At 38.0% G+C, this 144,179-nt stretch overlaps 1 long non-coding RNA gene across 1 annotated transcript; it reads left to right on the top strand.

Moving 5' to 3' along the window:
• The first annotated feature begins 64,180 nt into the window (after positions 1 to 64,180).
• Positions 64,181 to 125,715, top strand: LOC127492012 (uncharacterized). The gene is made up of 4 exons (XR_011378741.1): positions 64,181 to 64,358; positions 105,746 to 105,806; positions 109,286 to 109,361; positions 124,608 to 125,715. It is a non-coding gene; the product is annotated as an uncharacterized lncRNA (long non-coding RNA).
• Positions 125,716 to 144,179: the final 18,464 nt, after the last annotated feature.

Genomic DNA, 144,179 nt, shown 5'->3' with positions numbered 1-144,179 from the left:
GCTGTGCAAGTCCTTCACATGAAATGATGCAGATACTCAAAGAGAGAAACTTCAAAGTGTGAGCTCTTTTGCATGTTCATAAAGCCAGTAAACTAATAAACTGGAATTCAAACCTGGATTCCCATCCACCAAAGCCTTTGTCCTTATACAAAATCATAATACTGTCTCAGGCCTTCTTGTTCTTTGCTTTTTTAATGTCATTGACACTGTCAGAAAAATAATGTTCCTCACATCTTTCTCTAGCCATATTTGCCAGGCTAAGCTTAGGTTTGATTAAACGTTCCTCAAAGCGCTCAGGCTATGATTTTTACAACTTTCATTGTTTTAAAATTTTCCAGTTTTCTTAGACTCTACTATTCCATTGCTCTCTCAAAAATGATGGTAGCTTATTTTACTTAACTTACTGTTTCCAGTACCTTTAAGGTAGGGACCCAACATATTTGCAAGTCAAATTGTAGGTACATTGAAAAAATATAATTGTAGAAGTGAAATAATTTTTGGATGGAATTTGTAATGAGCAATGTACACGTAAGTTTCCTAGGGAAATGAGACCACCACCTTTTTTAAAAAATTAGAAGAATTTCCAAGGTTTAGCACAGGGAGAAGTGTTATCTTCAGAGTTGACTGTGATGGCTGACCCACAGTGTACTCTGCTCACTTGAAGTTCACTTTCTCCTCTTTCTTTTTACTCCCTTGATCATTGCCTTGTACTTTTCCCCTGAGGGTCGTCACACCATCACTTCTGTCTGTCACACTGCTTGATATGATCTGAAATTGTTTTAAAAAAAACTAGGATGTCTTATGAATATAAAAACCCATGAAATCAGAAACTTAAAAATCTGTTGAATAGCCTGTCTATCCTCTTACTTGTGACAGTGCTGATACCATATAAAGTTTTCATAAATATTTGTGGAATGAATGTTGAATTAAATACTCTGTTCTTTGTTTCCCTTTCCTAAAGACAGGTTGGGGTGGTATTTTCAGAATTTTTCATTTATTCTTAAAGAATAAGAAAAATGAAAAAGAGATGAATGGTCAAGTTAATGAGACGCACATTGCTGCTTTAATCTCCTTTAACTTATTCCTCCCTCTATAGGTAGCTTCAACCTAGAACTCTTTCCTTCATCTCCCTTCTAATAGGCAACAAGTTGGTCTAAACTTATAGAAACTATGTCCTGCTCCTGGGAAAGACAGTATCTCTTGTACATCCACTTGCATCTTATTCACAGGTTTTCTATCAACTCCTTGGGTGAATAAGAGCACCATATTTCCACAGTGCAACTTGTATCATCACTTTTACTCTCAATTAAAATTCTAGATAATAAGATCAAATTTTCAGGAAGGTTCTCATACCTAAACTATTTCTAGGAAGTTCTAGTTCTGGTTCCAGGTAAGATGGCATAAACCCACTCCATCCTGTCACTTCCACCTAATACAGGTAGAAAACCTAGACACAATGTATGGTTAGGTATGGCAGGATTTTTAAATTAAGCAATAGTAGGAAGCTTGGGAAAAATAGAACCAAAGTATCACTGAATTAACATGAGTTAGTCATTCTTTTATTCTTTGTATTTCTCAACCAATGTGGAAGTGGGCACTAGGGTGCAGGCCAAAGGACAATCCACAAAAAGCATTCAGTTTCACTCAAAGAGCAAGAAAGGAAACTCATAACTCAGAGTGAAATTATAAGAATCTTCTATGGTTTTTCTGTTTCTTTTCTTCTTTCTCTTCCTCCCAGCCCCAGGAATCTTGTGTGAGTGGCAGAGACTGGGCACAGAGGCCAACAGGGGACAAAGCTCTGAGGAAGGGGAGTCTTTATCCTCATCAGTGGCCTATGAGGATGAGAGAAATATGCCAAGCTTCTTTTTCCTTTGCCATCCTATACTGTGGCACCAGATGAAGGCACAGTTGCAGAAGTGCTCAGCAGAGCAAAGGAGATTTTCTAAACTAGCAAGAATAATGCATTCCAGGAGATGGAAGTACTGAGGAGACCCTGGAGAGAGAAGAATTTGGAAAAATAATTCCATAAATGGTGTTTCTGAATGTTAATGTATGCACTCAACTCTGAGCTCACATGTATGGAACTGATTCTATTCACCATATTGAAGGTTTTGAGATATAAATTAATCCATAAACCAATACCTCTATCCCGGGCCAGAATCAAGTAGTCTGCAAAGATCTGTATAATTGAGCCAGCAGGCTACAGAAGTTGGAACTTCCAGCCAGAACCTAAACAGATCTGTCTAAATTAATGTGTCTATTTGTGTATCATTTTCCTTTTTTCACCATACCTGCCAGCTAAAATAAAACTATCAATGCTCTCCATAATATAAACAGGACCAAGGGTCTCATAATATAGTATTCCAGTCATACAGTATACAATCCCAAATTATCCCAAATTATGTATCACATGAAGAACCAGAAAAACCTCAGATCACAAGAAAAGACATCATACCACAATGCTGAGATGACACAGATGTTAGAATCATCTAACAAGAAGTTTAACACAGCTGTTAAGAAGATGACGTTGTAAGCAATCCTGCAAACTCTTGAAACCAAAGAAAAGATAGGAAGTTTTAGCAAAAGACTAGAAGATTTTTATAAAAGATTTATTTGTTTATTTGAAAGGCAGAGTTACAGATAGTCAGAGGCCAAAAGTAGAGACAGAGAGAGAGAGAGAAATTTTCCATCCACTGGTTCACTCCTTAAGGGCCAAAGCTGGGCCCATCCAAAGCCAGCAGCCAGGAGCTACTTCTGGGTTTCCCACGTGGATACAGGGGCCCAAGCACTTGGGTCATCTTCTGCTGTTTTCCAGGCACGTTAGCAGGGAGCTGGATCAGAAGTAGGGCAGCTGGGACATGAACTAGCACCCATATGGGCTGCCAGCACTGCAAATGGAAGCTTTTACCCACTATGCCACAGCACCGGCCCTAGAAGATGTTTACAATCGAGAAATGCAATAATAGAATTAGATGGTACTGGGTCCAATATACACAGATATAAATTCAACCCAAGAGGCCCACCCTATAAACAATCATAAAATAGTGTCATAAGCATTGCATGTATACACATGAGCATACACACACATACATACACACAGATAAAATAAATGAGAACATTTTAAATATAACTATGTTAAAGAAATCCATATGTTGAAGTTGTTCCCATGATTCATCTGTAGTTAACTATTTATGGTGCATTTTGCTTTTAAAATAGTAGAACTAAACCTGAGCATTTATAGTTTGTGGAAATCAACTGTTTTGCATTTATAAAAGTAGAAATCTCTTGTTAAAAAGTACCATATGCACATAAGCAGCAATTCTATTTACAAAGAAATGCTCTCATGTGTTATTTGCATATAATTTGCATTTTTGTCACCATACCTGTCAATCAGCTCCAACAGTGAGCAAATCAGGTAGCCCACATGGGAACTTAGGGCAAAGGAAAAGAAAATGCCAGGTGATCTAAGGTGGAGGAACCTTCATATATTTTAAAGGCAATCTATGTAAAATAAAATACTGTTTTGTCTGATAATTTGGATGCCTTAATATAGTTTTTCGTCTTATAATAAGTTATTTTTTATATTTTAATAATATTTATTTAATTTTCATCCTTTTTGTGCTTTCTTTAAATTATCTGACTAGAGTAAAGTACTTCCAATTACCAAATAACATTCTTTGGTTAAATATATTCTAAGAAACTCCTAGCATGTATTATTTCTGGAAATATTCTTACATATATAAAAACCACAAAAATAAAGTCACTTAGAAAAAATGTTAAATTCAGGATAGATAAATGTTCTAATTATGAATGTTAACATCAGATTCACGGATTTGGTCGTAGGTAAGAGAAAAGCTGGTATTTCTAGAATAAAGCCTCCATAATGTTAAGTGACACTTTGTCTTTCTGGTAGGATATCTGCAGTTTTCTCCTGGTGCTTATATTTCACTTCAGAAGATAAACCCTCTGTGAATGATGACACAAGGAAAATCCTGCTTGCCTAATAATGAAGCTTCCAGAACTGATGTTTCTTTAGGGGGTAATATCCAGTTATTGTGTCTGCAGGATCCTGGGGAGGGAAAGGTGCTTAGTAATCGTTATCATGATCGTCGCTATGTATCGTTGCTCAAAGACAGGGCCCTAAGTTAGGCTCCCTAAACAGCACAACAGTTCTGGCTGGCAAAAAAGTGTTTTCCAATGGGGAAAATATTGCATTTAGTTGATTCATGGTGTTATGAAACTTGCTTTTTGCACATGCGTACACTGTTAAATTAATACATCATTAATTAATATAGTATTAATATGTCATGGCCCTAGTCTTGACAAAAGTAGGAAGCTGCTATCACATCAACTTTTTAAGTTACCCGTGAAGCTGAAACCCTGGAATCCCTCTTGAAAACCCCGATCCCTGCCAGGTACTTTTCTTTTGCATTAAATCTATGCCTGTTCCAACCTTCATTAAAAGGGAGGGAAATATCCAATCAAGAAGTTTGCTTAAACAAACTACCTTTCTTTGTTAAAACTTGTACACAAAAGAGATGTTGTATAGAAGTAAAGACTAAGCAAAAAAACATTGTAGCAATTTGCTGAACATGGAGACTTATTGAGGATGCAGTCCTGAATAATACACACTAGCTTTGCTCTTCCCTCTTTAGTCTGTGTAGAGAAGCCATGAATCATTCATGGTCTCCCAGCTGAGAAGGGCTTCAAAGGGGATGGTTCTGATTGGATGTCCTGTGTGAATTGCCATGCTGCAGAATCCGCTACACCCCTAGCACTGGAGGGTGGAGGAAGCACTTTCATCTGGGCCTCCAAAGTGTTTAGGGTCACAGTTCACCAGGAGATAACGATGTAGATGTACATTCAGAATTAGCTGCAGAGATACCTGTGTAGTGTGGTGTGGAAAAGTGAGCCAGTTAGATCCCCAGTGGATGCTGTGAATCAATTACTGTATTCTGAATACAAGGTTGGCTGCAGGGGATAAACAGATGTCAGAGAATTTTTCCCTAATAAGACCCTGGTAATAGAAGAGCACTGTCAGCTTCATTTTGCATTAAAAATCTCATTTCCTCTTTATATGACCAATTTTATTAGGTCCCTAAACAAAGATATTTTGTGTAACTGTTAACATCATATGAATGATATCACTAAATTTCATATTTCCAGGTTTTGTCATAAAAATCAAGATCCAAAATATAAGTCTATCTGAAGCTGCAACTTGAGGAGATCTAATCAAAAAGGCTCTATGTAGATCTGTTCACATGCTGGTTGATAATGGTTGATTTTCACTTTAAATCAGAAATGTCAAAGTTCTGAATGGATATAATCCTTAGAGTGTAAATTAAAGCTCAATTTCAACTTCCTATGAGCTCTTTTATTTTTCCTGTCATGGGTGACACTAATATAAAATTGCCTTAACTAGAGCTCAAACACCATTTAACTCTCTTGGATAATTTCATTTGCAAAGACTTATACATTGGGAGATATCTCTGACATGCTGTATTTCCTAACCCAACAGCAATCTTTCAGAAGAGGAAATTGACACTCCAGTCTTCCCTTTACACCCGTTGGAAGCCCAAATTGAAGTAGAAACATCATTTTGAGGTATCTGCTAATATCCAATTAACCTCTCCCTTCATCTGCAACTCTTTGGAAAGAGAGAATCTCCTTCAGGCTGGGAAGCAGAGCATTTTCTGCATATGGCTCCAAGTGGAGAGAGCAGACAGAGGTGGAGTGAGTCCCCTTTACAATGTCTTCTATTGATTTGTGGATAAATTCACTGGAAGATTCACTAGACTCTGGTCCTCCCTATGTGAAAACCCTTGTTCCAAACATCTAAAAATGAAGACAGCTCCAGGAAGGGCTGTTTCTTCATCACGGGAAAGAGACAAAAGTAACAAAAATCTCCTTCTGCATTTATTCAAATGCACAAAGAAATAAATTTATGAGAGTTGAAAATTTAGAATAACAAAGCTAGGGATCCAGGAATGAAAGCATATTATATATATATATTTTATATATATATACACACACATATATATGTATATATATGTATACACACACAGATGTATATATACTATACCATGCATATAATACATATGTATGTATACATAACTGTATATTATTATATTGTGAAGCTTAAGTATATGATGGATTTGATGTTATTAATTTTCCTATTGGCTATTTGTGACTATTATGATTCTCTGGAACAATGCTAATTGTGTTGTGTTGGCAGGACCCAACAGATGATGGGGCTAAAATAAAAATGAAACACTTCTGCAATACACAGTTCATCAGTCCTAGTGTAAAAATGACTTTGACGAAGCTGCAGCAGGTGGCGCTCTTCTCCTGGCATGGGTGCCTAATGACCAGTTCTCTCAGGGTGGGTTCTCCTTTTGGAGGTGCTAAGTTAGGGTGCAATGTTCAAATGACTGACATTGACATTGTTAAAGATATCTTGACATGCTTAAAAAGAGTAGTGGTGTCCTGTCATTATCCATATCTGATCATTGCCTTCTTTCTTTTCAATATCCTTTTTCCAACTTCAGTTTAATTTGGCATTCTTGATTTATTGGTCTAAATTTTGGATAATATGTTACTGGTGCTTTTAATATTTCCTAATTTCCTATCCAGAAATGGATATGTTTCGATTATTACCTCTATCACTTTTGCACAGATAATGTTCCAGAGGATTTCTTTCAAATGAAACAAGTGGCACTATTTATTGACCAAAGGCTCATATTAATAATAGATTAAGAAAGGTGAAAAGTAAATCTGTAAGACTATTGACAGATTATTGAGTAAGGGATTCATAGAAGATGAGAATTGAAGTGACATTAGCCCACAGGTAATAAAATCTCTATAGGGTTTCAGAGATTTTTGTTCATGTTTACTTGTGACTTACAGAGTGAAACCAAAATTAACTCATGTCCTTTTACCACAAAATCTGCTATCTTCATCTATTGTTAGGAAATAAGTACATGTATTTGTGATTTTGAGGGTTAAGATTTTATGTATGGTGAGTATAGTACTTATAAAAATAATTATAAGGAATTTAATAGTAAATTAACTAGCTACTTTGATTTATTCTTAGTTTATAAGCTATTTTTTGTGTATAAGGCATAATTTGCATTGCCATTCTAAAGAATACAGAAATATATAGAGAATAAATTGCTGTATTTGATTCCCAAGAAGAACATAGGAAAACCAGGCATTGAGGGCATCGAAGGAACGTTAACACAAATATTGGAGTAGGAGTTTGCAAGGCAGGCTAGCAATTCGTCAATACTGAGATTGAGTATTTATGGGAGGCTGTGCCCATTATCCAGGGCTCCGATGTGGTCCCCTAGGCTTGCCCAGTGTCTGAGAAATGACTGTAATAGAAATGAAATTTACTGATTGTCCATGTATGGCACAAACATAGTTAATGTTTTGTTAAATTTTATATGAATTGTTAGAGCCCAAATTTCACACCACTTAAAAAAGTCAAACTTTATCTATTTGTCCCTACATAAGGACCTATTAACTTCACTTACCATTTATTTCTCCAAACCAGACATTTTTTATGGTAACATTTTTCTGAGTAGGAAATTTGAATGTATTTGCACATATAGTTAAATCCAATATGTTGAAAGTGTGGTTGGAAAAAGAGCATGGTAGGTTCACTTAAGAGCTGTGAAAATAAAAAGTGAAATAACATGAACGTACATGATATTGAAATATACAGCCTAACCAAAATTTTTTTAAAGATCCTTCCACTCATTTATCTTGATCTGTTCACAGGAGAGATGGATCATTATCTTTGTGTATTACTTAGAAAGGACCATGAAGTTTACTCTAGGTGTCCCGGGATGTGGATCATACCTTATTAATTCAATGTAACAGCATGCCTTGCAAACAGTAGGGGCTTAATAAATGAATATTGGATAAATTAATAAATGAATGAATAGGGAATATATTCAAAACCACTTACATGAGGAATGGAGTTGATTCTGTAATTCTAATTAGATGGTACCACATGGCGAGCAATAGACTAGTTTTCATTGAACTGTTTTAAAGATTCATTTACTTATACCCTCCTCATCCATTCATCTACTCAACAAATGTGTTTTGAAAGCCACTTACTATTAGGCAAGATAAGAGAGTTCGCTTTTTTTTAAATGCAAAAATGAGTGAGTGTAAGTAGGAAGGAAGATAATTAAACAAATAATTAAGGGTAGTGTGGTAAATTCAATGATAGGAGTCAGCTCAGGGTGCTTAGGGTTGCATAATCTGGTGCTTGAAATCAAAGATGGCCTCTCAGGGGTGGTGACATTAAACTGAGCCTAGAGATGAGGAACATGCAGCAGTCAATGAACAAAATGAGGGTTCATGGTGTACAACAGTGAAGGGCAAGCAGGCAGAAGCAAGAATACATACAAAGGAACATGTGATTCAGTGACCTGATAGTTGTTAAATAAGAACATCACACAAATAGAAAGGAACACTAGATATATTCTATAAAACATCACTTGATATTTTCTATAAGTCTGAAGATATTATGAAGTCACAAATGTAGAAAGAACTCATGAAATAAAATTAATTAGCTAAATAGAAATTGTACAGAAATAGTTCTTAATTTTACAGGGATTTTAAGTTTTATATCTACTTTGTATTGTCCAAATATGGTAACAACCACGACAACTGAAAAAATTTGCCTGAATCAAAATGGAATTTCTAAAAAGATATAAAAAATGACAACAATTTTACAGCATTGTAATTTACAGAAAATAATCCTGTTCTAAAACATGTATTATAAAAATATGGAGCCACAACACATAAAATCATTGAAGATCAAATCATAAGTTAATAGTATTATTGTGAGATCAAGTTTTTTCTTTATGGTCTTAACTTTGTCATGAATACCCAACAAAATTTAAGGTATCTACTATGAAAGGGAGTAAACAATTTTTCCCATATTTTTCTTGTGATCAAAGGGCAGTAAAAAGTCAACTCCATATAATACATACAATCCTTCTTTTATTCTCATTGCCTATCGGCAAATAAAAATTAGCATAGCGATGATCCATGCATTTCAAGGTTATTGGCTGTCAATGGGGTCTGTCTTAATCCCTCGGAAGGCCTTGATATAGCACACATCTGTCATCGCAACTCTGCTCCTTGGTTACCTACTAAAGTTGGCCTTAGCTGCTCCTTGGAGTAGTTTCCTTCTGAAGAAGCTACTACTTCTCAAATAAGAGGTCTACTGAAAGAATTTAGTAAAATCATTAAAAAAGTTATATGACACACTTGATAATGTTTGATGCTATTCCATTTTGTTTGATTTTTAACAAAATGGATGTCAACTTAATGTTTGTTGGCAGGGCTAATTCTGGGACTAAGTGCAAAATAGAAATGCAAGGCTGTTTACTCAAACATTATTAAGACTCTAGATTGTAACAGAAGAACATTAAGCCAAGAGCAGAGTTTCCTGTGACTGTATAGGCCACATGTCCACAGAGACTGTCCTATTCCTAACATGATTCAGGGGTAAAACCCAAACTTTGTTGTTGGTGATATCATAATGTTGTCATAAATAGTCACTGTGGGAAAGGAATTTCTGAGAAATTTACCCTTGAAAGAATAGTATGTTTCTGCTGGACTTTCTCCATTAGACATGGAGATAATGTTTGTTGTTGTTTTTCTGTGCCTAAAATTGAGAAGATGGAGACAAAGGAAAGTAAAGGGTGCTAGATGAAGCCACAGATATTAAAGACATGCTTTGTACTTTACATTAAAAGGTAATTAGTATTCTACATAAATCTCAAATAAAGAAAAATTTTACCTTCCATAAAATACGTTGATTTAAAATAGGGTAATAGGGGCGGGTGTTTGACACAGTGTTTGAGACACCACTTGGTACAGCTATATTCCATCCTGGAGGGTCTGGATTCAAGTCCCAGCTCTGCCTCTGATTCCAGCTTCTTTCTTAATGTGCACCTGGGGAGGCAGCAGGTGATGGCTCAGTAGCTGGGCCTTTACCACCAAGCTGGGAGAACTGGATAGAGTTCCCTGCTCCTGGCTTCCACCTGGCTCAGCCCTCGCTATTGTGAGCATCTGGGGAGTGAACCAGCAGATGCAAGAATTACTCTGTCTATCTTGATTTCTCTCTCTGTCTCTCCAGATTTCAAATAAATACAATTAGTTAATGTAAAAATCAATATGTCTCTTTAAAAATAAAAATTAAAATGGGTGTTAGTATATATAATTTTCAATTTTCTAAGCATCTGCATGCATATGATTCCATGTGTCAGAAAGAAAATGATCAGCTATGAACATAAATTATATTAACAACAATTCCTGTTTGTATGTTTGCAAGCAAAATATTTATTTGAAAAGAAGAATTATCATTTAATCTTCCTAAGCAATTTGGTTTCTACATGTGCTTATTGATGGGTGTTATTTTCACAATTCAGCACTAATTATTAATTTGTATTTTCAGGAGGTAATGCATATAATTCTCATCATTCCCAGGAGGTTTTTCTAAATAACACTTTGGAGCAGAGGCTTACAAAGCGTCTAGCTCTCCTTTCTGATTGCACATTACCTCGCATTATAACCCTGTTGAGAAGTCATATGTGTTAGCTGGTATTAGACCCTCACACTCAAGGTACTCATATTTCAGGAAGAAGAGGGGGGTTTTCTGTTAGAAGAGCATGAAATAAGAAGTTGGTCCCTGGGCACTTTTTCATTTTAGTGGCATACCATTAGCATCTTGCATATTTCAATTTGTGTGCAGGAAAGTTCATAGGGGATAAAATAACAATAATAATGTCAGATTTATATAGCATCTTACCCTGAAACTCTCAAACTGCTTCCAAAGCAAGATCACACCAGATACTTATCTGAGCTCCTTTTCTCTTTCTTTTTTTAATTTTGAAAAAATAGAGACACAAACCACTGATCTTTAAATTACATTATTGCTTTCACAGGAAAGATTCATTTTCTCACTTAAATATATTCATGACAAGGATGTATTCTGAGAAATGCAGTGTTAGATTTTGGCTCTGTGCAAATGTCATAACATATACTTACTCAAATTAAGACAGCCATGATATCACTAGGTGATATAACCATATAGGACCACCATCCATGTATGTGAATGACAATAGAATAATTTTTCTAAAGAGGGGTGAAAATGTGGATTTTTTTTCCTTTCCATTGGATTGTCAGAATCTAGGACAGAATTTGTAGGGATTTTTGTTAATTAAATCAATACTATTATATTAAGTGCTCAATGTAAAATTTTACACGAGCCTGATAATATTTTGAAAACAATAAAATGAATATTTTTCTATTTGATTAACTTCAATACGGAATTATTGGTTCTCACTCTGACTAAGCTGTACACCAGATAAGTGAGGAATACTAAATTAAGAAAGGCATGGTGGAGCCTTTCCTTCAAAATAGTCTGTATACACCAAAGCACAAAGGTTCTCTACAGACAACACATCCTCATGGTAAGTGCTCTAGGAGAAATGCATGCATAGTGTTATGTGAGGACAAAGCAGGAGAGGATGCTTCCTGGGAAGGATGAGTAAGAATTCATAGGCTACACTCCGCAAATAAAGGGATGAAGCTAGAGTTGGGAGAAAGACAGTACAGATGAACTGGAACATGATGAACAAGTATGTTGGCTTTGAGGATAAGTTAGGAGAGTAAAGGGATGAATATATCAACTTCCAGAATAAGCTTTCTTAATATTTTTCTGTAAATTGTGTTGAGTATGAATTGGGTTGTGATATCATATTGAGGGAGATAACACTGTCAGAATTATGCAAGATGGACCAGAAGGAAGAAACCACACTTGGATTGTGAAAAATCCTCTCCAGGTTTTATAATTTCTAAAACTTAGCATTCTGAAATCTTTCGGCCTTTACAGAGGTTAGATAGTGGTGGTGGTCATGGCTGTAGTTGTGACAAACTTAAAATTGAAACCATGTTCAAGAAGTGTAGGCAGATTTGTCAAATGGAGCTAATTTCGAGACAAGATAAGAATTATGTGTTCAATGGCTTGCTAATTTAAAAGTGCTTTTAAAAAACCACTTCCTTTAGTAAGATAAAAAATTCTCTTTTTGCATTATTACTTTTAGGAATTATATAAATTTCAGGCTAAAATGCATAACTTGCAATTATTCTGAATTCAGATATTCTAAGTTGGTGAATTTTTTTAATTTTGCAGAATATTTTGATACATTTATAAGTAATTGAAGGAATTCAATGAATGCCGTCTTTACTAGTATTGAGCATGTTATCCAAGTAATGAAATGATTTTTTTCAAGTATGAGAACAAAGAACAACCCTCCTATATCACAAATCAGTTTATCTGTACAAATATTCTATCTAAGTAACCCAAACAAGTAAGTGTTAGAAACCGTTGTCCATGGACTCTGAAATCCTTCAGCACCGCTGAGCTGTGCAAGCTCCATGATTACTAATATCAGGCTTGGATTTCTGCCTCTGACCTGTTGTTTTATTTTGCCCTTCAAATCTTGTTCCTGGAGGCTTGCCCCACCCTCAGCAGTTTTATATCTTTTCTCTTGAGTATATACATAACCTATTTGTTTGGTTACTCAGACTGAGGCTTCAGACCAAGGAATTGGAAGTTGCTGGCTCTTGACAGCTTGTGCTTTATTCTTCTCTCATAAAAAGGATCCTAAGTAAAGAACACCAGCAGTGACTTGTGTAGCTTCTGGGCATTTTTTTGTTCTTGTGATCTAAAGTCCACTTATTGTGTTTTCTGTTATTTGGAGGTCATCAAACTTTGATCACTAGAGGGGAGAGTGGGGTTTTGCCTTGATCATAAAGATCACGCTACAGATGGATTTTTAAAAACACATATGAAAGGTTTAATGTAAAATAAAAAGTCATAATTCATTAACATCAGTGTAAATGTTTAAGAATGGCTAAGTTCAAAACAGCATTAATTAGAATTAATTTATAAGGGTAGATAGCAACATGGCCAGTGATGCCTGAACTCAAATAGTATCCGTTATGGAATCTGATGTTATGTTACTTCTCCAGATCCATTTGACCACATATGCACAAACCTGTTATCACATATCAATATGGCACAAGCTGGTAAGAAAGGAAATCCACCATACCATGTGCCCGTTTTATCTAATGATCACAAACTATAGTCATATTGGAAATATTACAATTGCTTTTGCATTTTAGTAATAGTATAATAATTTTTGAAAACATAAATGAGCTTATATCCCCCATTAAATGGTAGCCACACATTCATTGCTCATTAAGTCATAAAGTATGTCACCAGAAAAGATTTTAGAGATCGTGAAGAAATATAGACCTCCATGCCCTTCATGCTTACCCAAAGTCAATGGAAGAAAAAAATATATGTCTAAGGTGAAGGTATTGACACAAATTCAATTCTTCCTTCCTCATGAATCTGTATATGGTTTTTCAAACTCACTGTCCAAGTAATTTTTATCAGAAACAGATCTTGTTCTTATTTAAAACACCATTTTTGACTGAGTTCATGAATTTATTTTTTAGAAAACTTTTATTTATTTATTTATTTTAAGCCACAGTTCATTTACTCATTTTCCTAATGAATGTTACTTCTTTCTTTCTTCTTCTTCTTTTTTTTTTTTTTTTTTTGATAGGCAGAGTTAGACAGTGAGAGAGAGAGACGGAGAGAAAAGTCTTCCTTCCATTGGTTCACCCCCAATGGCCACTACAGCCAGTGCGCTGGCCAATTTAAAGCCAGGAGCCAGGTGCTTCCTCCTGGTCTCCCATGTGAGTGCAAGGTCCAAGGACTTGGGCCATCCTCCACTGCCTTCCTGGGCCACAGCAGAGAGATGGACTGGAAGAGGAGCAACTGGGACAGAATCCGGCACCCCAACCAGGATTAGAACCAGGGGTACCAGCGCTGCAGGCAGAGGATTAGCCTAGTAAGCCACGGCACCAGCTGAAAACTTTTATTTAATAAATATAAATTTCATTGGTACAGCTCTTGGAATATAGCAGTTCTTTCCCTCATACCTGACCTCCCAACCCTAAGCTGTCCCACCTCCTACACCCTCTCTCATCCCATTCTTCATTAAGATTCATTTTTAATTATCTTTATATACAGAAAATCAACTCTATACTAAGTAAAGATTTCAAGAGTTTGTACCAACAAAGACACACAAAGTATAAAGTACTGTTTGAGGAACAGTTTTACCGTTAATTCTCATAGTACAACTCATCAAGGAGAGAGGTCCTACATGTGGAGCAAGTGCACAGTGACTTCTATTGTTGATTTAACAATTTACATTCTTATTTATGATGTCAGTGACTACCCAAGGCTTTTGTCATTAGCTACCAAGGCTTTGGAAGACTTTTGAGTCCACAAATTCTGTCAGTATTTAGACAGGGCCATAAGCAAAGTGGAAGTTCTCTCCTCCTTTCAGAGAAAAGTACATTATTTTTTGATGGCCCCTTCTTTCCACTGGGATCTCATTCAAAGAGATTCTTCATGTAGATCATATTTGCCACAGTGTCTTGGCTTTCCATGCCTGAAATTCTCTCATGGGCTTTTCAGCCAGATCTGAATGATACAAGGGCTGATTCTGAGGTCAGAGAGCTATTTAGGGCATTCATCATTCTGTAAGTCTACTGCGTGGACTGCTTCCCATGTTGGATCATTCTCTCCTTTTTAATTCTATCTATTGTTATTGCCAGACACTTACTTTTATTTATGTGATCCCTTTGAGACTTAATCTTATCTACACATTCAGTTACACACTTAATATGCTCACTTTAACATGTAAGATGGCAATAGTGCCTGCCAACTGGAATTTGGAGTCCCATGGCAAATTTTTGCTTTACCCTTAGGTGTAAGTTCCTAAGAATGTCTGCCAAACTATACATCTCCTCCCTCTCTTAATGACACTCTTATTTTTTATAGAGATCAACTTTCAGTTGGCTTTAAAACATCTAAGAATAGTTCTGTGTTAAGAGTTCAATCAACAATATTATGTAGAAAAAGAAAATACTAAAAAGAATAAAATAGTAAGTTGTTCCTCTACAGTCAAGACAAGGGATGGTCAAGTCATTGCTTCTCATAGTGTCAATTTCACTTCTACAGGTTATCTTTTAAGTGCTCAGTTAGTTGTTACCAATCAGGGAGAACATATGATATTTGTCCCTTTGGGACTGGCTTATTTCACTAAGCATGATGTGTTCCAGATTCCTCCATTTTGTTGCAAATGACTGGATTTCATTTTTTCCCTGCTGTGTAAAGTTCCATAGAGTACATAACCCATAATTTCTTTATCCAGTCTTCCACTGATAGGCATTTATGTTGATTCCATGTCATACCTACTGTGAATTGAGCTGCAATAAGCATGGAGGTAGAGACATCTCTTTTTATGTGCTGATTTCATTTCCCTAGGTAATTTCTAGGGCGTGGGATGGCTGGGTCTTGTGGTAGGACTATATTCAGGTTTCTGAGGTATCTCCAAAGAGTATGCCATAGTAGCTTTACAAGTTTGCGTTCCCACCAGCAGTGGATTAATGTGCCTTTTCCCTGTATCCTTGACAGCATTTGTTGTCATTGATTTCTGTATGAAGGGCATTCTAACCGGGATGAGGTGAAACTTCATTGTGGTTTTGATTTGCATTTCTCTGATGGCTAGTTATCTTGAACATTTTTTAACGTATCTGTTGGCCATTTGTATTTCCTCTTTTGTGAATTTCTGTTTATGTCCTTGGCTCATCTCTTAAGTGTGTTGTTTGTTTTGTTGTTGTGGAGTTTCTTGCTCTTTTTGTAGATTCTGGTTGTTAACCCTTTATCAGTTGCATAGTGTGTAAATAATTTCTCCCATTCTGTCAGTTGCCTCATCACTTTCCTCACTGTTTCTTTTGCAGTACAGAAAGTTCTCAATTTGATGCAATCCAAGTTGTTAATTTTGATTTTTGCCGCCTATGCCTCTGTGGTCTTTAACAATAAGTCTTTGCCTTTGCCAATATCTTGTAGGGCTTCTCAGATGTTCTCTAATAACTTGATGTTGTTGGGTCACATATTCAGAAGTTTAACCCATGTTGAGTGGATTTTTGTATAAAGTTCCAGGTAGGGGTCTTGCTTCATAATTCTGCATGTCAAAATCCAGTTTTCCAAGCACCATTTGTTGAATAGACTGTCCTTGCTCCAGGAACTGGTTTTAGATCCTTGATCAAATATAAGTTGGTTTTGGATGTTTCCATTGATTTCTGGTGTTTCTATTTTGGTTTTTGATCTATCTATCTGTTTTTGTACCAGTACCATGCTGTTTTGATTATAACTGCCCTGTAGTATGTCCTGAAATTTGGTATTGTAAAAGATCATTTTTAATTATATCATTAGAAATTGCAGCATCTATATCAATTCCATTGTGTTTGTAGATTTTCTACGTTGAGGGGACATTCCACGAAAGTAAAGAAGAATTATGACTATTAATTAGAGACAAATGGGAGAAGCTCCAAGATGGCGGAATAGGGAGGGAGCGCAGTGATAGTCCAGGAAGATAGTTTCATAAAAGTGGAGATACCATTGCTCAATAGGCTAATCCTCAGCCTTGCGGTGCCGGCACACTGGGTTCTAGTCCTAGTCAGGGTGCTGGATTCTGTCCCGGTTGCCCCTCTTCCAGTCCGGCTCTCTGCTTTGCCTAGGAGTGCAGTGGAGGATGGCCCAAGTCCTTGGGCCCTGCACCCGCATGGGAGACCAGGAAAAGCACCAGGCTCCTGGCTTTGGATCATCGCGCTGAGCCGGCCACAGCGCGCCAGCCGTGGTGGCCATTGGAGGGTGAACCAACGGCAAAAGGAAGAGCTTTCTCTCTGTCTCTCCCACTGTCCACTCTGCCTGTCAAAAAAAAAAGAAAGTGGAGGTACTTTAGTCTCACGGAAGAGTTAGGGAAAAACTGAAAAGGAAACACTTCCAGAACTAGTGGGACATGGTGGACCTAAGTGGAGGGCACAGTCAGCCATGGCTCAGGACCCCAACTGCCGAGTCTATGGACCAGTGCTGGAAAGGGAGGTGAGGCAAAACCATAGTAGCCAGAGACACTGGCAGAAAAATGGCAGGAAGAGCTTAGAGGGAACGAGGCTTGAAACCCCATGGGGGAAAGTTGACCAGCCTAACAAGGGCAGGGAAAACAATATACAGCAGGAGCCATTTTGGACATACATAACAGCTATGCCAGCTCAGGGCTGTGCCTGCCCTCAGCCAAGCAGAAAAAGCTGACTCTGGTGGGGAGAAATGATAGGAGGTTAAGACATAGTGAATGTATGGAGCTTATGAACTGGGACTGTGAATAAAAAAAGGAGGGTGTGTGGGAGAACTCATGGTGAGGCAGAGACGTGAGTAGTCTTGGTGGGAGATACCAAAAACTCAGTAACCTTCACAACCCAGTGGGAGACATTACAGGGGAGTCTGAGCTTACACTGAGCACTGCACAGATCATTTGTGTGGCCCTTGGGATAGAGCAGATAAATATTATGCCCATTGGGGCTAGCGCTCAGGCACTGATTGCCATCAAGGAGAAGAGCTCAGTTGAGCTGAATTACTTCCGTTCTGAATTGAAAGAGAGAGAGAGAGAGAGAGAGAGAGAGAGAAGATTTAACATATCAAACCTGGGAGTGTCACCTTTGGCACAACCTTAACCCTGAAGAACTGAACAGAGCTCTCTGGCGACACCCACCACAATCCTCCATAGATTTACCAAAAGCAGACAATCCACTTAATCTAGAGTCATAGTATGACTGGAAAAGCCACCACAGCAAGAAAAAAAAGAAAACAAAGAATATCTCCACAATGCCAAACAACAAACACAAAAACCGAGGAAACAAGAACAAGGGAGACATTATGATGCCCCCAAATGAACATGACACTCCAATACAAGATTATGAAGATGACGAGATAGAAGAAATGCAAGATACAGATTTCAAAAAATTTATGATAAGAACATTTAGAGGTTATCAAAACCAAATTCATTAATACAGAAATCCATAATGTACAGGACAGAAAATCTCTCTCATGAAAATGAAATCTTAAGGAGGAATCAAAATGAAATGAGGAATTTAGTAGAAATTGTGGTATTGAAGAGAAATCAAAATGAAATGAAGAATTCAATAGATCAAATGAAAAATGCATTTCAGAGCCTTAAAAACAAAATGAGTGAAGCAGAAGAGAGAATATCAGACTTAGAAGACAGAACACAGCAAAGTATACAGTCAAACCAAAGAAAAGATGAAGATTGTTGGGAATCTACAGGATACTATTAAAAAACTGAACATTGGGTTCTAGGAGTTCCTGATTGCATGGAGAGAGAGAAAGGATTAGAAGGCCTATTTAGTGAGATACTAGCAGAAAACTTCCCGGATTTGGAGAAAGACAGAGACATACAAGTACAGGAAGCACATAGAACCCCCAATAAACATGACCAAAAGAGATCCTAACCACAACACGTTGTAATCAAACTCACCACAGTGAAACATAACGAAAAGATTCTAAAATGTGCAGGAGAGAAACGTCAGATTACTCTCAGGGGATCTCAAATTAAACTCAGAGCAGACTTTGATCAGAAACCCTACAGGATAGGAGGGAATGGTGAGATGTAGCCCAAGTACTAAGAGAAAAAAACCTGCCAGCCCAGAGTATTATATCCTGAAAAGCTCTTATTTGTGAATGAAGGTGAAATAAAGATCTTTCATAGCAAACAGAAATTGAAAGAATTGTCACCACTTGTCCAGCCCTGCAAAAGATGCTTAAAGATGTGTTATACACAGAAACACAGACATCAATACAAAAGAAGGTAAAGGAAGAAAAACCTCACAGTAAAAGATCACAGGAAATTCAAAGCATATATGAGAAATATCTTTGGGAAAATGGCAGGGCAAAGTCACTACTTATCAATAGTTACACTGCGAGTGAGATCCCAGTGGAAAGAACAGGTCTTCAAAGAAGGAGGTACCTTTCTCTGAAGGGAGGAGAGAACTTCCATTCTGACTACGACCTTGGCTAAATGTCATCAAAGTCGGTGAACTCAAACAGCTTCCATAGCCTTGGCAGCTCATGACAACAGCTTAGGGTGATTACTGAGGCCATAAAGAAGAGTGTCAATTTGTTAAGTCAACAACAGGAGTCACTGTGCACTTACTCCTCATGTAGGATCTTTGTCCTTAGTGTGCTGTACATTGCGATTTAATGCTATAAATAGTACTCAAACAGTATTTTTCACTTTGTGTTTCTGTGTGGGTGAAAACTGTTGAAATCTTTACTTAATGTATGCTAAACTGATCTTCTGTATATAAAGAGAATCGAAAATGAATCCTCATGTTAATGGAAGAGGAAAGGCAGTGGAAAAGGGGAGGGTTGCGGGTGGAAGTGATGTTATGGGGGGGAAGCCATTGTAATCCATAAGCCGTACTTTGGAAATTTATATTCATTAAATAAAAGTTAAAAAAATAAGATAAGAGTTGGAGAACTCAAAAGGCTTCCATAGCCTTGGAAATTCATGACTGGAGCATAGGGAGATTACTGATGTCATAAACAAGGGTGTCAATTTGTTAAGTCAACAACAGGAGTCACAGTGCACTTACTCCTCATGTAGGATCTCTGTCCTTAATGTGCTGTACAGTGTGATTTAATGCTATAAATAGTACTCAAACAGTATTTTTCACTTTGTGTTTCTGTGTGGGTGCAAACTGTTGAAATCTTTACTTAATGTATGCTAAACTGATCTTCTGTATATAAAGAGAATTGAAAATGAATGTTAATGTCAATGGAACGGGACAGGGAATGGGAAAGGGAAGGGTTGCTGGTGGGAGGGAAGTTATGGGGGGGGAGCCATTGTACTCCATAAGCTGTACTTGGAAATTTATGTTCATGAAATAAAAGTTTAAAAAAAAGTAGTCACATTGAATGTTAATGGCCTCAACTCTCCAGTTAAAGGACACAGACTGGTTAAATGGATTAAGGAACAAAAACCATCTATTTGCAGCTTGCAAGAAACACATCTGTCCAATGAAGATGCATGCAGACTGAAAGTGAAAGGTTGGAAAACGATATGCCATGCCAACAGAAACCAAAAAAGAGCTGCTGTAGCCTTCTTAATATCAGACAAAATAAACTTTAAACAAAAATTGTTAAGAGAGACAAAGAGCGGCACTATATAATGATTAAGGGATTAATTCAACAGGAAGATGTAACTATTATAAATGTATATTCACCTAATTACAAGGCACTGGTTTATTTAAAAACTATGTTAAGGGACTTAAAGGGAGACTTAGACTCTAATACAATCGTATTGGAGGACTTCAATACTCTACTTTCAGCAATAGAGAGATCAACTGGACAGAAGATCAATAAAGAAACAGAAGATTTAATCGACACTATAGCCCAAATGGATCTAACAGATATCTACAGAACTTTTCATCCTACACTTAAAGAATTTACATTCTTCTCAGCTGTACATAGAACCTACTCTAGGATTGACCAATACTAGGCATTAAAGCAAGTCTCAGCAAATTCAAAAGAATTAGAATCATAGTATGCAGCTTCTCAGACCACAGAGAAATGAAGCTGGATATTAGCAACTCAGGAATCCCCAGAGCATATGCAAACACTTGGAGACTGAATAACATGCTCCTGAATGAACAGTAGTCATAGAAGAAATCAAAAGAGAAATCAAAAACTTTCTGGAAGTAAATAAGGATAACAACACACCATATCAAAACTTATGGGATATAGCCAAAGCAGTGTTAAGAGGATAGTTTATAGCAATAGATGCCTACATCAAGAAATTGGAAAGGCATCTCAAGGATCCAGAAAAACTGAAGCAAACCTGATCTAAAACTAATAGGAGAAGTGAAATAATTAAAATCAGAGAAGAAATCTGTCGCTCCCCCTCTTCGTGGAGGAACGACACAGGACCCTGCGCTGTTCTTTTGTCTGCTGGGCCCTTCCCGGGTTTGCTGCTGGTTCTTCCCAGGTTGGCTACCATCCCTTCCACCTCCGTGGAAGGGCGGTTCCCCCTGCCACTTTCCCCACTTCCACGGGGGAGCGGCACACCGCCGGCTGGCTCTCTCAGGGGCTGCACAGGTGTTCCTTCAGATAGATGTTCCTGGTGCATTTTGTCTCTCTCCTCCTTTATAGTCCTCTTCCACCAATCCTAACTCTGCTACCCACACGCCGAGCACGCTGCTCTCCTCCAATCAGGAGCAGGATCAGCTCCTGCAGCTCAGTCAATCAAATTGGCGAGAGGCAGCTGTGTAGAAGTTTACTCCTCTCCCAGCGCCATATTGTGGGAGAGCAGATGCATAGAATAAGTCTTAATTCGAGTAACAGTCTAGTCCGAGTTGCTCCCCACAATTCCCCCTTTCTTTTTATTTTTTTTTTGGTGTTGATACGCGCCTGTCTTCGGTGCCCCGTGGCACACACTCTGCTCTGCTTGCTGGAGTTGCCCACAGGTGCTTACAAGACCTACCAATCAGGCAAACAGAATCCAAGCCTTCTCATTGCCGTCTTGTGGGGAGACTTATTGGTGTTGATAACGTGCCTGTCTTCGGTGACCTGCAGCTGCCCACAGGTGCTTATCGTCTTACTAATCAGGCAGACCGAATCCAAGCTCTCTCATTGCCATGTTGTGGGGAGGCCTTATTTTTCTTTTTCTCTATCTCCGGGCATTCCTATTTCTCTTATTTTACTTCTATCTGCCAGCATTCCTATTTCTCTCATTTTAATTCTAAACTTCTGTCTCTCTTATCCCCACGGCTTCCTGGCGCCCGCCCCGAGGCTGCTTCTCGGTGCCTCACCCACGGCGGCTTCCCGGCTCTGCGCAGCTTCCTGGCTTCGCACGCTCCGCGGTCTCCGCGCCCTTTGCGCCTGCACCACGGACTTCGTGCTAGCCCCGCGTTTCCTACTCGCGCCCCGTGCACTCTCCCCGTTTGTGCCCCGCGCTCTCTCTCTTGCGCGCAGCAGCTTCCGCGAGTCACACAGCCTAGCTCACGTTTCCGCCACCGGTATTCAGTCTAAGTTCCCCGGGCTAACCTGGAGAATTCAACCTAGCTCACGTCTCCGCTTCGGTTTGGCTTCCCGTCTTTTGCTCCCCGGGCTAATCTGACGGATTTCAACCTGGCTTATGAGTCTCCGCCTCTGGTTTTAGCTTTTCGCCTTTTGGTTCCCCTGGCTGACTTGACGAATCCCAAGCTAGCTTACGTCTCCGCCTCAGCCTGCCCCTGCGGCTTCATCCTCCCTAACATATTTCTCTACCCGGTATGTTTCCTAACTTTTCTTCCAACAATATTCCCTTCTCATTTCTCCTGGCTTCTCCCCACAGTCCGTATCCAAGTCTGTTTCTTCCAGCTTTCACTTTCAATCTTAGAGATTTCTCCCAGCTTCCCCCCGTAGTCCGTATTCGAGTTTAAGTTTCTTCTAGGTTTCACTTTCGCTTTTAAACTAACTTCTTTCCCACAGTCCGTATCCAAGTCTATGCCTAGCCTTTCGATAGCTTCTTCCGGCACGTTTTCCGTCCGGCTTTTCCCTAGGCTCTTTGCTAGTCTCTCTCTCCAGTATTTTCCAATTTCTTCCCGTTGCTTCCCACTTCTTCCCTTCTAGGTTTCTTATCCGAGTCATGGCACGATTATGTCGCTCCCCCTCTTCGCAGAGGAATGACACAGGACCCTGCGCTGTACTTTTGTCTGCTGGGCCCTTCCCGGGTTTGCTGCTGGTTCTTCCTGGGTTGGCTACCAACCCTTCCACCTCCGTGGAAGGGCGGTTCCCCCTGCCACTTTCCCCACTTCCACGGGGGAGCGGCACACTGCCGGCTGGCTCTCTCAGGGGCTGCACAGGTGTTCCTTCAGATAGATGTTCCTGGTGCATTTTGTCTCTCTCCTCCTTTATAGTCCTCTTCCACCAATCCTAACTCTGCTACCCACACGCCGAGCACGCTGCTCTCCTCCAATCAGGAGCAGGATCAGCTCCTGCAGCTCAGTCAATCAAATTGGCGAGAGGCAGCTGTGTAGAAGTTTACTCCTCTCCCAGCGCCATATTGTGGGAGAGCAGATGCATAGAATAAGTCTTAATTCGAGTAACAGTCTAGTCTGAGTTGCTCCCCACAGAAATCAACATGATTGAATCCAAAAAAAAAAATTACAAAAAATCAGCCAAATGAATAGCTTGTATTTTGAAAAAATAAACAAAATTAACACCCCATTGGCCCAAATAACTTAAAAAATAATAGACCCAAATCAATAAAATCAGAGATGAAAAAAGAAATGTAACAACAGACACCACAGAAATAAAAATAATCATCAGAAATTACTATAAAGAATTGTATGCCAGCAAACAGGGAAATCTATCAGAAACGGATAGATTCCTGGACACATGCAACATATCTAAATTGAGCTATGAACATAGAAAAGCTAAAAAGACCCATAAATGATACAGAAATTGAAATAGTAATAAAGGCCCTCCCAACAAAGAAAAGCCCAGGACCAGATGGATACACTGCTGAATTCCACCAGACATTTAAAGAAGAATTATCTCCAATTCTTCTCAAACTATTCAGAACAATGAAAAAATAAGGAATCCTCCCAAATTCTTTCTATGAAGCCAGCATCATCTTAATCCATAAGTCTGAAAAAGATGCAGCATTGAAAGAGAATAGCAGACCTATATCCCTGATGAACACAGATGCAAAAATCCTCAATAAAATTCTCACCAATAGAATGAAACAACACATCAGAAAGATCATCCACCCAGACCAAGTGAGATTTATCCCTGGTATGCAGGGATGGTTCAATGTTCGCAAATCAATAAATGTGATTCACCACATTAACAGACTGTAGAAGAAAAACCATATGATTATCTCAATAGATGCAGGGAAAGCATTCGATGAAATAAAAAACCCTTTCATGATGAAAACTGTAAGCAAACTGGGTATAGAAGGAACATTCCTCAATACAATCAAAGCAATCTATGAAAAACCATGGCCAGCATCCTATTGAATGGGGAAAAGGTGGAAACATTTCCACTGAGATTTGGTACCAGACAGGGATGCCCACTCTCACCACTGCTATTCAATATAGTTCTGGAAGTTTTAGCCAGAGCTAGTAGGCAAGAAAAGAAATTAAAGGGATACAAATTGGGAAGGAAGAAGTCAAACTATTCCTCTTTGCAGATGATATGATTCTTTATTTAGGGGATCCAAAGAACTCTACTAAGAGACTATTGGAACTCATAGAAGAGTTTGACAAAGTAGCAGGATATAAAATCAGTGCACAAAAATCAACAGGCTTTCTATACACAGGCAATGCCATGGCTGAGAAAGAAATTTTAAGATCAATCCCATTCACAATAGCTACAAAAACAATCAAATACCTTGGAATAAACTTAACCAAGGACGTTAAAGATCTCTACGATTAGAATTACAAAATATTAAAGAAAGAAATCAAAACCACGATTAGGTTTCACCTCACCCTGGTTAGAATGGCTCACATACAGAAATCCACCAACAACTGATGCAGGTGAGGATGTGGGGAAAAAGGGACACTAACCCACTGTTGGTGGGAAAGCAAACTGGTAAATGCACTATGGAAGTCTGGAGATTCCTCAGAAACCTGAATATAATCCTATCATACAAGCCAGCCATCCCACTCTTTGGAATTTACCCAAAGAAATTTGAATTGGCAAATAAAAGATTTGTCTGCACCTTAATGTTTATTGCAGCTCAATTCACAATAGCTAAGACCTGGAAACAACCTAAATGGCCATGAACTGTAGACTGGATAAAGAAATTATGGAATATGTATTGTATAGAATACTATACAGCAGTAAAAAATGAAATCACTTTGACTCAATAGTAGTGTCTGCTAATACTAACTGATAGAATTAAAAAGGAGAGAAGAATACAACATGAGAAGCAGGATACACAGCAGACTCATAAATGGCAGATGTCCTAAACAGCACTCTGGCCTCGGAATTAGCCTATAAGGCATACAGATCCAGCTAAAAAGCCCATGAGAATATTTCAGGCATGGAAAGCCAAGACACTCTGGCAAAAAAATGACCTAAATGAAAGATCTCTGTGAGTGAAATCCCAGCAAAAACAAAAACAAAAACAAAACAAAACAAAACAAAAAAACAAAACAAAACAAAAAAACAAAAAAAACCAAAAACCAAAAAACAAACAAACAAAAAAAAACAGGCCATCAAGGAAGGAGGTACCTTTCTCTGAAGGGAGGAGAGAACTTCCACTTTGACTATGGCCTTGTCTAAATAAGATCAGAGTTGGTGAATTCAAGAGGCTTCCCTAGCCTTGGCAACTCATGACAATAGCCTTGGGTGATTACTGATGCCATAAACAAGAGTGTCAACTGTTAAATCAACAACAGGCGTCACTGTGCAGTTACTCTCCATATAGGATCTCTGTCCTTTATGTGTTGTACTATGTGAATTAATGGTATAACTAGTACTCAAACAGTACTTTACACTTTGTGTTTCTGTGTGGGTGCAAACTGTTGAAATCTTACTTTGTATATACTAAATTGATCTTCTGTATCTAAAGATAATTGAAACTGAATGTTGATGTGAATGGGATGGGAGAGGGAGTGGGAGATGGGAGGGTTGCGGGTGGAAGGGAGGTTATGGGTCGAAAAGCTACTGTAATCCAAAAGCTGTACTTTGGAAATTTATATTTATTAAATAAAAGTTAAAAAATAGAGACAAATGAAAATAGACTTTTTTTAAATTTCATATTAAAATATGTGGTTTTAGCTGGTGCCGTGGCTCAATAGGCTAACCCTCCGCCTGCGGCGCCGTCACCCTGGGTTCTAGTCCCAGTTGGGGTGCCGGATTCTGTGCTGGTTGCTCCTCTTCCAGTCCAGACCTCTGTTGTAGCCCGGGAGTGCAGTGGAGGATGGGCCAGGTCCTTGGGCCCTGTACCTGCATGGGAGACCAGGAGGAAGCACCTGGCTCCTGGCTTTGGATCAGCACATTGCACCAGCCACAATGCGCCAGCTTAGCGGCCACCTCGGGGGTGAACCAATGGAAAAAGGAAGACCTTTCCCTCTGTCTCTCTCTCTCACTGTCTAACTCTGCCTGTCAAAACAAAAAAATAAATAAATAAAAACGTGTGGTTTTATGCTTACCTCCTTCTCAATATTCTGCAAATTCTTATTCTATTTTTAAATATTTATTATTTTTATTTTTATTAAACTTTTATTTAAGAAATATAAATTTTGAAAGTACAACTTTTGGATTATAGCATTTTTCCTCCCATAATCATCCTCCCACCCGCAAAGCATCCCATCTCCCACTCCCTCTGCCATCCATTCTTCAGTAAGATTCATTTTAATTACCTTTATATACAGAAGATCTACTTAGTATTTACTAAGTAAAGATTTCAACTGATTGCACCCACACAGACACACAAATTATAAAGTACTGCTTGAAGAACAGTTTTACCGTTAATTCTCATAGTGCATCTCATCAGGACGGAGGTCCTACATGTGGAGCTAGTGCACAGTGACTCCTGTTGTTGATTTAGCAATTGACACTCTTGTTTATGACTTCAGTAATCACTTGATACTCTTGTCATGAGATGCCAAGGCTATGGAAGTCTCTTGAATTCACCAACTCTTATCTTATTTAGACAAGACCATAGTCAAAGTGGAAGTTCTCTCCTCCCTTCAGAGAAAGGTACCTCCTTCTTTGATGGCCTGTTCTTTCCGCTGGGATCTCACTCACCTAGATCTTTCATTAAATATTTATTTATTTATTTGAGAAACAGAGGAACAGACAGAGTGATCTTCCATGTGCTAGTTCACTCCCCAGATGCCTGCAATGCTTGAGCTGGGCCAATCTGAAGTTAGGCGCCAGGAGCTTTTTCTGGGTCTCCCATGTAGATGCAGGTGTCCAAGGATGTAGTCAGTCCTCTACTGCCTTCTCAGGCCATTAGGAGGGAGCTGGCTCAGAAGTGGAGCAGCCAGGATTCAAATCAGCACCCATATGGGATACCAGTGTAGCAGGTGGAGGCTTAACCTACTATTCCACAGTGCCAGCCGCAAATTCCTATTTTCTTATTCCTCTATTGTTTTATTTTCTAGAAAATACAGTCTAATGAAAGTATTGAACAATCTCATGTCTTCTGAATGGAAAGCACAGCTAAGTACGTCCAACTGAGAAGCATCTCTGGCACTCTCAGGTTTGCCTGCTACCTCTAGAGCATGAATTTCCTTCTTCCTGGTTGTGGGGGTTGTGTGGTGCTAATTCACTGAAATATGCCTTTAATCACTCAGAGATGGGTTAAGTAATGATTGTATTAATAAAGTAGTCTTTGACCTCAGAGTCATCCATCTTACTAGGAAAACAGGCACATAGTTAATAATAACAATAAAAATAATAAACATAGTAGTACAAATAAGATATTTAAAATTAGATATAGCATAAATGCCATAGTATCTAGATGAAGTCATAAAGTGGGCTGGTCTTGGTGATTAGAACGTCTTAAGTGGAAGAAAAAATAAGGCTTTTAGGCAAAGTACAGATCATGGGAAGGCTAGAAGTCACCAATACATGAGCCAGGTTTGAGGAAACATCAGTTGGCCAGTCTGACTCCAGTGGAGATCCTGCAAGGAATCAGCTGAAGTTAACTTTGGGGCAAAAGTAAAAGACTTTGAAAGACACAACAAGCATTGTGGATTTGATCCCTTCAGATGAACATCTCTCAAAATGTTCTTCAGCACACTGATCTCTGTTAGGAACAAAGATCTGTGATTAAGTAGCATACAATAAATAATAAATCTGCCAACTCTAGTCCCTTCCTGAAGATTCAGATGCACATCAAAGCATGTTAAAGACTCTGATTTGCTATGAGAAAAATCTCTTCTAAATGAGTTTAATTTATCTGGCTCATCATTTTTAGTTTCAGGATCTTTAGCTGTGCCTGATATTTGTGGCACAATGTTTCCAACTTGGACTATATCTCAGAATAAAATTTGGATATTTCTGTAAAAGATAGAAATAAAGTATTTTAAATAGGAAAATGGTATGTGAAATTTCTCTATTATAGGTGTAAATATGAAAATTGTATAAATTTAAATAACTTCTGTCCAATTAAGCGGTAATACTGATGTACAGTCTGTCCAATTTGTGCTTAATGGGTTGTTTTCCATGGTGTTTACCATTTCAACAATTGGATTAGTAGATTTTATTGTATTCAGGCACTATCAAATGTGATAAATCATTTTAATGTTCAACAAGTATGACATGATTTTCCCACTAGAATTTGTAATGTGATGAGTCGCTTCAAATATTAGCATGCTTAATAAATATTGAATGACCTCCTATAGCAAAACAAAACTATTTACAAAGCAAAGCAAAGGAAAATAAGCAAAACACAAATGTAGTAATCATGGCTTCTGATTGAAGAAAATGAAAATGGATCAAGTAAGAATGTTTGGGCTCTATGTGAAGATAATTACAACCAGTTAAGCTGTTTTTGTGTGTCTATTATTGTTGTTTTGAATAATATATTTACTCATACCTGATAATTACACATAAATTGAATTTTTAAAAAAGAATCTAAAATTTCCAAGCTTGTGCTCTAGAAGAAGTAAGTCTTTTTCCTAGGGAAGGAATTTTCCTTGTCTGGTGTTTAGTTTCACTTGCGATCTTTCAGTCAAGTTGAGAGGAATTATGAATTCCTCTACTGAAGTTCTAAAACCACAAACATCACTTAAATAGCCATTTAACAATGCAACATAAATACTACAGTAATAACCCTGCCATAAGAAGCAAATTTTCTGAAATATACCAGAGAAATAACGTTTATGAGTATATGCTAAAAAATAAAGGCTTCTTCATGGCGTCAATTCAAAGGGTAAGTATTCAGAGAATGACCAAATAGGAATTTATTTCTAAACCACAATGTATGCTGTCGCTCCCCGTCTTCGTGGAGGAACGACACAGGACCCTGCACTGTTCTTTTGTCTGCTCGGCCCTCCCCAGGTTTGCTGCTGGTTCTTCCCGGGTTGGCTACCGTCCCTTCCACCTCCGTGGAAGGGCGGTTCCCCCTGCCACTTTCCCCACTTCCACGGGGGAGCGGCACACTGCTGGCCGGCTCTCTCGGGGGCTGCTCAGATGTTCCTCATAGATGTTCCTGGTGCATGTTGTCTCTCTCCTCCTTTATAGTCCTCTTCCACCAATCCCAACTCTGCTACCCACACGCCGAGTACGCTGCTCTCCTCCAATCAGGAGCAGGTCCTACAGTTTATTGGTTGAACTGGAGGCAGCTGTGTAGAAGCTGTTTCCTCCTCTCCCAGCGCCATATTGTGGGAGAGCAGATGCATAGAATAAGTCTTAATTCCAGTAACTTAGTCTAGTCCGAGTTGCTCCCAGTTGCTCCCCACAGTATGCCTTCTGAAAATACTTAAGTTTCTTCATTTCAATAAAAATTATTTCAATTGGAAATAAATGGTATATATTTAAAGTAAACATGATGTTCTCTCTTTTCTTCCTTCCTTCTTTCCTCCTTCTAACCTCCTTCTTCTTCTCTCTTGCTATCTTGCTTTCTTTCTTGGCAGAGCACCACAGAGAATGAAACAGAGGTAAAGAGAGATCTTCCATTTACTAGTTCACTCCCTAAATTGCCACAACAGCCTGGGCTGAGTGAGACCCAAGCCAGGAACCAATACCTCCATTTGAGTCTGCAAAGTGGTGGGTAGGGACCCAAGCACTTGGATCATCTCCCACTGTCTTCCCAAATACAGCTGGATTAGAAGCAGAACAGCTAGGATATGCACCAGCACTCTGATATGGGATGCCAGCATCAAAAATGTTGGCCTAATTCGCTGTGCCACATCAACAACCCACAAGATGTTTTGATATATGTACACCTTGTGAGATAGTTAAATTAAGCTAAAATTTTACACGAAGAAACTATTAATGTTGTCATTGCAATCTTCTGTTCAACATGGAAGATAAGCATAATTACACATACATAGACTCACAATAACCAACAAAAGATTTTTGTTAACCACAAGATTGATTAGGGAAATTTCTCCATGAGAATGGGGAAAGAGAAAGAAAGGTAAGGCTTCCATTTGAGTAAGAAAACCCTGAGTTTCATCCATTTTGTTACAAATAACAGGATTTCACTTTTTTTAACTTTTATTTAGTAAATATAATTTCCAAAGTAGTTTATGGATTACAATGGCTTTACCCCCCCCCATAACTTCCCTCCCACCAAAACCCCACTCATCTCCAACTACCTCTCCCATTCCATTCACATCAAGATTCATTTTCAATTATCTTTATATAGAGAAGATCAATTTAGTATATATTAAGTAAAGATTTCATCAGTTTGCACACAGACAGAACATAAAGTGTAAAATACTGTTTGAGTACTAGTTATAGCATTAATTCACATTGGACAACACATTAAGGACAGAGATCCCACATGAGGAGTAAGTACACAGTGACTCCTGTTGTTGACTTAACAATTTGACACTCTGGTTTATGGCGTCAGAAATCACCCCAGGCTCTAGTCATGAGTTTCCAAGGCTATGGAAGCCTCTTGAGTTCGGTGACTTCAATCTTATTTAGACAAGGTCATAGTCAAAGTAGAAGTTCTCCCTTCAGAGAAAGGTACCTCCTTCTTTGATGGCCCATCTTTCCACTGGGATCTCACTCGCATAGATCTTTCATTTAGGTCCCCCCCCTTTTTTTTTTTTGCCAGAGTGTCTTGGCTTTCCAAGCCTAAAATACTCTCATGGGCTCTTCAGCCAGATCCAAATGCCTTCAGGGCTGATTCTGAGGCCAGAGTGCTGTTTAGGACATCTGCCATTCTATGAGTGTGCTGTGTATCCCACTTCCCATGTTGGATCGGTCTCTCCCTTTTTAATTCTATCAGTTAGTATTCACAGACATTAGTCTTGTTTGTGTGATTCCTTTGACTCTTAGACCTATCAGTGTGATCAACTGTGAACTGAAATTGATCACTTGGACTAGTGAGATGGCATTGGTATGTGCCACCTTGATGGGATTGTATTGGAATCCCCTGGCATGATTCTAACTCCACCATTTGGGGCAAGTCCGATTGAGCATGTCCCAAACTGTACATCTCCTCCCTCTCTTATTCCCACTCTTATATTTAACCGGGATCACTTTTCAGTTAAAGTTAAACACCTAAGAATAAATGTGTGTTAATTACTGAGTTCAACCAATAGTATTACGTAGTACAAAAAAATACTAAAATGGAAAAAGTATTAAATTGTACATCAACAGTCAGGACAAGGGCTGATCAAGTCACTGTTTCTCATAGTGTCCCTTTCACTTCAACAGGTTTCCTTTCTGTGGTTGGATAGGATTTCACTTTTTTTTTTACTGCTATGTAGTATTCCAGTGTATATATACACCATGATTTCTTTAGCCATTCTTTAGTTGATGGACATCTGGGTTGATTCCATATCGTAGCTATTGTGAATTGAGCTATAATAAACATGGAGGTACAGAATGGATGCACAGATCATTCTTTCATATGCTGATTTCTTATTTTGGGAGGAAATTCCCAGGAGTGGCATGGCTGGGTCGTATGGTAGCTCTATATTCAGATTTCTGAGGAATCTCCATACTGTCTTCTACAGTAGTTACACCGATTTACATTTCCATCAGTGTTGGATTAGGGTACCTTTTTCTGCATATCCTTGCCCGCATTTGTTGTTTGTTATTTCTGTATGAAAGCCAACCAGAAATGGTTATACTTAGTGAAATAAGCCAATCTCCAAAACACAAACACTATATGTTCTTCCTGACCTGTGGTAACAAATTGAGTACATAAATGTAATCTTTAGAAGTGGAATTGACACTTTGAGATGTGATGATTTTTTAACAACCCTTGTCTAGACTATTGAGCAACAGTGTTTTTATTTTTTTTCTCTTCATACTATTTGTTGAACTCTTTACTTAGTGTAGGGTTAATCTCATGAGCATAAAGTTAACCGGAAATAGAATAGAACTTTGCAAAAACTAAGAATTGTAATAGGACAGGGAGGAAGAAGTGTAGGTGTGGGCAGCAGGGAGAGTAGAGTGGGAAGTATCACTGTGTTCCTAAATTTGCACATATGAAATGCATGAAGTCTATATGCTTTAAATAAAATGTTTATAGGTGAAAAAAGTAAAAATATTTCTGAATATTAAAAAAGAAATCCCCTGAGGAGTTAGTGCATTGATACCAAGGTGAATGAAATTCTAATATAACAAAATTTTGAAAAATTGATAGTATATCTCTATCCATAAGAACAAAAAAGAACCATTTGAATGTATATGCAGATATTTGTTGTAAGGATTTTTTTTTTATTTGGCATGTAGAGTTATAGACAGTGAGAGAGAGAGACAGAGAGAAAAGTCTTTTTTCCATTGGGTCACCCCCAAATGGCCGCTATGGCTGGAGCTATGCTGATCTGAAGCCAGGAGCCAGGTGCTTCCTCCTGGTCTCCCATGCAGATACCAGGGCCCAAGCACTTGGGTCATCCTCCACTGCCCTCCCAGGCTACAACAGAGAGCTGGACTGGAAGAGGAGCAACTGGGACTAGAACTCGGCACACACATGGGATGCCGATGCTGCAGGCAGAGGATTAACCAAGTGAGCCACAGCACTGGCCCTGTTGTAAGGATTTTTAAAAAAATATTTTTCATTTGTTTTTTGAAAGTCACAGTTACAGAGAGAAGTGTAGAGACAGAGAGAAAGAGAGATCTTCCATTCACTGGTTAACTCCTCAGACAGCTGCAATAGCCAGCACTGGGCCAGAACAAAGCTCTTGCCAGCTCAAAGCCAGGAGTCAGGAGCTTCATCCAGGTCTCCCACGTGGATTGCATGGATCTAAACATTTTGACCATTTTTTCCATTGCTTTTCCCAGACCATTTACAGGGAGCTGGATTGGAGGTGGAACAACTGGGACACAAAGCCGTGCCCATATCTGATTCCAGCATTGCAGGCAGAAGCCTTACCTGCTATGCCACCATGCCAGCTCTATGGATTTGATTCATATTATTGCAGAGTATTCATTGGGACATCTGAAATCGATGGGTCAGGCCATTTAGAAGGCAAACTGGAAACTCTGGCAGAAGCTGCCACTTCAAATCCCTCCTTAATGCCTTTCAACTAATTGAATCAGGCCCATTCAGATATTCCAGAATAATATTTAAAAAGACAACTTTTAGATATTAGTTTCATCTACAAAATACCTTCAAGGAAACTTCAGGATTAAGGCTTTCTTATTTGTTTATTCATTTAATTGAAAGACAGAAATTTCCCATGCTCAGGGTGTCTGCAAATGTCCTGCCTTCTAGAAATGTAGTCAGCCTTTGGACAAATCAAGGCCAATCTTGGTTTGTGGAATTCCTAGGATAAGAAAATCACATACTCCATCCTGAAGGAGGATGATAATCAAGAACGCTCTGTTAAAATTATCTGTGCTACTGGAGACCTTGATAAGTTGCTTATGTACATTGTTATCTTTTGTGCTTCTTTGTTCTGCAGCTGGTTATGTATGAATACCGCTGAGACTAGAATAAATGAGCCTTGATCAGCCTTGTTGTCTTGGCTCCATTCTCTGCGCCTCTTGTCCCTCTTTCCCTCTCCCTTCTTCAGGTTCTGTTTGACTGGTGCAGCAGGCCCACACGTAGAAACTCAGTTTATGAGGAAGGTTTATGTAAAGGAATATGCTCAGAAGGTAGTGAGCTCAATTGTAAAAGAGGTCATGTAAGGAAACAGAGAGGTGAGGATATTTACTCTGGAAAGGTAGAGGAGCTTAACAGGTAGGATGATGGTGAGTCTTCAATGATGAGCAAGAGGTTTTAAATATATTCATGTGGCACTTCATAATAAAAAATTAAAATGTAATAATAAATGAAGTGGTACAATTACTTAAAGATTAAATCTCTCTTCATTTTCTTCCGTTACTAGTCCTACCTTCCAGATGTAACTGTTTCTTTATTTCTGCATTCTCCATTATTTTGCACATTTATTACTATTCATTGATCTTGCCCTGCCAAGGATGTGACATTAGCACCATTACCAACACCTACCTGCATACTTTTTCTTATCTACCTCCCCATCTTCACAGTTTGTCTGATACATGTTTATTTGTAATGTCAAGATTTATGGCATCTAAATTCTGTTCTGTAACCATAATTAAGTCTCTTGTGCCTGGTTTGTAGCTCAATCTAAAGGTTTAAATCCAATTAAACATTTACTTTATCGGAATTATAGTGAATAGTGCTTACCTCAAAGCCAAGTGGTGGATTAGGGTTTCTCTACAAATATGCTCTCGTCATCTTTGGCTTGTCTAGGGCAAAGGTTAAGTGGGCTTCCTTTCATATCATAAATCATTCAGTATCATAACACATTTCAGTTTACTTCTGGTATATACTATGCCATTTTCTATGTAGTTTTCTCTTCTTGTAGTTTCTAATTGCCTTTCAGGGATTTTGGGGTGGAGGAGGAAAAAAAAATCGTAATTTCTTCAGCCTAGTATTAAATCTTTCAGCTATTATTTATTCTCTTTCTTAGGAAATGCATTCAATTGGCCTTAATATATTTTGGAAATCATTGTCAATATTTTCACATAAGCTCATGGCTTTACAACTTTAAAAAAAGCTACATCCTGAGATTTTACTGCTTCTGAATTAGTTTCACAGTGTATTAAATCCTATTATTTCTTTCTTTGTTGTCCTTTTTTATTTCTGAAATATCCAGTGGATATTTCAGGAAGGTGAATACCTTGAGTCTGTACATGTCTAAGAATGTTTTAGTTGTTTGTCATATTAACTAGCACTTCGGGTATGAGAGGTGAATTATTTTGTAACTGCAACAAATCACCAAACTTAAGTTGACATAAAACAACACAAATTTATTATATTATAGTTCTGTAGATCAAAAGTTCAACACGGGTCTCATTAGACTAAATCAATGTATCAGCAGGGCTCTGTTCTTTTCTGTTAGCCCTAGGTAATAATCTGTTTTTTGCACATTAATTGTTGTTGGCAGAATTCAGTTACTTGTGCTCATGCCAGTTGTAAAGTGAGGGCCATTCTAGATTTCTGGAGACCCCTACAATCTGAGGCTTATGGCCCTCTGCCTTTACCTTCAAAGAAAGCCATAAGAAACTGATTGCTCACAAGCAATCTCTCTGATCCTTCTTGTACCATCAGACCTCTCTCTGACTCAGCCAGGAAAGATTCTACCTATAATGTAGAGCCCATGTGGATGTCCAGGAACATCTCCATATTTCAAGGACCATAACTTTAGCATATATGTATAGTCTTTTTTGCTATGTAAGGAAACATGTTCATATATTTTGGAGATTAGGTCATGGATATCTTATAGTTACCATTTTTCTGCTTAGGTTTAAATATATTTTTCCTGAGAGATTTAGAGACATTTTTACTTTTTTCTTCCACCTGAAAACATTATTGATAAGGTGCTTTAAATGTCAAATCTATTTTTATTTCTCTGTTGGCTACTTATGTCTTTGCAATGTTTAAGACATTGTATTCTTGTTTGTAATATGTTATTTTATGTATCTAGTTGTGTTTTGTGTACTCCTGTTTGTAAGGTATCACATCCTAATTGTGTGTATTCTCAGTCTTTAGGTGAAGAAATTTTTCTTCTAGTGTTTTTTTGAATGTGTGATCTTGATTCTGCTTTTTTTTTTTTTTTTTTTTTTTTTGACAGGCAGAGTGGACAGTGAGAAAGAGAGAGACAGAGAGAAAGGTCTTCCTTTACCGTTGGTTCACCCTCCAATGGCTGCCGCGGCCGCTGGCTGGCACACCACGCTGATCCGAAGCCAGGAGCCAGGTGCTTATCCTTGTCTCCTATGGGGTACAGGGCCCAAGTACTTGGACCATCCTCCACTGCACTCCCTGGCCACAGCGGAGAGATGGCCTGGAAGAGGGGCAACCAGGACAGAATCTGGCGCCCCGCCCAGGACTAGAACCCGGTGTGCTGGCGCCACAGCATGGAGGATTAGCCTATTGAGCTGCAGCAATGGCCTTGATTCTGCTTTTTGTCTCCCCTGACAGGACTATGCCTAAGGCACTTAGGACATTTATGTGTGAGCATGAGATGTTTAGTCTGGGCATATAGGTTTGACTGCTAAGAGCAAAAGGAAACTGAGAATGTGTAGACATTAAGTAGATGCAAAGCCAGAGGAAGAAACTGAGAATATTTCTATTGAAGGGTTAGCAATAGGAAAGGAGGGGTGGGTTATCTTGTGGCATGGCAACTTTATGTAGAAAATTGCATTGGGTGGAAGTCTATCACCTACTATTCCTAAATAGCCCCCCTGAATGATAGAACTGCACTTACTTTTTGAAAGGTTTATTTATTTATCTGAAAGGCAGAGTTACAGAGAGGCAGAGGCAGAGAGAGAGAGAGAGAGAGAGAGAGAGAGAGAGAACTTTCATCCACTAGTTGATTCCCCAAATGGCCATAAGGACCATAGCTGTGCTGATCCAAAGTCAGGAGACAGGAGCTTCTTCTGGGTTTCTCATGCCCGTGCAGAAGCCCAAGGACTTGGGCCATCTTCCACTGCTTTCCCAGGTCATAGCAGTTAGCTGGATTGGAAGAGGAGCAGCTGGGATTAGAACTGGAGCTCATATGGGATGTTGGCACTATAGGAAGTTGTTTTACCTGCTATGCCACAGCACTGGTCCCAACTTACTTTTCAAGAGTTGTGAGCATTCTTCCACTAAAAAGAGATTTTTCTAATTTGTCATATTTAGAAACCGCATTGTAAACTATAAAGTGTTGGGCAAATTTACATTCTTATTATGATTACTATTCTCTCAGAATGCTTTAATTATTTCCCCAAAAATCCACTAACATTGCTTATGAGATGGAAATCAAGCCTCAATTATTCAAGATCGTTTTTTCTCTATAATTTTTTACCTGACTATATCTGTTAGATTATATATTAAATCTTTATAATCACTTGTATCAACAAGGTTTGTGACTGAGGTCACAGAAAGGGGATGTTTTATCTCAGCTCCAAAACCAGAAGAAGACATTTGGGACAGTTTCTGCTTATTTGGAAATACTGAAGGAGAAAATCTTATAATTAAAAATATCCTTCTTTTAAATGCCATGTGAGCATGGATAATCATTGAAGATCTCTGTGGTGGAGACATAATGAGCCTTCATTTCTGTCCCTACAGGACAGTGCTAAGCAGCTCCTATCATTTCAACATATGAATATTTTTGCTTCACTGGTCCCAAATACTTTAATCCATAGTCAGTCTTACCCTTCTGGTGATTACAATAGCAAGGTGGAGCAAAATAAATAGAGCTTGCTGTACAAACTAACATTGTAATGAAGATCTAAATTTGCTCGTTATCCCTTGAAACAGCAGTTAGAAGGTACAGAGGGGATGGCATATTGCTGTTCTTTTACGTACTCTGCAAGGAGAAGGAAGCAATTTGAATAAAATATCTGACAAATAAACTGTTGGGAATTTGTCAGAAGTGTGGTGCTGGTCTCTGCAGGAAGTCTGGAAGGAGCCTAGGACTATAATGATGAGAAAGTCAAAGCCCCAGTTGTCCACACATTGAGCAGATAGGGGAGCTCTTCTGCAACTGAGTCTTCCTGCAACTGTGCATGCCCCATGCGGGCCCCTGCTGCCCTCTCCAGGCTGGTTGACCGACTGAAACACAATCTGAAGAGATTGTTTAAATGTGATGATTTTGTTGTCTGATTACTATTTGCTTTGCAACAAGATATGGCAACCTGTGTAATTTATATCTCAACCAATTATTTATTTTCAAATATATGAATGGTGTCTGCCCACTACCAAGGGCTGAAAAATAGAAGCCCTCTTTTATAAGGTGCCTTTATAGAAAACAATAAAAAAGGCTTACTATTTGGGGCAGCTCCAAGATGGCAGAATAGGGGGGGAGTGCTCTGATAGTCCGGGAAAAGATAGTTTCATGAAAGTGGAGAAACTGTAGTTTCAGTGAAAAAGTAGGGAAAAACTGCAGTGGAAACTCTTCCAGAACTAGTGGGACATGGTGGACCTACGTGGAAAGCACAGGAGCCCACGGCTCAGGACCCCAGCCACCGAGTCTACGCACCAGTATTGGAAAAGGGGGTGAGGTGAAACCGCAGTAGCCAGAGACACTGGTGGAAAAGTGGCAGGAAGAGCATAGAGGGAACGAGGCTTGAAGCTCCATGGGGGAAAATTCACCAGGCTAACTAGAGGAGAGAAAAAAATAAAAGGGACTGGCACAGACACAATTCTCTCTCTCCACTCACCTTACAAAGGCGAGCAAGACAAAGAGCAGGCACCATTTTGGATACGTAACAGCTATGCCAGCTCAGGGCTGTACACACCCTCAGCCAATCAGAAAAACCTGACTCTGGTGGGGAGAAATACCAGGAAGTTAAGACTTAGTGAATGTGTGGAGGTTCTGACTGGGACTATGAAAAACATGGAGGGTATATGGGAGAACTCATGGAATGCCTAAGATGTACTCTCGGAGGGAGACGCCACAGTCTCGGTAACCTTAGCAACCCAGTGGGAGATTGCACAGGAATCTGAGCTTAACTGAGCACTGCACAGATCGTTTGTGTGGTCCTTGGGATAGAGCAGATAAATATTATACCCACTGGGGCTAGTGCTCAGGCACTGATTGCCTCCAAAGAGAATAGCTCAGCTGTGTGGAAATACTTCCCTTCTGAATAAAAAGAGAGAGAGAGAGAGAGAGAGAGAGAAAGAGAGAGAGAGAGATTTAACATGTCAAACCTGGGAGTGTCACCTTTGGCACAACCTTAACCCTGAAAAATTGAACAGAGCACTCTGGCCACACCCACCACAATCCTCCATAGATTCACCAAAGACACACAGTCCACCTAATCTAGAGTCATAGTATAACGAGAAAAGCCACCACAGCGAGGAAAACAAAAGAAACCAAAGAATATCTCCACAATGCCAAACAACAAACACAAAAACTGAGGAAACAAGAACAAGGGAGACAATATGATGCCCCCAAATGAACACGACACTCCAATACAAGATTATGAAGATGATGAGATAGAAGAAATGCAAGATACAGATTTCAAAAAATTTATGATAAGAACATTTAGAGGTTATCAAAACCAAATTCATTAATACAGAAATCCATAATGTACAGGACAGAAAATCTCTCTCATGAAAATGAAATCTTCAGGAGGAATCAAAATGAAATGAGGAATTTAGTAGAACATGAAATTGTGGTATTGAAGAGAAATCAAAATGAAATGAAGAATTCAATAGATCAAATGACAAACACATTTTAGAGCCTTAAAAACAGATTCAGTAAGATAAAAAGAAGAGAGAATATCAGACTTAGAAGACAGAACACAGCAAAGTATACAGTCAAACAAAAGAAAAGAAGAGGAAATTTAAATGTAAAAAAACATTGTTGGGAATCTACAGGATACTATTTAAAAAAAACCAACATCCAGGTCATAGGAATTCCTGATTGCATGGAGAGAGAGAAAGGATTAGAAGACCTTTTTAGTGAGATACCAGCAGAAAACTTCCCGGGTTTGGAGAAGGACAGAGACATCCAATGATAGGAAGCACATAGAACCCCCAATAAGCGTGACCAAAAGAGATCCTAACCACAACACATTGTAATCAAACTCACCACAGTGAAACATAAAGAAAAGATTCTAAAATATGCAGGAGAGAAACGTCAGATTATTCTCAGAGGATCTCCAATTGAACTCACAGCAGACTTCTCATCAGAAACCCTACAGGCTAGGAGGGAATGGTGAGCTATAGCCCAAGTACTAAGGGAAAAAAAAACTGCCAGCCCAGAATATTATATCCTGAAAAGCTCTCATTTGTGAATGAAGGGGAAATAAAGATCTTTCATAGCAAACAGAAATTGAAAGAATTGTCACCACTTGTCCAGCCCTGCAAAAGATGCTTAAATATGTGCTACACACAGAAACACAGAAACATGTCCATCAATATGAAAGAAGGTAAAGGGATCGGCGCCGTGGCTCAGTAGGCTAATTCTCTGCCTGTGGTGCCAGCACACCAAGTTCTAGTCCCGGTCAGGGCGCCAGATTCTGTCCCAGTTGCACCTCTTCCAGGCCAGCTCTCTGCTGTGGCCTGGGAGTGCAATAGAGGATGGCCTAAGTCCTTGCACCCTGCATCCTCATGGGAAACCAGAAGAAGCACCTGGCTCCTGCCTTCGGATCAGCGTGGTGCGCCGGCTGCAGCGCACCAGGCACGGTGGTCATTGGAGGGTGAACCAATGGCAAAAGGAAGCCCTTTCTCCCTGTCTCTCTGTCTCTCTGTCTCTCTCTCTCATTGTCCACTCTGCCTGTCAAAAATAAAAAATAAAAAAAGAATGTAAAGGAAGAAAAAACTCCCAGTAAAAGATCACAGGAAGTTCAAAGCATATATTAGAAATATATTTGGGAAAATGGCAGGGAAAATAACTACATATCAATAGTCACATTGAATGTTAATGGCCTTAACTCTCCAGTTAAAAGACACAGACTGGCTAAATAGATTAAGGAACAAAAACCATGTATTTGTGGCTTGCAAGAAACACGTCTTTCCAACAAAGATGCATGCAGACTGAAAAAGATTTGTCATGCCAACAGAAACCAAAAAATAGCTGCTGTAGCCTTCTTAATATCAGACAAAAGAAACTTTAAACAAAAATTGTTAAGAGAACAAAGAGGGGCACTATATAATGATTAAGAGATCGATTTAACAGGAAGCTGTAATGAATATAAATATATATTCACGTAATTAAAGGGCACAGGTTTATTTAAAAGATATGCTAAGGGATTTAAATGGAGACTTAGACTCCAATACAATAGTATTGGAGGACTTCAATACTCCACTTTCAGCAATAGAGAGATCAACCGGACAAAAGATGAACAAGAAAAGAGCAGATTTAATCAACACTATAGCCCAAATGGATCTAACAGATATCTACAGAACTTTCAATCCTACACTTAAAGAATTTACATTCTTCTCAGCAGTACATAGAACCTACTCTAGGATTGACCACATACTAGGCCATAAAGCAAGTCTCAGCAAATTCAAAAGAATTAGAATCATACCATGCAGCTTCTCAGACCGTAAAGGAATGAAGTTGGAAATTAGCAACTCAGGAATCCCTAGAGCATATGCAAACACATGGAGATTGAACAACATGCTCCTGAATGAACAATGGGTCATAGAAGAAATTAAAAGAGAAATCAAAAATTTTCTGGAAGTAAATGAGGATAACAGCACAACATACCAAAACTTATGGGACGCAGCAAAAGCAGAGTTAAGAGGAAAGTTTATAGCAATAGGTGCCTACATCAAGAAATTGGAAAGGCACCAAATAGATGAGCTTTCAATTCACCTCAAGGATTTAGAAAACCTACAGCAAACCAGACCCAAATCTAGTAGGAGAAGAGAAATAATTAAAATCAGAGAAGAAATCAACAGGATTGAATCCAAAAAACATAAAAAAAATCAGCCAAACGAAGAGCTGGTTTTTTGAAAAAATAAACAAAATTGACACCCCATTGGCCCAATTAACTAAAAATAGAAGAGAAAAGACCCAAATCAATACAATCAGAAACGAGAAAGGAAACGTAACAACAGACACCACAGAAATAAAAAGAATCATCAGAAATTAGTACAAGGACTTGTATGCCAGCAAACAGGGAAACTTATCAGAAATGGATAGATTCCTGGACACAAGCAACCTATCTAAATTGAACCAGGAAGACATCAAAAACCTAAACAGACCCATAACTGAGACAGAAATTGAAACAGTAATAAAGGCCCTCCCAACAAAGAAAAGCCCAGGACCAGATGGATTCACTGCTGAATTCTACCAGACATTTAAAGAAGAACTAACTCCAATTCTTCTCAAACTATTCAGAACAATCGAAGAAGAGGGAATCCTCCCAAATTCTTTCTATGAAGCCAGCATCACCTTACTTCCTAAGCCGGAAAAAGATGCAGCATTGAAAGAGAATTACAGACCAATATCTCTGATGAACATAGACGCAAAAATCCTCAATAAAATTCTCGCCAATAGAATGCAACAACACATCAGAAAGATCATCCACCCAGACCAAGTGGGATTTATCCCTGGTATGCAGGGATGGTTTAATGTGCGCAAATCAATCAATGTGATACACCACATTAACAGACTGCAAAGAAAAACCATATGATGATCTCAATAGACGCTGAGAAAGCATTTGATAAAATACAACACCCTTTCATGATGAAAACTCTAAGCAAACTGGGTATGGAAGGAACATTCCTCAATACAATCAAAGCAATCTATGAAAAAACCACGGCCAATATCCTATTAAATGGAGAAAAGTTGGAAGCATTTCCACTGAGATCTGGTACCAGACAGGGATGCCCACTCTCACCACTGCTATTCAATATAGTTCTGGAAGTTCTAGCCAGAGCTATTAGGCAAGAAAAAGAAATTAAAGGGATACAAATTGGGAAGGAAGAAGTCAAACTATCCCTCTTTGCAGATGATATGATTATTTAGGGCACCCAAAGAACTCTACTAAGAGATTATTGGAACTCATAGAAGATTTTGGCAAAGTAGCAGGGTATAAAATCAATGCACAAAAATCAACAACCTTTGTATACACAGGCAATGCCATGGCTGAGGAAGAACTTCTAAGATCAATCCCATTCACAATAGCTACAAAAACAATCAAATACCTTGGAATAAATTTAATCAAGGACGTTAAGGATCTCTACGATGAAAATTACAAAACCTTAAAGAAAGAAATAGAAGAGGATACCAAGAAATGGAAAAATCTTCCATGCTCATGGATTGGAACAATCAATATCATCAAAATGTCCGTTCTCCGAAAAGCAATTTATAGATTCAATGCAATACCAATCAAGATACCGAAGACCTACTTCTCAGTCTGCTGTATTTTTATATAATCCCACATGATCTAAGACATATCTGTAAACTTAAATGTATATATGAGAAAATACTGAGGGGATATCAATGAACTTGGCATAAAACCTAAAAGGTTAAGTATAAAACTAACACATAAACAAAGATAAAAGGAAATGAAAGTAATAGCAAAAATTATTGAGGTATAAAAAAAGACAGGCTAAGCCAGGCAAAATATAGTTCATATATATTGATAAACCATTGGCAAGATTGGAAAGAGCAAAAGAGAAAAAAACAAATAACAGAAAATATAAAAAAGGGAAACTGAAAGTGATACAGATTCTTTTAAAATAGAAACATAGTTAAAATTTTTTTTTCTAAAACACTTTAAAACTAGTATATTTCTGGAGAAAAATTACTAGTGTTTCTTAGAGAAACAACATTTTATTAAAATAATCTGTAAACTACTAAAGTAATTGAATTGGTAGTTAACAATATTCCACATTAGCAGCAGTAAAGATAACAATATATATTTATCTGACTTTCAGAAAGCAAAGAATTCCAGCTTTATAATGGTTGTTCTAGATAATAGGTAAAAATTATAATCCATAATTTATATTAGAGGCTACTAGTATAATCATCTGCTAAAACCAAATGAGATCAGTATGAGGGGAAAACAAAACTCATAAAATAACTACATTCAATAACACACAGGTACAAATACTAAAATTAAAAGTCAACCACTGGGCCGGCGCCGCGGCTCACTAGGCTAATCCTCTGCCTAGCGGTGCCGGCACACCGGGTTCTAGTCCCGGTCGGGGCGCCGGATTCTGTCCCGGTTGTCCCTCTTCCAGGCCAGCCCTCTGCTGTGGCCCGGGAGTGCAGTGGAGGATGGCCCAGGTGCTTGGGCCCTGCACCCCATGGGAGACCAGGAAAAGCACCTGGCTCCTGGCTCCTGCCATCGGATCGGTGCGGTGTGCCGGCCGCAGCGCGCCAGCCGCGGCGGCCATTGGAGGGTGAACCAACGGCAAAGGAAGACCTTTCTCTCTGTCTCTCTCTCTCACTGTCCACTCTGCCTGTCAAAAAAAAAAAAAAAAAGTCAACCACTTAAATCTAGAAATAAAGTGAAATCTTATTAATCAGGAAAAAGATTTGTGAGAGGTGAAGATGAACTTCTCCAAAACTTATCTCCACTGGTAATACTCCTACAGAGGAAGAAAATGTCTTCCTGTATGGCTCCATAGAGATCCCAGTGGCTACAGTGTTTTGGATAGAATGTCTGGTTTGCTTCAAGACCTGTACTCTAGGGGTGTATATTTGATATAGTGCTTAAATTGGCACTTGGTATGATCCTATCCCATTCTGGAGTGCCTGGTTTGAGTTCTGGCTATCCTGCTTCTGATCCAGCTTCCAGCTAATACACATCCTGGGAATCAGTAGATAATGGTGCAGGTAGTTGAATCTCTGCCACTCACATGAGAGAGCTAGATGAATTTTTGAGCTCCCGGCTTCATCCTGGCTCATCCCTGGATGTTATGAGCATTTGGCAAGTGACCCAACAAATGGAAGATCGATCTCTCTCTCTCTCCCTCTCTACCCCCCCCAACAAATAGAATGAAAATAAATAAATAAATAAATACATTTACATTTTTAAGACCTGCACCAAGCCACCCCATTCTTATCATGCCATACTTAGGTTACTTCTCTCATCATGAAACTGATGTTACAACTATTGTGTTTCTCATCACATGTGATATATCTACAATGCAGAGCATAGACCTGTAACAGACGACAAACATGGGACTAGTTGACCTTCCCTTCTCCAAACCACAGACTCTGAGCAGATGACGTAGGGCTGCTGCAAAGCCTCTGTTATGACATATCACAGTCACATGCACACCATGTTTAACTCTAGTCACACCAAGCAGAGGACAGGAATTCTCAAGGAATGCAGTTGAGAAACTGAAAGCCCACTGTTTAGTGACTTTCCCAAAATCTTTTTGATACTCTTGGGTTGTTTTTCATAGCTATGTATTGTGTGTGGCAGGAAACACCTTCTTCTCTTCTTGGTTTCAGGAGGCCATCAGTGAGCACTATGGTCTACTAAATGTCCTCAGAGTTGACTCTTTCAAAGGTATGGTAATAAGAATCAATGTTACGTACTAAAAGTTTGTATCCTCTCAGAATTCCCATGTTGAATCTTTTTAAAATTATTTATTTATTTACTTGAGAAACAAACATACAAATAGAGGGAGGAAGAGGAGATACAAGAGAGAGAATGCTCCCATCCACTGGTCCATTCCCCAAGTGTCTTCAATGACTGGGCTGAGACAGAGCCAGAATCCATGAAGTCAATCCATGTGCTCCACATCGGTAACAAGAACCCAAGGACATTAGCCATCACCAGTACATCCCAGAGTGTGAAGTAATAAGAAACTAAAATCAGGAGTGGAGCTGGAACTCAAATAAAGGCACATCAAGATATGATGCAGATGTCCTAACTGGTGTTTTAGGCAGTAAGCCAAATGCCACTTCCATGTTGAAGAACTGATTGCCAATGTGAAGCTATTTCAAGATGTGGGTCTTTGGGAGATAATTTGGTTCAGCTGAGGCCATGAGTGTGGGACCCCTGTGATAGAATTAGTGTTTCTCTAAAATGAGAAAGGAATCAGAGCTCACTTTGTCTTTGCTGTGTGAGGCTGCAGCTCCAAGGTGCACATCCGAGATCCAGGATGAGAGCACTCGCAAGAACATGACTGTACTGACACTCTGATTCCCAACTTCCAGCTTCCAGAATTGTAGGAAACACTGTTGTTTGAGTCTTTCAGACTGTCACAGTTTGTTTGGTAGCCCACACTAGCTAAGATAATAAAGAAACAAAGAAAGCAGGAGTTTAACTTATTTTCCAATTATTGGAATATGCTTCTTACACTTTTTAAAAAAGATTTATTTATTTATTTGAGAGGTAAAGTTACAGAGAGTGAGAAGGAGAGATTGAAAGAGAAAGGTCTTTCATTTGCTGGTTCACTCCCCAAATGGCTGCAACGGTAGGAGCTGGGCTAATCCAAAGTCAGGAGCCCGGAGCTTCTTCTGGGTCTCCCACGCAGGTGCAGATCCAAGGACTCGGGCCATCTTTCACTGCTTTCCCAGGCCATAGCAGAGAGCTTGGATCAGAAGAGCAGCGGGACCAAAACGGCTCCCATAAGGGATGCTGGTGCCACAGTTTGAGGCCTTCTCTCTCTCTGCAAATCCACCTTTCAAATAAATAGGTAAATTCTTAAAAATTATTTAAAACTTTCTTTTTAAAGTATATTTATTTATTTGAAAGGCAGAATTCAGAGAGAGAGAGAGGGAGAGAGAGAGGGAGAATCTTCCATCTGCTGGTTCATGGCCTAAGTAGTCTCAAAGGTCTGGGCTAAGCCAAAGCCAGGTGCCAGGAGGTTCTTCCAGGTCTCCAATGTGGGTGCCTGGGGTCCAAGTACTTGACCATCTTCTGCTGATTTCTCAGGCACATTAGCGGGGAGCTGGATTGGAAGTGGAGCAGCCGGGACTCGAACCGGCGTCCATATGGGATGCCAGCTCTGCAGACAGTGGCTTTACCCACTAAGCCACCAGGCCGGCCCCAACTTCTTACTCTTCTAATTAGTTCTCTGCAGAAGTTCCTTCAGCAAATCTTGCTGAAACATCTGTTTGAACCTCTGTTGAATCCACCTTGGTCCACATTTGATGGTATGCATCACCATTGGATCTAGAAGTTGAATCAAGAGGAATAGAGAATAATTTCTTGTGCTGTTTACTCCATTGAACATTTTAATGATGTTGGAGTATGAGGGATGGATATCTTTGACAGTTTACTTCCAATTCAAAATAATGTAGGTGCATTTGCTGTAAGTTTTCACAGTGTCTTTCTCTTTTCTGAGGAGTGTCTCATTCATTGCTATGTTAATCCTTCACTTGGTAGAGATCAGAGAGATACAGATCGTCCCCAGATTTTACGTTTAAGTTGTATCACTAGGTAGTCTGTGGGACTCCTTCTCTTCACAGCAGACTTGTATCAGGATTTTAAGCCTCAACACTCCATGTGTAACCAGCTTGGCGAAATACTGCAACATGACAGCTATCTATGTTCAGCAGCAAATGACATATATTTTTTTCAATATGCATTATTTAAAATAATATAATTATAGTATGTATACCAATCTAAACAACACCAAGTATAGCATCCCCTTTGGATTGTCCTAGCTCTTGTTCCCTGTTATTTTAGAATCAAGTCCAAGAGTCTAAATATTTTGGAACTCTGTGTGTCCAATGTCTTTGATCCACTTTTTATATTCGCCACTTGGTCTTAAGCTGAAATACAGTCTACAACTAAGTCAAGCAGTGGATGTATTAATCTAATTGTCCAGTAAAACCTGAAAACAATTTATACAATAATAAATGTCATTAATTTGCCTGCAGAAGTAAATAAAACCTGCAAAAGATGCTTTATCTTATTGGTAGGCTAAAGATATATTGATGATACTGTTCTGAAAAAAGAAAGGCACACACATAAACATACATAGACTAGAGTAAAATAGCAAATAATTTGAGCTTATCTTCTGGTTGTTTGAAATATGTCATTAAGTCTAATTTTTTATGTGTTCAATTAAGACATTTCTGGGGTCTCTGTCTAAAGGCTGCAGGACACATACTGACCATGGTCCTGAACAAATATTTTTGGAGCAGTACAAAGCAAATCCTCTCCTCTTCATTTAAGGCAAGGGCTTATGATGCCACTGTGTCCCATATGTTTCCAATTAGTCTCCTGCTAGGCTATCTGATTGAATTACACAATTCCTGAAATGTTTCAAAGGTTTAACTAATTTGAAGCATAGCCATAGGTTAAACATGTTTGAACCATCACACTTGAAATATATGTTTAACATAAACAAATCATTTCACAGATACAAGCATGGCTAATGGGGTGCCATAAGAGGTGGAGGCAAATGTCTTTGTCTTATTTGTCCTCATATCAAAAACATTATAATGCCTCTTTTTTAATAGTAAAAATAATGTACAAGGAGAAGTTTCCATTTATTACAGTATAGACAAACAATCTGAATAATTCAGGCTGTGTTTACAGAGCACAAAGTGAGGTTCAGACTTCATAAATATTCATGATTAGTGTAAGCAGTCTAGATAATTCAGAAATACCCCATCCCTGCATGGTTCAATTTGCTAGTATAGAGAGAACCAATTTATCAAATAATTATGACATCTCCACTTCACCACTAAGTACAGAACCAAAGTTGAGAAAATACCTCCTTATTTCTTACCTTCATTCTTATTGTTCAGTTTGGTTATGTGAGAAGGGGCAGATCCCATTGTAGAAGGAGATTGTTCACAGTATCCCCAGATTTCTAGACTACAGTTCAGACTTGGTATTTCTTTTTTTTTTTTCCTTTCCATTTTCTTATTCTTACTCTCTGCACTTGGTGAGGACAATGCTCATGTGGGACAGCGCTTAGCTCTTGGTTCTGTGGTTTCATCTAAATTGGTGTCTCCAGCACCTTGTGAAACATAGAAGGGAGTGGACCCCCTACTTTTGGAAATGAGTAGCTTCCTTTACAAGGACTTCCCAGAAAAAGGGTTGTCTTGTAATTAATTAAAGTCCTAAGAAGGAAATAATGGATGGATGTTTGACACAGCAGATAAACTGCTGCTTAGGATGTCCACATTCCTTGTCTGAATGCCTGGGTTGGAATTCCTTGTCTGAATGCCTGGTTATGTTGCAATTCTAGCTTTCTGCTCATGCACACCCTGGGAGGTGGCAGGTGATGGCTTGAGTATTTGAGTCCCTGCTGTCCAAGCTGGAGACCCAGATTGAATTTCCAGGTCCTGTCTGGCCTGATCCAGCATGGGATTTTGTGGGCAATTGGGGGTGAAGCAGCAGAAGGATGATTCTCTCTCTCTCTCTCTCTCTCTCTCTCTCTCTCTCCCTTTAAAATAAAAAGAAAATAAATAAATAACTTTTAAAAAAGAAGGAAATGATAGAGTGACATCTAAGATTGGGCAAAAACTTTAAATCTGTTTTTTTTAGTTTCCTCCACCAATTCTTCTAACAGATCTCTTTAGTAATTAGAAAATAATTACACAGGGAAAGGGCATATGTCAGTATTTCTTTCATTTTTATGGCTGAGTAATAATGGACCACATTTTCTTTATCTAGTCATCAGTTAATGGACATCCTCGTTGATTCATTAACTTACCTATTCTGAATTGATCTGCTATAGACATGGGAGTGCAGGTGACTCTTTCATATGCTGATTTCATTTTTGGATATATTCCCAGGAGTGGGATAGCTCGATCATATGGTAGATGTGTTTTTGGTTTTCTGAGGAATTTCCATGCTGTCTTCCATAATAGTTGTATAGTTTACATTCTCACCAACAGTTGTTAGGGTACCTTTTTCTCCACTTCCTTTTCTGCATCTGTGGTGTTTTAAGTTTTGGATGACAGCCATTTTAATTAGAGTAAGGTGATACCTCATTGTGGTTTTTATTTGAATTTCCCTGATGGCTACTGATCCTGAACACATATTTTATGTGTTTGTTGATCACTTGTATTTTAATGTTGAAAAATGACCATTCATACACTTTCCTCATTTCTTTATTTTTTTAAAAAAATGTTTACTTATTTGAAAGTCAGAATTATAGAAAGAGGGAGAGGAAGAGGCAGAGGGATAGATCTCCCATCTCTTGGTTCATTCCCAAAGATGGCCAGAATGGCCAGTATGGCCAGGGCAGGGCCAGGCTGAAACCAGAAGCCAGAAGCTTCTTCCAGGTCTTCCCCGTGTGAGGCAGGGGTCCAAACACTTGGGACACCTGCTGCATTTTCAGGCCCTTAGCAGAGAACTGGATTTGTGATGAGCAGCAGCGACATGAACTGGAACCTATAATGGCACTGCAGGTGTTAGCTTTATCCACTACAAGGCAACATCAGCTGCACTTCCCCATTTCTTAACTGGATTGTCTGTTTTGTTGTCTAGTTTCCTGAGCCACTTATAAATTTCAGATATTAATCCTTTATTGGATGCACAGCTTGCAAATATTATCTCCAATTTTGTTGGTTGCCTCTTCACATCATGGTTTCCTTTGCTGTGCAGAAGCTTGAAGTAACTCCATTTGACTATTTGTTGCTTCAACCACCTGTGCTACTAGGGTGGTAGTCAAGAAGATTGCCTAGACCAGGGTCTTTCAGCATTTCCCCTTTCACTCTAGTATCTTGATGCTTTCAGGTCTTTGGTTTATATCCTTGATCTTTTGCATGTTAGTTTCTCTGTAGAGTTTAAGGTAGGGGTCTTGTTTCAAACTTCTGCATATGAAAATCCAAGTTTCCCAAGACTGTTTATTGAAGAGACTGTCCTTTCTCCAGGGAATTATTTTAGCTCATTTGCAAGGGATTAATTGATTGTAGATAACTGGATTAATTTCTGACATTTCTATTCTGTTCCACAAGTCTGCATGTCTACTTTTGTGCCAGTACCAGGCTGTTATCAAAATAATAGCCCTATAGTATATCTTGAAATTCGGTATTGATATACCTCTGGTTTTATTTTTATTATTTAGGATTTTTTATATAAAAGTATATATTATATTGAGGCTGGAGCCATGGCTCACTTGGTTAATCCTCTGCCTGTGATGCTGGCATCCCATATGGGCTCCAGGTTCTAGTCCCAGCTGCTCCTCTTCCAGTCCAGCTCTCTGCTGTGGCCCGGGAGTACACTGGGAGGATGGCCCAAGTGCTTGGGCCCCTATACCTGCATGGGAGACCAGGAGGAAGCACCTGGCTCCTGGCTTTGGATCGGCATAGCTCTGGCCGTAGCAGCCACTTGGGGGGGTGAACCAACAGAAGGACGTCCTTTCTCTGTGTGTCTCTCTCTCTCACTGTCTAACTCTATCTGTCAAATAATAAATAAATAAATATAAAAATAAAAAGGTGTATATGTGTGTGTGTGTGTGTGTGTATTTGCCAACAGGGATAATTTGACTTCCTGCTTTCCAATTTATAACCCCTTTGATCTCTTTTTCTTGCTAATGGTTCTGACTAAATCTTCCAGAATTTTGTTGAATAATTGTGGTGAAAATAGACATCCTTGAGCAGTTTGCGATACTAGTGGAAATACTTCCAACTTTTCCACATTCAATATAATGCTGGCTGTGGGTTTGTCATGTATTGCCTTGATTGTGTTGAGGTATGTTCCTTCAATATACAATCTTTTCAAGCTTTTTTTTAATCATGAAAGGATAATATTTTATCAAATGATGTCAGTGCCTTTGTTGAGATAATAATATGTTTTTATCCTTCATTTTGCCAATGAGATGTATCACATTTGTTGATTTGCATATGTTGAAACATGCTTCTATCCTGGCATAAATTCCAATTGATCTGGATGGATAATCTCTTTTGATATGTTGTTGGATTCAATTTACTGATATTTTGTGGATGATTTTTGTATCTATTCTCATTAGGTAAATTGGTCTATAGTTTCCTTCTTTATTGTATATTTCTCTGTTTTTGAAATTAAGGTAATACTGGCCTCATAGAATGAGTTTGGAATGGTTCCCTGCCTTTTAATTGCTTTGAATAGTTTAAGAGGAATTGAGATTTGCTCTTCCTTAAATGCTTGGTAGAAACCATCCCTTAAGCCATCTGGTCTTGGGCATTGTCTTATTGGGAGGACCTTTATTATTGAGTCAATGATTCAATCTCAATCTTGATTATTGGTCTATTCAGGCTTTCTATGTCTTCCTGACTTAATTTTGGTAAATTATATTTGTCTAGAAATCTATCCATTTCTTCTAGTTTTTACAGTTTGGGAGCATATAGTTTTTTGTGATAATTGCTAATGACTCTTTGTATTTCTGTGTATCAGTTGTAATATTTCCTTTTTGTTTTCTGATTTTATTAACTTGAGTCTTACTTTTTTTGGTTTGGTTAGTTGGGTCAATGGTTCATCAATTTTCTTTATTTTTTCAAAAACCCAGCTCTTCATTTCTCTGACCTTTTAAATAGTTTTATTGTTTTGTATTTTATTTATTCCTTATTTTTTGTTATTTCTTTACTAATTTAGGGTTTGTTTTGTTCTTGCTTTTCTGGGTCTTTGCACTCATTGTTAGATTTTTTTGATGTAGACAATTATTGCTCTAAACTTTCCTCTTAACACTGCTCTTGCCGTATCTCACAAGTTTTGACATGTTATATTTTCATTTGTATCAATGATTTCTTGATTTCCCTTTTGATTTATTTTGTGAACCATTGTTCTTTCAGGAGCATGTTGTTCAGTCTCCATGTGTTTGAATACTTTTTACAGTTCTGTTTGTTGTTAATTTCTAGCTTAATTATGTTGTGGTCAGTCAAGATACATGATATTATTTAATTTTTTAAAAAATTTGTTGAGACTTGTGTTTTCAGCCTAGTATATGGTGTATCCTAAAGAATGTCCCCTGCACTCATGAAAGAATGTGTATTCTGCAGTTGTGGGATGAAATGTTCTTCACATGTCTGTTGGGTCTATTTTGGTCTATAGTATAGATTAGTTGTTTTGTTTCTTCACTTAGTTTTTTTCCTGGTAGGTCTGTCCATTGATTAAAATGGGGTTTTGAATTCCTTATTGTTATTGTATTAGAATTTATATTTCCCTATAGATCCATTAACATTTGTTTTTTTGAAAACCAAATGCCCTCATGTTGTGTGCATATACATTTAGGCAGTCACATCTTTCTGCTGACTTGATCCCTTAATCATTACAGAATATCCTTCTTGTCTCTTTTACATTTTGTGTATTAATGTCTACTTTGTCTGATAGTAGGATAGCAACTCCTGCTTGTTTTTGCTTTTCATTCAAATGGAATATCTTTTTCCATCTTTCACTGTCAGTCTGTGGGTACTTTATTGGTGAGGTGTGTATTGTAGGCTGCAAATAGATAGGTCTTATTTTTATACAACTAATTTACAGCTTATTTTCTTAAAGCTAATTTATGGCTTATTTTTGTACAGCTAATCTGTATCTTTTAGTCAGAAAATTTAATCCATTTACATTGAAGGTTATTACTGATAACTATTGACAAGGTCCTGACATTTTTCCATAAATATTCCTGTTGTTTGTTTTAGATCACCTTTGTTTTTATACTGGGAATTTCCTGCCTTCACATTCTTTAATGATGCAGATTGCCTTCCTCTGTTTCTATATGTAGTGCATTCGTAGGTATCATTTGTAAGACTGTTCAGGTAGTGAAAAAAAATCTTTCAATTTTTGCTGATCTTATAATGTCTTTTATTTCACCTCCATTTATGAATGGGTAAAGTATAATAACTTGGCACTCTTTTTCTCTTATGTTTTAGAATATATCTTTCCATTATCTCTTAACCAATAGGGCTTGTGTTCACAAATCTGCTGTCAATCTGACAGTTGTTCCTATACAAATAATCTGTCGTTTCTATCTTGACAAAATAAGAATACTTTCTTTATGTTTTTCTTTCAAAAATTTGACTATAATGTGTCCTGGTGAGAATATTTTCTGATAATGACTTTGGTGTTCTATGTATTTCCTTTATCTGGATGCTCAAATTTTTCTCCAAATTGAGGAACTTTTCTGCTATTATTTAGCTCAATATGTTTTCTAAGACATTCTTTTTTTCCATATCTTCAGGAACAGCTAAAACTCATTTATTTCATCTTATATTGCATCATTTGATGGTGTCCCAGAGATCTTGAGCACTGTTTTCAATCTAATCTCCTTCTCCTCCTCTTCCTCCTCTCCCTCTCCCTCCTTCTCTTTTCTTCTAGATTGTATATTCTTTTTTTTTTTATTTTTTGACAGGCAGAGTGGGCAGTGAGAGAGAGAGAGACAGAGAGAAAGGTCTTCCTTTGCTGTTGGTTCACCCTCCAATGGCTGCCGCGGCCGGCCCGCTGCGGCCGGCGCACCGTGCTGATCCGATGGCAGGAGCCAGGTGCTTCTCCTGGTCTCCCATGGGGTGCAGGGCCCAAGCACTTGGGCCATCCTCCACTGCACTCCCGGGCCACAGCGGAGAGCTGGCCTGGGAGAGGGGCAACCGGGACAGAATCCAGCACCCCGACCGGGACTAGAACCCAGTGTACCAGCGCCGCAAGGCGGAGGATTAGCCTAGTGAGCCGCGGCACCGGCCTAGATTGTATATTCTTTTTTTCTGCCTAGCCATGTTGTTAAGGCTCTCCATCATATTTTTTATTTGACTTATTGAATGACTTATTGATGTATTTGACTTACTGAATGCTTCATTTCTAGTTTTTTGTTTGGTTTTTCTTTCATATCTCTATATCTTTGCTAAATTTTCATTCACATCATGTAGTGACTTCCTAGTTTCTTTTAACTGTTTCTCCATGTTTTTGAAAAACCTTAAAATCATTCCTTTGAATTATTTTTCAGAAATTTTATGAATTTTTTTTACACAGTCCAATATTAATGAATTATTGTATTCAGTTTGGGGAGGCATATTGTCTTTCTTTTACATGATTTTTGTGTTTCTACACTGATTTTGCACATCTGGGGAAATTTCTTGTTGCCATCTCCTTTGTGGGATTTTTCTTTGTTTGAAGTCTTTTTGCACTGGAAATGTGCCTCTTAGTTTGGTGAAGTTCCTAAGTCTTATACTTTGGTTCCAGTGATGTGTGTTGGGTAGGGTTAAGGAGCTTTGGGCTCCTTTTGTGGATTGGGCAAGAGTCTATAGTGACACCCAAGTTGAGCACAGTGGAATATCTCTGGCTACATTCAGTGACGGAAGGAATGCTGGAGGTGGCTTGTGTGTTTACAGTTCCTGTCTGTGTGGCACAAGATGCGCAAACCAACTCACAGTCTAGAGTGAATTCATGCTACTACTCTCACCTTGGAATGTGCATCATGTAGACCACTCAACCACTCCACAGTATGTACCCTGAGCCCTCTGCAAGATCTTTCCCCAGTGTGCAGGGAGCTCCGTATCTTCTCAGATAGACCAGAATGGTACATTGGAACCCAGCAGCAACCCACAATTTTCAGCTCAATAGCCTATGCCCAGAACTGCCATAGTCACAGGTTGTAGGGAGTCTGTTCTCCACCCTGCAGGCTGCCCCATTTTAGCCTCAGCAATCCCTAGCAGTGGTTGATGTCTAGTGTCCCCTGGCTCAGGCACAGTCTTTCTGAAGCTTCACCTCAGCGGTTTGAGTCGGACATGTTGGTGGGGGGAGGAAAGGGAGACAATGTGGCCTTCCTTCATGGAGCAAAGTAGTGACACTGATGCCCACCAGCTTCCCATGCCAGACTCAAGTCCAGCAATGGCAACAACAGGGCTGTATAGCAGATTTAAACAAGATTGTCCATTTTATTTCTATACGATTCAGGATTTTTGTTTGAAGTTGATAATGACAGAGGAGTGAGTATGGGGAGGGGAACTAACTGATAAAGGAAAGAACAGGTGAAGGCAACTGAAAAAAATAAACTAAAACATGACCTGGTGTTGAATGACTTTGGCAACCACTGGTTTATATATCTGTTTCTACTACTGAAAAGTCCCTTGAGGAGAGAGACTATTTCTTATTTGTATCTGCAATCATTGCATCCATTATAGCCCAATGAAATACTCCCACCTTTCTGCTCACCTCTCCTCTAATCATTTTTCTCTCCACTATCCCACCAAGGGCAGACGACTTGCTTAAATATTTAGTTAAAGTTTACAACATTGACTGGATCATATTGATCAGCAGATACGGTCACTGATCATGCTTATCTGTGGGATAGGAAGCTAAATGAACCATGCATGGTGCGCTCTAAAAAATCTCGGAGGGACTAGGAGTCAGTGGCTGGAAATCTGGTAGATAAATATTCAGATGAGAGCAAGCAGCATAAGTATTTATGTTTGCTGAATATGAATCTCAGATCTGGTGCATGGGAGTTGCCTACTGAAATATGTTCATCATTTAGATTTTCTACTTTCCTATGGACAACTTAACTATGAAAAGAAGTACTTCTACTTTTGGGTTTGCTGCTAGTACATAAACAAATGTCAAATGCAAACATTTAACTAAATTTTCAATTCATTGATTGAAAAGTTTGCCAAGAGCCTATTTCATGCCTTCATTTACTCCTTCACCTGTGTTATGAGGACTGAATAATTGGCATAATCCAAAATACTCTGTAGAGACATCAAGCTAGAATCTGTTACTATTCTCTGAGAGAGATGGTTTCACGAGTGTGCATCTTTTATGTTATAGAGTGCCCTTTACCTCAAAAAGACCCATACTGGATTTGATGTTCTGCTGCCACTGTTATGAAATTCTTGTAATTTTTTTAAATAAAGTGATTCATCTTTCAATTTTCCTCTGTGACTGGTCCTGCTCACAATGTCAGTCTGGGGAGATTTCAAATAATATTATATGAATGTCAAATAATCATAATATAAGCATTCTTTTAAAAACCAATTGATAGTAAGAATACAGATAAAGAGCCCTTGGAGTATCTCAAATCTCAGTATTCAGAAGCTGGATATAGCCAGAGCGAGACAAGCAAGCCATGAGCCATGAGAACTAGAAAGCCAGAAGAGAGACAAATCCATTCCAAACTCATAAACATGCCATATTGGGGATTTTAAAACTCAAAATGACAATGAACATGTATCCATGCTAAAAAGGCATGCTCTCTGCATTTTCCTGTCCCCAACTTTTATTTATTTTATTAAATTTTAAGACATCATAAATATGTAGAAAATAGTGTAGTAAACTTTATTATACTTGTTATCCAATCTCAACAGTTATCAAAGTTTTGTCAGCCTTACATCATTCATTCCTTTATCTTTATTGAAATACTTTAATACAAATCCCCACTTTTCACCAATGAATATAAGTATTAAAGATAGATTGTTTTGTAATAACCACCTCAGTATCATTGACATATCTAACATAAACAACAATGTTTTTTGAAAGATTTATTTATTTATTTGAAAGGCAGGGTGACAGAAAGAAGGAGAGACAGTGAGAGAGATAAAGAGTAATCTTCCTTCCCCTGATTTGTTCTCCAAATGGTCACAACAGTCAAGTCTGGCCAGACTGAAGCAAGGAGCCAGAAACTTTATCTAGGTCTTCTGATTGGGTGGCAGGAGCAAAGTACCTACATCAGCTTTCACTGGCTTCTCACAGGCATTAGCAGGAAGCTGGATCCAAAGTAGAGCAGCCAGGACTCAAACTCGCGCTCTGAAATGGGATGCTGGTGTCACAAGCAGCAACTTAATCAGTGCCACAGTTTTAGCCCCAACAACATTTTAAACAATGATCAAGTACTCAGCTTCATTTTTTACAGTTACTTAATTAAATTAGGATCCAAACAATGGTTTTTTACATTATTTTTAGTTGTCATTTAAATCTCTTTATTGTTATGCTTCCTCTTTTATCCATTTTTACACACTTTTCATTTGTGGATGTATGTGGTCATATGTATCCACAGTCAAAATTTGAATGATTACATCCCTTTGGAGCTATCATATTTCTGTAGCCACCCAGAATTCTTGTGTTAACTGCTTTTAGATTTGAGGATAGATTATGTTTTTTTTTTAATTTGGGGGCAATGAAACTGCATAAATGTTGCTGTATATTTTGTTTTTTTCCCTGAACCAGCTTTATTGAAGAATATTTGACCAACAAAAACTTTCTCTCTCACTCTTTGTGTGTGTGTGTGTGTGTGTGTGTGTGTATACACAAGGGATATATATCCTTTTATATATATATAAAATGCACAAAGAGATGTTTTGATACACACAAACATTGTGAAAGGACTACCACAATTAAGCTAATTAACATATCCATTACTGCACCTAGTTACCCATTATGTCTATGTGTGATGAGATAATTTAAGATTTATTTCCCTGGCAAATGTCAGTACAGAATATAATATTATTAATGAGAGCCAGTATGCTGCATATTAGATCTCCAGAACTCAAACTTTGTATCCTTTAAGGAGTATCTCCCAATTTCTACCAACACCCAAACACTGGCAACCATCATTCTACTTTCTACTTATATAAGCTCAAATACTTTAGATTTCACATCAATGTGAAATAATGTAGTATATGTGTCTCTGTGTCTGGATTATTTCACTTAGCTTAATGTCCTCTAGATTCATCCAGGTTTTCATAAATGATATAACTTCCATCTGTTTTAGGCTGGATAATCCTCCTGTGTGCGTGTGTGTGTGTGTGTGTAATGACTTTTAATCATTCTTCTCTCAATGGGTACTTACATTGTTTCTATATTTTGACTATTGTGAATAATGCTGAAATCAGCACTGGAGTGAAAGTATCTCTTCCAGATATTGATTCTGCTTCCTTTGGATATTTGATTCCTTGCTTTTTAATCTGTAGAGTATCTAATACAGATTTTTCATTTGTGGTTACTATGAGGCTTACAAAAAATCTTACGGTTATGATAGACCATTTTAAAGTGGTAACAACTTAAATGTGATTAAATAAAAAATTGTACTTGTAGTTATTTTAACTATGTTTTAATTTTTTTAATTAAAAAATACAGGTTTGGGAAGAAATTAATTTTTAATCTTTTAATTTTTATAGTAAAATTTAAAATAATTTATGCATCACTGAAATGGTATTAGAATATTCTGATTTTGACTATAGTCTTTTTATCTTCACAGTGATTTTTTAAACTTTTATTTAATAAATATAAATTTCGAAAGTACAACTTTTGGATTATAGCAGTTTTTCCCACTATAATCCCCCTCCCACCCGCAACCATACCATCTCCTACTCCCTCTCCCATCCCATTCTTCATTAAGATTCATTTTTAATTATCTTTATATACAGAAGATCAACTTAGTATATACTAAGTAAAGATTTCAACAATTGGCACCCACACAGATACACAAAGTATAAAGTACTGTTTGAATACTCCTTTTACAGTTAATTCTTATAGAACAACACATTAAGGACAATTTAAACATTTTCATGTTAGTGTTCTTTCATTTAAACTTGAGGTAGCATCAAAAGGATTTTTTTAAAGACTCGTTTATTTATTTGAAAGAATCACAGAGAAAGAGGGAGAGACAGAAAGAGAAAGACAGATCTTCCATCCAGTGGTTCACTCTCCAAATGGCTGCAGTGGCTGGAGCTGGGCCTGTGTGTGGGCAGGAGCCAGAAGCTTCCTTAGGTCTCTGACATGCATGCAGGGGCTCAAGCACTTGAACCACTCTCTGCTGCCTTCCCAGGCATGATAGCGGGGAGCTGGATCAGAAGCAGAGCAGCTGGGAATCAAAACTGAGCTCACATGGGATGTTGTCATTGCAGGTGGCAGCTTTACCCACTATACCACAGTGTTGGCCCCTATTATTAGCATTTCTTGTAAATCAAGTCTGATGGTGATGAACTCTCAAATTTCTTTTATCAGTGAAAGTATCTCTTCATTTATGAAGGACAGCTTTTCCAGGTATAGTATTCTTTGTTGGATGTTCTGTTCCTCTTCCAGCATCTTAAATATTTGATCCCAATTTCTCCTGGCCTGCAACATTTCTGCTGACAAATCTACTGATAATCCTATAGGAATTCTCTTATATGGAACCTGAAGTGGGCCCTTAAGTCTGTAGTCACAGGGACTTGCTCAAAGCCTCAGGGGCCAGCCTGAAGTTGAAGATGCCACAGGGACTGTCCTGACATGGGCACACCTGGAATCTGAGTCTCTTGTGGCCCATCTTGAGCTTCAGTCATCAGGGGTCAGTCTGCAAACTGAGATTGCAGGGCCTGATGGGGGCCAAGTTTCACTGATGTTAGGGTGTAGGCAAAGTTTGGGTGTTAATTTCACTCTCCCCCCAGACATAGAGTGTTTCTCTCTGTGCTGTGCTATACAGGTTTTGGGAAGGAATTATGCAAATAATATAAAACTCCTTCCTACTCTCTTCAGTGATCTTTTCTTATTTCTGTGCTACACTAAGGTGCTGTCATCTCTCACCTGGATTCCATCACACATTTTTTTGCGTGTATTATTGCTCTATTTGATATTTCTGCGAAGGGATAAGTGCTGGGAACGGCTATTACACCATCCTGTTGACAGCAAGTAGACATTGTCTTTATATTATATCAGAGAACATAAAATGTCTAATTGTATTTGCAGTACTGTTAAAATTGAGTTATGTTTTGTCAGCCTGTTCTATGCATTTCAGTGTTCTACATTTGTCACATAAGAGTTTTAGAAATCACTGGTTACTATAAACTTGACACTGAAATATTAGGAGTTGTTATTTATCATTCCTTATGCATTGGCTCAGATTCTTCAATAGAGAAAAATTTTCTTTCATTGCTCTAAACCATAAAACATAGCTCTTAAAAGAAAGTTGGTAGAAATGTTCAGTTCTTCCTCCTACTGAAAATTTTTTCAAAACCACTTTTTAGAATAATAAATTGGTACCTTAGCAACCTCTAGTGGTGATCAAAGAGGGTATTTAAAGTCATGAACATTTAAAATATTTGACATTTTTATCTGTTGCAAACAGTATTCTCTTCTGTGATCCAGGTGACTCATCTATGGCTAGTGGGAACCCTCCATGCAGACATTTTCTCCCTTTGAAATGTCCCTATAATCTCATGTATTCCCCCCTTTCAGGCATAACTGATGTCTCATATTCACCTAATATCTTTCCTACTATATATTTCTCATAGAAGTTTTCATTATTTTTATGGGATATGGTCATTATAGATCTTGGCCTATGGTCCCTTTTGGGATTTTTCTACATTTTTGACAGGTTTCTGGGATGACCAAACTTTTCTGAGATCCTTCTTAAATGAATATGCCATTGACAACATCAGCTGAACATTAGGTAAGGAGCAGAAGGCCAGCCTCAACTGTCATTCAGCAATTTCTGCCAGGGCATGTTAATTAGCTATGGTGTGCTATACTGCAGTAAGTTATTCACCTTGATATCCTAGTGGCTTAATACACCAACATTTTCTTTTTCCAGCTTGCTCCGCTTATTTTCCCAGGACCCAGAATGATAAGTGAACTGTCGTATTTAACTTTACTCTTTGAAACACACAGCTTCTCATTTACTTAAATGGGAGAAAGAGCATCAGAGGGTCTCACACTGACATTGGATAGTTTAGCATTATTATGGCCTACCAATGTGCTTTTATATGCTTTTTCATACCCACCTAACTTCAAGGGGATCAGGAAAGGAAATTAGATGTGGATGAAGCATTTTTGACAACAGGAGAATCATCAGGAAGAGCTGAGACTCTATATGCAAGCTAGGCAGAGTAATCTGCAAAAACCTGATGGTTGAACTGGGTTGACAAAAGCAAGAGGATTTATTCCTAACTAGGTAGGTCGTTTTGGCAAATCACTTAATCTTTTCTCTTTAAAAGTGAATTAATTAGAAAAATGTTATTTAAATATTTCTTTAGCAGTAAATTGCCTTTTTAAAAAATTGAAATCTTTTCTATCACCCAATTAAAGCACATACAAACACAGACACTCTTGAGGGATATATTGAGGACTGAGAGCTGAGACTTGAAATACTTCTCCTTTTTCCCTGTAGTGGCTCTTCAGGCAGTGTCACCAGAAAAATTAATTTCTTATACATTATTATTTATGTTCCTTGATTTCTTGACTTCTAGTGCTTAATGGTAACTGCTAAGATGCCCAAGGGACATATTTCAAGATTTCGTATCAAAAACTCAAAACAACCCTAGATAGAAATGGAAAGTAGCATGTAAAAAAATTCATCCTATAACTCTAAGCATAATTTGAATACTTCCTTCTAAGAACCTTTGGTTTCATGGTTATTTGCACTGCAATAATCCTATATCCTGTAAGTCTAAATGTATTTGTATGTGCACATATCTGTAAGTAGTTAATATGATGATGCTATTGCTTTTTTGCTAAAGTTTTGGAAGCTTGTCCTAAAGATAAGATGAATTCTAATAAAGTGAAATTTTTAAACTGCAGAGGAAAATGTTCTCAGATACTCAGGAAGGTACTTGAGTCAATATGGAAGTAAATCAAAGCAATTTAATTTATTCATTGTACTTTTTTCACTCCAACAAATAAGAGGTAATGGTAAAATTCTGATTTCTCAAGGCTTTGTCTATGTGGAAAAAAAACCAATATAAAAACCTAAAATAATTTGATAAGAAGTGTAATTTAGTAGCTCTTGCGATTCCATTGCTCATGTATAAAGGTTTCCTGTAAGCCAAGGAATATCTTAAAGCTTTGGATCAGTTCTTCTGGTTGTCGTGAAATCAAATTTAAAAGTATGAGACCTTATCTGTGCTAATAAGATACTACTTCCCATTTTCAGGTAGTATTCCTCATATAAAGAATGAATAAGAGAATCGGGGCCCGTGCCATGGCTCATTTGGTTAATCCTACGCCTGCAGCATCAGCATCTCACATGGGCGCCGGGTTCTAGTCCCAGTTGCTCCTCTTCCAGTCCAGCTCTCTGCTGCGGCCCAGGAAGTCAGTAGAGGATGGCCCAAGTGCTTGGGTCCCTGCACCCAGATGGAAGACCGGGAGGAAGCACCTGGCTCCTGGCTTCGGATCAGCGCAGCACTGGCTGTGGCAGCCATTTGGGGAGTGAACCAACAGAAAGAAGACCTTTCTCTCTGTCTCTCTCTCTCACTGTCTATAACTCTACCTGTCAAATAAAAAAAAAAAGAATGAATGAGAGAGATGTAACTAGGAGAGCTACTGATTAATAGATATCTTGTTTTAGCATCCTATTTTCTGTAGTTTCTTAGTGAAAAAGAAAGCATAATGTAAAGTGATTTTGCCCTCTATCAGTGAGTTTCCCAATAAATATTAAATATGATTCATGTTTTATTGTTTTATGATGTCATGACCACACTAAATGCAATGACCATACGAATTCAGATTTTTGGGGGTGAGAACCGATGAAAATAAAAAATAATTTATGGAACATATTTGGTTATAAGCTACTTATTTTATCAAAACTATCATAAATATTATTTTAAACTCATCTTTGTGACTTAAGAAAGCAGCTACAGCTGGAGCCATGGCTCAATAGGCTAATTCTCCACCTGTGGCTCCAGCACACCAGGTTCTAGTCTCAGTCTAGGTGCCGGATTCTGTCCCGGTTGCCCCTCTTCCAGTCCAGCTCTCTGCTGTGGCCTGGGAAGGCAGTGGAGGATGGTCCAAGTGCTTGGGCCCTGCACCCCATGGGAGACCAGGAGAAGCACCTGGCTCCTGGCTTCAGATCAGTGCGGTGCACTGGCCGCAGCAGCCATTGAGGGGTGAACCAATGGAAAAGGAAGACCTTTCTTTCTGTCTGTCTCTCTCACTGTCCACTCTGCCTGTCCAAAAAAAAAAAAAAAAAAAAAAAGCACCTACAATGTAATTTAGTATCTTTGATGAGCCAGAACAATCTCTTGGAACTTCCTAAATCATATCAGTTCAAGTTATTTGAAAAATACTTTAATAGGTATTTATCCATCATGTCAAATTCCTACCTGTTGCCTTATTCTTTTTTCTGAATACTACAACATTTTTTCTGTTTAAGACACAATTAAGGCTGGCGCCTGGTGAACTTTCCCCCATGGGGCTTCAAGCCTCGTTCCCTCTAGGCTCCTCCTTCTGCTTTCCTGCAGGTGTCTTGGGCTATTGAGGTTCGGCTCACCTTGCGTTCCAGCGCTGGTGCGTAGATTCCGCCACTGGTGTCCTGAGCCGCGGGCTCCCACGCCTTCCATGCAGGTCCACTGTGAATCACTAGTTCCAGAAGAGTTTCCTCTGCTGTTTCTTCCCCAACTCTTCCTTGAACCTGCAGTATCTCCACTTTTATTAAACTGTCTCTTCCCAGACTATTAGTGTGCTTCCTTCCTATTCTGCCATCTTGCCGGAAATCTCTCTATTTATCAGATATTTTTAATTGAAGCTGTTTCTAAGAAAATAAATTCCTTATGAAGAAAACATTAAATTCTACTTTTATCTGTACATTAAACAGCCAATGCATTTTTCATTCCTTTAATTTTGGATGCCAATATTTTACCTCTTGGATACTCTCTGTGTAGGAGATTCATAACAAGAACAATGCTTACTCTGCAGTTCTTTCTATGAAGGTGAGTATTCAAAAAAGATTACAAGTGAATGATCAAAGTCTAAGATAAGATATTGTCCTACAAAATGGATAATGGAATATTTTGGGGTGCCAGGCATGGCTAAGTCTCTGTATCTATGATGTGATAAGAAAACAACAAGTATGTAACTGTGACATAGCAAGAACTGGCTTCTATAAAAGAACTAGAATATTGAACACTGCCCATTTTCTAGCCATATTGGAAAACTCAGCTTCTGGATCTTCATAGCTCACCATCTACCTTCTGCAATGGATCAAGAGGTACGTATTCTCATTGATTTCTCTCATTCTCTCAGATAGTTCTTATGTTGCTGATTTGGTAGAAATCAAAATTGAAAGTACTTTAAGTCATATTAGAGTATCATTTTTACCAATCCTTGAACCTATAGTGGAGGTCAGTTCATATATATAGTGAAGTATTAAAGCAAGTAGCACTGAATCATCTTTTGTCCTCAAAAATATATGAATTGGGACAAGATTATCACATTGTACATTGTGTGAATTGGTTTTGCTGGTGTGCATTCGCATGAGTATGGCTGGGAATAGAATCTATACCAATTGTTTTTTTCAGTATTGCCTTAAAGTCTACTGCATGTTTGTTGGCAGATAGTAATTTGAAATTTTTTTTTTGCAGCTGAAGATATGATTTTGCATATTAAAACCCTTAAATGGTATTACTTTTCCTTTAATGCCTATATTCTTCCAAAAATTAATACTGGAGATTTGTATTTCGTAATTGCTAGATGACAGGAAGAAATGAAAATATATAAGTACTTATGAACAGTAAAGAACAGGAAAGATATGTTTGGCCACCTATTTTAATTAAGATATGATTTATAAGGAGAAGGATTGAAGCATCTTTAGCCGTATGGTTATAAATGTACTACTTAGTAATATCTCAATAGATGATACATTGATAGATTGATAGATGATAGGTAGGTATGGGTATATTATATATTTCATATATAATATGTTAATTTTGATTCTCACAGTTCCCCTAAGTAGGTGAACAAACTGAGATTTAGGCAATCATAATATCAGCTAACAAATTTGTTAAGTACAACCTAAGCAGTGGGCTTTGTGCTAAGTGTTTTACATTTACATCAATGCAAAGTGGACATTGAATTCTTACATTTCTGTGAGGGAAATGTTACCTTTACTTAAATAGGTTAAATAACTTTTCCAAGTTAAGATGTAGTATGAGTGATGTATTGCTGCAATAGCTTCATTCTAGAGTAAATATTCCAAGGAGCCCACTGACTTCTAAGCTATGTGTGAATTTAGAGGGAAATATATTTTCTAGTTCAAACTTTTCTATTATTCACAAAGTAATGGGATCTAGCGAGATTCAGAGCCTTTTCCTGCTGCCATTGAAGAGATTGGGGCAGTTAAGGTATAGGTAGTCCTTCTTTCACCTGGCTTTTGTTCCTTTATTCATTCTTCCCCAAATAGACTGATAGTTTGATCCTATTTTACAGGAGAGGAAGATAGCTATTAGAAGGGTTAAAAAAGTACCTGAAGTTTCACCATCAACAAGTGATAGCCTGATATTGAGACAGAGTACCTGTGCATTGTGATGTGATGACAGGAATTGGGATAGGCAACAATTATGAGAGTTGAAGGAATTCCCTAGACTTCAGAGCCTCCTGGCCTCAAGCTTTGTACCATGCCCTTTGATGTTGTCTGAATTCCTTATGCAGCTGCACAATTCTGTCATTGAAACTCTAGCTGGGACTCATCTAAGTGAGGCGGCACTGTTGATAAGAAAGTCCAATATCCAATCAAGATAACAACACACATGAACCAGTTCCATTAGACCCTCTCAGAATCACAGAATTTGCTGCTGCTTACTTGTCTCATATTTCATTTTGGAAACAGGCAAGCCAGGTTCAACTCCTGTTAAATGTCCACCTGTTGGAAGGTAACACTGTGACACAACAGGTTAAATCATTGCTTGTGATTCCAACATCCCATATTGTGGTTCCAGTTCAAGTCCTAGCTGCTCTGCTTACAATCCAGCTTTCTGATAATGTGCCTGTGAAGGTAACAGAAGATGGGCCAAGTGCTTGGGCCTCTGCCATCCTTGTCAGGGACCAAGATTAAGTTCCTTACTTCTGGGTCTATCCTGGTTCAGCCCTGGCTGTTGCAGCCATTTGGGAAATGAATCAGTAGATGGAAGATTCTCTCTCTCTCTCTCTTCCTTTCAAATAAATAAATAAGCAAATCTTAATTTAAAAAAAATTAACCTGTTCTGGATCATGCCACACTGATACTACTGAGATCTGGACTGGACAAGGATGTTGTACTCCCATTGAGCTCCCTCTGACTCTCAGAAAATCTGTATATGATAAAATCACCTTTCAGTCTTCATTCATTGCTGAGAGACTGAGATTATAATGCTGTATCACTGTGTAGAAAGGTCTTTGAAAAATGTTCTAGTGTTAAATATCCCTTATTCATTATCATTAATAACCAATATCCCATGGCCACATTGCTAGAAACAAAAGTAGTAAGCAAAAGTGGAATGCATCAGTCTGGGATAGGGAAAGGGAAGTATTTATTGACTGATTTCAGTATTGGGAGTGGAGTTTTTCATGCTCTAGAAGTGTAGAGATAGTCCCAATTCTATAAAAGGTAAGTTAATATATAATTGCAGTTCATAAAATAAGCTCCAACATATGCAGGCAATGGGATCAGCAATAGTTGAACTGACCCACTTTCACCATCCATAAGATACCATAGCCTAGTTTCCTATAGCCATGTTAATAAAATACAGCAAACCTATCCTATCCCATTAAGTAGTCCAAATATTGGGATTTAGTCTAAGTTGAGCTAATTAGAATTCCTTGCTTGTAACGTGGTTTAGTTTTTCTTGTAGGTCATCTCATTGCAAGATTATATTCATAATACCTATTGTTTGTTACTGCTCTCACCACAGGACCTCAACACTTCCGTAAGATTCTTTTCCCCTGTTTGTGGCAGTGACAAGAGAAGTCTTCCTTGTATTCTTGGAAAGGCATATTCCTGTAACTCTGCACAATATTTCCTGTTGTAATTGCTGCCTTGAAGGTCACTCCAGGAAAACCTTTTTTTTTTTTTTTTTAATTTGACAGGTAGAGTTATAGATAGTGAGAGAGAGAGATAGAGAGAAAGGTCTTCCTTCCATTTGTTCACTCTCCAAATGGCTGCCACGGCTGATGCTATGCCGATCTGAAGCCAGGAGCCAGGTTCTTCCTGGTCTCCCATGCGGTTGCAGGGGCCCAAGCACTTGGGCCATTCTCCATTGCCCTCCTGGGCTGCAGCAGAGAGCTGGACTGGAAGAGGAGCAACCGGGACTAGAACCCAGTGCCCATCCATATGGGATGCAGGCGCTGCAGCCGGAGCATTAACCAAGTGAGCCACGGCGCCGACCCCGGAAAACCCTTTTCTACTGCCACTACATCACCGGTCTGTGGAGTAGCCTACTTCCTATCAGGCTGATTCGCCTATGATTCCCTAGGCTGTAAATCCACACATTGTAAAACATACTATATTTTCTCACTGCAAGGCCTTATTGAACTACAGTAATTATGAGTTCTTCTTACATAGGGAATACATCCTCTTCTCATAGAGATTTGATATAATTCCTGGATGTGGATAATTGTTTTGGATACCAATTGGTATGTAATAAGACACGAACAAATTTATTGGCTTAAACCAGTAACTGTAATTTCTTATGGATCAGGAATTAAGGCAGGGCAAGTGAAATAATGGGTGATTATTTTGCTCCCTATTATGTAGACTGGGACCAGTTATGTAAATTTGTGCCAGGTACTCAGCTAGGACTGGAATACATTTACTAATTTACTCTTTTAGACTGAACTTCCTCACAGCATGGCAGCTAGTCCTCAAGATGGAGTTTTCTAAGAGGGACACTGTAGAAGCTGACACATCTCTTACACAATTGGGAACATAAGTCCTATAATGTCACTATTTTTTTAAAGATTTATTTTATTTATTTGAAAAACATAATTACAGAGAGAGAGGTAAAGACAGAGAGAGAGGTCTTCCATCTGCTGGTTCACTCCCCATATGGCCACAACGGCCGGAGCTGCGCTGATCCAAAGCCAGGAGCTAGGAACATCCTCTGGGTCTCCCATGCGAGTGCAGGGGCCCAAGGACTTGGGCCATCTTCTACTGCTATCCCAGGCCATAGCAGAGAGCTAGATTTGAAGAGGAGCAGCCGGGACTAGAACCGGTGCCCATATGGGATGCCAGTGCCTCAGGCCAGGGATTTAACCCACTGCGTCACAGCCCTGGCCCCCATAATGCCACTTTCATAATGTTCTGTTTGTTAAAGTAGATCACAAGGCCAGTCTAGTTTTAGAGGATTGTCATGTGCATTCAGGAGGGGTACAACGATTGGTAGCTATGTTTAGATACAAGATGCTGCCTTCTGCATCCCCTTCTTTTCCTTTACATGAAAACATTACACAGATCTTTCTCTCTAGTTCCCTTTTCCTTGCATATCAATAATGCAAGAAATATCAGTGTGTGTGTGTGTGTGTGTGTGTGTGATGTTGACATAATCACTGTGGTGGTTTTACAAACTCTCATTTTAAGCACACATAGATAGGTAGAAATTCAACTGAAGTTTGGACTCAGGAGAAACTTGAGATACCCCAGAGTAGGTAATTTACAATCCTCATTTCATTAAAGTTTCTTCAAAACAATGAGAGACATATTATTATTCCTATTTTATACATAGGGACACAGACTCAGCAAGGTGAGTCAAATTCCCAAAGTCACACAGTTGATAAATAATTGATCTACAACTTGATCCCTGGTCCATCTAAGCTCAAAGCCCATGCTAATGACACAGTTCAATCCTTCTCTACACTCTCCTAGGAGTAATTAAGATAATAGTTTGTACTTAACTTGGAAATATTTGTTGATTTTTTTAAAACAGATAAAAGTTATATTTCAGGTATTTTATGGCATTTCTTTTTGAATGAATATAGATGGTTGTGAATCTATGACTTCAACTCTATAATTAGAAAATATTAAAAATAAAACAAAACTTTCATTTTAATCAAATAGATCACCTCTAGTCATTTCTATACCATTCTAGAATATAAGGATATTGATTTTTGAGATGATATTACTATATATACATATTTTAGTTAAGCATTATAAACACAATCCATTCTTTAACACCACAATTTATGTATTGTTGGACCCATAATATCCTTAACTTGATGACAGGTATTGAAGGAATATGAAATATATACAGGTTTTGTCCTCTAGGAACTTTTAACCTAATGTAGGAATCAAAAATTTCCCATGAAGCAGGTAAATAGCAAGTTAAAAATCATGCAAAATTAATAAAGATGGAGATTTTAGAAATACTTCAAGTTTACAGAAAGGCAAGATTTGTGAGTGATGGGGTGATCTAGACAGAAAAGGAATTATGAGCTGCATGGGTATATATCTGCAAACTAAAAGAAGAGAAAACCCAAAATGTAGCCAACAGCCCACAGAATACTTTCATTTACTAAACTAATATAACAGGAAACAGTGGGAGGATGTTGCATAAAATGAGCTAGTGTGGTTGAGTAATTCTCAGAACTTGAGAGCCAATTTAACACAGAAGAGTCTTAGCAGATGCAAATACATCTGGAGCAGCCCTTACACAAAAGTTCAAAATCAAAAACATTTTTTCACCAAAAACTTCTTTTTTTGGCCATTACTATTTACAGATATTTAAAATAATAATGAAAAGTCTAAAGATGAGTTCAATGACTGCACATAGCTTTAACAATTTTTAACATTTTGTATTTTCATTTCATTTGTAAATATGAACACACAAACTTTTTCTTGAAAGCTGGTATATTAATATCACATAATGTGGATTTCACAACAAGGATCATGAAGTGAGGGAAGAAAGATATATTACTATGTAAGGAGTATAACTTACTAAAGAAAACATTTAAAAATATCTACATATGAAATAATATAGCATCACAATTTTACATTATATATGCATATTTTTTAAAAAAAACAAAGTTTGATAATTCAACCACTTTAAGATTTTTATTTTTTTTATTTTTTTAAACATTTATTTAATGAATGTAAATTTCCAAAGTACAGCTTATGGATTACAATGGCTTCCCCCCCATAAGGTCCCTCCCACTGCAACCCTCCCCTTTCCCACTCCCACTCCCCTTCCATTCACATCAAGATTCATTTTCGATTCTCTTTATATGCAGAAGATCAGTTTAGCATACATTAAGTAAAGATTTCAACAGCTTGCTCCCACACAGAAACATAAAGTGAAAAATACTGTTTGAGTACTAGTGATAGCATTAAGTCTCAATGTGCAGCACACTAAGGACAGAGATCCTACATGAGGAGTAAGTGCACAGTGACTCCTGTTGTTGACTTAACAAATTGACACTCTTGTTTATGGCCTCAGTAATCACCCTAGGCTCTTGTCATGAGCTGCCAAGGCTATGGAAGCTGTTTGAGCTGATCGTATTTAGACAAGGCCATGGTCAAAGTGGAAGTTCTCTCCTCCCTTCAGAGAAAGGTACCTCCTTCTTTGATGACCCATTCTTTCCACTGGGATCTCACTCGCATAGGTCTTTCATTTAGGTTTTTTTTTTTTTCCCCAGAGTGTCTTGGCTTTCCATGGCTGAAATAGTCTCATGGGCTTTTCAGCCAGATCAGAATGCCTTTAGGGCTGATTCTGAGGCCAGAGTGCTGTTTAGGACATCTGCCATTCTATGGGTCTGCTGTGTATCTCACTTCCCATGTTGGATCATTCTCTCCCTTTTTGATTCTATCAGCTAGTATTTGCAGACACTGTTCTTGTTTATGTGATCCCTTTGGTTCTTAGTCCTATCATTAAGATCAATTGTGAACTGAAATTGATCACTGGGCTAGTGAGATGGCATTGGTACATGCCACCTTGATGGGATTGAATTGGAATCCCCTGGTATGTTTCTAACTCTACCGTTTGAGGTAAGCCAGCTTGAGTATGTCCCGAATTGCACATCTCTTCCCTCTCTTATTTCCACTCTTATATTTAACAGTGATCACTCTTCAGTTAAGTTTCAGCACTTAAGAAGAATTGTGTATTGATTACAGTATTCAACCAAAAGTATTAAGTAGAACAAACAAAAAAAAATACTAAGAGGGATAACATATCAAGTTGCTCATCAACCTTCAGGGTGAGGGCTGATCAAGTCACCGTTTCTCATAGTGTTCATTTCACTTTAACAGGTTTCCTTTTTGGTGCTCAGTTAGTTGTCACCTATCAAGGAGAACAAGTGGTATTTGTCCCTTTGGGATTGGCTTATTTCACTCAGCATAATGTTTTCCAAATTCCTAACAGGGACCACTTTTTCAGTTAAAATTTAAACACCTAAGAAAAATTTTGTGTTAATTACAGAGTTCAATCAATGGTACTAGAAAAAAAATACTAAAATGGATAAAGTATTGCATTGTACATCAACCGTCAGGACAAGAGCTGATCAAGTCACTGTTTCTCCTAGTGTCCATTTCATTTCAACAAGTTTCCCCTTTGGTGCTCAGTTAGTTGTCACCGATCAGGGAGAACATATGGTATTTGTCCCTTTGGGACTGGCTTAATTCACTCAGCATGATGTTTTCCAAATTCCTCCATCTTGTTGCAAATGACCGGGTTTCGTTGTTTTTGACTGCTGTATAGTATTCTATAGAGTACATGTCCCATAATTTCTTTATCCAGTCTACTGTTGATGGGCATTTGGGTGGGTTCCAGGTCTTAGCTATTGTGAACTGAGCTTTAATAAACATTAATGTGCAGACAGCTTGTTTGTTTGCAAATTTCATTTCCTCTGGGTAAATTCCAAGGAGTGGGATGGCTGGGTTGAATGGTAGGGTTATATTCAGGTTTCTGAGGAATCTCCAGACTGACTTCCACAGTGGCTTAACCAATTTGCATTCCCACCAACAGTGGGTTAGTGTCCCTTTTTCCCCACATCCTCTCCAGCATCTATTGTTGGTAGATTTCTGAATGTGAGCCATTCTAACCGGTGTGAGGTGCAACCTCATTGTGGTTTTGATTTGCATTTCCCTGATTGCTAGTGATCTTGAACATTTTTTCATGTGTCTGTTGGCCATTTGGATTTCCCCTTTTGTAAAATGTCTATTGATGTCCTTGGCCCATCTCTTAAGGGGGTTGTTTGTTTTGATCTTGTGCAGCTTCTTGATTTCTTTGTAGATTCTGGTTATTAACCCTTTATCTGTTGCATAGTTTGCAAATATATTTTCCCATTCTGTGGTTGTCTCTTCACTTTCCTGACTGTTTCTTTTGCAGTACAGAAACTTCTCAATTTGATGCAATCCCAATAGTTGATTTTGGCTTTGACTGCCTGTGCTTCTGGGGTGTTTTCCAAGAAGTCATTGCTGGTACCTATATCTTGCAGGGTTTTTCCAATGCTCTCTAATAATTTGATGGTGTCAGGTCGTCGATTTAAGTCTTTAATCCATGTTGAGTGGATTTTTTGTAAGGTGAAAGGTAAGGGTCTTGCTTCATGATTCTGCATGTGAAAATCCAATTTTCCCAGCACCATTTATTGAATAGACTGTCATTACTCCGGAGATTGGTTTTGGATCCTTGATCAAATATGAGTTGGCTGTAGAGGTTGGATTGATTTCTGGTGTTTCAATTCTATTCCATTGGTCTATCCATCTGTTTCTGTACCAGTACCATGCTGTTTTGATAACAACTGCCCTGTAGTATGTCCTGAAAGCTGGTATTGTGATGCCTCCGGCTTTGTTTTTGTTGTACAAGATTGCTTTAGCTATTCGAGGTCTCTTGTGTCTCCATATGAATTTCAGCACCATTTTTTCCAGATCTGAGAAGAATATCTTTGGTATCTTGATTGGGATTGCATTGAATCTGTAAATTGCTTTTGGGAGAATGGACATTTTGATGAGGTTGATTCTTCCAATCCATGAGCATGGAAGATTTTTCCATTTCTTGGTATCCTCTTCTATTTCTTTCTTTAAGGTTTTGTAATTTTCATCGTAGAGACCTTTAACATCCTTGGTTAAGTTTATTCCAAGGTATTTGATTGTTTTTGTAGCTATTGTGAATGGGATTGATCTTAGAAGTTCTTCCTCAGCGATGGCATTGTCTGGGTATACAAAGGCTGTTGATTTTTGTGCATTGATTTTATACCCTGCTACTTTGCCAAACTCTTCTATGAGTTCCAATAGTCTCTTAGTAGAGTTCTTTGGGTCCCCTAAATAAAGAATCATATCATCTGCAAAGAGGAATAGTTTGACTTCTTGCTTCCCAATTTGTATCCCTTTAATTTCTTTTTCTTGCCCAATAGCTCTGGCTAGAACCTCCAGAACTATATTGAATAGCAGTGGTGAGAGTGGGCATCCCTGTCTGGTACCAGATCTCAGTGGAAATGCTTCCAAATTTTCCCCATTCAATAGGATGTTGGCCGTGGGTTTTTCATAGATTGCTTTGATTGTATTGAGGAATGTTCCTTCCAAACCCAGTTTGCTTAGAGTTTTCATCATGAACGGGTGTTGTATTTTATCAAATGCTTTCTCGGCATCTATTGAAATAATCATATGGTTTTTCTTCTGCAGTCTGTTAATGCGGTGTATCACATTGATTGTCTTGCGCACATTAAACCATCCCTGCATACCAGGGATAAATCCCACTTGGTCTGGGTGGATGATCTTTCTGATGTGTTGTTGCATTCTATTGGCGAGAATTTTATTGAGGATTTTTGCATCTATGTTCATCAGGGATATTGGTCTGTAATTCTCTTTCAATGTTGCATCTTTTTCCGGCTTAGGGATTAAGGTGATGCTGGCTTCATAGAAAGAATTTGGGAGGACTCCCTCTTTTTCGATTGTTCTGAATAGTTTGAGAAGAATTGGAGTCAGTTCTTCTTTAAATATCTGGTAGAATTCAGCAGTGAATCCATCTGGTCCTGGGCTTTTCTTTGTTGGGAGGGCCTTTATTACTGTTTCAATTTCTGTCTCAGTTATGGGTCTGTTTAGGTTTTTGATGTCTTCCTGGTTCAATTTAGGTAGGTTGCATGTGTCCAGGAATCTATCCATTTCTGATAGGTTTCCTTGTTTGCTGGCATACAATTCCTTGTAGTAATTTCTGATGATTCTTTTTATTTCTGTGGTGTCTGTTGTTACGTTTCCTTTTTCATCTCTGATTTTATTGATTTGGGTCTTTTCTCTTCTTTTTTTAGTTAGTTGGGCCAATGGGGTGTCAATTTTGTTTATTTTTTCAAAAAAACAGCTCCTCGTTTGGCTGATTTTTTGTAATGTTTTTCTTGATTCAATCCTGTTGATTTCTTCTCTGATTTTAATGATTTCTCTTCTCCTACTAGATTTGGGTCTGGTTTGCTGTAGGTTTTCTAAATCCTTGAGGTGAATTGAAAGCTCATCTATTTGGTGCCTTTCCAATTTCTTGATGTAGGCACCGATTGATATAAACTTTCCTCTTAACACTGCTTTTGCTGCGTCCCATAAGTTTTGGTATGTTGTGCTGTTATCCTCATTTACTTCCAGAAAAATTTTGATTTCTCTTTTAATTTCTTCTATGACCCATTGTTCATTCAGGAGCATGTTGTTCAGTCTCCATGTGTTTGCGTATGCTCTAGGGATTCCTGAGTTGCTAATTTCCAACTTCATTCCTTTATGGTCTAAGAAGCTGCATGCTATGATTCTAATTCTTTTGAATTTGCTGAGACTTGCTTTATGGCCTAGTATGTGGTCAATCCTAGAGAAGGTTCCATGTACTGCTGAGAAAATGTAAAATCTTTAGCTGTAGGATTGAAAGTTCTGTATATATCTGTTAGATCCATTTGGGCTATAGTGTCATTTAAATCTACTGTATCCTTGTTGATCTTCAGTCCAATTGATCTGTCTATTTCTGAGAGTGGAGTATTGAAGTCCCCCAGTACTATTGTATTGGGGTCTAAGTCTCCCTTTAAGACCCTTAACAAATCTTTTAGTTAAACCGGTACCCAGTAGTTAGGTGCATATACATTGATAATTGTTATATCTTCCTGTTGAATTGATCCCTTAATCATTATATAGTGTCCCTCTTTGTCTCTCTTAACAGTTTTTGTGGTAAAGTTTATGTTGTCCGACATTAAGATGGCTATGCCTGCTCTTTTTTCATTTCTGTTGGCATGGTATATCTTTTTCCAGCCTTTCACTTTCAGTCTGTAGGCATCTTTGTTGGAAAGATATGTTTCTTGTAAGCAGCAAATAGATGGGTTTTGTTCCTTAAGCCAATCTGCCAACCTGTGTCTTTTAACTGGACAGTTCAGGCCATTAACGTTCAATGTGACTAATGAAAAGTGGTAACTTTGCCCTGCCATTTGCCAAAGTTCTAATATATGCTTTGAATTCCCTATGATCTTTTGCTGTGAGGTTTCCTTCCTTTACCTTCTTTCATATTGATGACCATGTTTCTGTGTTTCTGTGTGCAACACATCTTTAAGCATCTTTTACAGGGCTGGATGAGTGGGGACAAGTTCTTTCAATTTCTGTTTGCTATGAAAAGTCTTTATTTCACCTTCATTCACAAATGATAGCTTTGCAGGATATAATATTCTGGGTTGGCAGTTTTTCTCTCTTAGTACCTGGGCTATATCTCGCCATTCCCTCCTAGCTTGTAGAGTTTCTGATGAGAAGTCAGCTGTGAGTCTGATTGGAGATCCTCTGAGAGTAATCTGACGTTTCTCTCTTGCACATTTTAGGATCTTTTCTTTATGTTTCACTGTGGAGAGTTTAATTACAACGTGTCGTGGTGAGGATCTCTTTTGGTCGTGTTTATTAGGGGTTCTGTGAGCTTCCTGTACTAGGATGTCTCTGTCCTTCTCCAAACCCGGAAAGTTCTCTGCTAGTATCTCACTAAAAAGGCCTTCTAATCCTTTCTCCCTCTCCATGCCTTCAGGAACTCCTAGAACCCTAATGTTGGGTTTTTTAATAGTATACTGAAGATTCCCGTCAATATGTTTTAGATTTCTAATTTCCTCTCCTTTTCTTTGGTCTGACTGTATCCTTTCCTGTTCTCTGTCTATATATGCATTTTTAAGATATACTTATTTTGAGTGGAGACAGAGAGAGAGGAGAAATAGAAAGAGAGATAGATCTTCTATCCATCACTTCACTCCCCAAATGACTTTAATGACTGCAGTTGTTCTAGACTGAAGGCGGGAGCCCAAAACTCCGTCCGGGTCTTTTATATTGGCCATCTTTTGCTGGTTTTGGAGGCATACTAATAGAGAGCTGGATCAAATGTGGAGCAGTTGAGACTTGAACACGTGCTCTGATATGGGATGTCTGTGTTGCAGGTGGTGGCTTAACCCACTGTGACATGCTGGAAAAATACATGTATTTTAACTTCCACACATAAGAGAAATGTGGAATTTTTCTTTCTGTGCTTATAATGATCTCCAGTTCCATACATTTTGTTGCAAAGTTAAAGATTTCATTCTTTTTTATGGCTGAGTAATATTCCGTTGTGTGTATATACCAGATTGTCTTTATCCAGTTATCAGTTGATGGACATCCAGGGTGATTCCATATCTTGGCTATTGTGAATTGAGCAGCAATAAACATGGAGTGCAGGTATCTCTTTCAGATACTGACTTCTTTTCTTGGGGATACCTGCTCAGAAAGGGAAAGCTGGGTCATATGGTACATCTAAGTTTAATTTTTCTTTTTTGATGAATCTCTGTAGTGTTTTCCATAATGGTTATACCAAGTTGCATTTTCCATGTCCCCTCTATCGTTTGTTATTTTGTAACTTTTGGGCTACTAACTGGAGTGGATCATACCTCATTATAGTTTTAGTTGGCACTCCCCTGATTGCTAGTGATACTGAGCACTTTTTCATGTGTTTGTTGTTGGCCATTTGTATCTCTTCCTTTGAAAAATGCCTGCTCAGATCCTTTGCATGTTTCTCAACTGGATTGGTTGTTTAGTTGTTGTCGAATTTCTTGAGCTCCCTCTAAGCACTGGATATTAGTTCTTGATCTTTCTGTTGGTTATCTTTCCACTCTTGATCATCTCCCTTGCTATGCAGGTACTTATTAGTTTGACATAATCCTATTTGTCTAATTTTGCTTTTGATGCCCGTACTTTTGGGGTATTATCTAAAAGGCCATTGCATGTGCCAACATCTTGGAGTTTTCCTCCTATGTTTTCCTCTAGCAGTTTCGTATTTTATATTTAGATCCTTGAAGCATTTTGAGTTGATTTTTTATGGGATGTGAGGTAGGAGTCTTCTTTCTTTTTTACAAATTTTTAAATTAAAAAAAAATTTAGCTTTAGTTTTATTTTTTAGGAAATAAACTTCTGCATGTGGAAATCCAATTTTACCAAAACCATTTATTGAAGACGTTTTCCTTTTTCCAAGGAATGTTTTTAGCACATTTTAAAAATATCTGTTGTGGATGCATGGATTTAATATGGTATTTGTATACTTTTATGTTGGTCTATGTTTCTATTTTATGCTAATACCATACTGTTTTGATTATAATAGCCCTGTAGCATGTCTCAAATTCTGGTGTTGTGATGTTTCCAGCCTTGTTTATATTGTACAAGATTGCTTTGCCTGTCTTAGACATCTGTATTTCATTATGAATTTTAGGATTTTTTTCTAATTCTGTGAATAGTAAGATTAGAAAATTGGTAATAATTATATAGAATCTTTCTTTTTTGATTTTTTTAACTTTTACTTAATGAATATAAATTTCCAAAGTACAGCTTATGGATTACAATGACTCCCCCCCCCATAACTTCCCTCCCACCCGCAACCCTCACCTTACCTGCTCCCTCTCCCCTTCCATTCACGTCAAGATTCATTTTCAAATTGCTTTGGATAGTATAGAAATTTTGATATTCTACTGGTCCATGATATTGGAAGATTTTTCTATTTTTTGTGTTTTGTATTTGTTTCATGGGTATTTATGGTTTTCATTGCAGAGTTCTTTCAGAGTTTTGGCTAAATATACCATAATGTATTTAATTTTTTGGCTACTGTGAATAGGACTGTACTTATGGGTTCTCTAGGTAAAACTATTTTTGGTGTATAAAAATATTGCTGATTTTTGTGTGTTGATTTGTATGCTGTAACTCTGTATATAAGGTGTGTATGAAACAACTAAATTCTATACTTAGACATGGGTCCCATTCTCAAGATACAACATTATATATATGAAAATATTTCAATGCCCCCCCTCCAAATTGACATAAAAAATACTTATGGTCCAGGCCGGCACCGCGGCTCACTAGGCTAATCCTCTGCCTGTGGCTCCGGCTCTCTGGGTTCTAGTCCCGGTTGGGGTGCTGGTTCTGTTCCGGTTGCTCCTCTTCCAGTCCAGCTCTCTGCTATGGCCCAGGAAGGCAATGGAGGATGGTCCAAGTGCTTAGGTCCTGCGCCCGCATGGGAGACCAAAAGGAAACACTTGGCTCCTGGCTTTGGATCGGCGCAGCGCGCCAGCCATGATGGCCATTTGGGGGGTGAACCAACAGAAGGAAGACCTTTCTCTCTGTCTCTCTCACTGTCTAACTCTGCCTGTCAAAAAAAAAAAAAAAAAGTATGGTCCAAATGTGACAAATAAGGGATATTCCTTTATTTTTATTATTTGACAGGTAGAGTTAGACAGTGAGAGAGAGAGAGACAGAGAGAAAGATCTTCCTTCCATTGGTTCACCTCCCAAATGGCCACCACGGCCAGCGCTTTGCTGATCTGAAGCCAGGAACCAGGTGACTCCTCCCAGCCTCCCATGAGGGTGCAGAAGCCCAAGCACTTGGGCCATCCTCAGTGCCCTCCCGGGCCACAGCAGAGAGCTGGACTGGAAGAGAAGCAGCTGGGACTAGAACCTGGCACCATATGGGGTGCCAGCACCATGGGTGGAGGATTAACCAAGTGAGCCATGGCGCCAGCCCCAGATAAGGGATATTCAACCTACAGGTGTTAAAAAAAATCCCCAGTTCGAATGCTGGGTTAATTTATGAGCAATGTTTGTTTTGAAGGCTCTTTGAACCCTCCAAATATTTACAAAGGGTTGGCATCAGCTCTTTCTGTGGATGAAACACGGCTGTTGCATTTTCACATTTAGATAGGCAATATGAGAATGAGGCAGGGTGAGAACTTTATGTTATTAATACCACTCTTACCTAATCTCATTTCTGACTCTCCATTAGAAGGCCTCCTTGACAATAAACTTACATATTTTTGGGTAGCTTATTAATGGAAATCTTCGCATCTGTATTTCTGAATTGAATGGTGGTACTAATACAAATTCAATAATACATACTTTCCATGTCACTTTAGTAAATAATATATTTTTGCAAGCAATGGCATGAAGATAATATTACAATTTAGTAGGATCCAGCAAAATATAAAAACTATGGAAATTAGTTTCTTCATCTATAAAATGAAGTTATTGGAGAAGGTGATCACCTAGGTTCCTTCTTACTTGGATGCTGATATTCTAGGATTCTGTTCTGTATATAAACAAGATCATTAATTTGAATTCACAGTATTTATTTTAAAATATTTATTTCAACACTTTCATATTTACATTTTTTCAGGTAACTAGTAAGTATTATGGTATTTCAGTTCTATTGTTATGGCTGAAAACTAGAAAAATTTTAGATTACAAAATGCTCTGGGCTCTATCATGATTAAATGTGGTATATAAATATAAGATAGATTATTATTACCTGTGATTACTTTGAATGAATGAATAACTTGACACACACATTCTTAATCAGAATATAGGCTTCACTAAATAGTTTTGACATTGTATTTCACCCTAATGTTGTAGACATTCTGAATTAATAACTGTAATAAATATGGTCAACTTATTATATGGGTCAGTTACAAATGTAATGAATATATTGTAAAACACATTTTAATGTTAAGACCCCAGTTCTCATTGATTCATATTCTCTTTCTCTTATTTCCTGAAGTGAAAGAGGTTTCAAATCTGGTACCTGATACATATAACCAGAAAATGTAGAAATGAATGTAAATATGTTGTCCAGCATCTAATTTTATTTGTCGCCATAGTAGTTTCATTTTTATACCATGATTCTACAACAACAAAATAAAGCACATTCAAAAGCTAATAAATATGATAAAATAACGTCTGACAGTTAAACAGAAGAAAACTAAAAAAAAAAAAAAAAAAAAAAAAAGTCAGCCAAATAGCCTTTCACCATTAAATTTAATTTTATATTACTCTTCCATACTTCACACTATAGTTTAATCACAATGTATGTTTCTTAGAAGTTTTTGGAATAACATTCCTTCAAGATATTTCATTCCTGCCTCTCTTAAATTACAGTGTCATTTTTATTCTGTGTTTTTCCTATGTTTCTACCATTGCATTTATTGCTGCTTGAAACATTAAAGTTACTTGTGTATGCTGTGCTAGATTTGGTCATGTGAACTATCAATCAGTGTGTTTTCAGACTTTGCACCAGTGAGTATGACATCATCATCCCTCAAAAATTCCAACTATTTTGGTAGGGTCCTAAGATTTTATCACATATGATTGTGGGAACATTTATTCTAGTTTTTACATAACTGTAAACACTTATTTTTTGTCTTTATGACATCCTATAAGAGATTAACCAAGTGATTCTATCTAGAATTATTTGAAAATGTTTAATGATTTCCACATTTAAAATTTAAGTTTTTGAATGTTCATATAGCGCAGCCCCAGTATGACATAAAATGATCTGACCTCCGTATGATTTTCTAGTTTTCTCTCTGACCATTTCCCAGATGGAAATTTGTACTCTAGCAATATCTGCTATCTTTTAATTTTTTTGTCTTTGGGCTCCAATATTTTGTATAATTATTTATATTATTTCTATTGCCTGAAATGTCCTTTCTACCTTTTTAAGTGGTTCATTTTCTCTTCATTCTTTGAAATTCAGCATACAGATAGCCTCTTCTAGGAAGCCTTATCTGAAGATCCCAAATAATTTCAAGGATTTTCTCTATGCTAAATAGAAAATAGTAATGATATCAGTAGCTAGTATTTTCAAACACAGCTGAAGGCATTGTTCTAAGTGCTGTAACTGGATTATTTCATTTCATCTTGTGAGCAGTCATACCAGGGAGAAATTACTATTATTCCTATTTTATAACTAAGAGGACAGTGAGAACTCATGTGACTTCACCAACTCACATCATTAATAAGTGAAAGGACCCATAGCACTAGTTTTCATTTTGAAGTGGCACTAATCACATTTGGAAAGAGTGATCAATGTATGTGTCTAGCTTCTGTACCACACTGTTCTATCTCAATTAAACAGTACATTATTTAGAAAAGTAATACCAGAATCCAGGAAAAATCTCCAGATAGGGAATATACAGTTATGAGTGTGTACTATAGTTGGTGATCACCTTAATATATACTGAGATCACCTTAATAACATTGTTACAGTGAAAAGGTAAGGGAATTGAGAATACATCTTAGAGAGTAACAAATTTAAGGGACAATCATAGGATTTTAAACCAATGACAGGAAAGAAAAAAGGAGAAACACAGAATTAGAAATGAGGAGAAATAACACACATTCCAGAAATTACAATCTTCAATTCTTTCCAAGAATTTTTTATTTCCCTTTCGTTTCTTCTATGACTCACTGTTCAATCAAGAGCATGTTGTTCAGTTTCCACATGTTTGCATATTTTCTAGAGATTCTTGAGTTGTTAATTTCTAACTTCTTTCCATTATGTGCAGAAAAGATACATGGGATGATTTCATTTTTTTTTTTTTTTGTTCCTGAAACTTGCTTTATGGCCTAGCATATGATCTATCCTAGAGAAAGTTCCATGTGCTGATGGAAAGAATATGTATTTTGAAACTGTGGGATGAAAGGTTCTTTAGATATCGCTGAGGTCTATTTGTTCCATAACATAGATTAACTGTGTTTTTTGTTGTTGTTGATTTTCCATCTAGTTGAACTATCCGTTGTTGAAAGCGGGATGTTGAAATCTCCCATTACTATTGTATTGGCATCTGTCTCCTTTTAGATCCATTAACATTCCTTTTAAATAGCCAGACACCCTGGTATTGGGTGCGCATACATTTATTATAGTCACATCTTCCTCTTGAATGGACCTTTTAGTCATTATGTAGTGCCGTTATTTTTCTCTTTATTTTTTTAGAAGATTCTTTTTTTATTTTTTATTTAGTAAAGATAAATTTCCAAAGTACAGTTTATGGATTACAATGGCTCCCCCCCCCTTAATTTCCCTTCCACTCGTACCCCTCCCATCTCCCGCTCCCTTTCCCATTCCATTCACATCAAGATTCATTTTCAATTATTTTTATATACAGAAGATTGATTTAGTATATATTAAGTAAAGATTTCATCAGTTTGCACCCACACAGAACATAAAGTGAAAAATACTGTTTCAGTACTAGTTATAGCATTACTTCACATTGGACAACACATTAAGGACAGATCCCACATGAGAAATAAGAACACAGTGATTCCTGTTGTTGACTTAACAATTTGACACTCTTGTTTATGGCGTCAGTAATCTCCCCAGGCTCTAGCCATGAGTTGCCAAGGCCATGGAAGCCTTTTGAGTTCACCAACTTCGATCTTATTCCTACAGGGTCATAGTCAAAGTGGAAGTTCTCTCCTCCCTTCAGAGAAAGGTACCTCCTTCTTTGATGGCCCGTTCTTTCCACTGGGATCTCACTCGCATAGGTCTTTCATTTAGGTCTTATTTTTTTTTTTTTTTGCCACAGTGTCTTGGCTTTCCATGCCCAAAATAATCTCTTGGGCTCTTCAGCCAGATCTAGATGCCTTCAGGGCTGATTCTGAGGCCAGAGTGCTGTTTAGGACATCTGCCATTCTATGAGTCTGCTGTGTATCCCACTTCCCATGATGGATCATTCTCTCCCTTTTTTATTCTATCAGTTAGTATTCGCAGATACTAGTCTTGTTTGTGTGATCCCTTTGACTCTTAGACCTATCAGTGTGATCAACTGTGAACTGAAATTGATCACTTGGACTAGTGAGATGGCATTGGTACATGCCACCTTGATGGGATTGTATTGGAATCCCCTGGCATGTTTCTAACTCCACCATTTGGGGCAAGTCCGATTGAGCATGTCCCAAACTACCTCTCCTCCTTCTCTTATTCCCACTGTTATATTTAACAGGGATCACTTTCCAGTTACAATTTAAACACCTAAGAATAATTGTGTGTTAATTACAGAGTTCAACCAATAGTACTAGAACAAAACAAAGAAAAAATTCTAAAAGCGATAAAGTATTAAATTGTACATCAACAGTCAGGACAAGAGCTGATCAAGTCACTGTTACTCATAGTGTCCATTTCATTTCAACAAGTTTCCCCTTTGGTGCTCAGTTAGTTGTTGCTGATCAGGGAGAACATATGATTTTGTCCCTTTGGGACTGGCTTAATTCACTCAGCATAATATTTTCCAGATTCCTCCATCTTGTTGCAAATGACCGGGTTTCGTTGTTTTTGACTGCTGTATAGTATTCTATAGAGTACATGTCCCATAATTTCTTTATCCAGTCTACTGTTGATGGGCATTTGGGTGGGTTCCAAGTCTTAGCTATTGTGAATTGAGCTGCAATAAACATTAATGTGCAGACAGCTTTTTTGTTTGCCAATTTCATTTCCTTTGGGTAAATTCCATTAAAGAAGACTGTGTGAGAAAGGCAGCTGGACAAAAATGGGATACAATGCTTGGAAAGTGATGGAGTATGGCAGTTTCCTGTCAGGGCTTGGGAGCCAGAACCTGCCAGAGGAAGCCAACCAGGCAGCACAGCAGCCTTGACCAGGGGGTCAAGGCCTTCAAAGGGAGCGTGATAAAGTGAAACTGAAGCTCTGTTTGGGTCAGGAAGTTGGTTACAACCACAGGTAGTAAGAAAATACGTACATGTATTGAAGATAGTGAAGTCAGGTCTCTTATTCTCAGAGAAGGGAGTTACGAATATGAAAAAGGAGAAAACTAAAATAAATACTGTGGTATTGGACTGGAATTGGAGGTGTTGGTGTGAATTGAAGGTTTTCAATAGACATAAACAAATATAGATATGTTTGTGTATGTACATACAAGTATTTCCTGGATCTGTCTACTGAATGAACATAAGAACAGCAAAACTCTAGTGGTAATTAGCATACCTGCTACCCACCTGTTTTTTTTTTTAACTTGGTGTGATTGTGTGTGTATGTGTGTGTGTGTACCCAAGGCAAATTCATACCTTGCCTTTTTATTATTGAGTAAAAAATGTGAAAGTAAATAAGGTAAACATTTAATTCAGTAAATAATAAAATGACTAAATATATTTGAATTCAGCAAACAAAAATAATTTTTGGCAAAGTTGTGGGACATTTGGCCTACAATTTAAGATACCAGTTAAGATGCTCATATCCTGCATTGGAGCACTTGTATTCAGTACCTCGCTCTGGCTCCTGACTCCAGTTTCTTGCTAATGCAGAACTGGGAAGCAGCACTGATATACCAAAATCCCACATCCTGGGTCCACTCTTGGCCCAGACCCAGCTATTGTGGTCATTTGGATAATTTTTTTTTGTAGTGCAAGTGTTTAATAGTCAATAAACATGTATTTGCATTCTAAACAGGATACACAATGGTCCAGCAATCACTTGACAGCCAACATATATCAACATGATTCTCAAGTTGGCAACGTGGCCCAGAAAAGCAATTGAACATTGTGTGCTTATGTATTAGGTGGTTTCTTCAACTTCATGACTTGTTTTATATGGATTCTATATTGTTACATCAAGTTACATGACTGCACATACCAGTATTTTCATTCAGACATTTTTATAAACATTACAAAGAAAAATAAAGCTAGCAATGATTTCTCAAAATAGGTTATCTACAATCTAGAGCAGTTTGGAAAATGCTGATCTGGGGAAATGCTAGCCCATGAACTGTCATAATAATACATTTCAAAGGCAGGGATGTGTTTCGCTTAGGAGGAGACCTCCAGAAACAGCACCCACAGGCTGCAGATTCCACCTAAAAGTCAAGACATAGCCAAAAACGGGTGAAAAGGCACCAGATCAGCCATTCCAACTCTTTCACTATTTCCTAGCAAGAAAATCTCATCTCCAGTCAGGCAGGTCAAAACACACTCGGTCTCATTGTGTTATGCTTCTTTCCATCTCCTCCCAAATAGAAAAGTATACCGCCTTAATTTACTTCATCTGTCTCCATGTGAATCACTTGCTGAGGACTCAAGCCTTTTTAGAACTTCTACATGTTTCACTATCAGTGTCACATAAGTAACAATTTTGTAATTACTGCTTGCATTGTTCAGGTTTCCATTTGTGTTATTCTTGTTCTTCAGTGAGCCCCTCATAATGTCTTCTGGCTCTGTGAACATCATAATACTTTATACACAGCAGCAACTAAAAATTAGTGAAATCAAGGCAGGCATTTGGTTTCATGGTTTTTTTTTAATTTTTATTTAATGAATATAGATTTCCAAAGTACAGCTTATGGACTACATTTGCTTCCCCTCCCCCGTGATGACTTCCCTCCCACCTGCAACCCTCCCCTTTCCCGCTCTCTCTCCCCTTCCATTCATATCAAGATTCATTTTAAATTTTCTATATATATAGAAGATCAGTTTAGTATACATTAACTAAAGATTTCAACAGTTTGCACCCCCATAGAAACACAAAGTGAAAAATACTGTTTGAGTACTCGTTATAGCATTAAATCTCAATGTACAGCACATTAAGGACAGAGATCCTACATGAGGAGTAAGTGCACAGTGACTCCTGTTGTTGACTTTACAAATTGACACTCCTGTTTATGGCATCAGTAATCACCCTAGGCTCTTGTCATGAGCTGCCAAGGCTATGGAAGCCTTCTGAGTTCTCCAACTCTTATCTTATTTTTAACTTTTATTTAATGAATATAAATTTCCAAAGTACAGCTTATGGATTACAATGGCTTCCCCCCCATAACATCCCTCCCACCCGCAACCCTCCCCTTTCACACTCCCTCTCCCCTTCCATTCACATCCAGATTCATTTTTGATTCTCTTTATATGCAGAAGATCAGTTTAGTATACATTAAGTAAAGATTTCAACAGTTTGCTCCCACACAGAAACATAAAGTGAAAAATAATTGATGATTTTTTTAAATGATGATGAAATCAGATCAGACCTATTGTCATGTGTAATCCCAGCGAGAGTCAATTGGGAATTGATAATTTCTTTTTTTTTTTTTACAGAAGATCAGTTTGGTATACATTAAGTAAAGATTTCAACAGTTTGAACCCCCATAGAAACACAAAGTGAAATATACTGTTTGAGTACTCTTTATAGCAATAAATCTCAATGTACAGCACATTCAGGACAGAGATCCTACATGAGGAGTAAGTGCACAGTGACTCCTGTTGTTGACTTTACAAATTGACACTCCTGTTTATGGCATCAGTAATCTCCCTATGCACCAGTCATGAGTTTCCAAGGCTATGGAAGCCTTTTGAGTTCTCAGACTCTTATCTTGTTTAGACAAGGTCATAGTCAAAGTGGAGGTTCTCTCCTCCCTTCAGAGAAAGGTACCTTCTTCTTTGAAGACCTGTTCTTTCCACTGGAATCTCACTCACAGAGATCTTTCATTTAGGGTTTTTTTTTTTTTTTTTTTGCCAGAGTGTCTTGGATTTCCATGCCTGAAATACTCTCATGGGCTTTTCAGCCAGATCCGCATGCCTTTAGGGCTGATTCTGAGGCCAGAGTGCTATTTAGGACATCTGCCATTCTATGAGTCTGCTGTGTATCTCACTTCCCATGTTGGATTGCTCTCCCCTTTATTTATTCTATCCGTTAGTATTAGCAGGCACTAGACTTGTTTATGTGGAACCCTTTGACTCTTAGTCCTTTCATTATGATCAATTGTGAACTGAAATTGATCACTGGGCTAGTGAGATGGCATTGGTACATGCCACCTTGATGGGATTGAATTGGAATCCCCTGGTATGTTTCTAACTCTACCATTTGGGGCAAGTCAGCTTGAGCATGTCCCGAATTGTACATCTTTTCCCTCTCTTATTCCCACTCGTATATTTAACAGCAATCACTTTTCAGTTAAATTTCAACACTTTAGAATAACTGTGTATTAATTACAGAATTAAACCAGTAGTATTAAGTAGAACAGACAAAAAAAATGTCTATTGAGGTCCTTGGCCCATCTCTTAAGTGTGTTCTTTGTTTTGTTTTTGTGGAGTTTCTTGATCTCTTTGTAGATTCTGGTTATTAACCCTTTATCTGTTGCATAGTTTGCAAATATTTTTTCCCATTCTGTCGGTTGTCTCTTCACTCTCCTGACTGTTTCTTTTGCAGTACAGAAACTTCTCAATTTGATGCAATCCCAGTAATTTTTTTGGCTTTGACAGCATGTGCCTCCCGGGTCTTTTCCAGAAACTCTTTGCCTGTGCCAATATCTTGAAGGGTTTCTCCAATGTTCTCTAGTAACTTGATGGTGTCAGGTCGTAGATTTAGGTCTTTAATCCATGTTGAGTGGATTTTTGTGTAAGGTGTAAGGTAGGGGTCTTGCTTCATGCTTCTGCACATGGAAATCCAATTTTCCCAGCACCATTTATTGAATAGACTGTCCTTTCTCCAGGAATTGGTTTTAGATCCTTGATCAAATATGAGTTGGCTGTAGATGTTTGGGTTGATTTCTGTTGTTTCAATTCTGTTCCATTGGTCTATGCATCTGTTTCTGTACCAGTACCATGCTGTTTTGATTACCACTGCCCTGTAGTATGTCCTGAAATGTGGTATTGTGATGCCTCTGGCTTTGTTTTTGTTGTGCAAGATTATATATCTATTCGAGGTCTCCTGTGTCTCCATATGAATTTCAGCATCATTTTTTTCCAGATCTGAGAAGAAGGTCTTTGGTATTTTGATTGGTATTGCATTGAATCTATAAACTGCTTTTGGAAGAATGGACATTTTGATGATATTGATTCTTCCAATCCATGAGCATGGAAGATTTTTCCATTTCTTGGTATCCTCTTCTATTTCTTTCTTTAAGGTTTTGTAATTTTCATCGTAGAGACCTTTAACATCCTTGGTTAAGTTTATTCCAAGGTATTTGATTGTTTTTGTAGCTATTGTGAATGGTATTGATCTTAGAAGTTCTTCCTCAGCCATGGCATTGTCTGTGTATACACAGGCTGTTGATTTTTGTGCATTGATTTTATACCCTGCTACTTTGCCAAAATCTTCTATGAGTTCCAATAGTCTCTTAGTAGAGTTCTTTGGGTCCCCTAAATAAAGAATCATGCCATCTGCAAAGAGGGATAGTTTGAGTTCTTCCTTCCCAATTTGTATCCCTTTAATTTCTTTTTCTTACCTAATAGCTCTGGCTAGAACGTCCAGAACTATATTGAATAGCAGTGGTGAGAGTGGGCATCCCTGTCTGGTCCCAGATCTCAGTGGAAATGCTTCCAACTTTTCCCCATTCAATAGGATGTTGGCTGTGGGTTTTTCATAGATTGCTTTGATTGTATTGAGGAATGTTCCTTCCAAACCCAGTTTGCTTAGAGTTTTCATCATGAACGGGTGTTGTATTTTATCAAATGCTTTCTCGGCATCTATTGAGATAATCATATGGTTTTTCTTCTGCAGTCTGTTAATGCGGTGTATCACATTGATTGTCTTGCGCACATTAAACCATCCCTGCATACCAGGGATAAATCCCACTTGGTCTGGGTGGATGATCTTTCTGATGTGTTGTTGCATTCTATTGGCGAGAATTTTATTGAGGATTTTTGCATCTATGTTCATCAGGGATATTGGTCTGTAATTCTCTTTCAATGTTGCATCTTTTTCCGGCGTAGGGATTAAGGTGATGCTGGCTTCATAGAAAGAATTTGGGATGATTCCCTCTTTTTCGATTGTTCTGAATAGTTTGAGAAGAATTGGAGTCAGTTCTTCTTTAAATATCTGGTAGAATTCAGCAGTGAATCCATCTGGTCCTGGGCTTTTCTTTGTTGGGAGGGCCTTTATTACTGTTTCAATTTCTGTCTCAGTTATGGGTCTGTTTAGGTTTTCGATGTCTTCCTGGTTCAATTTAGGTCGGTTGCATGTGTCCAGGAATCTATCCATTTCTGATAGTTTTCCTGTTTGCTGGCATACAAGTCCTTGTAGTAATTTCTGATGATTCTTTTTATTTCTGTGGTGTCTGTTGTTACGTTTCCTTTTTCATCTCTGATTTTATTGATTTGGGTCTTTTCTCTTCTTTTTTTAGTTAGTTGGGCGAATGGGGTGTCAATTTTGTTTATTTTTTCAAAAAACCAGCTCCTCGTTTGGCTGATTTTTTGTAATTTTTTTTTATTCAATCCAGTTGATTTTTTCTCTGATTTTAATTATTTCTCTTCTCCTACTAGATTTGGGTCTGGTTTGCTGTAGATTTTCTAAATCCTTGAGGTGAATTGAAAGCTCATCTATTTGGTGCCTTTCCAATTTCTTGATGTAGGCACCGATTGATATAAACTTTCCTCTTAACACTGCTTTTGCTGCGTTCATTAGTTTTGGTATGTTGTGCTGTTATCCTCATTTACTTCCAGAAAAATTTTGATTTCTCTTTTAATTTCTTCTATGACCCATTGTTCATTCAGGAGCATGTTGTTCAGTCTCCATGTGTTTGCGTATGCTCCAGGGATTCCTGAGTTGCTAATTTCCAACTTCATTCCTTTATGGTCTGAGAAGCTGCATGGTATGATTCTAATTCTTTTGAATTTGCTGAGACTTGCTTTATGGCCTAGTATGTGGTCAATCCTAGAGAAGGTTCCATGTACTGCTGAGAAGAATGTAAAATCTTTAGCTGTAGGATTGAAAGTTCTGTATATATCTGTTAGATCCATTTGGGCTATAGTGTCGTTTAAATCTACTGTATCCTTGTTGATCTTCTGTCCTATTGATCTGTCTATTTCTGAGAGTGGAGTATTGAAGTCCCCCAGTACTATTGTATTGGGGTCTAAGTCTCCCTTTCAGTCCATTAACAAATCTTTTAGATAAACCGGTGCCCTGTAGTTAGGTGCATATACATTGATAATTGTTATATCTTCCTGTTGAATTGATCCCTTAATCATTATGTAGTGCCCCTCTTTGTCTCTCTTAACAGTTTTTGTGGTAAAGTTTATGTTGTCCGATATTGAGATGGCTACGCCCGCTCTTTTTTCATTTCTGTTGGCATGGTATATCTTTTTCCAGCCTTTCACTTTCAGTCTGTAGGCATCTTTGTTGGAAAGATATGTTTCTTGTAAGCAGCAAATAGATGGGTTTTGTTCCTTAAGCCAATCTGCCAACCTGTGTCTTTTAACTGGACAGTTCAGGCCATTAACGTTCAATGTGACTAATGAAAAGTGGTAACTTTGCCCTGCCATTTGCCAAAGATAAGTTCTAATATATGCTTTGAATTCCCTGTGATCTTTTGCTGTGAGGTTTCCTTCCTTTACCTTCTTTCATATTGATGACCATGTTTCTGTGTTTCTGTGTGCAACACGTCTTTAAGCATCTGTTGCAGGGCTGGATGAGTGGGGACAAGTTCTTTCAATTTCTGTTTGCTATGAAAAGTCTTTATTTCACCTTCATTCACAAATGATAGCTTTGCAGGATATAATATTCTGGGTTGGCAGTTTTTCTCTCTTAGTACCTGGGCTATATCTCGCCATTCCCTCCTAGCTTGTAGGGTTTCTGATGAGAAGTCAGCTGTGAGTCTGATTGGAGATCCTCTGAGAGTAATCTGACGTTTCTCTCTTGCACATTTTAGGATCTTTTCTTTATGTTTCACTGTGGAGAGTTTAATTACAACGTGTCGTGGTGAGGATCTCTTTTGGTCGTGTTTATTAGGGGTTCTGTGAGCTTCCTGTACTAGAATGTCTCTGTCCTTCTCCAAACCTGAAAAATCTTTTTAAATATAGCATACTACCAAAAGGTAAGGATGGAGCAATGGTATTAGGAAGTTTCTACTTTGCTAAAACTAGTGGGAGAAAGTTAAATGAAGAAAGAAATATTCACAGATTCTCAGATAACCTCCTCACAAAATACTTATCCCCAAGGGAAAAAACAGTAACCTTTCCAGTGGACAATCTAGGAAGAGGCCATCCTACTCAAATGATTCAAGTCCACAATTCCAGCTACAGGATAAATTCACATTGTTTCTTGCCTGTTGGAATCCAATTAGAGCAGTGAATCACTTCTGTGATACTCCCCTCAAAATTAATATTTTAAAGATTCATTCATTTATTTGAATTATAGAGTTACTGTGAGAAAGAGGGATGGAAGAAGAATAGTATGTGTGTGTGTGTGTGTGTGTGTGTGTGTGGAGAGAGAGAGAGAGAGAGAAAGAGAGAGAGAGGTATTTTCCATTTATTGGTTCACACACCAAATGTCCACAACAGCCAGCCTGGGCCAGGCCAACACCAAGAGCCAGGAACTTCATCTGTCTCTCTCACTTTGGGGGCAAGGATATAAGCACTTGGACCATCTTCTGCTGCTTTCCTAGGTGCATTAGCAGGGAGCAGATCAGAACTGGGGCAGCCAGGACACAGAACAGTACAAATATGGGATGCCAGCATCACTGGCAAAGGTTTAACCCACTGTGCTACAACACTGGCTCCCAAAAAGAATGTGTTCACCTAACCACTAGAAAACTGTAGGTAAACAAATTGAATAACATTCTTGTTTTGCTGTTTCACTTTGATATGTCTAATGGTGGTTTTAAAAAATAACCTGATCAGGGGCTGGCGCTGTGGTGTAGTAGGTTAATCCTCCGCCTGCAGCGCCAGCATCCCATATGGGCACCGGTTCCAGTCCCAGCTTCTCCTCTTCCAGTCCAGCTCTCTGCTGTGGCCTGGGAAAGTATAAGATGGCTCAAGTCCTTGGGCCCCTGAATCCACGTGTGATACAGGGAAGTGGCACTTGGCTCCTGGCTTCGGATTGGCACAGCTCCGGCCATTGCGGCCATTTGGGGAGTGAACCAATGGAAGGAAGACCTTTCTCTCTCCCTCTGTGTGTAACTCTACCTCTCATATAAATAAATAAAATCTTTAAAAATAACCTGATCAGGGGCCGGTACTGTGGCGTGATGGGTGGAGTTACCGCCTGCAGTGCCAGCATCCCATCTAGGTGCTGGTTCATGTGCCAGCTGCTCTAATTCTGATCCAAATCTCTGTTATGGCCTGGAAAATCAGTGGATAATGGCCCAGGTGCTTGGGCCCCTGCACCCACTTGGGAGATCTGGGAGAGGCACCTGGCTCCTGGCTTCGGATCTGAGCAGCTCTGGCCATTGTGGTCAGTTGGGGCGTGGACAAGTGGATGAGGGACCTCTCTCTCTCTCTCTCTCTCTCTACCTCTCCTTCTATCTCTGTGTGTGTAACTCTGACTTTCAAATAAATAAATAAAAGCTTAAAAAATTTAAAAAAATCCTGGTTGGGATTCATTAGAACTATTGAACCTAAGGAATCGTGTCTTCCATTAATTTTGAAAAATTCTTTCATAATGTTTTTTGCTTCTGCTCTGTTTTTAGTCTCATTCTCAGCTTCATTGAGATATAATGCATATAGTGTAATTCCACTTGTTTAAAGTGTCTAATTCAAGAGTGTTTAAGATAATTTCAGAGCTCCATAACCATAGCTATAATCTTATTCTTCCTCTTTTTTCAGCACTTATCAGTAGTCACTGCCTATAATCTTTACCACTCTCTCAACAGTCCCCTACAGGCATAGGCAACAAATAATCTGCCTTATGTCTCCATACATTTGTCTTCTTATTAGAGATTTCACATAAATGTCATATAATGTATGGACCTATATGACTGGCATCTTTCAAATACCATAATGTTTCATACATGTGTATCATTATTTCATTGCCAAATAAAATTCTATTACATGCATATACCATATTTTGCTTATCTGTTAACCACTTGGTGATCATTTGGGTTGTTCTATTTGGTTGTTATGAATAATATCTCTATGAATATTCCTGCACGTGTATGCCTTCATTTCTCTTGTATAGATACTTACAAATGGAATTACTGGGTAAATAATAAATTATTTATCTTTCATCTCCTTTATAACTGTTAAGAGGTGGAAGACTTTAATCTGTCCTCTCATTCTCTTAACTCTTTTTTTTTGTTCCCATCTCTTTAACTCTGATGACTTTAGAGTAATTCCTTCAGATTATCATCTAGTTCTCTAGTCTCTTTTTTTATTTTTTAATTAATTAATTAATTTGACAGATAGAGTTATAGACAGTCTCTCTCTCTCTCTCTCTCTTTTTTAAAGATTTAGTTATTTATTTGAAAGGCAGAGTTACAGAGAGGCAGTGGCAGAGAGAGAGAGGTCTTCCATCTGCTGGTTCACTCCCTAGGTGGCTGCAATGGCCAGAGCTGTGACAATCTGGAGACAGGAGCCAGGAGCTTCCTCCGGGTCTCCCACATGAGAGCAGGGGCCCAAGGACCTAGGTCATCTTTTACAGCTTTCCCAGGCCAGGGCAGAGAGCTGGATTGGAAGTGGAGCAGCTGGGACTCAAACTGGGGCCCATATGGGATACTGGCACTGCTGGTGGCAGCTTTACTCACTACGCAACAGTGTCAGCCCCTCTTATTCTCTCTTTAATGATGCCATCCATTGAGCTTCAATTTCATATGTTTCATTAATTTATTTTCAATACAAACTGAACATTTTTGATAATCACTTCATCATGCTTTCATTCTACTTTTAAGCTTTAAACATATTAAATATGCTTATTTTATTTTGAACATTCTATAATTTCCATTCTTAGTTCATATTCCTTTGAAATTTTTTTAAGATTTATTTATTTGAAAGGCAGAGATAGAGAGGAGAGAAAGAGATGTCTTCCATCTGATGGTCCTTCTCCATTGGCCACAATGGCTGGGCTATGCCAGGCCAAAGACAGGAGCCAGGAGATTCTTTCAGGTCTCCCAGGTTGATGCAGGTACCCAAGGGCATTGGCCACCTTCTGCTGTTTCTTCAGGCTCACTTTATGGAGCTGAATTGGAAATGGACTAGCCAGGACATGAACCAGTGTCTATATGGAATGCTGGCACTACAGGCAGAGGCTTTAACCTTCTGTGCCACAGCATGAGCCCCCTTGGAATGTAAATTGTAGGAATTCTTTAAGATGTATCTTTAAGATTTAGTTCTCCAAAGAATATTTGTTTGCTTCTTCCCAATACCTGCCATTTAAAAATTTTCTGCTGAGGATTTCTGATACCATACAAGTAGTGTGAATTCTTTGCCACAAACTTCAAGACATGTGAATTTCTTTAGACTAGGAAATTCTTGGTCAACATTGATTGAAATATTTTCCTTGTCTTCTTCCAATTCTGTTCTCTAGCGTACTAAGATTTGGCCCTTTTAGCTATGTTTTGCGTATATATTAATTTTTCTTTTGTATTTCACTTATCATCACTTTTCTTTTGTTTTCATTTCATTTCATTTTAACTTTATAGTATATTTATTGAATATTACTTACTTAAATATATTATATGTAGATATACATTTATATTAATAGTTTCATGATTAGTTATTTTTATTTTATGAAGAACTGAGAGACTACTATATGTTTCAGAGAAAGAAGCAGTTATGAACAGCTGGCAATAAGCTAAGGTTGCTATATATTGATCTACTTCTTCAGCAAGAGATTCCCATGTATTGAAGTATAATTGTGTATTTATTAATTCAATTTTAAATGCACATTTTATAACTGTAAAATGCTAATTTTCTCAGAGAAACCTTTTATTTAATGAATACAAACTTCATGCATTTCTTAAGTACAATTTTAGGAATATAGTGATTCTTCCCACCATGCCTGCCTTCCCACCCACACTCCCAACTATTTTCTTCCTTTCCTTTTCCAAGTCTTGTTATATACTAAGATCTATTTTCAATTAACTTTTTGCACAGAGGATTAAGTCTATAGTAAGTAAAGCGTTCATCAGTTTGTATGATAAAGAAAAAAAGAAGCAAAAAACTGTTTCTCAACAGTTGAGACAAGGGCTGTTCAAAGTCATTGTCTCTCAAAATTAATTTCACCTCTTTTTTTTCTTTTATGTTTGTTGAGAAAATTAACTAACTTTAAAAAGGTACCCAAGAATGATACATATTTTGCAAGCACTTAGACATAACTGTAGCTTATGAGACATAAGAGTATCCTCCACTTAATACATTAAAAGAAAATAAGTCTTTGGGAACAAGTTTTGTCATTAATTAAATAAGCACCTAAAAAAAGCAATAGAGTTGGACACTTTGACCTAACTAAAATATGTGAGACATACGTATAACCTCCACTTAATACAGTAAAATGAAATAAATATTTGAAAACAAGTTTTATTGCTAACTCTCCTAATACAACTCTTCGGAGGGCAGAGCTCCTGAGCTGAAGATTAGTGCACAGTGATTCCTGTTGTTAATTTAACAATCAACACTATTATGTATGACCTCGGTGATCACCCAGGGCTCTTGACAGGAGCTGCCTAGGCTATGGAAGCCTTTTGAACCCACAAACTCCATCAGTATTTAGACAAGGTGATCAACAAAGTAAAAGTTTTCTCCTCCCTTCAGAAAACAGTAAAATGCTAAATTATATTATATACTCAACATGCCATCCAAAATCAGAAGTTTCAAGAGCTGTTGAAGTTCAGCAGTGAATGACTTTTCCTGAGGAATAATTAGAATTTAATTTTAGGAATCTCAAATACTCACTATTCTTAAGGTGAATCCCATTTCTCTACTTGTTTTCCTTGTGAATGGATTTTCATTAAACCCTCTTGACTTCATTTCTTTACTCACTCTACATCTGGGGAAACATAGTGACTTATTGACTGCTAACTTTTGCATTTGTAATTCCTTTCTACTTGCAAGTGATTCTTTCCCAGAGGAAATAGCTGTTCTTCCGCTACTTCAGATTCTAAGTCTTTGTTTTATATAGAGAGACCTGCTCAGAGAGAAAGGTGCTGTTTACAGAACCCCTGCAGAAATTTCAAAAATATCCATGAGCAATAACATTTCTCAATATTGAGAATAGAGCAATCACTTCGATATCTCAGACCTAAAATATTAAATGACCACTCAGTATAACATACATCTCTGTGATTTAATGGCATACACAATAATCACAATTAGCCATGTTGCCACAGTGCATAACTCAATGTCTACTTCACAATAAGATAACATATGTGCTTCTTGTGTGAATGGAGGGTGGATAAATGAGTGAAGATAGTAACATGAATGTTCTGAACAGCTGAGTTCTAAGCTTGACTAATTTTTCCCTTAAGGACATCAAGCACTGTGCTAGCATTTGTTGCAGCAGTTAAGATGTTGTTTAGGACACTGACCTCCCATATCAGAGTATCTGAGTTCAAGTCCTGGCTCTGCTTCCAATCCAGCTTTCTGCTAATGTGCACCCTGGAAGGAAGCAAATACTCAAGTACTTGAGTCCCTGTCACTCATGTAATTGACTTCCAGGCTTCTTGCTTCAATTTGGCCCATTCCCAGCTATTTCAGGTGCTTAGGGAATTGAATCTGGAAATGGACAGTTTTCTCCCTCTCCCCCAACCCCACCTCCCACCCTTCATTCCAGATCTCTCTTTCTCTCTAGTAAATAAAAATTCATAAATAAAACAAAAAACCACAATGCAATGAACACTGAGATTCTGTTTGTTTATTTCAAAAATTGGTATAAAATGATTTTCATTCCCAAGGTTGGTATTGTGGCACAGCAGATTAAGCTGCCACTTGCTGGTCTGAAACCCCACTACTCTGCTTCCCATCCAGATGCCTACGAATGTGTTTGGGAAACAGCAGATGATGGCTCAAGTGCTTGGCCCCCTGTCCTCTACATGGGAGACACGTATGGAGTTTCCGGCTCCTGACTTCTACCTGGCACAGCCCCAGCTTTTGCAGGAATTTAGCGGAATGAACCAGTATATGGAAAATCTGTCTTTCCCTCTCTCTCAGCCACTGTACCTTTCAAATAAATAAACATTTTTTTAAATGTGATCTGCATTCCTACTCAAGTGTTGTTTGGCTTTAACAAGTGAAATATACTCTGAGAACTTTAAATATGAATACAAATTTATGTAATGATGTTTTACATTTCATTCTAATTGTATTTTGATTTTGAAACATGCATCAAAATCACAAAAAGGTCATGTTAGGCAAACTAATTTTTGAACATTACTTTTACTGATTATTTTACTGATTAAAAGATTAGAAGAGACATTAGAATCCAGAAAACCTATTTATGTACTTCGACACCATCTCATGGTCCTTATTTATTGTTAAGTCTCCTCATGGGACCTGTCTCCACACTGTTACTGAACTAAATGCCAGATAAGCCATCTCTCTTTTCCAAGTGGTTTTATATAAATAGAAAAGCAATGTGGAGAGCATTGCCTTCCAAGATTAACAATCAAGAGAGGTTTTTTTAACATATTACTACAAAATTCATAGCAACTCTATTTATGATATGCACTCACAAAACACTTTTCTTGATACTTGCCACTTACTGCTCAGTTCTGGCAACAAAACTTATGAGGTTCTTTCTCAGTTTACAACTGAGGAACTGAGCATCAGAGAAGTCAAGGAATTTAACCAAGGTGACACAGAGTTGCCAGTCTATACAATAGACCAATAAACAGCAATCACACTTTGATTTAGGCAAATACAAGAGAGCTGAAGAGGAACACATATAAATCAACCTCTCCCCCTGTTTCCCAGTCACCTCGCTTCAAGGGCAAGTTGTACTGTGCAAAACCATTTTGGATCCCCTATAACCAAATATTGCTTATGGGGACACATAGTCCTCAGGGGAGCACCAGGAGTGCCATCCTTGGGTCCAAGGTCCCACAAGCAGCCAGTGTTGTGATGATCTTTTCTACCATGACGTTTTTTTTTTTTTTAACCTGAACTCCAAAGAAGGCACCCCAAGGCTGACTTGGAGAGCTTCCAGGACACTTTCTTTTTAAAAGTACACACACATGCCTGGAAAGTTCCCCACAAAACCTGCAGAAGAACATACCCTCCTGCAGTTAAGTCTGTTGGATTTCCGGGCATCTTTTCAGATGGAACGGATAATGAATTTCTGCCTAATTTCAATTAGACCCCATGGCAAATCTCCGTGTGGATGATTGGGCAGGAGAAAACACTGTCTGTGATCTGGTGCCAGGAGCTGCGTGCTGCTCAAATAATGTTTCTTTCTTACGGTCTCTGAACTAAAAATGCGCAAGGAAGCTGTAATGTGTGTTAACTCCTTCGAAGGTGTTTAAATTATTCAACTATTTCACGAGAAATAAATAATTCTGATAGCAAAATGGTCAACTTTTTGGGGCACCATTGCTGAGGAGGAAAATCTAGGGGCATCCAGACCCAGAGAAACACATTAGGCTTAAGGGAAAGAAAAGTGTTGGATTTTCCCTCTCTACACCTCTTACGACTCCCCTAGCCCCCCAAGAAAGCAAGCCAGGTAACTGCAGTGTGCAGGCCTCCTCATTTCCTCTGTAGGAGCAAGCACTGCAGCTAGCTGGAAACCTCATATTCACAAGGCAAACAAAGCATCATTTTTTAATGACTCTTCTGAATACATTTTTGCAGCAGCTTCCCTAGACCTGCTTGTCATAATGGTTTCTTCAAACGTTTTTTAAAGCCTGTGATGTTCAAGGCCCTAGCCTTCCCCCTCTCTTGCTTGTTTTTTATGTGTCACAGTTGTCAACTAAAATAGAGCACCTAGCCTTTGTTTCAGGATGGTACCTGATCAATATCATCAATCCGTCTCTCGCTCTCTCTCGCTCTCTCTCTCCCTCTCTCTCCTCTCTCTCTCTCCCTCTCTCTCTCTCTCTACAGCTGTATCCATTTCCTCCTGGCAAAAAGGGACTTTATGAATAAATGATACTGAAATGCTGAGGGTTCAGATACTAAATAATGAATTTCACCACCAAAAACACAACAACTTCTCCAATCATAAAATACCGCTCCTTCCATATTGATTGTGCTTTGGCAACTAGATGCAGTGCTAGGCTTCACTCTGCAAGGTGTTTAAAAAGAAAAACAGGTTACCCAGGATTTATCATGTATGGAAAAATGTAATCTCTAAGTAGGCTCTCTGCTAATGTCTGGCATAATGTTTCTTCATAATGGTTAACCCTTTTTCAGGGAGTGGAACAATGCAAACAGTGCCTCTCTCTAGATGGGAACTTTGCTTCATGGGACATTACAGTAAGTGTGTCATCTGTTCTATGCTGTTGTGTGGGTACTGGCTTATAATGATAATGCAAATCTCCTTTGATTATTTTTTTAAACCTGCTTTGTGCAGGGAATTGAGCATCCTGCGGCAGGATAGGGACTAGGTCAGTGATGCAGTGCCTGCCTGTTCATTCTCACGTTGCTGGGTGCTGAGTTCGCGGCTCACTTACTGTTGCATGTAGTGGGTCAAGCTTTGGGAGCATTTGTTGTCTGCTCAAATGTGACTTGCTTTCCTATTTCCCTCATGAATGGTCTCTGCTGGCGTATTTCTGATGTGCAAAGAATGCCAGTATCCGCTATCTCAGAGATGACTGGGGTCAGGGAGGGTAGAATCTTGGCATGTGATTGGCAAAACCTGCCTTCTCTCAAGTTGTAGGCTAACTTTTTTGACTGAAATGTTCTATGTCTGCCTATAAATTTGCTTTAGTGCCTATTGATGTCAGAGAAGCTTCATTTTTAATTACACAGAATCAAGTAGCCTCTTTCATGGGAAATGCTGTGTATTCCCACTACATATTTCGATATATATGTTGTGTAGTAGAGTATCAGATGGTGTCAGTAGCAGAGAAGCAAAGTAAGTTTTGAGTATTGTCTTTGTTGTGATGATTTTATGAAATTTTACTTAATCTGCGTTGCTATGGTAATTTTCATGTTGAAAAGTACAAATATTACTTTCTTTTTTTCCTTTTTGGACATTCATCTGCTTGACAAAATATCTTTGTTTTGCTCTTTTAATTGTTGGGGGACAATAACAAATGTTTACTTGTTTACCTATATGCTAAGTGTATGCTAAAATAAAGCATCTATTTCCATTTAATTTTTTCAAAAAATTTAATTTGAGGAAAAATACAGGCATTAACTTAGAGCTACTGATGCAATGAAATGGAGGAATATATTTGAGCTATTAGCCGTTTCAATCTCCTGCCCACAAATAATTGATGAGTTTCTATTAAAGATTGACAAGCTAGCAGAGTGCAACGCATTTTTACTAGAAAATGCAGCATGGGCAGTGAATTTGCATTATTCCTTTTATTCTATTTCTCCACATTAATAGTTCTGAAATTAAGCTTTATGTTTCTATAGATCTATTGATTAGTGCTTGGCTCAAGATATGTATATGCTTACTCATGATCCCCTCTGTCATTGTAATAAGTTTGAAGTCCCTCGGCCATTATTCACAGTGTGTTTTCATGTTAAGTATTCCAAATACATGAGTTTTCATTTGCCTCCTTAGGACTACTAAGGATTTAATGCTGAGTTGAAAATCTTAACTTGCTTTCCTGGTAATTAGGGTACCAGGTAATGCCAATCAGAGAGTCATCAGGTCTTAGGTCTTGAATAGCTCCTCCTCAGGCTCCCAGCTCTGAAAGTCTAAGTTGTCAGTGCCAGTGAAATGTATATCTCACTTTACAGACTGTGTTTTATGTATCTTGAGCATAGGGCTTCTTTAAAAGGATATACAGAGATAAAATGTGCATCTTTACATATTTGCTTTTAATTCATGAACCACAGCTTTATTGTAAGCAACATATAGAGAATTTAAACTCCCTTTCAGGGTGCATCTGTCTGTACAAGTTTACTACCAACAGGCAGTTTACTGGCACTTGCTGAATAATTTCAGGTGATAATATTTGGTTTATTTGTGTTTTTCTTAAAAACAAACAAAACATGCTGTCTGTCTACCTTGATTTTTGATTCTACCCCTGCTTCTTTGGAGAGCAATAGCATTAGCAGCATCACTCTGACAACTGATAAAGGAGAATCATTCCTAATACAATAGAGTTTTTGCAGAATTTTACATAACAGCTTTTCTTAGTCAAATATGCAGGCAGCCTGATCTTTCAATCTTTCTTGACAATGGTAGCTACCGATTTACCTATAAAATGCTACAACAATTCCACACCTTCAAAATCAGCAGAAAGGAAATGGATGCACAGTTCATTTGCACATTTCATTTGGGCTGCCCCATTATAGCCAAGTGGTCAAAATGGGACAATCAGCAATGCTTTTTCATAAGGTGTTGCTTTTTAACAAAATTCTAGAAGGCACTTCATTTTACCCGGGGCACTTATCTGCTGTGTTTTTCCCTCTTAGGAAATGGCATACAACTACATCTAGCTTGCTGCCTGACATGCTGACTGCTAGGACAGGTTCAATAACATGCATATTTCTTTGTAAACTAACTGACTACATAACATAACAAGCCTTCAACTCATATCAAAAGTTTCTAGACCTGAAACTCAAGAATCTGAGTACAGGTTTTTAAGGGACCAAATCCTGCATTTTATGATCTGTGACCTTCTTACTTGAACCCTTAGGTTTCTGTGGTCATTTTGGAGAACCAAAATCAATCTGACAATCACCTTCCATGAAAATAAACAATATACTCTGTCCTCAGGAAGTTACAAAAGCGTTTTTGTTTGGTTTTTATGATATTATTATATCAGTATGGGGCAAGGCATATTAAGACCAGGATTTTTTTGGTGTACATCTGATTTTCTTTTGTATTTATGAATTTTTTTCCTGTAGAAGAATAAATAGGTGAGAATAGTTCACCATCATATGATTTGTTTTATCCTTAGGCATTGCCTGAGGTTACTGGAACATCCCTGGTTTCCAGTATCGAACAGTGAAATGCACAACAATGAAAATTTTATTAAAATGTATGTTAACCCATTACTGTATGTTCATATTCAATTCTTTATAAGAAAGCATGATGTATCATTTTGTGTGTGTCATTCTTTAAAAAAAAAAGATGAGTCAAGTAAAGGAGCAAATTTAATAGGGGAATTTTATGGGAAACATTATACAAATGGCAGTGTGTGTGATTCCCATTATTAAAATAATTTGTCATTGTATGAAAAAAGGTATAAATTTCAAGAAAGAGTCTTCTTTAGTTATCTGTCCTTTTTTAATGACAGTGGCTTTTGTGCAGCAGACAGACACATTCTCAAGCAGAGCCTATTTCAGGCCAGAATTTCTGAAAGCCCTATTAATGTTTCATGCTAATCAAGGAGAGTGGGAAATAGAGCTGACAGGTGCTTTCTACTCTGCTTATTCCTGTCTTCCTGCATTAGACATTACTAGCTTAAAAAGGACCAATGGGGTTCTTTTCCAATGCATATAGTAAGAAGGGCAAAAATAGAATGATTCTTGGCTTAAGTTTCCTGTTGTTTTCCATCTTGGATGAGGTGATAACATTCTTGGTCATATGAGTGCATTGATTATTAATAAATCTGTTTTACTCTAAACTGTAACCTCAGAAGGGATCTACCATTTGGACCTAGCATTCCAGTGCAGTGAACTATGCTATTTGTGAATCTATAAAAGTTCCATCTGGAGTTAGCATATTAAAATATTATACCTCCAAGTAATTTGAGCTTTTTGCCTATATCTGGCATCTTAAATGGAAATTTCATAGGTAGATATAAATTCAGTCTCCAATATGTTGTCGAGGGACATAATTTAGATTGAAATAAATATACATATACTTTCTCCTTTCTTCACTAGAACACTTAAACATAACCACGCTTGTCAAAGCTCAACGTCAGAATTAATACATTCCATGATATTTGGTCCCAGAAAAGATAATTTACTTTTTTTTCAGAGAGGTGTTTGTTCATTGTTGTTGGCTTCTTATTTATATAATTTTAAGCTGATTGATTCTATTCATTTGTGTATAGTATATCTTATTAAAAAATATCAAAGTACCTTACTTTTACAGGAAATCTTTCACTTATCCAAATGATTATGTGCTTAAAAAATGGTATCTTAGCATGACTGCCCTTTCCACATCTTTTATTCATAGAAAAAGTTTTTTTTTCTTAAAGTGCATTTAGACATGCCAAGGACTATTACCTTCAGCTTTAACCACCGAGAGCCTGCCATTTTCTGACACCTGGTGTCTATCTTAGGAAGGTAGAATGTGACATATGGTGCATTTGGGATAGAATAAAGTATTGCTGTGCAAAGTTTTCAAGTAATAAGTTTGAAATCACAAAAATATCCTAATAGGAGAACAAACTACATTGATCCATAATTGAGAAATATAGGAATATTTAAATTTATTTTATTCCTCTTTGAAGATGGAAGATCTTTCATAGCCAGCAGTCCAATAAGAATTACCATGGCTCTTAAGACTAGGAAATGATATAAAGTTCTATGATGAGTACATATAGTGCCAGAGAAATTAGCTTAGGTTATGGACCCTGTCAGCATGCCAAATGATATCTATTGTTTAAAATATTCCTTTTTTGTCCCTTAGCAGGAAATACTTTCTGTTCTTGTCTACCTACCTGGGCTCAAGCACAATATGTAAATGAACTTGCAAGCCAACAGTTTTCTAGTCTCTTAGCTTCATCAGTTAATCATAGATCTTAGCTGAATTTTTGTCTTAACTTGAAGGAAATAATCTCATATGAAAGATTAACACTCCAGAATTAATTGAAATAAATATTGATGCAATGGTATTCTCACTCAAATGACTTTTTTCAAGAAATTATTCATAATTTCTAGAGGTAGACCCTTTAAAAATATAATGCAAGTTGCAACCCCATTCCTAAAATTTTCATATGCACTCAAAATTTTGCATATATTGTAAGAGAGCAACCAAGTGGGTACAGGGATTATGAGTTGGAAAATTCCTCCATTTGTAGTTATCTGATTAGTATTGAGAACAAAACTTGGCTCCAAACTGACCCTATCTAGCTTAAAGACTCCTTTGCTCAGACTCACGAAAACTGAGACAACATGTTGTTTTATCCTTTTCTCTTTTTCCTGGTCACTTGGTCATGACTTATCCTTGATGGCAGTCAATGTTGCTGTTTCTTTCAAACACAAGGACCCTTATACAAGGCACACTGTAGGTGTTCTATGGGGGCCAATATAAGAGAGGACCGGAAACCTGAAAGTGGAGATGGAACCTCTCTGTATCTAATAAAGATACCTGCATCCCCAAGAACTCACATTTATTTTTGTCCTTGTACCAGGTAGAATTTCATCTACCTCAAGTTGCTGTAGGAGGATTAATTCCTGATTATCTCCTAGGTGAAACTACAAAAGATACTTTGGATGATAGCCCTGCCAACATCTATTGTAATTTTTTAGCCGACTCATTAGAGATTATTGCCATAACAAAACAAAAAATACAGGGGTATTGTCTTCTGATACTTTGCTTCAATACTGACATTTTGGTCTTCTGAGACCCATCAACTGTTTAGAATGCCACAATGTTACCAACCACTGGAGAGACTGTCAATTCCAATTCCAAATTTGTCTCTGGGTCCTTGCTCAGTGGAGTGCCTGTCACATAGTAAATGGCCAACAAAAATTAGTAGACGGGTGATGAAGGAGTAAGTGAACAAATGAGAACAAATTCTACAATTTAGGCGAGAACCTAATTGCATAATATAAACATCCACTGATCGAATAAAATAAAGATATCTAAACTGACCTTCAAAAGTTATCAAAGACCAATACTCACTTGCTTTAAGCTTGTATAATATTTGCAGAATGTGTAAACAACCCTTACTTTTATTTAGGTTCTTTTTATATCCCACCTTCAATGTATTTATCAAATGTTGGATTCCTGCTTCATGGGAGGTCCACAGTTAACATACAAATAAGTTAAAAAAAAAGTTACCTCTGGCAAAACTTGGCTGCCAATAAGTGGTATCAAAAGGATTTTGAAACTGTAAACCCAAACATCACTTGTATAGTGAAAGTAAATATGATTGATTGCTAACATTTTCTAGGAATGTACACTCTGATTGTTTTATCACATGTAACTATATGATTCATTTAGTCTATATATGACATTTTATCATTCTGAGGATATTGTCCCTTAACCCAAATATGTAACTGGGATCAGCCTTTATACTCTGTAATTAATAAAAAGCACTAACCAGTGATGTTTAATCTGACTTCCATCTCTGTTCTGGGCCATACTCAATTCTGTTTCTGTCAGTTCTCTTTACAAAGCATAGCAATAATCCCATAACAAACTGTCTTCTCTGTTCTAGCTCAGCATTTAAATTTTGACTTTTTTTCTATTCCTAGACACCTAGAAGTGTTGTTTTACATAAAACTTTAGAGTAAGTTATTTTTTTTTTAAAAGAGACATACAACAAACAGAGCTTTTAAAAAATAACATGGATTTTATATAGAATTAGACAACAGCTAAATGTAAAGTGGTTCATAGTGCAGGAATACAGTCAAATTTTCATCACATAAGGATTATCAGTATTTCTAAGATGATTGTGGTAAGGATTAATGTTCTCTGTTCTTCCATAGCAGATGCAAAACCACTGCACTCCCTGTGACAGTCTGCATTTAAAGCTCTATTTTTTAAAAGGTAAGAGAGAAAAGGGAGTTAATTTTAGTAGTTTCCCCTTCACCACATGTCTGTCATTTTCGAGAAAAGAAAAGCCATTTCCAGAGCATTACTGTCATTTCTAAACAAACTACACACAGTCTCCTAGCAGCCACAGACACCCCTGATAAGGACAAATAGATACATAAAGACAGGCATTAAGATTGCAATGTCACACCCCAGAAGCCATTTCCATGAAATTTCCCAAAATGGGAGAAAAACACCTCAGTCTGGTTGTCAGACACATATCAGAAGATATAATTGCATTCTGGGAGACTAGGCAAATCCAGAAGCAATGACAAGTACATTAGTGATAGAATCAGTTCCTAGCAAGTACAAGTTCCATCAACTGCTATATCTCACCGTATGGGCCATGTCCAAATGAACTGCACAGTAAGATATTAGAGATTCCTCTCACTACCAGGATGCCTGGAAACACAGAATTACTTGACTTGAGTTTCAGTCCACACAGTCATAAGAAGGGCAGTCCCATGACAGGCCCCTAAGTGAGAAGCTCTCTCTACCTGAACAAACCTATAGAATTATGGTCCCATTAGGCAACATTGGAATCAACCTGTGTGCAGTTTAGGTGCTATAACAGGAAGCAGATTTTTAAAATAATTGCCAGTTCCATAGCTGGTTTTAGTGTACCATCATCCCTTTGCCCACTCTTAGCTTAAGAACAACTATCCAGAGTGGAAAGACCATAGCTGAACTGACAAATAAAGGTCTACATGCATTCTCACGCTCAATGCTAGCAGTTACATTCACACAGGTCAGTGGGTAGCTCTTACTGACCAGTTTCTCAAGGTATTTGGTAGCTAGAGTTAAACAGGGATCAGGGTACTATAATGAAAATGAAAAACACATAAGCAGTAAAATGGAAGGTAAAACTAAAGTAGTATTAAGATGTCTATTTAGGGCAGTCAAAACTGAGAAACTCTTTAAGTTATTGTAATAAATCATTAATGAGTGAGCAGTAAAATACTGTTTAATCATTAATTAACTATGTATTAACAGTAGAAAATATCAGTAATTCATTCTTAATGGATGTAGTGATAACTACAATATTAAGTGCTTATAGGTTCATGTAATTAACCATGTATTTTCTAATTAAGTTGGAATATAATTGTAATTAAGTTATTAGAATTTTGCTTCTATTAACAACTCAAATTGCATGGAGGTTTACAAAGGTGATTTGCAATCTATCCTTACTGTCTTCATGTTTTTCTGATATAATTTACAAATGTGTTCATTTAAATGGTAAAATATTCTCAGGATAAATTAGATAGAGCTTCTATACAGCCCATTTATTTTTGTATATACATAAAATTTTATTGTATCTTTTACAAATTGACAAAAATGATGTTTAAGATGAAATTTACTTTGATTTAATTGAAGACAATTGTAGAACTTCGAGGTGATCATTTTTTTCCTAAAATAATTGTCATATAAATGTTATTCTCGCTAGACTCTGAAAGATACTTGTAAGGGCTTTTGCATATTTTAACCAAAGCTTTCAGCTAATACTGTGCTTTATCTATCTGTGAAGAGTGTCTAACTTGACCATTTTTTATTATAATGGAACAATATATAAAAATGAAGACACATTTTAATTTTTGACATTTTGGTGTTTAAAAATCTCATCCTGAGCAATGATATTGCATTCCATCTACCACTGTGATAAAATTTCTGCATAGATTATTTGAGTTCAGTAGAAAATAATCCAGAGTAAATAATATATTATTGCATAAACTAAAAAAGGAAGAGTAAACTGTGGCTTAATATTATTTTCTTCTTCTAGTTAGTATTATAGCAATGTTTCTTAATGACTAGATTTATGGGAAACAAAATCTACTAAGTTGGTTATATGTCAAGAATGTGAGAAAATTGGCTATCTTCTGTGGGGCCTAGGACCCAACATAAATATAAGCAACCTTAATCAAAGGTTTGCAGAAAACCAATATTTTGGTTGATTCTCTGAACAATTAAAATGTTTCCAGTCAATCCTCTCATCTTTTCGGCTCTAAATTAGTTGTAAAGGGAGTATATTTAAGAACAGAAGCAAATCTGAGAAACTTAGGTAAACCATTGGAGTTGTAACCTATTGAAGGTTATAACCTAATGAAGGACTGAATTGACAAAGCCATCAACCTCATCACAAAGAGAGGGCGCTGTGGCCTGTCATCCTTATCAGGCATTTTCCACCAGTCTCCAGTTGGGTAGAAAGCGAGGGAGTCTAGACCAGGGAGTGAGACACAGAGCAAACAGATTTGCCTATCTTCACAAGACTGAATTTGACATGATTGCCAAGTCATGATTCTACATATGAAATATTTTGGAAGGGTCATAAGGAAAATGTATTTACTGGAATATCAAACATTCTTTTATCCCTTTTTGAAATTGTTTCATATATGTACAAGCAAAAATTAATTGATCTTAATAAAAGCTATTCTGAGGAAAATATGGGGGAGAAAAGAACTGCTTATAATGATTGCAGTATTTTGTCATGGGGACCAGGAGACTATCAGGCCATAGCAGAAGTAAAGCTATTTGTTGAGAAACTAAATTATTGTTTATGGTTGCAGAAAATAATTAATGTCATCCGCAATGCCATGATAGAAGATGAATGAGATTCTCTTGCTTTCATGATGCAAGATCTCTTCATATGTGCCTTTTCCAAGGATAATGTAGTCACTACTTTCCATCTGGATCAAATCAGTATGGGTAGAAGTGAAGTGTTAATGAGGCCAAAGTCATAGCTACAGAAGAAAGTTGAGTCTACTCTCCCTGAATGGCCCTGCCAATGACCCTGGGCAAAGGGGGCGGGGGGCTGTTGAATGGCAATTGCCAGGCCAAATATTGCTAGGAATCTGCCTGCAGACACCTGTCCAGGGGCTTGGCAGCAAGCTCAGCCTCTCCATGAGACTAAAATCCTGAAAAGAGACTAAGTCTTCTTGCCATAAAAAGTTAGTGTAACTGGCAAATTCAATTTAGTGATGAAGTTATTCAAACTCAATGTTGGGATAATCTGACAAAAGTAGAGAGTTTTCTAGATTACTGGAGGCGTTAAATGACTTTTACAGCAGATACAACAATTAATAATAATAACTTAAAAAGCTTTGGGTTGCAAGTCCCTGGAAAATTAGGTCATTAGAATTTTTACTCCAGACTTATCATATTAGCCCTAAACTAATCTCTGTGAAGGCCAGGTCACTATCATGTTCATTTTTAAATTCTTGGAGCTTATCACAGTGTTTACTATCTTGTAGATCAACATTAGTCAATAGAAAATAATGTACATGATATATGTAATTTTAAAGTAGTTGTTGCACAAAAATGAAGCAAGTAAAATGAATTTATGTAACATATTCTATTTAAGATAATAGATAAAATATCATTTCAACATATAATTGATTTAAAATTTAATATTAATGAGAAATCTATTGTTTATTTTTCAGTTACAGCACTTCTTAAATAGGACTCACTTCAATTTAATGAGTCCCATATAACGGATTTGGATTCAGGTTATCTCAGGTATAGATACTCAATTCATGAGTGCAATAAGAATACATGAAAGAATAAATGAAGGAATTAATTAATTAATATAAAAATCGATATAAAGAACAACTATTTTGAGTTTACTTCATAGTCATAGATTATAAGCCACTAAAGTTTTTATTTTTTTTTTTGCATTACATAATTTCTTAGATGAATTAAAGGCTGGGAACCAACATATGTCAAATTCTGTATCAATTCAATTTTGTAGTACATTTTATTTGGAATACCAGTTGATCAAAAGGTTTTTCTTTCACTAACCATTTGCATATAAATTCCAAAATATTCACTTGCTACAAATTTGAAAATCCATTGCTATAAGTATAAGCATTATAGGCCTTTAGTAAAAATTGGGCTTGCCTAAACTCATTATTAATCTCAAAATAATTTTACATGCATTTTCCACTGAAAGTTAAAAGTACATTTCACAGCAAATTATTCTAGAGTAATTATGCAACTTGTTGCCTTAGCCTGAATATAATGTTGGGTCTGGTAATAAAGTACTACATTCCCAGCTACTAGTGAAGACCTCATAGGTAAAAGTAGTTAATGTCAATTGTCTGTGGACAAGCAGTATCCTCTATGTCAGGTTGTTTTCTCCTAATAATAATCAGAAGATTTATAAAGGAGGAAGAATATGAAGGAGAAATGTTTTTGCTAACATATTATCTAATAAAACACATTCCAGTAGTGGACATTTGGCACAGTGGTCAAGTTGCCACTTGGGTTACCTACATCCCATATCAGAGTGTCTGGATCAACTCTGGCTACTCTACATTTAATCCATCTTCTTCTAATGTGTAGGAGGCAGTAGATGATGGCTCAAGTAGTTGAGTCCCTGCCACCCCTGTGGGAGACCCAGAAGGAGTTCCAGGTTTTTACCTTTGGCCAGGTCCAGCCCTGGCTGTTGCAGGCACTTAGGGAGGAATAGCACATGGGCGATCTTTTAGTCTGTCTGTCTCTCTGCCTGTCTCTGTCTCTCTGGTCTGTCTCTCTACTTTTCTGTATTTTCTATAAAAAATTAAAATGAAAAAAATATTTTAAAACAAATAAAATATGTTTGATATAGTATGAAATTGTATACTAGATAGAATTTTGTGAAACATCTGAAAAGGCACTGCATAAAATCATTTTAAGAACAGAGGAAGAGAAACGATTTTTAATTAAAAGAATATTTTACTATAGTTCAGCAACCATAACCTTTTAAAATCAATTCATAAACTATTTCTCTCTGCAAAGAAGTTTATTTTAGTCTTTTTACAGTATAATAAGTATGAAAGGATTTTTTTTTGTATCCATGTAAAGGTACTTAGTCAGCATAGGTCATTCATTCCATTTATAATCCAAATGCATATGAGTGACCTAAATAGCCCTTTTGTCCTTCTACCTTCTATTTTAGTCAGTAAGCATCATCATAAATATTGAAGTGTGAAACCAAGGGTCTAAAAAATCAGTAGCAACACTTAAGACATTATTTCCACATCATTTATTCCTCTACTAAACTCCTCAGTAGCTGTCAGAACTTTAAAAGGATGAATTTTAAAATTAAGCTTTCATGGATTAAATGGCTTTATGTATTATGTTCTAATGAACAGATTTAAAACTTTTCTGCCTAAATCTAACAGCTCCCTGGACTGTTCGAGTTTGCTAAATTAGGTACACTGCCACTGGTTTGGTTTTTAAATTAGGTAAACACTATTCTTCAGAAGAAACTATTTTAGGTATTTTAATTTATATTTAGTTCCCTAGCTTGAGACAGAATATAGGCTAACTTGTATTTCCCCAAAGTAAATATAGTAGCTCTCTTGTTCTCAGAGATGGAGGAATTTTTGTGATTTTTTTCCCTTTCTAAGTATACAAGTTATCTTCTGTAGTAAAGCTCGCTTGTCAATGCACATGTCAGCCAACTCTAAAAAGAATAGTCTGAGAAAAAAAATAAAAAGTAAATTATTTAAGTGGAGTTGTAGAGGAAGCTTGAAAGAATTCTGTTTGGAGGGTCTCTTTGCTTCTCTCTGCCAATGGTAGAGAGACTGGATCTCTCACTAGCAAGCTACTGTAATAACAAGGGCTGACAGTTCACATTGAAAATTCTGTTTTCTTCCTTCCCAGGAAAGCAAGTCAAAGTTAAGCCAACAAACTGTTGTTGGCAAGTGCCTTACTTTTGTTTTCTCTCCTAGAAATTAGCCATTTGGGTTTTGTACAGTATTTGTGAATGGGTCTTCAGAATTTGGGACCAGAGATTGGAGTAGGAACTAAACAATAAAAAAAAAAAGAAAAAGAAAAAAGAAGCAGTGGAAGACCTTTGTGATGACAGTTGTGGTTACATGAGTGCAACATTTGGAATAAAGAAAAGCTCAAGTTGCGCTATGTGGAGGAAACAAGCAGGAAATCTCATACACAAAACTGTGAGAATGATTAATATGCTTTTTTGAGCTACACTTGACTTGATATTGAACTGTTTTAGGGTGGCATATTCCATTTATTTGTAAAATTCATTTCAGCTCACTAAATCCCATTAACATTGACAACACTAATAATCACAGACAATGTAAGAGTGGGTCAAAACTATGGTATAACGTTTTTTCTTGTGCAGAAACAGCTAATAAGAGTGCTGTATCTTTAATATCTCTTACTTTTCAAAACTATGCCATTGATGTGTAGTTTGGGAATCACTGAAGTAACTTTTCCAAAGCTTTTATTGGGGGAGGGGTAACTTGACACTTCATTCCAAAGAGGATGTGGGCATGGCTTAGCTTATGAAAACTGCTTGTCAAAACTCAACCTAACAAAATAAACAGACATGGAGACATGATATTCTTTTCAGTAACTTTCAAAAAGACTCACTTTACATTTAGCAAAGTCCCTTGTATGCTAAATATATAAACTTTATTTTATGCCAGTCACTTACCTTTCAACTTTGGGAAATATTTTATTTATCCCACTATGTTACAGGCAATTTTATAAAATATTGAATCATTATCAATTACATCTTAATCTGAAGTGACTAGTTGTATCTATATTGTATCTGAGTTGCAAACAAGCATGAGAACTGGGTAAACATAAAACAGCTACATATAAATTTTGTGTTTGTTTAATGCTAATATGTGCGTATGTTTCTCACATATACTTGTAGTGGTTTTGTTCCACTAACTGACTTATCTGTGGATAATACAGTATTTGCAAGACCAGTTCATTAAGGTTAATTTGTTCAAAAATATTAGAATCATTAATTTTGGGCTTATAGCTAATGGCTGTTCTCAGCCAGTATCTTGCTTCATCATTAGTGTCACTGAGATTATAACTCACACCCAACTGTTTTTACACTATCTAATAGAATCAATTGATGCAATGGTTGACAAGATGCTGTTTTGCATTTTGTCATCACACTAATGTACATGGCTTAAAGGCATTGGCATCCATAATGTGGGGCAGTTTTGTAGGAGACTGGAATAGGCTGAAGCTGCAAGGGCCATTTTCATAAAATATTAATGAAATTGAAAAATACACTGGGGTTGAAGGCTTGTCTGCTAAATGTAAGGTAAAATCTATTCTGTTCTGCTTTCTGATGACTGTAATTAGCAACCCTAATTAAAAATTCAAACCTTGTGTATATTTGAAAGCATGAATCTTAGCTCACAATGTGTTTATTTCCTTTACAAAGTATTTTATTTTACAACACTAATTGAACAGGATCCTTCCTAGTCCGACAGCCGCAGCTGGCTGGAGCCAGTTTATGTATCCAGTCTCTCAAGACTACTTCCTTTTGTAAGCAATAAAACATCTTTAAAAAACATGTATATGCTCTCCATGAGCCATTAACTCTGTGCCATCCAGCACCAGGCTGGCCCTCTCCCCACACATTGTTTTATTTTTTTTTTCTTCACTTAAATGTGACCTCTTTGAAGAGGCTGCTTTTTTCTGATCTTCAATATTTAATGTGGATTTACTTACATTAAATGACCACCTTACTAAAAGAACGAAGACCCATTTCTGACATTATTTATAAAGAGCATATGCTGTGCAAAAACAGGGAAGGAATAGCCCGGGAATACCTATTAGTTCTGGTAGAAAAATCTACTTTCTATCATTGTTTTCTGAACTTATTTTTAAATTTGTGGTCAGAATGTTGATGTCTCACTGGGGAATGTGTGACAACAACAGGAGTCCAGATTCATTAAAGTCATGTTACTTAGGGAGAAAAGAGAGCAGGCAGAATCCAAGATCAGAGCTAGAAATGAGTCAAAGCCAGGGTGTGAATAGGTCAGAAATGTCAACAAACTGTTTTCAATGATGAGAAAAATAAGTTCTGCTTCAAGTGACATCTATTGTTAACAAAAATCATCATGATGTTGAGAATATATTTGAATTATGTTTAAAATAATTTGGGAAATGCAACATCAATTTTGTGTTTGGTGTGCCTATCCATCTTTGATTCTCAGTTTTCTCAGCTGTAAAATGGGTGTGCTCATAATTGCTTTGCTTAGATATTCTATCTAAAAAGGATCCAAAATACTACACTTGTAATAGCAATTTTGACAACTCAAAAATGGCATGCTAATACCAGAGATTCATTAGAAGTATACTCTTTCTTTTCATGTGATTCAAACCGTGAACAATAAATGCAAGCAAACTGCTGATCAATAGTATCAAAATTACCACTAAAATATGTGCAACCTGTTTTACATACTCATTCATTAAATCAGGTATGAGATTCAAAGGAAATATGCAGAGAACAAAGAAGTCCTTTTAAACTGTAGTGAAATTTTGATCTGATTTTCCTGCAGACTCTACTGCCAGTATGTTATTAGAGTTCACATATGTGAAACAATTGAATATTACATTGTTTTGATATATTATAATTGCTTATCCATCAATACATTGCTTTAAATGATGAAATGAATAAATAAGTAACCAGGTTTGATTGCAAAAAAAAAGCTAACAGCACTATTCAAAACCAATATTATTCAATTTTTGGAACAAAATAGTTTATTTTGTATAATTTGTAAACTATTTAGATTATAAAATCATGTACAGTAATGTTTGCCTCAGGCATGGGATCTATATTTCTTACATAGAGAGATTTCTCACTAAAGGAAATGAAAGGTTTGGTTCTGGAGTAAGGAGTATTGAACATGAGGCTAATAAGAGTATAATAGTGTCTGCTAATATTTGGATTATTGATTTCTCCAAATGACAAATCTTACATCCTTCCCATCTCAAACAGATATTCACTTAATCTATTGAACAGTGAGCTTCCTTTTCTGTCTGAAAGGGGTGGTTAGAATTAATAAATTTTGTATCATTGGAAAGAGTTAGATCCAATGGTTATGTGGATGGCTGGGACATAGGGATAGGCTGAATAAAAGTGGGAAGAGATGGTTGGAAGAAAAGGTCAAGTTCTAGGTCTGGAGAAAGCACACTTCAGCCCCAAAGGGATCTACGGATTGATGGCTGCTGACATGGAAGGCATATGGTCATATGCCCCTGAAGCCCCTTCTCCTTTTGAGGCAGGGCTAAGAGAGTGGGTGGTTTCTGCTGTTGAAGTAGTATGCCAGCAATAGCCATAGGGGTGGTGGAAATGCCTCTCTCTTCCTGGTTCCCAAGGGAAGTGCAATATCACCTTCTCAGGCACACAAGGAAATAAGGTTCAGTTCCTTTCATACCCATCTGTGCCCCAAATCTTTCCAGAAGCTTGGTCATAAAAATCCATCCTCAGTTCTGCCCTCCAGCAGATTTGTACTCTGCTGTGTCAACACGGTCTCACCCCAACCATCCCCCTCTAAAGAGCATCCCTACCAAACTCCCAGGGGCTTTAGGAATCCTCCTGCAGAACTGCTCTTGGCTGCTCCACTTGGCTCACCCAGGGGCTGCCCCTGAGCAGGCCGCCTGGATACCAAACAGCAATAACATGGTGACAGCTGATTTGCCCCTCTGAAAATACAGTTTCAAGTTCCAGGATTCAAATGAGTCAGGACCCTCAGCCCACCCAGCAGCCAGCCTCCACTTTTTCTGCAAAGCACCGTGTTGGAGGAATAGTTGTTAAACTGTGCAACAAGTTTTTAAAAAGTTTAGTAAAAGCTCATTATAGAAGGAATGGAATGGCACTTAACCAAGGTAGGGAAGGAGAAGTGCGATAGTTGAGGTAGAGCCCTCCTCTCTGGTCTCCAGGTGTTTGGGAAGGGTCAACACTGAACTTAGGTACAATTGAAAGCCCCTCTGACATTGTCACTGGAGACTTAACGCTTCCCTCTAGCACTTATAGTAGAACTTCTCCCCTGCCTGGCCAAGAGGTAATTATCTCGTTTTGCCTTTGGACAAGACTCCAATTTTTTTTTAATTTTTAAATATTTATTTATTTATTTATTTGATAGGTAGAGTTACAGACAGTGAGAGAGAGAGACAGAGAGAAAGGTCTTCCTTCTGTTGGTTCACTCCCCAAATGGCCGCAATGGCCAGAGCTGTGCCTATCCGAAGCCAGGAGCCAAGTGCTTCCTCCCAGTCTCCCACACAGGTGCAGGGGTCCAAGGACTTGGCCCATTCTTCACTGCTTTCCCAGGCCACAGCAGAGAGCTGGACCGGAAGAAGAGCAGCCGGGACTAGAACCGGCGCCCATATGGGATGCTGGCACCGCAGGCGGAGGATTAACCTAGTGCGCCACGGTGCCGGCCCCGACTCCAATTATTTTTAAAAATTTATTTATTTATTTATTTATTTTTATTTGAAAGGCAGAATTATAGAGAGGCAGAATAGAGAAAGAGAGAGAGAGAAAGAGAGAGAGAGAGAGAGAGAGAGAGAGAGAGAGAGGTCTTCCATCTTCTGGTTTACTCCCAATATGGCTGCAACAGCCAGAACTGCACTCATCCAAAGCCAGGAGCCAGGAGCTTCTTCCATGTCTCTGACGTGGGTGCAGGGGCCAAGGACTTGGGCCATCTTCTACTGCCTTCCCAGGCCATAGCAGAGTGCTGGTTTAGAAGTGAAATCTTTACTTAATATATGCTAAACCGATCTTCTGTATATAAAGAGAATTGAAAATGAATCTTGATGTGAATGGAAGGGGGGAGGGAGAGGGAAAGGGGAGGGTTGCGGGTGGGAGGGAAGTTATGGTGGGGGAAGCCATTGTAATCCATAAGCTGTACTTTGGAAATTTATATTCATTAAATAAAAGTTAAAAAAAAAAGAAATAAAACACACACACACACACACACACACAAAGAAGTGGAACAGCCCGGACTCCAACAGGTGCCCATATGGGTTGCTATGCTACAGAACCAGCCCTTCTAATCCTTTTTTATATGCAATGTAGACTTGATAATTATTATCAATAGAGACTCAAGGAAGCTAGGCTTTCATTCAGTTTCTCAAATTGCCTCCCTCCCCAAAAGTCTCTTCCCTCAATCACTCCCACTTCCTCTATCACAAGGCCTACTTGCCCAGTGTAGGTGAGCTCAAATAGAGGTCAGAAGGAATCATGAACACTGAGTGAACTAACTCCTTCTCTGTGTACAGATTGTTAGAGGTCCCTTCCACAAAAAGAGTGATTGTAAGTGAGTGGGTATGCACCCATTTCACTGTCTTGTGAATTGACCTAACTAATCACAGGGGCTTTGGAATCAGAAAATGTTAGTGGAATAGAGGCTTTCCAAGACCTTAACTGAACTTAGTTCACATCTGTGTGGTTTCCATGGGTAACTTACCCATTTTGTATAATTTATATGAAAAAAGATCGAATGTCCACATTTGTGTGATAAGAGAGAATATTAGTTTGTTGGTTTTATGTTAATCTATTCAGGCTATGACTGTTCTTTTTTATAAATGCATATTTGGTGATTACCGATTGATGTTTATTTTAAATCCATTGGAGGGAGAGCTTAAATTTTATCTTTTAATAGGCACTCAACAGGCCTCTGGTGCATACTCAGAAGTAAACCAGGGAAAGTGGACAGAATTCACAAACAGGAAATAGGTCCTGCAAAGCCCCACACAATCTCTAGGATGTTCTAGGGAGGTCTTTCTGAATAATATAATGCCTAAGAATCTACTCTGTGGATTATCTTGCTTTTTCATCTATCGTCCTCTTTTCAAATCAACTCTTAGGGATACTCCTCCTGTTATCTATTGTACTTATTTTGTGAGCCAGGAATAATATGTGTGCTTTACTCCAGTAATTCACCCTACCCACCCATAGATGAAAAAGTGCTAGAGCCCAGACAAGACTTGAGATGAGAGATGCACACGAACTACAATTCGCCAGCTTGTTATTGTTGTATTATTAATTCTCTACATAAGATATTTCGTCTAGATGCCCAAAGTACTTTTCTACACACTAAATAAATGATTAACCCTCAGAACCCTGCTATGAGGCAAGCAGATTTGCAAAGATGATGGGACAAGAAGGAGAAAACTAAATCCCACATGTGGAAAATAACAATTCATCACACATGTGCAGACAGCAATTTTTGGCTCTAACAGTGTGGAGAGCAAGGAATGTCAACAACGCATTGACTGCGTTGACTTATGCCCTCTTCCTTCCTCTCCACCCCTCCCATACACACCCTTCTTATCCAAAGCACCTTCACATATCAATTAGGTTCCCTGCTACAGCAGATAGGAGAGCACATGCTAATGTAAACATAACTGCATTCTCTAAATCTCAACATTGGCCTAATGCTACTGAATTGATCAGACTGTACAAGATTTTGCTTATGTTAATTGATACTATCATAAAACTGAAACAATGCTGACACTTAAGCTTAGATTATTTTAGAGTCTAAGCTCTTCCTTGTGCTTTATATTGAATTAATTTCATTTCTGAAGGAAAGCAACATCTACCTAGTGTCTGTTTGGCCAAAGAAATCCACACTTTCTCTGAGCAAGGTGCAAAGAGAGGTTGCCTTAGAAGACTATGGCAAAGAGGAGGCTGCTGGAATCACAATTAGTCTAATGAGTCATCTTCAATTCTGAATCTTGGAGTCAAGGCCAGTCATCCTGTCTCACACCCAGATTTCTAACACTACCTACTTGCAAATCAATTCCCACAGTACCTTAATTAAAACTTTCCAGAAGAAGTCTTCATGAGATGCTTGTATTTAAGTAGATTTAACTTATTTTAAATTTTTCTTGACTAACTCCACCCACTTCCCAACTACTACTTCTAACCTTATTGCATCCCTGTAATTAGAATTGACCACTGACTTGTGTATTGTGGGGAGCAACTGGGAGCAACTCGGACTAGACTAAGTTACTGGAATTAAGACTTATTCTATGCATCTGCTTTCCCACAATATGGCGCTGAGAAGGGAAACAGCTTCTACACAGCTGCCTCCAGTTCAACCAATAAACTGTGGGACCTGCTCCTGATTGGAGGAGAGCAGCGTACTCGGCGTGTGGGTAGCAGAGTTGGGATTGGCGGAGGAGGACTATAAAGGAGGAGAGAGACGGCATGCACAAGGAACATCTAAGGGGAACATCTAAGGGGAACACCTGTGCAGCCCCCTAGAGAGCCGGCCGGCGGTGTGCCGCTCCCCTGCGGAAGTGGGGAATGTGGCAGGGGGAACTGCCCTTCCACGGAGGTGGAAGGGACAGTAGCCAACCCGGGAAGAACCAGCAGCAAACCCAGGGAGGGCCGAGCAGACGAAAGAACAGCGCAGGGTCTTGTGTCGTTCCTCCACGAAGAGGGGGAGCGACATAATGGTGCCGTGACTCGGATATGAAGCCTAGGCAGGGTTTAGTGTCGTTCCTCCACGAAGAGGGGGAGCGACATGTATAGTTATTTTCTCTTAAAAGTTGGCATACAGTATTATTTAGCCATGAAAAAGGATTAAATCCTATCAGTTGCAGCAGAAAGAATGGTACTGGAGGACATTATATTAAGTGAAATTAGTTAAATACAGAAAGACAAATACCTATGTTCTCCCTCATATGTGGAAGCTAAAAAAATGGTGATCTGAATATAAAATATCAACTACTAGAGGCTGGCAAGAGTGGAGAGGGTAGAGGAAGGCTGCATAATGGGTACCACATAAGCGTTAGATAGTGTTCCACAGAACAAGGGATGACTACTGTTCACAATAGCCCTCATATTTTCTGAGCAAATAGAAGAAAAGCACTCGAAGACTCCAGTCCCAAAGTAATTACCCTGATTTGATGAGTACACATTGTACACATCTATTGAAATGTTATGCTATAACCCATAAATACACATTTATTGTTAATAAAAAATGTGGCTGCACAGGCATTTAGTGCAGCAGTTAAGTTGTTGCTTGGAATACCCACATCCCACATCAGAGTGCCTTATTCAAGTGCCAGTAACTCTACTTCCAATCCAACATTCTGTTAATGCACACTCTATTGGGCAACAAATATTGACCCATGTAATTGGGTTCCAGCCACTCATGTGGAATATCTGGATGAAGTTCCAGGCCCTGTATCCATCCTGGCCTAGCCCTCATTGCTGCAGTTGTTGGGGGGTATAAAACAGTGGATAGAAAATCCCCTCATTCTCTCTTTCTCTCTCTCTCTCTCTCTCTCTTTTCTTTCAAGTAAATAAAAAATATGAAAATTCTTAAATGTTTAATATAAAAAGTGTGATAAACTAAAATCTGAAAAATTCAAAATAAGTCGGAAGTTGAACATTAAAAAAGATAAATATGTATTATGAAGAAATCATACCTGGATTTCAAGCTTTTGGAACCAAAATAAAACTTTTAATTTTTTAAAGCTTATTTATTCACATTTATTTATTTGGAAGACAAAGCAACAGAGACAGAAAGAGAGATTTTTCATCTGGTGGTTCACCCTATAAATGCTGGCAACAGCCAAGGATAGGCCAAGCCAAAGCTAGGAACAAGAATGCCATCTAGGTCTCCTATGTGGGTGGTAAGGATCCAAGTTCTTGAGCCATTAACTGCTGCTTCTCATGTTGTTTATTAGTAGGAAGCTGGATCTGAAGTGGAGGAAGGACCGAATCCCAGGCACTCTCCAACCAATATGGGATGTGGGTATCCCAAGCACCAGCTTATTCCACTGTACCACAATGCACATAATTAAAACTTACTGTTTAATTCTGTTTTACACACATAAACACAAACACACACGAGTTAAGAGTGGAAAATTATCTTAGCAGTGAGGACACTTAGCTTGGGGTACCCATGTCCCATGTTTGGAAAACCCAAATTGAGTCCCGGTTCGGGATCCTGATTCCAATTTCCTGCTAATGTGCACCCCAGGGCAGCAAGTGATGACTCAAGTATTGGGACCTTGTTAGGCATGTGGGCGATTTGGAATGAGGTCCCTGCCCAGTCTTGGCCTACCCCAGACCTTACCATTATTGCCATTTGTGGAGTGAGCCAGCAGATGGAAGTATTCGTTCTCTCTCTCTCTCTCTCTCTCTCTTCCCCCTCTTCCCCAACTCCGTTAAAAAGAGAGGCAGATATGGGATCCCTTCTTCCTCACAGAAGCCTAAACAGGGTATTACATTGAAGGTATTCTGCATGTTTTGCTATGACTCAATTTTCTCAGTTTAATGGCTGCATTATTTTCTAACTTTAGTTTACCAGCGAAAAACTCAAGAAAAGACACCGTTGGTGGTATCTCTCCCTTGCTTAGGATTCTTTTAAGGGGCCCTATTGAATATAGATTAAAATTCTAATCCTTGGGTCTTTCCAAGATCTCCAGCTTCAGCTTTCACTGCGTTTCCTTTGATTCAGTGTGATCTAGCCATTGTCTCAGCTCTTTTGCTCTACTCCAGTATGAAATGTGCCTTCATACTTCATTAAATTTTTTTCTAAATATTTATTTATTTGAGAGACTGAGAGTGAAAGCTCCTGTTCAAGGTTCACTCCCCAATGACTGCAACAGCCAGGCTGGGCCAGGCTGAAGCTGGGAGCTGAGAACTCAATCTCTGTTTCCCACGTGGGTGGTAGGGGCCCATCTGTCTGAACAATCATCCCCTGTTGCTTCCAGCTTTCACATTTGAAGGAAGCTTGAATCAACAAACAGGAGAGCAAAAGAGGGGAAAGGAGGGGGAAAGAGAGGGAAGGAGAGGGGAAGAAAGGGGAGGAGAGGGGAGGAGAGGAAAGGGAAGAGGGGCCCGGCCGGCGCTGTGGTTCAGTGGGTTAAAGCCCTGGCCGGCAGTACCAGCATCCCATATGGGTGCTGGCTGCTCCACTTCTAATCCAGCTCCCTTCTAATGCACCTGGGAAAGCAGCAGGGGATGGCCCAAGTCCTTGGGCTCCTGCACCCTTGTCAGAGACCTGGAAGAAGGTCCTGGCTCCTGGCTTCAAATTGGCTCAGCTCCGGCCATTGCAGCCATTTGGGGAGTAAACCAGCAGATAGAAGACCCCCCCCCCCCGTCTCTACTTCTTTCTGTATCTCTGTCTTTCAAATAAATAAAAATATATCTTAAAAGAATTATCTGTGTATATCAGTACTACTGCAAATATAGTTTTGTCAAACTTTGTTTTTATACCTTTGTCAAACCAATAATTAAGGTTACACTACTATAGTTTCAAGAATCTGTGAGTACTTTAAAATTTGCTATATATAGATGAAATGGCCATTTTTCCATTTCATATTTTATAATTTTTGCCTATATTTCCACTAAACTAAGGTCTTTGTACTTCTTATTCGTTGAGCTCTTTTTTGGTGGAGCATTAAGCCATTGATTGTGATGTATATAAAAATATGTTAAATCAAAAACAAGAGAGAAAGAAGGAAGGAAGGAAAGAAGGAAGGGAGGGAGGGAGGGAGGGAGGGAGGAAGGAAGGGAGAAGTAGGAAAGTAGAGAATATCATTATATTCTTAGAATTGTATCAATGAACTAAATTGAATTAGTTCCCTTTGTATTAATATTGCATTAATTTTAAAAAGTATCAGAGGATGAAAAAGACAACTATAGTTTTACTAATAATATTTTAAATATTTATTTATATATGTATTTATTTGAAAGAGTTACAAAGAAAGAGCGGGAGACAGAGAAAGAGATCTTCTATCTGCTGGTTCACTCCCCAGATGACAACAGCCAGAACTGAACCAGGTCAAAGCCAGGAGTCAGGAGCTTCTTGTGGACCTCCCACTTGGGTGGCCGGGCCCTAGACACTGGACCATCCTCTGCTGCTTTTCCCAGGTCATTTAGCTGGGAGCTGAATCAGAAGTGGAGCAGCCAGGACTTGAACTTGTGCCCATATGGGATGCCAGCATTTGAGGAGCCAGCCTTACCCACCATGCCACAATGCCATCCCCAGTAGCAACTTTTTTTTTAAACATACTTTGTTATATTGCCTCCCTAATTTTTAAAGATTTATATATTTATATGATTACTTATTTATTTAAATGGGAGACAGTTCTTCTATTCACTGGTTCACTTCCCAAATGAGCAAAACAGCAAGGGCTGGGACAAGTTGAAATCAGGAGCTATGATCTCCACCCAGGTCTGTCATGTGGGTGTCAGGGATCCAAGTACATGGACCATCACTACTTTCCCAAGGAGAATTAGCAGGTTAGATTAGAAACACAGCAGCCAGGACTAGAACCCATACTCCCATAGGGGATGTGGATGTCCAAAGCAGCAGCTTGACTTGCTATGTCACAATGCTGTTTTCTGGTTCCACAATTTGATCCTTGCTACAAAAGAAGGAATTCACATATTAGCAAATATCTCTTTTTGGATAGGGCCGGCACTGTGATGTAGCGAGCTAACTCTCTGCCCTTGTGGTGCCAGCATCCCATATGGGTACTGATTCTAGTCCTGGCTGTTCCCGTTCTGATCGAGCTCTCTGCAATGGCATGGGAAAGCAGAAGATGGCCCAAGTGCTTGGGCCCCTGTACCCACACAGGGGACCCAAAAGAAGCTTATGATCCTGGCCTCAGATCAGCCCAGTTCTGATGGAAGACCTTTCTCTGTCTCTCCTTCTTTCTGTAACTCTACCTCTCAAATAAATAAAATCTTTTTTAAAAAATCTCTTTTTGGATGAAGTTTCAGTGAATCTATGAATATTAAATGTTGAAAACTACGGAAATTAATAGACTCCTCACATTCTTCCAAATTTATTTTGCTTTTCTATATTTGATATGCAGAGATACTTAGAGAAAGAGAGAGAGAAACAAAGAAACTGTCCATCTACTAGTTTACCACCCAAATGCCTACAACAGATTGGTGGAGCCAGTCTGAACTCAGTAGCCCATAACTCAATCCAGGTCTCCTACACGGGTGGCAGAGCCCTTGAGCCATCCATGCTGCTTCCCAGGCCACATGTTAGCAGTAAGATGGAAAGAGATTGGGGACTCAAGCCCAAGAACAGTGACATGAGATGTCAGTGTTCAAAGCTGCCTCTCTAAACACTTGCCCTTGAAATTTCTTTTCAAACTGCTTTATTATAGCATAAATAGTCCAATAAATTCATCTTTTATTTTTGGCTAAAAATATTTTTTCTCAAGGTCTATATTACATAAACTTTTTAAAAATAGGAGCAATATTATAATAAAATATACATTAGAAAATGTAACTATCCTTCCCAATGCTTATGGAATTATATACCTGGGTACTTGGATTCAAAATGTTTGTTCTTTCTCCAGTAGTCATTGAAATTTAGTATCATTTACCTCTTCACATATAAGTAGAATTGTATCATTTCAAGAACAAAAATCACATGTTGAATCCAGGTGAGTTTGTTTGATTTTGTTTCAGAGTATTATAAATCCCACTATCCATTGAGATTTTAAGAAATGAATTCTAGTAACTTATGAAACCTCTTTAACAAACATTACAGAGTAAATGTTTTAGATCCAAAGGATTTGAGATCAGTGGACTTTAAAAAAGGAGGTGAATGCTCTGTTATACAATGCAATGCAGGTGATCTTAGTGAATTTGGAGTGACACTACCCATGAGCTAATGACACAGCATACATGCTTTTTTCTAGTCAGCCTGATTTTTTTTTTATTTTTTCCCCTTTTTCTGCTTCACTCTCCCAAGGACGAACTTTATAGCAGTGTTGCCCATGCCAAGGCTCACCACAGTCAATCATTCAGGACTTTGCTAGCGTGCACTCCCTAGCAGTGAACACAAAGTGTCACTGTGACTACATGCTAATAGTCCAAGACTCAAAACAACTTTGCCCAAATTGTGAATTCACTTACTTGCAAGTTGTGTGTTTTATTCGAAGTGTTTAGGATTCATTATTTTTAATTTAATGTGGGCAAGATTTGAATTTGAATTATTTTTATTTCAGGATTTCCTATACTCTAAAGTGGTAATTCTTTGTTATATCATACAAGAACGCCAGAAAACAAAAGGACAATAATCCTGAATACTTCAGTTTTCACGTCTGATCATCTGTGAGTTAATGTGCATTGAAGACAAAAATTCGTTTGTGAATGTTGATAATGACCTTACTACACACGTCTCTGGACCATAACACACACCATGTGTTTTAACATTGTGCTAGAAAAAGGTGTTCTTAGAACAGAAAAAAGAATGCAAATTCTTAAATATATACAAAAGGCAAATACCTATATCAAATGATAACCGAGGCTTTGGAAACCTATCATCTTTTTTCTTAAAACCTTGTTGTATGTTAAATATCTTCTATCAAGTAGCAGCTGCTTCTGAATGCATTTTCCAGTAGTAAACAGAAAGACTTCTTTTGTTTTATTTCTTCTTTAACATAATACGACTTTTGCTGTGTTTCTAGATAGATACATTTCTGAAGTGAGCATCTGTAAGTGGTGGTATCCCTTTCAGACTCACAACAAGTATTTAAAAATCTACTAAAGGTATCCAGTTTATTAAACACACAAATTATTTTGACGATGGATTAATATTTTTCCCTCAAAAACATAAAAGCTACTTTTCAGTTCTGTATTTATAAAGAAAAACTGCAAAGATTTCATTGTGAACATTTATTTATTTATTTATTGACTATTTAAAGGTTTGTACAGCAGGGTCACAGAGACAGAGACACAGAGACAGACAGACAAATCTCTCTGTTGGGTCACTCCTTCAAATGTCAATGGTCAAAGGCTGAGCCAGGTTGAAGTCAGGATCCAGGAATCCAATGTGGGTGTCCCATGTGGGCGGCAGTGATTCTTCTACTTGAATCATCATCTGCTGTCTCCCAGTATGCACATCAGCAGGATGCTGAAATCAGGAGTGGATCCAAGACTCAAACTCAGGTACTCCCACATGATCCCAGTTGGCATCTTAACTGCTAGACCACACAGTCACTCCTGAACTCATATTTTCATACTTCATTTGTTGTGACAAATCACGTGCAAAGCAATATTTCTTCCTGTAATGTTTTATATTACTTCTTCATTTATTTTTGTGATAGTGTTCCCTTAAACCAGCCCCCTTAAGTAATTTTTCCAGTCTTTTTACTACACCTTTCTATATTAGTAACATTTCCCATGATTATTTTAATATACTATTTTATGGATTCTTTCTGAGCTGTTAGGTAACAGAAGTATAATAATGTTTTGGATTCATTTTCTTTTCTTTATCTTTTATTTAATAAATATTCATTTTCATCTGCTAGTCAGCAATGTGCTTTTGTAAAAAAAAAAATAATACTACTTAATAAACTTCTAATGAAACTTAGCCCAACTCTATACCTTTGTATCTCTGAGAAGATGATTTATCTTGGTTTATTTACATTTTTAAAAAGGTTCTTCTATAAAGAACACTATAAAAGTATTTTAAAATAATGAGTGAGTTTTAAAAACACCTGTTGTCATTATCATTGACATCAAACTTAAAATCTTTTGTAATGTAATTGAAAGAAAACAGATAATTTTTAGCATAGTGTGCCAGAGAAGCTCTTTTTAGACCTTATGTATAGTTTAAGAATCTCTATTTTAAGCTTAATTTGACTTCAAAAACCATATGTGAGTTGTTAATGTGCTTTTGTTATCAGGATTTATAGAGATTCTTGCTATTGTTTTAACTATGAATTTCTCATATACATGGAATCTCAGAATTTAGATACTTTAATTTGGGGATTGGAACTTTGAGTCTTGTGACAATGATATGTAGCCTCATTGCTTTATCCTGTAAACATTCATTAATTATTTTCATGTGCAAAATGCTTTGCTAAGTCCTACAAACAAAATTCAAGGAATTTTCATAAGCATAATTGAAAGAAGAAGCAACAATAAAAAAGAGCCACTATAGGTACTGTGGTAGTATGGGAGGGTAAGGATATGAGAGTATGGTTGCATCCAACATATCTTGAGTATTTCTTCAGATTCCACCTCATTTGTCTGCCTGACCTTGGACAGATGCTCACCTCAGGCAACATAGCACCTGCAGACTGTGGGCTCACAGTTTCTGGTGCTTGGGGGTAGTTTTGTATGCCCAGCCTTAAGCCTTTGGCTCATTCAACCAAGTGTGTACTGAATGAAACCCTACACTCAGTGATTTCCAAGTGGAACAAGTGCTGCGATCCACAAATACAGGGAAGTTGACAATTCATGGGGCAAATAGGCCAGTGAGAGTCAGGGCTAGTGAGAATACTCCAGTAGATAACTGTCTCCTGGTGGAATGTTCTGAGTCATGGCTTTTCATGCATCCTGTCTGGAACCAACCTAAGGCAGTTTTTGGCTAGCATAGTAACTCTTCACCAATTTCCATCATTGAGTGACCCACTCTTTTATTCTTCACTGTCACAGATTTAGGATCTCTTATTTCTGTGAAGCATTGATAATTTAGCCTTGCCCCCATCTCTGCTATATAAGGTAATTAGGCTTAGATAATTGTGAATTTTATTTGCATTGGTGAGAATGGAAGGTATTGGTAAACAAAGATACAAAGAAGGTGAGGGCTACATAAAATATGTTGTGGACTTTTTTATACTTATCTAAGGTCTCAGAAAGTCTTTCACAAAAAAAATTATAAATTACAACTTTGGTTAGGAGAGACAGAAAATCTAAATGCAAGCAAATAGAATAAGTCCATTAGTTTAACACTACAGAGGTGTCTCCACTCCACACTAAGCTAAATTACACCTAAATCCCCATCTGGAAGCATAGCCAATGATCTCCAACCCTTTTGTCTATATTATTTATCACCTCTTGATGATACTATCGACACTAATCTCTCATCAGATTCTATAGCTTAACTTTTAATCTGAATTTAGTTCTAGCATCACATTCAAAGATTATTAACACAGTTTAATTAATTCTGAAAGCACAACACAATAAATTCACAGTTGCCCATATTTCTGAATTTCCTGGCTTTTCAACTGTTTTCTCCTTGTATATACCCTAAACATTTTTGCTGGCCAATGACCGTTCCAATTGTATCCTTTGATTTCTCTAATTGTTCAGAATTTCCCCTGAACTTCTTACTCCTCATATAAATCCAAATCATTTACATGAATTTTTAAGTTTGTTCCTCCCTTTCGCTTGTATTTCAAGTATTATATCTGCTTTTATTGTATTGGTTCCCTTATTCATACTGGAGCAAGCTCTCTATTCTTTGCCATCAAGGCTCTCCCTTCACCTCACTCAACAAGCCTTCCTTCTTCAAGAAAGGATACAAACAAGAACAAAAAATTTCAACCCCCTTAGTAAGCCTTCCTACATCAAAACCAGCACCAACAAGACATCCAACTCCCCAAGGAGAACACAACAATCACTTCAATTCCAACATTCTTTTTTAAGAATATACTAATCCATAGAAGAGAAGTGTGTCTGGCTCCAAATATGAATTCAGAATTAAAAATTTTGTAATGTACGAAGAGGTCTCATTTCTAGAAAAAGTAAGTCCAATGATCAAAGCAACAGTTTACTCTTTGTTTTTCCAGATACAATTTTTGTTTTAGCTCTGAGTAGCCATATAATTTGTTATGTGAGCAAATAAATTTTGAGATTGACAAAGACTTGAAATAGCAAGTATAAGTTAGGAATGAGTGCTTTAAAGAAGCAGTGTCTGGTCACTTTATTTTTGGCAGTCTATGAATAACATTATGAGACTTCATCTTAAATGATGAGAGCTCATGAAATTATTACTTGAAATGCTTGTAATTTTTTCTTCACAGACTAATTGCTTTAAAATTTAAAACAAAAAACACTGAGGACATGCATATGAAACCTGAACATTGTACTTGAGAGTGAAGATACTGTTTTTGTTTGCAGGCTCTGTTTTCAGTAGGAACTTAGGCAAGTCATAAATCTCAAATTTTTCATCTGTAGAATGAGAACACAAATATAATACCTACCTTGTAGTATTCTGATGTTTAATGAGTTAAAGTACTTAAAACAGTTCCTGACATATTGTACTATATAAGTTCTAGCTAATAGCAGTAGTAGCTATTATTTCACTTGAAGTGGGGCCCAGAGAAAGGGTCCCTCCAGGGTTTTTGGGTATGAATATTTCCATGAGAACGGCTGAGGAGATGAACAACCAGTCTCCCATGACTCTTTACTTTTACATATGACAATGAATGTCAAAGATCAACTTATGAATTCCTTATAGTATCTAAGGCAAAAAAATAAATAAGGGATGCGACAGAGTTGGTGATCTGGAAAGAAATTTATTGTCTCCCTCTTTTAAGGGAAGGCGGAAGAAGAACAGCTATTTTCTTTCACTGTATTTATGGGGGAGTTCCAAGAAAATAATTTAAAAACAAGAAAGAGAAACTGTAGGCCTGAGAGAAGAAAAACTGATGCCTGGGGGAGAAAATGAGATACAAAGAGACACTGAGACATGAAAAGTCCAGCTAGCAAGGCTACTCTCCTCGGGTTAAAATCAAACAGGTATGCCTTTGCTGCTAGGAATGCTCTAATTTCTCTCTTGCTGAGCAGTTAGGTAGGCTCAGAAGTGGTGAATTTCTTCTGTTCTCAGCCCTTTTATGGCCATAATGAACTGTCAGCACCACCAGGGAACCCGGCTCCTTCAACTTTCACAAGGCTGACCTTGAAAGGTTATCACCATCTGTCCAGGGAGCAAGTTGCTCCCAGAGCTCTGGGGAGGGCCTAGGCTTGCTGGCAGTGGTAAGCCAACTACAAACTACAGAGGACACTTTCAGAAACCCCACACATCACTCCTATGGGAGTCCAGGCTTGCATTTTCATCATAATAGACATCAATCTAGGAGAAACAGATCACTGCATAGAAAGCAAAAACAATATAGGGCCACAAATAATTGTGATGAAACATAACTACACTAGATGACTCCATGAAGCTAGAGGAAGAGCTAAGCTGCTGACTTCTGTACGTTCTTCACTAGTCTCTTGTCATCATGCTGAGCTTATTAACTTTCACAACCAAATTTACCATTCAATTTTTTCTTCATCCATATCCTGCGGGTCCAGGAGAAGGAGAATTAAAGATTCACCTGCTCCCTATCACTTTCCAAAAAGGTCTAAAATGTCCTAGTCTAGGCAGTGGGGAACCAGCAGACTCATACTGCTGTCTGTGTTGACTAACATTTATTGTGAGGATTCATAATTGATTAGGCATCAGTACATATTTCTTGAAAGTTGAAGAAATTAAGGTAAAGGTACAGCAAAATTATTTGGAATAGTCACATCTTTAAAAATATATGATATTTGAATTTTAAAGTGTTCAAAAAAGATGGACCTCAACTCAGTCAATTACTGAGAATGCTGTCTTTATGACATAATAGTGTGAATTGTGGGTCATAGGTGCCGCATGGGCCCTCTTGAGCTTTGGTTCATCTCTCTATTGTCCGAAGAAGGCAACAAAGGATCCTAGAGTTTAGTTCTCAGTCTCACACACAGAAGACAAGACAAAGGTCTCCAGACCAGTGCTCCTATAAAGGATAGTATTACATTAAAAATGATTTTTGAAAAACCAGAGAACATTTGCTTCCTTATTGCAATAAAATTAATCATACAGTTAAAGAATACACATCAAAGAAAAGGAACTAAATGGGAATGGGGAACAAAGAGGACTGGATGACAAATGACGTGGTCTTGCTATCTTCCACCCACTTTTTCCAGGGCCGAGTCCTCTAGCTGCTCCCATCATGGCTTCCATTCTGATTTGAGCCTGTGACACATGATCCAGAATCATTTCTCCTCCTCCTCTTCTCCAGTAGCCAAGCTATCATTACTCTCAGGACTATAGTCTAATTTGGAGAATGACTCAAATGACTCAAAAATTTTCTCTAAAATAAAAATTTGGGGGCATATGTTGTCACACAGCAGATTAAACTGCTGCTTGGTTTCTAGATTACCCTGTGTGAGTGTCTGGAATCGAATTTTGCTTCTTATTCTAATCCAGCTTCCTGCTAATATGCCTGTGAGAAATCATATGATGGCCAAGTACTTGGGTTGCTGCCACCCTGATGTAGTTCCTGGCATCTGGTCCCAGTTTACACAACCACACAGAAGGAAAAATAGGTGTAAAGTTAAGGTCTAATTCCTAGCTTACATCTCAGATCCTTATTTTTAAAAATTATTTGAAGAGCAGACAGACAGAAGCAGACACACATATACTCACACACAGAGAGAGAAGGGGAGACACAGAGAGAGAGGGAGAGAGAGAAGGAGGGACATGAAACTCTGTAAGAGAAAGAACACTCTCATCCATTGCTTCCTTCTTCAAATACCTCTGATGGCAGGGCCTGTTGGAGTCTGGGCCAAAGCCAGGAACTCAATCCACGTCTCAACATGAGTGGCAGGAACCCAATTAACTGAGCCACCATTTACTGCCTCCCAAGGCCTTCATTCACAGGCAGCTGGTATTGGTAGTAGAGCTAAGGCCTGAGCCTTATTTACATATGGGACATGCCTCAGATCTTCTACTTAAAGTTCATTACTTATTACAGTCAACAGCTGTCAGTTAAATAATGAGATACAGAGTCGGGAAAATGCACTCTGCTTTCTCAAGCACAAGTCAACCCCAATAGAGATGTAAGACCTGGGGTAAATTTTAAATTCCCTTGTGCATATTTTAAATATAGAATTACTATGAAGGCTCCGACTGCTAAAACTATCAGGTTTGTACCTGAGATACTTCTTGTGACATAGTAAATGTTCAGCCTAAGTGTAAAGAATTCTACTGAAGTAGATATTTGGTAGGGGTGCAAAAGTGAAAAAACGAAGGCAAAATGAATAAAGGATGTAATGGGATCTAGCAACATCAGGAGCAGAATTCACCAAGGAGGTATCTCAATAGCATCATCTACCTCCTAGTTAATTTCTTTTCAAAAATGTGAGAAGCCCTAGATCTGATCCAAGAAGTATGGAAATCCATGGAAATCTGGGACCAGCTCCGTGGCTTACTTGGTTAATCCTCCACCTGCAGCGCCGGCATCCCATGTGGGCACCGGGTCTGGTCCTGGTTGCTCCTCTTCCAGTCCAGCTCTCTGCTGTGGCCCGGGAAGGCAGTGGAGGATGACCCAGGTGCTTGGGCCCCTGCACTCGCATGGGAAACCAGGAGGAAGCACCTGGGTCCTGGCTTCAGATCCAGCACAGCGCTGGCCTTAGTGGCCATTTGGGGGGTGAACTAACAGAAGGAAGACCTTTCTCTCTGTCTCTCTCTCTCACTGTCTAACTCCACCTGTCAAATAAAAAAAAAAAATCCATAGAAATCATTCTATAGCAATAACTCAACATTTGTCACCAATGAGACATACTAGCCTTGAAATATCTTTCAAAAACACAATTTTTTACTTTGAAATGTTCAGAGCTGTCAATATCTATTTCTCTGCTATAGCCTACTGCATTTGTATTATACAATGAGTGAGAATAATTATCTCTTAATACCACAAAAAATGTGGACAACTTAAAAAGGAACTGTGCTCCAAAATGAAGTGTTCCCAGTTTGCTCAGGAGCTGTGATTCTTATAATAGACACATATGAAAAATTCCTTATTAAATTTATTGCGGCTTTTAATAAATTGGTTCTCCAAACATTAAAAGTCTGTGTTGATATACTGGGATTATATTACTGGGAAAATAAAGGAAGTGCATATGTAATTCTGAAGGATAATAAGACAGATTAAGCCATTTTTTATTTTTAAATGTGCTTGTTTCAACATTTATAAGAGTAAGCAGATAAACCTGCCAACATCTGTTCCTCTTAGACAACGAACTGGCTATAATAAAATTTCATTCATACTCTTCAAAGATTTTTAGCACACAAGTGAAGATATCTACAGCAGAATAATGGGCCAACCTACCATTAAATCTTCTTCACCGATGCTGACAATATTCCAGAAATCTTATGGAACATTTAATGTGCCTGTAATCCTGACCATTTGACAGTTTTTATATAACATTCAAGGCAAAGGTGATCCAAATCTGCTCACTGTTGACAGCACAGTTGAAATGACCCTCCAATATATGAGGCAGGATTATCTAGCCACGATGACAAACAACTGTTTGTGGTATGCACAGGAAATTTCCACAGCACATTGGAATTTTGCTGTCAATTTCACATGTATCACATCTGAATCAAAAACCACATTTCCCCAGACACTAAGTTTTAAAGGACAAGAAAATGCAAAGCAGACTTCAGATTTAAGTACCAGCTATATGTCCTACATTTATAAGCACAGAGAATTCCACCAAAAGAAGCTACGAGAGTCTTAGGGTTGTGCTAGTTTGTGTCATCTCCTTTAATCGATCTAATGACTTGAGTGAGTCTCCTGTTTAAAAATTATAGAATTTAAATATACACAAAATAGAAGTTTTAAGAAAATAAACAATATTAGCAAGTATCAAGAAATTGTTCATAAGATGGCACTTGATTTGTAGGACTTCTACAAAAAAAAAAAAAAAAGGTACCTACATGGATGAACCACACAAAGAATGCCTTAGACTCCCAGTTCATGGGAAAATAATCAACAAAAGCTTGGGTGCTTGTCAGTGTATAGCCTACAAGTCACCTGTTGTAAATTTAGTTTATAATAGTGTAATTAGCTGCCACATGGCCAGATTTTCTAAACACTCTTTCTCTTTTTGGAAGCTTGACAACTTGAATGCCACAGAATATCAATACCGATCTTTTACAGCCCTTTGCCAGAGCAGCCTCAGGATATGTTGAGCTGGCAAAGTAACTGCATTAGAGAATTGAATTTGTTCTTTTCCAGAAGACAAATATACTATTTTTGAAACCACTTACAAGGAAAAAGATAGACATTAAATACTAGTGTACAACACCAAACCACACTTGTTAATAATAGGAGTAGCCTGGTGTTGTAAAAGATATGAGACCTTTAAAACTCAGAAAAAGAATGGTACCTGAGAGGCAAACCCAGCATACATTACAAATGACGTGCTTAGAGAAATAAAACCTGTGAAAAAAATTGCTGCTTATAACAGTCGAATCTAATGCAGATTGTTGTCATATATAATAACCAATAAAATAAATGCAGATGTGTTTGTTGCTTCCTAGATGAGTAAGGATATGAATAGGATTTCAGGAAATATTGTAGAATGCAGCAGAATGCAGCTGAGCCCAGAAATAAAAGTTGCAAGACTTGTTGCCAGAAAAAGAGAAAAAAACACCAACTGCTTTGTTTGAAGAACACTAAAAACTAGTGGTATGCTTTCATGGAAAAAGATATTAGCTAATACAGAAAAGGAGGTTTATTTGGAGTTTTTAACTGAAGCACAATTGTACTTGACACATGCACAGGTATACTACGAGGTTTTCCAATTTGACCTTAATTAACCACTGGATATGTTAAAATGAGAAGTGCTTTATAATTTGCAAATAATCTTTAGGAAATCAGTGAAAATCACTTTTATATAAAACTACAGAAGCACATAAGTTCTGAATTAATCCTACATTATGTCAAATTGAAGAGATTTATCTTTATGAGATCACACATACATCTTAACTGTTAGAGTTGTGAGCAGAATTTTAAGAACTGCAGGTGCTTGCTGGCTATGTGAAAACATACATCTCACATTCCCTTTCTTCTATTTACCTCTTCCAATCTTCTCCAACACTCATGAGCTGGCAGCTCTGAGGCTACCATAGAGGGCATGATTCGCCAAGGCCATACTCCAGATGGCATTGAGGGCCAGCGCCGCAGCTCACTAGGCTAATCCTCCACCTGCGGCGCCGGCACACAGGGTTCTAGTCTCAGTAGGGGCGCCAGATTCTGTCCCAGTTGCTCCTCTTCCGGTCCAGCTCTCTGTTGTGGCCCAGGAAGGCAGTGGAGGATGGCCCAGGTGCTTGGGCCCTGCACTTGCATAGGAGACCTGGAGAAGCACCTGGTTCCTGGTTTTGGATCAGCGCAGAGCGCCAGCTGCAACGGCCATTGGGGGGTGAACCAACAGAAAAGGAAGACCTTTCTCTCTGTCTTTCTCTCTTTCACTGTCCACTCTGCCTGTCCAAAAAAAAAAAAAAAAAAAAAAAAAACAGATGTCATTGAGTCCTGCAGCCATTCCATCAACAGTTTGGCTGCCTTTTCCATCAGCTGTGTGTTGACTACAGTTTGGCTTTTAACTCTGACAACACTTATTATATGGTAGAACTGACAGAAAGAAATAGCCTTTGAAACATCTTTTGTCTCTCATTGTGGAGGATTTTTTTTTTTTTTAAGGAAGAGTAACAGAGAGAGGGTGATGAGGGAGAGACAACAGAAAGAGAAAGGAGGGAGAGCAGAGAGAATGCTTCCATCTGCTGGTTCACTCCCCAAATGGCCACAAAGCAGGGGCTGCGCCAGGCTGAGGCCAGGAGCCAGGAGCTTCTTCAAGGTCTCCCACATGGGTGCAGGGGCCCAAGCACTTGGACCACTTTCTGCTGCTTTTCCAGATGCATTAGCAGGGAGCTGGATCAGAAGTGGAGCAAGCCAGGACTCACTCAAACTGGGGTCCATATGGGATGCTGGAGTTGCAGCCAGTGGCTTTATCTGCTATGCCACAGCACTGGCCCCAGGACATTACTATTTTATTCTAATGTTTGAAGAAGAATGTACACTAGACTGTTGATTATGTAAATACTCTTGTTTAAGGGCTATACAGACATTTGAAAAGTGAACACTTAGATATCAAATATGCAGTGCTAAGGGAGTAATTCTATTTGTTGAAATATTGTTGAAATATTTGGCATTGTCCTAAGAAGAAAGGCAGAAAATAAGAAGAAGCAATAATCAAGTTTTTAAAAACCATATCTCTGCTATTTCTCAAGAAATATGTGACATGACTCTCATTTATTTTCCTAATATTAGAAGTCTATGGCTCAATAAAATAACATCATTAATCTTAGAGTTATAATATAAAAGTAAAGAGAAAGAGGCCTTGATATAATTTTTAGATATTTCCTATTGGAAAAGTACAAATTTATTATTTAAAATGTAATATTAAATTTATTTAATATTTAAATGAAAACAGAAAAATCAATGTCAAGATATTTATTTAACTAAAAAGTTTGTGACCATCTGCTTTTAAAAATATATTTCTTCTCCGAATCATGTGCTTTTTTAAAAGATTTATTTATTTATAAGTCAAAATTATAGAGAGAAAGGGAGAGACAGAGAGAAATCTTCCAACCGCTGGTTCACTCCCAAAATGGCTGCAACAGCTGGGGTTGGGCCAGGCTGTAGCCAGGAGCCAGGAGCTTCTTCCATGTCTCCCATCTGGATGCAGGAGTCTAAGCACTTGGGCCATCCTCCAATGCTTTCTCAGATACATTAGCAGGTAGCTGAATTGCAAGTAGAACAGCTGGGATTTGAACCAGTACCCATACAGGATGCCAACACTGCAGACAGTGGTTTAACCTACTGTGCTGTCGCTCCCCCTCTTTGCGGAGGAACGACACAGGACCCTGCGTTGTTCTTTTGTCTGCTCGGCCCTCCCCCGGTTTGCTGCTGGTTCTTCCCGGGTTGGCTACCGACACTTCCACCTCCGTGGAAGGGCGGTTCCCCCTGCCACTTTCCCCACTTCCGCGGGGGAGCGGTACACCGCCGGCCGGCTCTCTCGGGGGCTGCTCAGGTGTTCCTTCAGATAGATGTTCCTCGTGCATGTTGTCTCTCTCCTCCTTTATAGTCCTCTTCCACCAATCCCAACTCTGCTACCCACACGCCGAGTACGCTGCTCTCCTCCAATTAGGAGCAAGATCAGCTCCTGCAGCTCAGTCAATCAAATTGGCGAGGCAGCTGTGTAGAAGCTGTTACTCCCTTCTCAGCGCCATATTGTGGGAAAGCAGATGCATAGAATAAGTCTTAATTCCAGTAACAGTCTAGTCCGAGTTGCTCTCCACACTGTGCCACAGCACTGGCCCTCGAATCATGTAGTTCTTTTTTTAATTTATTTAATTTAACTTAAGGCATAGAATTTTCATGCATTTCCTGTATACAGATTCAGGAATGTGGTGTAATTTCCAAGCCTACCCTACCTCCTGCCCTTACTCCTATCCTTCTTCTTCCTTCCTCTCCTATTCCCACTTCTAATTTTTACAAAGATATATTTTCAGTTAACTTTATACTCATAAGATTAACCTACACTAAGTAAAAAGCTCAGCTTGTGTGGTATTAGTTATAACAGTGAAATATGTTTGTGGACTTCTGGCTACTAATTGTCATTGTCCTATTTAAAATTATCTTTGCCTGTCCATACAGAAATTGTGGAAAATAAACCCATATATTCTAATAGATAACAACCAGATTGGCTCAAATTTCCCTGATTTGTGGCTTTGGTTCTAAACATCAGTGGACAAGAACCAATGTTGTTATATAATGGGTTAAGCTGCTGTCTGCAGTGCTGGCATCTCATATGGGCACCAGTTTGAGTCCTGGCTGCTCTACTTCCTATCCAACTCCCTGCTAAGCAGTGGAACATGGCCCAAGTTCTTGGGCCCCTGCACCCATCAGGAACCTGGATAAAGCTCCTGGATCCTGGCTTAGGCCTGGCCCAGCCCTGGCTGTTGCAGCTATCTGGAGAGTGAGCCAGTGGATAAAAGATCTTTCTCTGTGTGTATGTGTATATAATTCTGCCTTTCAAACAAATAAAATAGGTCTTTAAAAAAAGACTGAAATAAATAAATAAAATCAGTGGACATAATTCCAGCTATCTCTTACAAATATTCCTTTACAACTAGCTAAGTATACATTTTTCTACTGATTGTACAGATACAGATATAAACATGCCTATTTATTCTTTTCTATGCTATTTTATTAAAATAATAAAGTAACAATTTTAGTTTTCTTTTTTTTTTTTTGACAGGAAAAGTTAGACAGTGAGAGAGAGAGAGAGAGAGAGACAGAGAGAAAGGTCTTCCTTCCGTTGGTTCAACCCCCAAATGGCTGCTACAGTCAGTGCACTGCGCTGATCCGAAGCCAGGAGCCAGGTGCTTCCTCCTGGTCTCCCATGCGGGTGCAGAGCCCAAGCACTTGGGCCATCCTCCACTGCACTCCCGGGCCACAGCAGAGAGCTGGACTGGAAGAGGAGCATCAGGGACAGAACCCGGTGCCCCAACCAGGACTAGAACCCGGGATACTGGCGCTGCAGGCGGGGGATTAACCAAGTGAGCCACGGCACTGGCAAGTTTTCTTTTTTCTACTACTATATCATATATACACATAGCCACAGACAGATATAGATATATAGACACATATGTCCATTTATTCTTCTAAGCTCAATGTATATATACATGTATAGCTCAAGCTATAATGTATTATTTTAAAATTCTAGAATATTTTTGATTCTTAATATTTTTATTCTGATTCTTAAAATTTTTATTAATATAAAAACAAATTCCATGCATTCCATAGGTACAGTTCTCACTCTCCTTCCCCCCCCCCATCTCTCCTCCCCTCTCTTCATCAGTTTTTGCAAAACCATAATTTTAACCCATTCTATGTTCACAGGCTTAATTCACCACTAATCATAAAATACAACAAGAAAAAATAGCAAGAGCATGGTTCCACAGGAGTATAGACTAGACCAAAAATGACAATCGTATTCCAAAATGACCGTTTCATCCTTACGCATTTTTTGTTCCAAATATGAGAGAAAACATATGACATTTGTCTTTTTGAGACTGGCTTATTTCACTAAGCATAATGGTAAAACAGTTGCTTCATTGCAAGTTCTTCCCCCCTTAGTGATCAACCAACAGGAGCAGCATTTTGAACTCTTTTAGCAGTTTCTTTTGCTATTCAATACTATATTTCTAAATTTTTATGAAATCATTGCTTGATTTTTAAATTTTAAACATTAACTTGTTCTTGCTATGAAAGATGAGGATTTACCCTGCATTAACACTTCTTATCAAATTGTATCACATTTAATTAACTTAATTAAAACACTATTGTGCATTTATATTACTATAAAATATGAATATTATTCAAAGCTGAATGAATTTTACTTTTTAAATTATTCCCTATAAGTGTTAATAGCTTGGTATTTGCCTTTGTTTAATTTGCTGTGTATCTCTATTCAGCCTCTAAGTTCCCCCTGTAGAACTATAATAATATAAGTAGAACTATAATAATAGAACTATATAATATAAGTCAGACATATCCACCACCATTCACTGCCTCCATAATTCTTGGAGTATTCCATTCACTACATTACTCAGGACTAGTTACTCTGTAAGAATATTTTCCACTGCCATGCCAGATCTTCCTTTGGCATCATCCTAAGAATCCCCTTTGCCCTTGTCCCATCCAGAACTCTTTAATCCTGGCTCCCAAGTCTTACTGATTTGTGGTTTACTGTCTTGTTTGGTGCCATACATCATAATGTAGTTTCTAGAGAGAGTTCCAGGATATATTTTTATGACATTAATGATATCAAAATGCCTTTTCTCTATCACTATGAATGATTTTGTTTTGTTGGGTATAAAATTCTATGTTGGAATCATTCATAATTTTGAAGGTATTGAATAATTTTCTTTTAATTTCCAGTGTTGCTTTATATCAACATTATGCTTACATAAGTTCCTAATCCTTTGTATGTGATGCATTTTCCCCCACGTCGAAATCTTACAATTTCCTCACTCATTTAAAAATATTATTGAGAACTTTCTATGTACCAGGAACTGGCACCACAGATTTTTCTGTAGCGATAATAACAGAAAAAAAAAAAACCCTATTCTTTTAAAGTCTACATTAAAATAGGGTTGATAAAGAATGATAAATATTAATAAGTTGGTAAGTTAGCCAAAGTATATTTCTTTGTCTTTACATAATGACATTTGGGGCAAGTAGCACATGTATTGTATTTTAAATGGAGAGAAGGGATTGGGGATGAGAGAATGAGAGAAAGAAAGAGAGAGAAGACAGAGAGAGAGAAGACAGAGATTCCTAAGGAAAGAACGTTAAGTACCTAAAAGGATGGAGTCACAGAAGACAAATTCTGAGTAGAAGTCAGAAACTAAGCCCAGGACCAGAGTTGTAAGAAGAGTATTAGGAGAGTCTTGATAAGAGTAAATCAGGATAATTTGCATCACAAAAGCCAGAAGAAGAAAGTATTTCTGTAAGGCAGGTTGAGTAAGGTAGACTGAGATACCATTTACCATGTAGGTCATTTGTGAGCTCTTGATAAAAACAGTCCATCAGAGTTGTGGAGAGTAAAGACCAACTAAAAATTCTTGAGACTATGATTTTAAAAAACGAGGCAGAAACTGTTGATAATCATTTCAAGAAGTATTGCTGAGAAGGAGGGCATAGAAATTAATTGGAGGAGCATAGCTTGGACCAGGTGCATGATCCAAGAGAGTATTTCTCTTTTTTGTTACATTTTAAAGGTAGAAAATAAAAGGATACATTTTATATGTATGTGAATATTATAAGATAAAGAGATGAATTGGTGACTTAGAAGAAATGTAAGATAGTGAGCTCATGCAGAAGCTGAGAGTGGTTGAAATTCAGAACAGAACCTGCTGTTCTGTGACTAAAATTTCAGCTTTTTTCACGTGCCATACCAGCATTTCAACATGTGTTGAACTGGGGACTCTAATAATACCCATCCTTATGAAAGTAAAGGGAAATTTCAAGGTACAGTTGAAATTTCCATAAACATTATTTGAGACCTATGAAGTAAAATTCCCTGTGTTTTCTGTAGTCAGAAATACAGTAACTAAAACACAGCTACAATTTTATAAAAATGCAAATAGATGTGTACAACAGGATCTGCTCAGTTTGATTAGTGTTATTTTCATAGAGGTAGTAAGTGAAAAGGCTGAAGCATCATAAAAATGTGCTTTATTGTATAGCATTTATTGGTCTTCGTTGACTTCATTCTGGACTAATTTTATTCACACTCTAATGGCAGAAGATAGGTAAGGTAGAGGTATTCGTACCTATTTTATAGATAAGAAAAAAAAGAATATCTCTTCTGCTCACAGAAACCCAAAGATCACTGACTCATCTAAGTAATGGACTGATCTAATTAGAACTCAGTCCTCCAAATGTGCTCATTTGTCACAACAAAATGCCTAGATTTGATTCTTGTTGGCATTAGCATTAGTTCTTGATAAGGGTGGCTGTGGTGGCAGAGCCTAGTTTTGTTCCTTATAGTCTGTTTTGTTTTGATTTTAACAGGCACATTAAAACTGTACATATATATGGGGATACCTTATGATATTTCAATACATGCACAAAGTGTGTAATGTCTAATTCAGGGTAAACATTACATATTACGTGTGTTTAATATTTCCTTGTTTTTATTTTTTCTTCTCTTATTTTTTTTTTCATTTTATTTGAAGGCAGAGAGACATAGAGAGGGAGCGACTGAGATTTTTCCATGTACTGGTTCACTTCCCAGAGGTCCACAAAGCCAAGTCTGGACCAAGACAAAGCCAAGAACCCACAACTCCATTGGGGTCTTCCACATGGGTGGCAGGGACAAAGGTACTTGAGTTATCACCTGCTGGCCCACTAAAGTTGTACATTATCAGGAAGCTGAATCAGAAGCAGAGCCAGGACTCAAACACAGGCACCCCTTTATAGGATGTGGGCATCCCAGATGGCATCTTAACTGTTGCACCAAATGCCCTCCCCTGTTTTTGTTTTATTAGAATACTGGTCACTCCTTTCTCATTTTGGTAGCCTCAACAAGGTATGGCCAGGGCTTTCCTGGGAAGGCCACTGGAATACACCACCACTGGTCTGTCTATTCCAAAAAAGATTATAACTTTTTCATTCCACAAAAAATTACTTCTGCTTTCTTTTCTCAGTTGATTGGCAAATGTAAGGAGAGGAGTACTACATATGGAGTGACACTAATGGCCTTGTCACATCCTTTTCCTAAGTTCTTTTTCTTAAGTTTTTAATTTTTCTGAATACATCAGAAAATAATATTTAGGGGTGAATATATCTATGAAATATTTTTAAACAAGGATAATCTCTCCCTTGATTTAATCAATCAAACAAAGTAAGAATCAGAATGCAAGTCATTTCAAAAAAGCAAGCACTTGAACTCCTTTTGGAGTACACAGTCCAACACCTTCAAACATAATGGCCTAAGCCTCTACAGGCATTTTGCAATGATTTCTCTGTGTGTTAAGGTAAATTGAATTACTGCAGCAAAAATCTGCCTCCTCACAAACCAGCAACCTAAGACAACAAAAGTTTATCACTAACTAATCTAACAATTCAATTGCTATTGATTAAGATGAGGCTTTCCCTCATGTAATATTTTCAGACCACAAACTTCTCACTTTTTTGACACCATCATCACCCTAGGATCTTAGGGTCTTCTGTTTGTAAGTAGAAAAGAAGAAAAACAGTATAGACATCAGGTTCACTGTTTACCAACCATGTGCAGAAGTAGCATATGCTATTTCTACTGAGCAGTTGAGATCCAGCCATAAGGCCCCATCTAGATGAAACGGACACTGGGAATGTGGTGTCTAGTTGGGTAGCCATTTCCCAGCAAGAACTCAATACTGCAGAACAGAAAGCAAGAACTTTTGGTGAACTCAGGCATTTCCGCCACATGTGCAAAAAAGCAAGTTTGCATAACTGTGGTCTAACATTTAATATTAAAAGGCCAGTCAACTCTTTTTCACCCCTTTAGGCTTGTCATAAAACCTGTGCCTGAGAGAAACCCAGTTGCTAGTGTTTAAATATCTGTACCTCAAACTCTTCAGGATTTTGATCCCCAAAGCTTTATGCTAATGGATGAAGAGGGTGGAAACTTACTCTGACTATGGTATTTAGGGATGGGGCCTTTGGGAAGTGATTAAATTAGATTGCCATTAGGGTGAAGTCCCCATAATTAAATACTGGTGGCTGTATAAGGAGGGTTAGAGATCACATAGGAGTAGACAGACATACATGCTCCCTGTCTTTGGTCATGTGATGCAATGTGCCTTCTTGACATTCTGCCAGCAAGAACACTGTCACCACACGCTGAAGCAATGGGGCTGTCTAATCTTGGACTATTAACCTCCAGAACCGCTAGCCAAAATAAACCTCTTTTCTCTATAAGTTAGCCTGCCTCATGTATTTCATTATCATTGCAAAAAAGCTGACTAATATACCAATTTTTGAGGTTCTTTCCTTCTATGGGAAGATGACATACATTATACAGGTGTACTAAGACAGTGCAGAGCAATAGAAAGAAATGATACAGCACTACTGGCTGCTTTGCTAACTCACTTTGATAGTATTTACAGTTGCACTCACTATAACCTTTTGAGGTACCACATCAAGTAATCTCTCCAGTGTCTTTAAATCCCAAAACTGTTTGCTTCTTTAACTATGAATTAGTTTGCAAATAATATACAATAGTGCAAACATACTGCCATTCCCAATAATCCCTATATGATAAGATGAACTAATGGTAATTCTTCAGTTTTTTTTTTAATGTGCTGCATTTAAACAAGTAAGATATTCTTTCACCTTTATTCTGAATGATCAAAAAATTATAGGTTGATTCTCAGGTGCTAAATGGCTTGCTGTGGGTAATTCACATGAGAAGACTTGGAAAACATGGTGTATGGGCATATCCTAACTCTATACCTCATAAGGCCCTCATATATGTTCGCTGAAATAAATTAAGTAAATTTTTGTGAAAAATCCTTGCTGAATTGGTGAGATGTAACAAGTGAGGTTACCATAGGGATATTCTTTCTAACTCAATATTTTTATTAATGTTTTGGGAGAAGATGCAGACCTCAAAACATACTTATAAAATTTTAAGATCATCCTAGCTTGGGAGAAGTACCAAACACCAGGGACACTAGAAATATAATCCAAAGAAGTTGGAACTGTCTACATAAAAAGAAGTTTGGCCTTCAAAAATGTAAATGACTACATGAGAAAAAATGGTATGAATTCTTTCCAGGCAAGGGAATAAAAGAAATCTGAAGTCTAAGGGTGATAATAATTTACAAATTAGATCTGTGCTTAATGTGAAATAGCTATAAACAGAGCCAGAGCTGTCTTGGCCTGAATTTAGGGAGCTTTGTATAATAAATGGATAAGGAAATGAGTTGTTCCTATATGTGTGATGTTCAAGATTTTCGAAGTTTCAAGCAGTCTAATTTCAACTAGTATCAGAATAAGTAAGAACTAAAATAAGAATTTAGAAAGCAACCACTATGAGTAGGCATAAGAATCATTAATAGACCAGCGCCGCGGCTCAATAGGCTAATCCTCCGCCTTGCGGTGCCGGCACACAGGGTTCTAGTCCCGGTCGGGGCACCGGATTCTGTCCCGGTTGCCCCTCTTCTAGGCCAGCTCTCTGCTGTGGCCAGGGAGTGCAGTGGAGGATGGCCCAAGTGCTTGGGCCCTGCACCCTATGGGAGACCAGGAGAAGCACCTGGCTTCAGATCAGCGCGGTGCGCTGGCCGCAGTGGCCATTGGAGGGTGAACCAATGGCAAAAGGAAGATCTTTCTCTCTGTCTCTCTCTCTCACTGTCCACTCTG

The sequence above is a fragment of the Oryctolagus cuniculus genome, chromosome 9 (assembly GCF_964237555.1).
Source record: "Oryctolagus cuniculus chromosome 9, mOryCun1.1, whole genome shotgun sequence".
NCBI lineage: Eukaryota > Metazoa > Chordata > Mammalia > Lagomorpha > Leporidae > Oryctolagus > Oryctolagus cuniculus.
Note: the sequence above shows the minus strand (reverse complement) of the source record. Positions and strands in the feature narration are given on the sequence as shown.